The sequence below is a fragment of the Castor canadensis genome, chromosome 9 (genome assembly GCF_047511655.1).
Source record: "Castor canadensis chromosome 9, mCasCan1.hap1v2, whole genome shotgun sequence".
In the NCBI taxonomy this organism is placed as follows: Eukaryota; Metazoa; Chordata; class Mammalia; order Rodentia; family Castoridae; genus Castor; species Castor canadensis.
The window spans coordinates 42859585-43003763 of record NC_133394.1 but is presented as its reverse complement, the minus strand read 5'-3'; the positions used below and the strand labels follow the sequence as shown (position 1 = coordinate 43003763).

At 39.0% G+C, this 144179-nt stretch overlaps 1 protein-coding gene and 1 non-coding gene across 6 annotated transcripts; one reads left to right on the top strand and one right to left on the bottom strand.

Annotated features, from left to right (window-relative positions):
• Positions 1-30612: 30612 nt before the first annotated feature.
• Positions 30613-122547, bottom strand: Egf (epidermal growth factor). 5 transcript variants are annotated; one of them, XM_074041531.1, is made up of 23 exons: positions 121962-122547; positions 97559-97758; positions 95307-95488; positions 94725-94952; positions 93855-94057; positions 78869-78994; positions 77465-77587; positions 73711-73833; positions 72749-72874; positions 71567-71703; positions 68640-68788; positions 64308-64412; positions 62440-62663; positions 58762-58929; positions 57893-58042; positions 54539-54658; positions 49613-49732; positions 48806-48931; positions 45522-45644; positions 43632-43776; positions 39088-39255; positions 36642-36759; positions 30613-33743 (listed from the first exon to the last, which is right to left on the bottom strand). In XM_074041531.1, exons 1-23 carry the CDS (start codon positions 122086-122088, stop codon positions 33612-33614), a joined length of 3423 nt encoding a protein of 1140 aa, XP_073897632.1. In that variant the 5' UTR covers positions 122089-122547; the 3' UTR covers positions 30613-33611. The 5 variants fall into 5 exon arrangements, with proteins under 5 accessions (XP_073897632.1, XP_073897635.1, XP_073897633.1 ...); XM_074041534.1 differs by having other exon boundaries at positions 122492-122542; XM_074041532.1 differs by lacking the exon at positions 45522-45644.
• Positions 122548-128919: 6372 nt separating this feature from the next.
• LOC141411078 (U2 spliceosomal RNA) lies at positions 128920-129110 on the top strand. The gene has a single exon (XR_012435934.1). It is a non-coding gene; the product is annotated as a U2 spliceosomal RNA (small nuclear RNA).
• Positions 129111-144179: the final 15069 nt, after the last annotated feature.

Sequence of the window (144179 nt, the reverse complement as noted above, 5' to 3'; positions counted from 1 at the left end):
ATGAGCGGTTTGTCTGATATCTATCCTCAATAGATTACAAGCTCTGCAGGGCATGAATCAAATGTGCCTGTTCTCCCACAGGGCCTTGTAGAGGGTTTAACAATTGTGGAGAGTGAATAAATGTTGACATGTGGTTATGGGTAGTATAATCTGTACCATCATAGATAGGCCTCCACCTTCTCCTCCATGTCTCTGTATTGTGTGTGTGTGTGTGTGTGTGTGTGTGTGTGTGTGTGTGTGTTTGCAGGGAATTGTGCTTTTTCACTATATACTTTTAAACAGGCAGAACTGTGTTTCAAGCCATTGGATTCTGAATATTTCTAATTCCACTGGAAATTTCACCATTTCCTGCAGTCTAGTGGCTGTGATTATCAAACATTATTTCAGATTTCAGAACATAAGCTCTGGAGCTTGGCTTGGGGTAGATATTTGATCACCCTATGCCTCAGTTTCTTCATCTGCCCAAAGGGGAGACTAATGGTACCTGCTACATAATCAGGAGGATTAACTTAGGTAGTTTAGATAAACTTGTAAAAGAGGCCACAAATAGCCAAGGCAATACTCAGTCAAAAGAACAATGCTGGAGGTATCACAATACCTGACTTCAAACTATATTACAAAGCAATAACAATAAAAACAATATGGAACTGGCACAAAAACAGACATGAAGACCAGTAGAACAGAATAGAGGACCCAGAGATAAATCCACACAACTATAACCAACTTATCTTTGACAAAGGCACTAACAATACATGATGAAGAAAAGACAGCCTCTTCAACAAAAACTGCTGGGAAAACTGGTTAGCAGTCTGCAAAAAACTGAAACTAGATCCATGTATATCACCCTATACCAATATTAACTCAAAATGGATCAAGGATCTTAATATCAGACCACAAACTCTAAAGTTCGTACAGGAAAGAGTAGGAAATACTTTGGAACTAATAGGTATAGACAAGAACTTTCTCAATGGAACCCCAACAGCTCAGCAACTAAGAGATAGCATAGATAAATGGGACTTCATAAAACTAAAAAGCTTCTACTCAACAAAAGAAGTGGTCTCTAAACTGAAAAGACCACCCACAGAGTGAGAGAAAATATTTGCCAGCTACACATCAAAGGACTGATAACCAGAATATATAGGGAACTTAAAAATCTAAATTCTCCCAAAATTAATGAGCCAATAAAAAAAAGGGCAAGTGAACTAAACAGAACTTTCTCAAAAGAAGAAATTCAAATGGCCAAAAAAACACATGAAAAAATGCTCACCATCTCTAGCAATAAAGGAAATGCAAATTAAAACCACACTAAGATTCCACCTCACCCCTGTTAGAATAGCCATCATTAGCAACACCACTAATAACAGGTGTTGGCGAGGATGTGGGGAAAAAGGAACCCTCTTACACTGTTGGTGGGAATGTAAACTAGTACAACCACTCTGGAAAAAAATTTGGAGGCTTCTTAAAAATCTGAACATAGATCTACCGTATGATCCAGCAATACCACTCTTGGGGATATACCCAAAAGAATGTGACTCAGGTTACTCCAGAGGCACTTGCACACATGTTTATTGCAGCACTATTCACAATAGCCAAGTTATGGAAACAGCCAAAAGGCCCCATTACTGACAAATGGATTAAGAAAATGTGGTATTTATACACAATGGAATTTTATGCAGCCATGAAGAAGAATGAAATGTTATCATTCGCAAGTAAATGGATGGAACTAGAGAACATCACTCTGAGTGAGGTTAGCCTGGCCTAAAAGACCAAAAATCGTATGTTCTTCCTCATATGCGGACATTAAAACATTAGATCAAGGGCAAACACAACAAGGGGATTGGACTTTGATCACATGATAAAGCAAGAGCACACTTGGGAGGTGTGAGGATAGGTAAGTCACCTAAAAAAACTGGATAGCATTTGTGGCCCTCAACACAGAGAAACTAAAGCAGATACCTTAAAGCAACTGAGGCCAATAGGAGAAGGGGACCAGGAACTAGAGAAAAGGTTAGATCAAAAAGAATTAACCTAGAAGGTAACACATATGCACAGGAAATTAATGTGAGTCAACTCCCTGTATAGCTATCCTTATCTCAACTAGCAAAAATCCCTGGTCTTCCTATTACTGCTTATACACTCTCTTCAACAAAATTAGGGATAAGGGCAGAATAGTTTCTGCCTGGTAGCGAGGGGGTGGGGGGGAGAGGAAGCCCTTAGCATAGGGCTATTGGATACCTAGTAATTGTTCAGTAAACATTAGCTAATCACTGCTGCCACAATTATTACTGTTGCTGCTGTTCTTTCATTCACTTTTCCAGATGTTCTATGTATGTGCTGCTCTTGGGCACCAGCAGCTCATGCCTATAATCCTAGCTATCTGGGAGGCTTGAAACTGGGAAGATCATGTTTCAAGGTAAGCCCTGGCAAATAGTTTACAAGACCCCCATCTCAACCAGTAGATGGGCACAGTGGTGCACATCTGTCATCCGAAGCTATGTGACAGGCTAAGGTTGGGAAGATCATGGGTCCACATCGACTTGAGCAAAGTTTGTGAGACCCCATCTCAATGAAAAATAGCTGGGCACAATGGTGTGTACCTGTCATCCCAGCAACAGCAGGAAGCATAAAATAGGAAGATCGTGGTCCAGGCCAGCCTCGGCAGAAAGCAAGACCCCATCTCCAAAAAGGACTGGAGGCATGGCTCAAGTGGTAGAGCACCTGCCTAGCAAGCCCAAAGCCCTGAATTCAAACCCCAGTACCACCAAAATAAATAATAATAATCAACAAATAACACTGCTATTTCAGCTGGGTCAGTTCAATGGTGGATTTGACATTCTTGTAGTTTGTTTTGGTTTGCTGTTAATTCACTTACAATGGATTAACCAAAACCTTTGGGAGGAAGAAGAAATAGTTTCCCTGAATGTCCACTACCTAGGCTTAGATATTATTCTAATCTGGCCTAAGAGATCATTTTTTACCTCAGGCCCACTTCTCACATGGATATTGTGGGGGAAGAAAAAGAATTCTTAAGGTAATGAGATAAATTTCTGCATCATATACTTAAACATCAGTGTTTCTATGGAGCAGTTTGCAATTTCCAGGGTCATTCATAAACATGAGCACCTGAATTTGTTTTTTTTTATGATTCTAATTTTATTTTTATTTTTTAAAAATATTTTTATTATATTATTGTTACACTCGTGGTACATGTGACATTTACGAAAGTGCTTACAGTATATCATAGGCAAAATCCCCCCTTCCGTCATTCTCCTTCATCTCTTCTCCCCTCTTCTTAGAACAGTTTCAACAGGTCGGTCACATTTTTCCATTTTCTACTACATTTGTCCTCCTACCCATTTCCTTATTTTTCTCCCCCTCCCACTGGTACCAACCCCCATACAGGACCTGTTTTACCTTCCTGTCCTGCATTTTTTGAAAAAAAGATATTTTTGTTTGTATAAGATAGCTATACAGGGAGTTTCATTGTGATATTTCCATGTATATACATATTATAACCCAAATTGGTTCATCCCGTCTATTTTACTCCTTTCTGCCTTAGTCCTCTTTTTTTGGTGATTTCAACAGGTTTAAAAATTCCATGTTCATTCTTATGTAGAGGGTATATCACCCATATTCACCATCTTTACTTCTTTCTTTTACCCCCACTCCCTGCACACACTGTTAGTGCCCTCCTCTTAGTGTGACTTATTTTTCATTCTTGTCTTTCATTGTCCAGGTGCTGTTCATTATTCAGTGGGATTTCTGCCTTAGTAGTGTACCTGTACATGAATTGTGCTTAAGTCAATATAATCTCCCTTCTCCTTCACTTCCTCACCCTTTCCCTTTTAGGTTGTTTAACAGTTTTCATTGCATCTTGCTCCTACACATGTATTTCAATATTACCCACTGTCTCTCTTTCCTTCATTTCTTCCTCCCTTGGTCTCCTCTACCAGCCCTACTTTTGAGTACATGTTCTGTATATATGTGTATGTATATATAATATTGCTTGTATTTGTATTGGGTCTATATTCCACATGTGAGAGAAAACATGCTGCTTTTGGACTTCTGAACCTGGCTAACTTCGCTTAAGATGATGTTCTCTAGTTCCATCTATTTACCTGCAAATGAAAAAATTTCATTCTTTGTGGCTGAGTAAAATTCAGTTGTATATAAATACATTTTCTAATCCATTCATCAGTAGTGGGGCATCTTGGCTGCTTCTATAGCTTGGCTATTGTGAACAGTGCTGCAATAAACATGGGTGTGCAAATGTTGAACATGTGAATTTAAATGGAATGCCCTTCCTGTTTCATGGTTTTCAGGAGCAAGACTGTCAAGAGCATGCATCTTACGATGAGGTTTTCTACTAAAACGGAACTTGACTCCAAGAACAGAGCCAACTCCCCAGAGATTATTGCATTCAAAGCACTGGAGCTCCCCTATAAAATTCTAAACTGACCAAATATGCATTTGCCATTCAAAAGCAGGGAATACATACGACTTGCTAGAAGCATCATCAAATGTAGACTATTCACTTATCTGCAAACTTGCAAGTAAGTTTTTCATTTAAAAATGGCTGTAAAGAGACCATGGGAAGAAAAGTGTATGAACTGTCCAGTGCTACACCTGGGCTGAGGAAGCACGGTGGCCTGTTTGTCCACTCGAGCTGGATTTGTTGTCTTTGGGGTTTTGAGGTTATGCATTTTGCTTTAAGCTTGGGAATTCTATAAACCTCTCTTCCCTTATGCATAACGCCACTAAAAAGGGCTCTCTCTCCCAGCTGAGGACTTGGAAGAAATTTATACTCTGCATTACGTTACAATTATGTTACCATGACTCTGTCTAAATTGCAATAGCACATAGCTCTCAAAAGTGCAGTTTTCCTCAGTGGATCGGACTTCATCCAGCTCTGAGGTTAGAATAAAGTTTAATATTCCCAACAAGCAGAATATGATGGTCTGCTTCCCTCTTCTCTTTTCTTTTATTACCTAGAGCTTGTTTATCAAGAAAAAAAGTAGCTCACATCCAAACACTATTTTAGTACTAACTGAAATGTCTCATATGTACATACATATGTGTATTTAAGAAAACAATCTGAAGTTTTTGCTATGTTTTCAAATGCTCCTAACAGTTTAACTCACAAGTAACTTTATTGTACCGGACCACTGTTTAAACTTTTTGTTATGAGAAGTTTAAAACATCGAAGTCATGACTATAGCGAGTCCCTGTATTTCTAGCACCTAGATTTAGCACTTATTAACATTTGGCTGTATTTGTTTTCAAGCAAACTTCAGGCATTATTGAAACTTCACTTTTAAATACTTCAAAAAGCCTTGTTAAAAAAAAAGACATTTTCAGGGCCAGCTGCAGTGACTCACACCTATAATCTCAACTACTAGGGAGATAGAGAGCAGAAGAATCACAGTTCTAGGACAACCCAGGCAAAAAGTTAATGGGACCACATCTCATCAAATAAGCACACATGGTAGAATACTTCTATAATCCCAGCTATGCTGGAGACATAGGTGGGAGGACCGTGGTCTGAGGCTGGACCAAGGCAAAAATACAAGACCCTATCTGAAAAGTAATAAAGCAAAAAAAGGGCTGGAGTGTGACTCAAGTGAAAGAGTACTTGCCTAGCAAGTGTGAGGTCGTGAGTTCAAATCCCATTGCCAGCAAAAAACCCCAAAAGACTTTTTCTTAAAGCCATGATATTTATATTAAGAAATCCACAATAATTTCTAGCATCTATATTCTATTCATTTTTTTGAAATTCCATGATTATCTCCAACACATCTTTTGACAGATCCTCCCCGTTTTGTTTTGTTTTTTCCATGCCAGGAGATTTACTAAAGAAACCAAATATGGACCCATGAGAGGTCCCACCTTCCAGATTTTTCTAACTGTTAGCATATGGCACCATTTAATTCTTCTCCCCCGGTATTGCCTGTAAATGAGAATTTAGATCCTAAAGCTTGATGCAATTCAGCATAGATTTCTATTCGGTGGTACTCTGGAATTCATGCTGCTTCTTTGGTGACACAGGATGTCTGGGTGCTTTACCCTGAGGGAGGCTGGGTGGCATTCAACCCACAACAGCTCCTGTGATAATGTTGACTTTTGTACCACAGGCAAGTACTCTGAAACCTTCCAAATATCCATTACCTACACACTTTTTTCCTAATCTCTTAGCATCTATTTTGATAATAGTTGCCTCAATTGTTGATTTCCTTAGAAGACAAAAGACAATTTTATCTGCCATTTCTTTCATGTGCGTTAACTAAACTATTTTTGCTTAAAAAAAGAATTCTTTATCAACAAAAGCAATCCAGGCATCCTGAAATATAATTTATGTAGGCAGGATAAGTAAATCCTTAGTTCTTTGCTTAAATAGCCAATGTTCAGCACATTAATTTGATGTCCCAATCACTACAATCATTTGTTACTAAAAGTAACAAATCGGTATTGAGAATCTGTCTTTTACTTGCTTTTTTGTTACCTTTATGAATTTTTCATATTCATATATTTTAGTCAATTCTCTTTCAGCTGTTCAGATTCCCCATCTCTGGATAGCGGGGCCCTTTGGCTTCTACATTATTTTGCACATCTTCAGTGGTCTCAAACAGCTTCTTTTTTCCCCACAAGAGGCTATCCCAGGGTTACCTGGGCTTTAACACCTGGCCCAGAATCAGCCATTTCTCTAAGGAGTCAGTTTCTTTTAGTGGGGGAAAAATGACCATCTATTTTTTTCCTACTCTAAAACACTTGCATTTCCACATCAATCTAAGTTTAACTATATTGTCAGGTTGAAAACCAATCTATTTCAAAGACTAAAATCCCATCTATGTGCTGCTCTCAAAAGACATTTCAATTAATCTAATCACCAGGCAGACACAGGAAGATCATCACAGAGCCTTGGGCATTTCCTCATGGTGCTACAATATTCCCATTAAGTGCCTACAAGAATTTGTCCCCCATGTGACAAGGCAAGCTGACTATAAGAGCAGAAATCTAATTATACAGAATATTAGACACTTGTAAACCTTAAGGTGCCCTTACTATTACACTATTCTCACTATTACAAAAGCTAGCCATGGCTTTAAAGAAATTGTTCAAGGTAGTCAACAAACTATTCTGCAAATGATAATGACAGTTATTTGATTATACTTCAGTTAAATAATTCAAAAGAAGTGCTTTGATCACTATTTGAAGATTTTATTCCACATAAAAATAGGTAAGGGTTGACCAAAATATATAACGTGGTATCGAGGCAAATATTCATTTACTTATACCGTCAATAAATATTCATGTGCCTAGAAATCTGAGGCACCCAGTATTTAGTTGTGATAGCTGTGAGATTCTAAATTAATTTCTAAAATAGGAAACTTCGAGAGGGAGGATGTAAATTGATCACAATTGAGCTATTTTTACACTGTCAAAGGTAGGATCATGATATATTCGAAAGACCTAAACATATGAACAAGTTTGATCCCCAGATCAAATCCCCTGAAATCTTGGAACTTTGAAATTGATAGCCCCTTGTTTTTCACTGTGGTTTGGGTTAACTTTGCAAGCTCTAAATCTGCATTATTCCCTTTTTGGTTGCCAGCTTGTCATTGTCACCTTCCCAGTCAGCCCCTACCACCTCATTCTCCAGCATATTTTGTGGCAGGGTGAACTTGAGCCACATGTGTTCTTCTCCAGAGGATTCTCTATGGCCAATGGGCCACAGAGACTTCCAGGAAAGACATTTTTCCATTTGATTTTGTTTCTTTGTCAGTAAACACCTTGTCATCAGAACTGTTACTTCTCAACATGATTTTTTGAGTGTCCTCCATGGCCCACTTCTTCAACTTATATGGCTCATTATGGAAGAGTTCTGTCTGACAGGCAAACACCCTGGACACTCTGTAAGCCCCTCTCTGAACCATTCTGTGTGCTTTAGCCCAAGTCTCCTGCCTTTAGTCTCAATTTCCTCAACTCCAGATGACCTCTGAGAGTCACAATGACCCCCACTTCTTTTTCCCAACTGAAGTTGCATATGTCTCACCAAAATCTGTCTACAAATCCACACTGGCAGAGAGGCATGCTCTGTCTACAAATCTGTCTACAAAATCTGTCTACAAATCCACACTGGCAGAGAGGCATGCTTGAGTCAGATTCAGGCAGCATCCTTCATTTGTAGCATCATACTTTGGTTTTTGTTCAGCTGGTTGGTGCTGACTCAAGTAAAATTAGGTGGAAAACTTACAAAAGCTGGGAGAAGAACCAATCATCGAGGATTCAGAAGATGCCACCACCACCTGCACTTTATCAGAGTAGATGGGCTGCAAAGCCAAATGGACAGAATTCTCCAGAAAATAATCCAATCAGAGTAACTTGTAGGTTTCTACAAGTTCTTTCTCTACCTTTCCATTATACCCTTGGAAACTGCGCAGCAAAATAGCTAAGAGCGTGTACTCAGTAGTCAAACTCTCAAGGTTTGAATCTTATTCTATCACTAACCAACTGTGTGACCATGGGCAAGTAACTAAACCTCTCTTTGCCTTAGTTTCTTTATCTGTCAAATGTGTCAAATGTGATGATAGGAGCACCTCACTCATAAATAAGTCAAATTCTCAGACAGTGTTTGGGACAGCCTTAGTTTTCAATGAATGTTACCTAGTAGGCATCATACCAAGTCACTATTCCAGACCAAAAAAAGAGAAAATTTGATTTCCTTCAACATATCACTGTCACCCTTCATCACCCACCTCCGGGAACTCAGGACACACTACATTTTTTACGACTCACGTAGCACCTGGAGGGACAGTTAAATCTCCAAGGCACTCTAAAAGAAACCATAATTTCCAAAGATTTCTCAGACACTTTCTTCAAGTTAATACATATCCAGTTGCAAATCAATCAAACCCATGCTAGGCCATTACTGTTCTCCTGAGAGCTGCTCAAATGTTCTGACTCCTGGCAAGATCTTGAAGCAATCCACCTCTTCTGCATTTTTCCCTGGAAGGTCATAACTACTGTGGTCTTAGAAATGTATGTGAATGCCAGAATGTGTAAGTCTTTTCCTTTGAATAAGAGACTTCAGCCCACTGCCCTTAGACCACAGACATCTATCTCTGTAGCTTTCACTTCCATATTCATAACTGATAGCTTGAACAAAGATCAAGTACTTCCTGTTGCCATGATTGCTGCAATAGTTATATTTTCATATGAAAAATTTATAAATGGGTTTTACTACATGCAAAATTTCCCCAAATTCCTTCACGTATGTTAAATGTGGGAGGAAGATTAGAGGTACTTTCAAAAAAAGTATTCCCTCTTTTTCTGCTGTGAACAAGAGAAGTCTGAAACTACAAAAATATTCCTGAGACTTATTTGCTTGTAAATTATAAATAGATTCACATTTATAGTTCAATAACTCAGTCTGGAAGTTTCCCAAAAGCTTTCAGAAAAATAATTCCTTAGGTGCTTACATGAAATGATCTAGGCAAAATGGATTTTTCTATACCATACATTAATTAATTCTGGTTTGTATATTGAACTATAACATATTTATGTGCATATATAATATATACTGTATCCTTCTCAGCTACTGTAAACAGACACAATGGATTAATTCATCAACTTGGAAACCCTTGTCTGGATTACAACTGACAAAAAAAGTCTTTCTTACCTTAGAAGCCAACAGACAGATGTTCTTGAGAGAGAAGGGTGTGTGTCTGTGTGTTAAAGGCCTTTTGAGGCTGAGAAAACTGTGCTACAAAAAACCTTTTCATTACCACTTATTTAATGAATTCACATGTATTTCCCTCCAAATTAACAGACTTTTCCACTTGGATACAGTTTTACATTAAGGAAAATATAACCTTTTCAGGAAGAAGAAAATTGCTTCAATTTCACAACCATCATTAAAAAGAAACTTCCTTCCATTGCAAAACTTCCAACTGATCTTCGATAATATTATCTGTCATGACAACAATAATGATGACTATTGTGAATGTTATCAGGGTCCCGCTATCTTTATACTTCTGTCCCCAACTGTTGTATGCATTGACTGACAACAACTCAGTGGATTTTTCTCTGTGGGTGAGGTGGGGTCAGGTCAGACAGTGCAGAGCACAAGGACTGACTGATGGATGTTATCATCAGAGAGAGGCTTCCTGACCTCATGTGGTACCTCATTCTATGGTGCAATTCCCACTCCAGATCTTCTACTAGGAGAAGCTAGTCTCTAGGGTAACCACACTCTTGTTTAGATTTTTCCCCTGCTTTACCCCTTCTCTGTCACCTCTCTTCTCCAGAGAGCTCTCAACTAGTAATAACTTGAACAAACAAACAAAAAACCCATGTCAGGCTTCCAGAAATGGAATGCCATCAAGATTCTTGGGAATTCTGAGATGGTAGGGCCTCAGGCTCTGGGAAGAAAGTCAAGGATGGGGCCCTCTGGTTGGGTCACTCACCTGCCAGTTGAAAGCAGGACCATATAGATGGTGAGAGAAGGAATGCTACCGGGGCCTGGTGTGCTGGCTTCTAAGGCTTTTTCCTGTAGAGAATGAGATGAGACAAATGTAGAAAGATATGTGTTAGTTGGTAAAATGCAACAGGTATTTAGAAGGAATGGGAGAATAGCAACTATATGGACTGGGGAATGGCAAGGAGTGACTGGCAGATCACCTAGTCAGCAATGTAAAGCAAAGAAGAAAACTTATTGCAGTTTTTACTGTAAACCTCATCTCCTGCAGATTAAAGGCTCAACTGTAAGAATGGCAGAACTGGAGAGAAGTCTGGTTTCCAATAAAGACCAATCTCCCAGGAAGGCCCAAACTGCCTTAGAAGGGAAGAAGTAAGACCTGAGGGTTGGGATGGGGGTATCTGGGGAGATACACTTGAAAATCTTGCCCTTCACAGATTCCCTTGAGCGCCCCTCATTGCTCTGCAGTGGAGCCATTCCCCACTGGTGGTGGAAAACAGATCCTTCTCTTTCCCTTCACACATATCCTTACTTGAAGAGGCCTCATCCCAGACAAGTGCCTCACGGGCAATACTTGCCCTTTTGATGAACCATCCCACACCCTTTCCTGCCCATCAGCCCCATAATCAGGGTTGAACCTTAGCACAACCCAACAGAAGAAATGTGGGGTATGCTAAGGAGGGAGGGCCTTCAGGACCCCAGGACCTGACTGTAACAGGTCTCCTGGAAGCACATCAGGAAACAGAGAAGTATCACAAAACCTGACTAACACTGCAGAAAGGGTTAGATCAGGATTTCCATTGCTATTTTCTCTTAAATTAGGGCATTTGCCATTTTATTCCTGGGGCTCCAGCCCGCACAGACAGCAGGATTTTTGAAATATATGCATGCATCCCTTTTAGTGTGAGTGCTTTCATGCAGACCCTGCCCCAATCTGATATATACAGTGGCTTTGTGAGTTCATATCATGACCCCCACTCATGAAGATATGTGCTGATTGTCCTGCCCCTTGCTCTGATCCGTCACTTTAAAATGTCCATTGTTGAAAACTATATTGCATTTTGAACACTCTGAAATGATTTCTTACCTTTCCGTCTCTTTTTAATATTTCCGCGCCTGTGCCCATGAATGGCTATTGATGGCTGTTTGTCTTTTGGTATGGAACTTCTATCTGTTTAACTTTAAGTAATCTCTATTTATGCATTCTTGCCTATCCACTAGTTCATCAGCTTGCCTTCCAAATCTTTTATATATTAGCTACTGTTTATGTGTGAATGTGGCTGTCATGTATTTGTCACATACATATTCATAAAATGGTATATATGACAATAAACATGGAACTTTTTTTGATCTGTTTTGATGGGAAGAGATCATTTTTATGTATTATTAATTAATTGATGATTGATTGACTATGTACTATTTTATTTGCCTGGCACTTTGTTTAAAGGCATTATTTCATAATCCTCATCATGACCCCATAAAGCAATTAATATTTTCTGCTTTGCAAGTAAAAGAAATGAGAGAGGTTAAACAACATATTCAATGTCACATATCTAATGATTGATAAAGCTGGAGTTGAACTTGATTGGTTTATCTACCATACTGTTTGAATGTTCCAGGCATGGCCTTGTAAATCCGTGCCTATTCTAGGTTAGACCCTTAAATTTCACACAGAGTCTTAAAAATGTAATAGAACTCAGAATGAAAACTACTTCACCAAACGGTTACACACTTTTCAATTGCTATTTCCCAAAATGTACAAATAGAAGGGGAGGGAAAATGCTTCTAAAATGATATGATGGAACAAAGAAATCCCCAACCCCTTTCATTAACTTCTCTGTCATTTTTGACCTAATTATTACTTTTTATTGTTGTTGTTTGAAATAGGGTCTTACTGTATATCCTAGGCTGGCTTTGAATCCACTAAATATCCCAATCAAGCCTTGAACTTTCAATCTTCCCTCGTCACCCTGCCTACTGCTGGGATGACAGGCATGCACCACTGTGATCGGCTTAATTGTTTAACTTTAAATCCCTCAGCATAACTTTTTTTTTCAGTGATTAAAACTACAAAAGAAAATAAAATGAATATCATGTATATCTAGCATTACATAAGTAGAACCATAGAAACCATAGAAAATGTAAAAATCCCCATCAAACCTGTCAGTGTTATGGGTCTGACAGGTTTTAGATAAAGTCCAGGACTGAGAGTCAGCCCTCCTAAAGGATAAGCTACCACTCCAGCTGCACTGCCTAATCCACCTTCCTGCATCCACTCCAGTGTTCTTTCAGTTCTTCCAAGGAGCTGTCTGCTCCCCATCTCAGGGCCTTAGCACTTTCTATGGCTTCCCTCCTCTTGATCTAAGTCCTCCTTCTTCTGTGCCTTCTGGAGTTGGCTTCAATGTCAGGTCTTCAGGGAAGTCTGTAAACAAGGTTAGATCCAACATCTCACATTGTAACTTGGCTCTGTAGTTATCATCACCAATGTTATTTAACTTTTGTCTCCCCAAACTAACTAAGCTCTGTGAGGACGACCACATATAATATCAGGCTTCATATTATCACTACAACAATAAACTCTCAATAATTTTAGAATGAATGCATGAGTTGAACATAAAATTTAATGACCAGGGCCAGATGTGTGGCTCAAATGCAAAACCCTGAATTCAAACGATAGTTACCATCAGAAAAAAGGTAATCAACTATGGGGCATGGTGGGCATGCCTACAATCCTAGCTACTCAGGAGGTGAGGGTAGAAGGATCATGGTCTGAGGCTAGCCTGGGCAAAAGCATGAGACCCTATTTGTAAAACAAAGCAAAGCAAAAAGGGCTGGGGGCGTGGCTCAAGTGGTAGAGAGGTTGCCTAGCAAGAAGGAAGAGGAGGAGGAGGAGGAAGAGAGGGAGGGAGGCAGGAAGGAAGAACAACTGAAGTGAAGAGAATAAAGAAAGAATAACTGGAGTGAAAAGAACAGACCATAGCCAGAGAACTTTTCCTAATCATCACAGGTTAGTTTTAGTGGCTTTTCCACATACATACACATCCCTACCCTCCCTCTCTTTACCAACCCCACTGAAGCTACTCATTCCTTCTCTCACTTTCCTAGTGGTTAGGGGTCCATGGCTTAGGCCGGGGTAAAGCTGGAATAATTGCTACCATGGGAGAACTAATGCTGGTTTCCCCCACACCCCAGCTACACATAAGCAGGCAGCTTTATCCCTCAGTCATTAACCCCTGTGTCACCTTCCACACACTCTCCATTCGTCATTCAATAACAGCACAATCCTTTGAATGCCAACTTACTCATTATCTGTAATTACTCTTTGAGGCACATGAGTTGTTAACAAGAATAGGTGCAATTATCCAGCTTTGCAACAGGAAGCCATATTTATTGATACTGTGATTAGGAAGTCACTAAACATAGATGTGGTAATCTTAGGCTTAGTTGCAGTGCAGCCACAAGATTGAAAGGCTCCTTTTCCAGATGGCCAATTGAAATCAGAAGATTACATCATGCTTATGTGAGTCCTAGTCCAGGAGTATCAAGTAGGATTATCATCAGAGGGCTTATCAAAGAGTGTGGAGACCTGGAGAGAGATGCTCTGGAAGTCTCGGTAGCAACAATTGAGAGAAGCAGACTAAAAGGGAAGAAAAACAATGCACAGATCTCCTCTCTCCCATCCTATGTACAGCACCATGGTATCATCTACCTGAAGCCCCAACCACTCTGTTCATCTTGCTCAGACCATGGGATGCAGATGACCCCCCAAAAGTTAATAAGCCTCTTCCTCGGTTCCCACAGCCATCCCCCCATTAAGCTGGTGGGTATCATTTCTCTCCAAACCTACCTTCTAATCTGTTGGGGTATTTCATAAACCTGGCTCTGCCAGTGTCTCTATGTAGTCAATACAAACAATTTACAGAAATTTCAGCACAGCAAGGTCCCTGGCCCTTACGAAAATATGCTCTGGATTATATTTTTAAAATGTACTCATTGGAATTCTCATTACAAATGCAGAAATTGACCTCAAACTGGCTCAGGCAAAAAAAAAAAAAAAAAAGTAACATATGAGTCCTGAGTCAGGATGGTCAGATCAATATAGCTAGAGCCAGTCAGCAAATGGTGTCAGTAGACCTCTCCTCTTCTCTCTCTCTCTCTCTCTCTCTCTCTCTCTATCTCTCTCTCAGATTCAGTCTCAAGCTGGCTCTCCCCAGAGAATGCAAATGGCTCCCAGTAGCAACATCATTGTGTCTTATCTGCTTAGCAATTCTAGCAGAAACAAAGGGAGTTACTTTATCCCCATAGCATCAGCAGAAACCCCAGGATTGACTATTATTCTGGCTGAGATCAAGGGTCCATCTCTGGACCGATCAGTGTGAATAGAAAGATGGGAAATGCTGACAGCCAGACTTAGATCACATAGCCAAGACAGAGGGTCAACCTCACACTGAGACTTGGGGAGGGCTGATACCCAAATGAAGAACACGTTGCTATACTGGAAGAGGGGGAAATGAATAGCAGTAAGATATGCCAATTCTATCTTTGTGCTTTTCTGCCTCATTCCTTGCATAAATAACATTTCTACTGATTGGTTTCCCTACAGTCAGAATAATAATGGCTCACCCTTTATGTGGTGATTACTGTGAGCTCTTCACATGTTTTTACTCATATGCTCCTCACAACCCTATGTAAAGTTGATACTGTAATTACCCACATTTTATAGATGAAGAAACTGATGCACAGAGAAGTAATTTGCCCAGGTTGCAGAGTTCTTAGGTGATAAAACCAAGTAGGCTGACTCCAGAATGGGAATACATTTGCACCTTTACAATACCATTTTCTTTTGTTTTGGTTTGATACAATCAGGCTGTTTGAAGCATGGTACAGGGTCTGAAAAGCAGGGGTGATGACTGAAATCTTTCTCTCCCCGGGCTTACCTCTGTTAAACACAATTTGTAGGAGGTCACTGATTAAGACTAGGTACCGTCATGGGACCCAACAGACTAAAACAACACAGAGTTTAATCACCTTGTCTGAGCTTCGGTAAATTTCAAGAGGCTGTGTGACCAGTGAAACTACAACCAGTTAAGCAATCCCTACTTCACTTCTGTTTTCTGTAAATGCTGTCAGCTCATGTTTTAGGTTGAGTTTATTCAGAATCAAGGCTGGTTCTGAGAGCTACCCAATTCACCAATCATTTTTTATTTTGTTTTGCCTTTTTATTTTTTTTTTTTTGGTGGTAGTAGGGTTTGAACTCAGGGCTTCTCACTTACTAGGCAGGCAGTCTACCACTCGAGCCACTCCTCCACTCCTTTTTTCTCTGGTTATTTTGGAGATAGAGTCTCATTTTATACCCAGGCCAGTCTGCACCATGATCTTCCTGTATTTGGCACTTTCCACTGTAGCTGGTGTGTACCACCATGTCCAGCTTTTTCTGTGGAGATAGGGTCACCTAAACTTTTTGCTTGGGTCGGTCTCAAACTGTGATTCTCAAGATCTCAACTTCCCAAGTAGTTTTGATTATAGGTGTGAGCCACTGGTGCCCAGCTTCCTTATTTTTTCTTAACTCAAATAAACTCTGCTTGATATTCTTGGTCTAATGAATTTTCCCTTTGAACACAGACTCCTAATTTCAGAGCTCAATGGTAAACTATAATTTTTGAAATATTTTCACATGTTGATTTTGTAAAACCTTGATTTTAAAAAGCTGTGGAAATGCAAACACTTTGAAAAAAATCACTTCTTCTATAAAAGCTTTCCTCAAACTTCACTGATTCACAGGCCACTTCCTCAAATTTTGCTATATCTATATACCAATGCACTTGTTATTTGCCTGACATTTTAGGTTCTTTGGTTGCCAATGTTGTAACAGTTGAACACAAGACCTCCAGCATGATAAGTACACACTCTGCCACTGACCTGCACCCCAGCCCGTGGTGTTTAAATTTAACTTTATCATAAATTGACTCAGATTTTACTTGGCCCTGCAATCACAAGCTTGATGTTCTATTGGCATTTTGCCTGATATTAAAAATAAAACACCTGGGAAATGCAAGCTAATCACAATGAAATAATGCTCACCTTGCTACAATGGGTAAAACTAAACACCAACTGCAGGACAACCAAACCCTCTTGTGCATTGTGGGTATATGTTCCTAAAATGATGCAGCCATTTCCAGAATAACTCAGTACGGTTCTCGTAAAATTTAAAAGTACACCTAGACTATTACCCTACAATTATAATCCCACCCAATGAATGAAAATATACTTAACCCAAAAGAATTGCCTAAGAATGTTCATAGCAACTTTATTCATCATAACTAAAAACTAAGAACAGACCAAAGAATGGATAAGCAAACTGATATATTCATATAATAGGATATTATCCAGCAATAAAAAGGAATGAATTGCTGGTGTGTAGAAAAATAGGGATGAAGAAAGAAATTAGACTGAGTGAAAGGAGGCCTTCATAAACGAGTGCATACCAGACAATTCCATTTACTCAAAGTTCTAGAATGGGCAAATTTACCTATGGTGGAAAACCTCAAAAGAGTGGTTAGGTGGAGTCAGGGATGAAAGAGAAAACAGAGAACTTTCTGGAGCCATGCTCTATATTTTGATAGGAGTCTGGGTTACTCAAGTGTTTACATCCATTTTGTCAAACTCAGTTGGTTTTACTTTAAAAGAAAAACTAAGTAAATATTGAACTCTCATTAATGATCTGCACACTGAAGCATTTTGGGGGAAATGTACTGTTGTCTACAACTTACCAAGAAATGCATTAAAAATAAGATGAATTGAAGGCTGGCTCAAGGGACCAATAGAAGGTTAGATATGTAATAAAGCAAGTATAATAAAATGCTAATGGTAGAATCTAGGTGACGTTGTGGGGGGGTTCACTGTAAAATTCTTTCCATTTGACTGCATTTTGAAATTTTTCATAATAAAATATTGAATAAAAAATAAACACCTATTAAAATAAGCTGATCATAGCCTGGTGTGGTGGTATGCGCCTGTAATCCAGCACATTGGAAGAGGAAGCAGGAAGATCTTCAGTTGGAGGCCAGCCTGGGTGACATAGTGAGACTCTGCCTCAAGCAAACAAAAATCTTTTCCCAGCCCCACAGTACACAAGCACAGTCTGCAAACAACTGCTTTAGCAGACCCTTGCTTTTCTAGCAAAAGCACATTGGCCCTGCTCTCTTTAAGCTTAACAAACTGAATGAAAAATTTATGGTTTCAGTTCAAATCCATCTCCTAGCTTTGCATGTCAAAAATTATACATTTCTTCCACTTTGCCTCAATCCCAAGCTTTCCTGAAACAAACAAACAAACAAACAAAAAAACCAAGTAACTAGACCTTGTAAGTGACCTCTATTCTTCAGGAAAGTTGTTCTTTAGAAAAAGTAGGGGTTTGGCTTCTGGAAGTCTTGGTCACTGCACAAATATGTCTCTGGTTTAAAGACATGTCAGAAAAAATAATCAAAGCTGTAAGTTTCCTATGTGCTGACACTTCAACCATTGCCTGAGATACTGCTGAAGTCCAGCAGGAAGGGGTCAGTTACAGTCATTGTGTATTTGAATCTAGTGACAACCCCAATCAATAGTGATTTGGACCAATATATTTTTCTGACAAATCAATAACTTTCATTCACAACATTTAACAATGGTCCTTAATGGGAACAAATTGAGAAATCAAAAAACATCAGACAAGTGATATAAAACAAATTAGAATAGAAGATTTGGAACACAGAATAAACAAAATGAAAACAACATTAGCAGTGGCAATTACTCTCTTAGCCAAGAAAACAAAATGCCATAAAGATAAATATTCAGCAATTTGGAAGACTTTGAATAGCTATTAACATAGATTAAATCTGTGGAAGAAAAGAAAAATGGTACTCGGACTTTCTGCTTGCTATGGTGTCCAAAGTTTCAGTGGCTATAAAATGAAGAAATCATTCTAATTAGGCAAATGTCATGACTGTTTTATTGGAACTCTAATTCAAATGCAAGCTTTCATTCTACAAACGATAGCATTAAAATTAATAAATTGCTGTTAGAAAAAAATCCCACAATGCAGTTTGTTTTCTATCTGGTAATATGCAAGCTAACAGAATAAGAAGTAGATCTTTGGGTGTTTTTTTCTTATAATATGTATATCATAGCAGTATTTATTAGCTACCTAGGTAGGATAGACTTTTAGACAGACTAGTGGTAACAAGTTTATTTGAAAAATACTTTAAACGACAGTGACATTTAAAATGACAGTGATAATCATTTCTTGCAAAAAGAAAGATTAAGATGAGAATGTCTAAGCCCTGATGGGATAGGCCAAACCCCTGTGACTATACCAAAGAAAGATAAATTACATATAGCTTATAAAAGAAGAAAAAGCACAAACGGCTTCCTGCCAAGAAAACCAGAATGAGGAAACTGTATTTGATCTTGATATCTACTATTTGGCAAAAATGGAAAATTCTTGTTGAGCAGTATGATAAATAAGCACACCGTGAGCACGGCATGGATCACGTACAGTGCATGGTACAGACGCTAACAGACTCACACAGGATACTTCCACATATTTTCCACAGCCTTTGAAAATTGATCTCTAAAGTGGTCCCATGTGTCCCCCTTGCCCAACGACTCTCTGAGAGTACTTTGATTTCCCTCGCAACAAGAATGAATCTATCCATTGTAGCTATGCCTCTTAATTGACAAAGTGAAGAGATGGAAAAGAAGCCAAACTTCTGATTAAATTAATGTGCCAAAACTCTGAATAATGGCAAAGTTCCTGCCAGCCCCAAATGGATCATATGATTTTTCTAGGAGTATAGCTTTTTTTTTTTTTTTTTGTTAAGTGTGTGCACAACAGTAACAACTTCAGCAATCCAGGTTGCAGTGAATTCCCATAGAATTTCCTCGTAAGCTCCCCAAACTAGAATCGCTTCTGTACCTTTTCCCAGTCACATGCCAGAGGACTTCCTCATTATCCTTTCTCTCTATCCCCATCATCTCCTCAGTACTCACTCCTTCAAGTACCTTCATCCTTAGAAACTACCTATTGCACCTGAGAGTGGAGAGCATCTTTCAGGGAGTGAAATTAAAATGCTGCCATGTCTCCTGGCGTGCTGAGTGTACTGAGGAAGTCAGCACTGCACTCCAAGTGTCTACGTGGAACAAGAGGATGTGCAGATTTTACTTCTGAACTTCTGCAATGTTTCCCAATAGACATCAGTCACACAATTTGGAAATCACACTCTCAGACCCCAGGAAGGGTCATACTGGCCCACCCAGAAAATCTATTGAAAAGGGACATTTGACCATTGTAATTGCATTTTTCACAGAAGTGAAAGCTGGTTTCACTGAGTTATAGGGCTTGGCACAATGATTAAAAATGCATTATAAAGTGTTCCTTTTAAGTTGAATAACTGACTAAGAGCAATCTTTCCCTTCTTCCAGTCACACTGAAATGACATAATAACAGAATCTAAAATATGAAACCTGTTTTATCTTCTCTTGCTCTCTCTCTCCCCGCCCCTCCTATCTGAGACAGACTCACTATGTAGCCCAGACTGGCCTCAAACGCAAAATCCTCCTGCCTCAGCCTCCCAAGTGCTGGGATTACAGCTGTGTACCACCATACCCAGATAAAAACCTATTTTGATAGGCTAATTCATTTTTGTTCTTCTCTTTTTTAGAATATTATAGTTTGACAGGCACAGTGTTCACACAAACATCAGAAGTAAGTTTGACTTCACAGTGTAAACAGGGCTTAATGGGAATCAGAATATGCTCGTTTTATTGGGGAATAACCGTGTTTCTCATCAGAAAAACAGCATAAATGCAAGATGTGCAAAATTTGGTTTAATGTGCCCCCTGATGTAGATATTTTAGTATTTTGAGCTCACTTAGTCTAACCACATCTCCTGAAATGGACAGTCATGCTGGCCATCACCTACATTGGTGAGCTGAGGATGCAGCAACTCAGCGGTAGTATGTTTGCCTACATTATATACATCTGTTCTCCTGCCAATAGCTAATTGGTAACTGACTGACCCAGGGTAAAAACTGCACCATTCCCAGGAACTTGAAATTGGGAAGCTAGGACTCCGGATCAGCTGCATCCTGATTCACTGACTGTTCACAGCGTGATGGATGGACCAGCAGTGCTCATGTCAGCTGGTAATTTGGTAACGATGCTGACTCTCCACGCTAGACCTACTAAACCACCATTTGGATCCCCCAGCACTTTTGTGAACATTAAGGTTTGAGCTAGATGATGGGGATGGGGCCATTTGAAATGACAGGTTGTATAGAATGCAGCATATGTTGTTTTCATGGCATGCTGTAGCAAAGGCAAGCTAACAGGCAAGGTTGTAAAATTCATGGGACGGTCACTTTCCCAAGAGAAGAGGGAGAGCAGAGAAAAGTAGAGACAAGAGGCCCTGGAGAGAACTGAGAGCTGACCCAGGGCCTTAGGCTCCTCCCATGTCCCTAGGGGTTTTCATGTCACATCTCAGATGCAGGCTCAGCAAGCTGTAACCACTTTTTAATAAACTTCCTAGGGGCAGCTGTAGCTCCAGTGGTCTTGGTGCTAATCTCAGATAATTTCTGTATGGACTTCCTATGTCATATACTTTCTATCAAAACTAACAAAATTTGGGAAATTTACTTGGTACTCCCAAGAGTTGGGATTCTTTTTTTTTTTTTTTCTGCACTGGAGTTTGAACTCAGAGCCTCACACTTGCTAGGCAAGCACCCTGCCGCTTGAGCCACTCTGCCACCTGCTCCCCAGCATTTGAACCACGTGTGGAATCTGTGCTCAACTGGGCATCTCAGTGTAGGAAGAGAGCTGCTATGCTAGAGCCAGGCCTCCAAAGAGGCCTACTGTTACAGTCTGACACTACAGCTGGAAGATCTGGAAGCACGGGCAACAGAAGCAGGAAGAGTTAACTTTCACAAGAGACGAATTTTGAGAGTCATGTCTGGAAATAAGGGGATGCTATTTTAAGTATTTGAAGATGGTCTCCTGGAAGTCAGAGGTAGCCCAGTGGGCAGCTGCAACAGCTGAGTGGAAAGAAGAATTTCCTTGCAATGACAATGGCACCACAGCTGTCTTTTGAAGTGTCAAGCTTCCAGGGTCTACATGGGTTAAGTCAGAAGCTGACGCCAAAGGCCTGTTTACAGATATGTGGGAGGGGACACTATGAGGCAGACTGAAGTGGCCTTTGGCACATGGCATATCTTAGTCTCCAGTTGCAGTGCTGAGATTATAAAGGCTCTCTGTCTTCTGATCAAGAGCAATCGCTGAAGACAGATTTCTCCATTTTGCCCTATTCCCTGAGAACTTTGCTGAGTTTTATCACAGTTTTTAAACAAAGAGATGGTAACAATTTTATGGGAATTAAAAGTCATTTGGAGCCCACCAGACAACTTGAAAGAAAGCTTATGATTTTGGGAATGGAAAAAAAAGAGAAAGCTAATTCTAAGAGTTCTAATATGGTAGAGAATTATTGTTTATTTTTTTGGTGGAACTGGTGTTTGCACTTACAAAGCAGGTGTTTTACCACTTAAACTAAACCTCCAATCCATTTTGCTCTGATTGTTTTGGAGATGGGGGGCGGTCACACAAACTATTTCCCCAGGCTGACCTTGAACTGCAATCCTCCTGATCTCAGCCTCACAACAAGCTAGGATTACAGGTATGAGCCACCAGCACCCTGCTATGGTAGAGGATTTCAACAAATTGTTAGAGGCGGAGATCTTTGAAGCCAGATTGTGTACGTGTCTACTTCCTACCTTTTGGGATCTCAGTTTCCTATTTTAATTCCTTATAAAGCTATTCCTATCCATCATCTCATGAACATAGGAAGTATAGGTGGTTTCATTGTAATTTCTAGCTCAGGACAAACATATGCATTGCTGTAGGAAACTGCTTAATAATTTAGCAAACATGGAATCGCTGCACAAGGATTTGAAAAGCAGCATTTAAAAGTGCAAGTTAAGGGAGACCCCAAACAATGGATTGGGGATTGTTGACAGCCCACTTAAATTAGTAGAAGAGAAGAAATACAGAAAATCAAAGCAAATCAAGGCACTGGAATTTGAATTCACCTTGTCATTGCTACTGTGGACATTATGTTTATCTTCCTCAACCAAATAACTTCTTATGACATTCCAGATGTCAATTTTTAATTTGTCAGTATTGTTTCTTGAGCTTTCCGCAGCCCTTCCTTTTTATCCCTCTGTTTGACAAGTGTTCCCCCTCAGGCTCTTCGAACCGTGGAGAAAATGCCCCACACAGAAGTGTGTTAATCCAGGATGCAGGTCCCGTGGTGTGCACAAACCCAGCCCTCTCGAATTTGAGGAATGTGAACAATTCTGCTTTGGAATCCGTGATTGCTCGTGGAATTCAAAGGCAATCTCTTTTTGTTCCTTTTGCTCTCCTTTCAAAATATAACATACAAAAGAGTAAAAATAAAAATATATATAGGAGCAGTCCACAGAGAAGAACTAATAATAAATACCCAAGTGCCACCACCAAGACTTAGACAGTCAGAAGCCCAAGGCACCATCACCGAAGGCTTCCTCTCCTAGGACCAAAGTTACCTACCCTTCAGAAACCGGTGACAATGTTCACTTACTTGCATTATAACTTTACTATTTAAGCCTGCAGCCATAAACAATATTGCTTTAAACTTTATCAAAATGAATTATTTGTTATGTAAAAGTTGTTTCTCTCCTGTTCTGATTAACCCAAAATAAACACTTTTCCTCAGATTAATCTGTTTTCATGTACAGAGCTAAAACTCTCTTATTTTAAACAGCTATGCAGTATTCTATAGTAAAACTGTAATTTTAAATTCATATAACTATTGATGACTATTTGTTTGATGTTCAGGTTTTTGCTATTATGAACTCTCTTGTTTAGAATTTTAGATTTACAGGTATAAGTGTTTCTCTAGGATATCTAACTCTGATTAGAATCGCTGAATTATGGAATCTGAGCTTGTTCAGGTGCACTGGGTAATCCACAGCATCTGAACCAATTAACACTCCCACCAGCAGTGTGTGAGAGCATGGGTAGTTTCATGTTTGCTGAAACTTGGATTTGCCCAACTTTACATTTTTGCCAATGACTGGCTGTGAAATGGCACCTCTGTGCAGTTTCATTTGGCTTTGTCCCGATTACCAGTGTGATTGGTCATCTTTTCACGTGGCATTTACCCTCCTGTTTTTGCCCATCTACCTATTGCTTTTTTGTTGACTGTAGGAAGTTCTTATCTGTTCTAGATTTGTATTCTCTATTGTCAGTTATATACACATACATACACATATATAGAGAAAATTTCAATTTATGAGTCTTCTATTTTTACTCTCTTAATGGTATATTTTAAATACAGAAATTCATAATTTTAATGATAACTTTATTGATATTTTCCTTTTCTGGGTCTTGATTAAGAAATCCTTTTGTCTTCACTTTTGAACAACATTTTTACTGAAAGTGGGATTCTAATTCTTTCACTATCTTAAGCATATTATTCTATTTTCTTCTGGTTTTCATGGTGAAAATCAGTCATCTGTCATGTTGTTTGTTCATTTGAAAATAATGTTTCTTATTTCTGACTGATTTAAATATTTTCTTTTCTTCCTTGTTTTTATGATTTTATTTGTATTTATTCTGTTTGGTTTTTTAGTATTTCTTAAATCTGGTTTGCTATTTTGTATTTGTAGAAGTTATAACATTTTCACAATCATCTCTTCAAATATTGCCTTTATGCCCACTCTCTCTCTCTCTTCTCCTTCAAGAACTGAAAATATGTTAAAAGTTTTTTTTGTGTCTTGTAGCATGCTCTTTTTGTATTTTTCTTTTCTTTATGCTTCAGAAAAGATGTTTATTATTGCTCTATTTTCTAGTTCAATAATTCTCTCCTGCTTCTTTCCGTCAGCTGTTAAACCTATTCACTAAGTTGTTAGTTTCAGATAATATATTTCCCAGTTTGTTTGTTTGTTTTCTTGTTTGTTTGAGACGGGGTCTCACTATGTAGCCCAGGCAGGCCTCAAGCATGAAATCTTCCTGCCTTAGACTCCCAAATACTGGGATTATAGGTATGTGCCACAACACCTAAGCAGTTTATTATTTAAAAAAAAAAAATTCAAATTCTTGCTGAAATTCTTTTCTCTTATGCTATATATTCTTCAATATATAAATCTAAGTTAATAAAAAAAAGCCCATGTCTAATAAATTCATAATTGGATCACCTGTAGGTTTGCTTCTTTGATCTTTTTTCCTTCTTCTTGTTGTTTAGCTAATTCTTTTATTCCCTGTCTTGTCTGATGATTTTTTGAATATAATGCCAGATGTTACATATAAAATTTTGAAGAAATGATCACAGATTATGAATGACATTATATTTCTTCTGCTCACTCTTGCTTGTAACAGAATTAAAGATGGGGTCAGATCACCTTGATCCTATTTTTTCCCAGTACTGGAGAGTGAACCCAAGGCCTTGCACTTACTCAACAAGTGTTCTACCACTCGAGCTACATTCCTAGCCCCCTAAATCTTATTTTGGAAAGAGCTAATTAGAATCCATGTCTGTTTGTGAGAACTGGGCTGTTTCTATTTAGCACATTTGTTAGGGTACAGCTTTTCAAATAGCTGATATCAAAGTTTGAGTTGATTATCAGGGCCACTCTGCTGCAGGTCCTAAATTCTGATTTTTGACTCCTAGCCCCATAAGACTGTCAAAAAGATATACTCAACTTCTCTGCTATGTTACTAAAATCCTCTGCACATCCATTCAGCCTTTGCTTACAACTTAGCAAATACTTAAAGAGGAAAAGTGACACTGACAGGTTAGCTTCTGCATTTCTCATTCTCAGATCTTAGCCTCTTGAATCCTCAATGCCTTAGTCACTATCTGATGTCTTCAAGTGGATTATTGTTTGTATTTTACCAGTTTTTATAATTGTTCTTAGCAGAAATGCTTTTGATTAAATTTAGAATTATATAGCTAGGCCTTTCCATGTTATTTTCAGAATCAGTTGACTAAATTTTATGAAAAAAGTGGTATTTTTTTATTAGGGTGTTATTGAATTTCTGTCTGGAGAGATTTAGCAACTCTATTTTTTATTATTAATTCTTCCTATCTACTAACATATTATATTATTAATTCTTCCTATCTACTAACATATCTTCTTTTAGGTCATAATTTATCTTTCCACTTTTAGTTTTCTCTGTAATGGGCTTGGATACCTGTTAAGACTTATTCATAATTATTTCATGTTTATGTTACCATTGTAATTGACATATTTTTGCTACATTTTCTAGTTATACTGAGATATATTGATTTTTCTGTTCTCACTTGTAATTTAACTGTAAATTATTTTGTATTTTCTATGGATAACCATATCATCTGAAAATTGAGTATTTCTTTATTTTATACATATATATGTATACACTGAAGATTTAATATACATATATTTAAAATTTAATATATATATATATTTACAATCTAATCTTACTGCTTTAGGATGTTACTTTACTATCAGAATATTATCTAAGATATCTAACACAATATTTGAGTAGAAGTGATCCTTTAGTTTTGATCTTAAGGAAAATGCTTTTAACATTTCAGTATTAGTATGATGTTTACTAGGACAGTAGGAAGGATGTTGGTACATTTCCTTCATTAAAAATTTTATTTTCTTTATGTCTTGTCATGAATAGTTGTCAATCTTTATTGAAAACATTTTCTGCCTCTATTAAAGTATGCCATCTATTCTTTTGCTTTATAATGTGCTAAATTAAACTTATTGGTTTGATATTCAACTTATCTTTCATTTATTATGTAATTTTAAAATGTAATGCTTAATTCATTTTGTTAATATTTTGTTTAGACCCTTTGCATCTATCATCAGAGCTGAGTTTGTCCTGTAATCTTCCTTTCTTATCTTATATTTGTCTTAGCTTATATTTTGTAGAAATAAGGGTTGCACCAACCCCATAAAATGAATAAGAATTGTTTAACTTTTTCTATTCTATGAAAGAATTTGTATAATATGAGAACTATGTCCACCTTGAATATCTGGTTGTATTTGTCTATTGCATTATCATTCGAGGAAGTAAATTACTGGGTAATATGTAATAGGTAATTTATTATGGAAATTAAATCTTAATTGTAAGAGGACCTATAAAGTAAGATCTAGAATGGGATTTGAGGGACAGAGTAGAGTCACTGATCAGGACTTAGGATTCAATGGGATACATGGAAAGTTAGAAGTGATAGGGTAAGTGTGAGGCCAGGCACTCCCCACCCGCTATGTGGAAGCACGAACTGCAGCACACAGGAAAGCTACCAAAGGCTGGTGTCTGGTGTTGGCCTGAGATCACTGGTGTGCATCAGGGTCAACAGTCAGGAAACACTGATAAACACCAAGGAAGGAACAGTGAAGACAATCTACAGCCTGGCAGCCATGGCTCCTGTGCCACCTCTAACCGTTATCAGCTAAAATCAAAACAACTCTGAGACATAGTTAGAGCTTTCCTACTTGACACAGTACAAAGCTACTGGTGTGAAAAGCCAGGTGTTTTCTTTGTTGCTAGCATATAGCCTCCAGCTACAGATACCCTGTCAAGTTCCTGACAGAAGAGTTCTCTGCTTCAGGCAAGCCTGGAGCTGAAGAGCTGGGAGATGCAGAGGAAGGCAAAACAAAATCTTGTCTGTCACAGCTACTTACAATGACTAGATAGTTTTCATTTCTTCCAGCCATTCTGTTGTTTGGTTTGGTGTTGTGAGGGGTGATGTGTGTATGTTTGTGTGGTTTTAAGGATTTATTATTTAATGTTATTATCATATCTCCAATGATCATACAATAATTATTTATTCATATGAAAAGAGCATTAGTTGAAAAGCAAAGCTAATAGGTAGAATTGAGACCATAAGAATTCAGATTACAGAGTTCTGAGCCTTCATGAAGTACTCTTTAGAAAAGGGGTACAATGCTCATTTCATATGTAGTAAGTGACATTTAGTTTAATAGAATTTCAACCAGGAATTGTATACAATGAGCCCATGTAAATCAAATATCTTAGATGAAATGCTTTTTTTTGTTACTATTTTATTATTCATATGTGCATACAAGGCTTGGGTCATTTCTCCCCCCTGCTCCCACCCCCTCCCTTACCACCCACTCCACCCCCTCCCTCTCCCCCCCACCCCCTCAATACCCAGCAGAAACTATTTTGCCCTTATTTCTAATTTTGTTGTAGAGAGAGTATAAGCCATAATAGGAAGGAACAAGGGTTTTTGCTGGTTGAGATAAGGATAGCTATACAGGGCATTGACTCACATTAATTTCCTGTGCGTGTGTGTTACCTTCTAGGTTAATTCTTTTTGATCTCACCTTTTCTCTAGTTCCGGGTCCCCTTTTCCTATTGGCCTCAGTTGCTTTTAAGGTATCTGCTTTAGTTTCTCTGCGTTAAGGGCAACAAATGCTAGCTAATTTTTTAAGTGTCTTAACTATCCTCACCCCTCCCTTGTGTGCTCTTGCTTTTATCATGTGCTCAAAGTCCAATCCCATTGTTGTGTTTGCCCTTGATCTAATGTCCACATATGAGGGAGAACATAGGATTTTTGGTCTTTTGGGCCAGGCTAACCTCACTCAGAATGATGTTCTCCAATTCCATCCATTTACCAGCGAATGATAACATTTCGTTCTTCTTCATGGCTGCATAAAATTCCATTGTGTATAGATACCACATTTTCTTAATCCATTCGTCAGTGCTGGGGCATCTTGGCTGTTTCCATAACTTGGCTATTGTGAATAGTGCCTCAATAAACATGGGTGTGCAGGTGCCTCTGGAGTAACAGTCTTTTGGGTATATCCCCAAGAGTGCTATTGCTGGATCAAATGGTAGATCAATGTCTAGCTTTTTAAGTAGCCTCCAAGTTTTTTTCCAGAGTGGTTGTACTAGTTTACATTCCCACCAACAGTGTAAAAGGGTTCCTTTTTCCCCACATCCTCGCCAACACCTGTTGTTGGTGGTGTTGCTGATGATGGCTATTCTAACAGGGTGGAATATTAGTGTGGTTTTAATTTGCATTTCCTTTATTGCTAGAGATGGTGAGCATTTTTTCATGTGTTTTTTTACCATTTGAATTTCTTCTATTGAGAAAGTTCTGTTTAGTTCACTTGCCCATTTCTTTATTGGTTCATTAGTTTTAGGAGAATTTAGTTTTTTAAGTTCCCTATATATTCTGGTTATCAGTCCTTTGTCTGATGTATAATTGGCAAATATTTTCTCCCACTCTGTGGGTGTTCTCTTCAGTTTAGAGACCATTTCTTTTGATGAACAGAAGCTTTTTAGTTTTATGAGGTCCCATTTATCTATGCTCTCTCTTAGTTGCTGTGCTGCTGGGGTTTCATTGAGAAAGTTCTTACCTATACCTACTAACTCCAGAGTATTTCCTACTCTTTCCTGTATCAACTTTAGAGTTTGGGAGTCTGATATTAAGATCCTTGATCCATTTTGAGTTAATATTGGTATAGGGTGATATACATGGATCTAGTTTCAATTTTTGCAGACTGCTAACCAGTTTTCCCAGCAGTTTTTGTTGAAGAGGCTGCTATTTCTCCATCGTATATTTTTAGAGCCTTTGTCAAAGACAAGTTGGTTATAGTTGTGTGGCTTCATATCTGGGTCCTCTATTCTGTTCCACTGGTCTTCATGTCTGTTTTTGTGCCAGTACCATGCTGTTTTTATTGTTATTGCTTTGTAATATAGTTTGAAGTCAGCTATTGTGATACCTCCTGCTTTATTCTTTTGACTGAGTGTTGCCTTGGCTATTCGTGGCCTCTTGTGTTTCCATATAAATTTCACAGTAGATTTTTCAATCGCTTTAGTGAATGTCATTGGAATTTTGATGGGAATTTCACTAAACATGTAGATTTCTTTTGGGAGTATCGACATTTTTACTATGTTGATTCTACCAATCCATGAGCATGGGAGATCTCTCCACTTTCTATAGTCTTCCTCAGTCTCTTTCTTCAGAAGTGTATAGTTTTCCTTGTAGAGGTCACTCACATCTTTTGTTAGGTTTACACTTAGGTATTTGATTTTTTTTGCGGCTATTGTAAATGGAATTGTTTTCATACATTCTTGATGAAATGCTTTTTTAAACTTGTATTTTTAAATAAAGGGAAAGATTTCTCATGGAGCTGAGAAGCTGAAAGGAAGAAGACATTTCTTTAGGGTGACTTCTTGACTAAAGAACACAAAGTATGTTTTTCCTTTGGTCTGACCAGGGAGCTGGGGGAGGGGGAGTGGCCAGACCATGTGCTTAAAATGGTGCCAATTTCTAAGGTATCAGAGTCATTAAAAGCTCAAAGGAAACAGGGATTTTTCTGGTTCAAAGATAGTGTTATGTTTTGGGTTCTCATGCTCTCACATCATTTCTTTAGTTATCATTGAAATTCTAAAAGAGGTGCTAATGTACAAAAATGTAATCCAATCCCTCAAGGCTTCAATAATGCTCATTTTTGGAGAAAGAAAAAATATTCAGACTCAAGGAAAGAAAAACATGAGGAAATTATGGCTATTATTTTTCTGAAGGAATTTCACTCACCACACATAAAAGATGGCACTTCTGATCCTCCAGGATATTAATTGTTAATTAAAGCAAAACCAAATTCACAAAAAGCTCAATTAGCTGGGAAAGGTGGCTGATGGAATAATTAATATGCACAAATGTCAAGTCATCCTCACTATCATGAAATCTTTACCAACATTTCTATGAAGCATCTATTTGAAAACACACACATGGATTCCTCTTTATTCTGATTTCTGGAATAACTAAAGTCCAAGGAGGAGAGATGAAAGATAAAGTCAAGCAAAGGACTGGTTAGGACACAATTTCAATAATCCAAAGTCCCAAACACCCAGTTACTTATCAGGCAGGTTGTATTGGCTACAGGGAAAATATTTAGTTATAATACCACATGAAATTTTATTTTATAAAATTAGTATTGCAGATTTCAAGTATTTTTTTAAAAAGAGTTACAATAGCAAGCTTAGCAAATCACTTTGATTTAACGCTAATTAACTAGTTGACAAAGTATACAATAAAATGTTGATGTCTTATGGTGATTTTATTTAAATAATTATAAGTTGATTGCTATCCATAATGAACATAAATCTGGAAACTTGCTTACAATCTCATATTTGAAAATAAGCAAAAATTCTGTGTGAACACATAAAGAGAACATTCACCATTTTCATTGGGAAAAGGTTTCCAAGAGAAAAAGAGCAATAATGACCGAGAAGCACTAAAGTCTTTGGGGAATGGTTTCAAAAATTAAGTATTTTCATACAAAGATTTCCAAATATAAAAATAAGTGTTCTAATTCTGAAGAGATCAGGTTCTAGGTTGCTAAATAAAAATTAATTTATTACAATCCATTATGCAAAATGACCAGCATGGACCATTCAAATGGTAAATTCAATGCATACAATGTATCTTAACAATAATTGTAATATTCCAACCATTTTGAGAAATTGAGCTAACATTTCCATCCAAATCAAAGAAGTTACTTTGCAACTGACCAAGCTAGTCTATCACCTGCTTTAACTTCAGATTTCCATGGAGGCTGCAAGGAAAACAAACCAAATATCTATTGAAGACAGCACAATTTACAAAGAAATTTTGGTCTCTAATGAATTACCTACTGATTCTCCTGATTTCTCTTATTTGAGAATCTTCTGTGTGTCTTCTTAAAGAAAGAAACAAAAGCACAGCTATGCATCTGTCTCCAGGACATGGACTGATTAGCCACAGAGATGAAGGGACCAAAATCTATAGTATTCTATTTTTTGAAAGGAAATATACTATCTATCCACATGGTTTGTTCTTGACCTTCCTTTTAATTCAAATTTTCACTAAGGTGGCTCCCTTAAGCATGGTAGGTCTGGGGCCCTTTGTTGCCATAATGGATTAGCTGACTGGAGAGAATGGGACTTCTAGACCCCCACAGCAAGGGCCATTCCCTGTAGGAGGGTAAATGAAAGCTTCTCTCCATTAATTGAGGACCAGATTCCTTATCATTGGATGATGGGATCCAGTAGCCTTGCTCTATGCTCAGGCCATCTATGTGGGGATCCTATCTCCACAAAGACAGTTGCACTGTCCCTATACAAAGAAGAAGAAAGAAAGGAGGGAGGAGAAAGGAGGAGAAGAAGGTGGCAGAGATAAGGAGGAAAAGAAATTTCATATTCACATCATTCATAATGTCCACCAAAAGAGACCCTTTAATAGTGACTGGAGAAGGAAATCCAAAGGAAATTAATTCTCAAACTATTCTGGACTCAATTTAAAAAAATTAAAATAGTCTTACTGGTTGAGATGATCCAAAGAATTATGCTACCTGATATCACACTAGCTTTCTCTGTACTTCCTATCTCCTCATCTGGGCCATAAGTGACTTGCGAACAAAGCTCAGGTTTTAAGCATACTGTATTCCTTTCTCCCAGCAGGTTCACTGCCCCAGCATTGGGCTCTTCACTTAACCTGTGCTAGCTGACATTGGGTATGGTCAATGAAAACGCTCTGTAGACTGCTACTACTGTGTTTTTCTGGGCTTTCCAGTGGCACAGAAGGGATTTACCCAGAATCAAAGTTGGTCTTTTTCTCCTTCCCTTCCTCTCAACCTCTATGGGTACTTTCACCCCAATCAGCTATGAGACAGCTGGACATGATGGGGATGTGATCACTCACATGGGAGACAGTTAGACAAGCAGCTCACAGAAAATGGGTCAAAACGTTTGCAGTAGAGTGCACAAAAAAGTAGACATTTTAATCTATCCCTGAGTGCCACCTAACCATAATGAGTCCTTAGTTCTCTATGTATAATCACATTTCTGTCAAATCCTGTCAGTTCTTGACTGACTTGCAAAATTATATGTACCTCTAAAGTAAATTACCTTTAATCTATTCTTTAACCTAAAGAATTATGTGCTTTTAACTGCTTAAGGAAAAGTAGTCTGGAACTACAAGACATCCTGGTACTCTCCAGTAATGCTATCAATAACAACAAAAACTCAAGCAACTACTGAAAATACTGAATATTTGAAGTATCCAAATACTTCAACAGTTATGGTATATAAAACTCTATTACCTGTAGTTTTCATATTCAATTCTTCAGTGTACCTTAATATCCAGGACTTGCTCAAATTAGGCAGTAAAGTTTTATTGAGTTCAGTATTTTGAGTTATATGACAACACATGTACAAGAGGGGAATTTAGAGTGAGTCTTCCAGAATGAGAAGCCTGTGTTCTCTCTATATAGAAATCTGAAGAGGAAGGTATACTGGAAAGTATGAAGGGAAACATCAGAAAATATAAGTGCAGTTGAGACTCACTGGCTCCTTTCATTAGTAGAGGAACTGTTTTTGTTGGCTCAAAGGTTCTCTAAGCCTTTCTAAAGGCTTATAACACAAAATTGTGTTCAACGATGACCTCTGGGTTTTGAAGAATGATGATATCTGTGACTCAAGGCCATGAGATTTATCATAATGCAACTCTTGGCAAAAGTATTATACAAAGATATTCGATTCCATTTCTACCTGAAGCAGATTGAGTTTCAGAATAGTTTGAGAATCTGGGTTGATTTTATGATCCTTCTGTGGCCTGGCTAGACTGCATAGCCAGCCAATGGTCCATCTGAGGTCTAGCCCCTGATAAGACTCGAATACTCTGAAATCCTCAGGATAATCCCCAGATCAACTTATATCCATGGAACCCTTCCCACTAGACATGAACACATTTACTTGTAACCATTTATAATTTCACAAGAACTCCACTTACAGCTACTAATATAGATCCTAAGAATGACTTCAAGCCCTACCTAATTCAAAGTAAGGAGACACTCACTGTGAACTTGCTCAGAGTGAACTAGCAGTCTGCTAGTGACTAGAGTTTCCAGTGAGCATGGTAACCTCATACAAGACAGAAATGCAGTCCAAATTTGTTTCTCTAAAATCCTATGGCATTTCAATACAGCCCATCTGCTCCCATACTTATACAATTTTAATCATTGTTTTTGGGGTTAGATGAGACTTTTCACTGGAGAACACTCAGGATCCAGGTAAAGATAACCATTCACCAGGCTCCAGAGAGGAAAAGTGGACATCTGCTTCCTGGCCATTCTTTGCAGCCATAGGCTGTCTCCCATTCCTGAGGTCTTGGTGTTCTTCTATGGCCACAAACTACAGAGAAGAAAAGGGAGACAGAGAATATTGTTAGAATTCACAAGCCATTTAAATACACATTAATTAAAGCCTATGGCTTTGTCACTTTCCTGTGGAAGGTGAAAGTTGGAAGAAAGGCCTTATCAATCTTACCTCTCTGGCTAATAAAAGATTCCATTATTAAGTAAACTGTGTTATTTTCTATTAAAGCAACTATGCACTACCAATATCTTTACTGAAAAATCTGTTCTAATTCTGGAATCCCAACTTTTGGATCATGAATTCCTGGGGGCCACTGTTTTATTGTAATACAAGAATCATTAAGTATTCTAAGCATTGCTCATTCCCAGACAAAATACACACTCGCAAAATTCATTTAAACATGCAACCAAGTTCTGAGTGATTTGAGCCACAAATAGGTACTAACAGCTAAAAGTACAACTACTATTTTGCAGGGATCCATTAAATGTTCCATCGTGGTTCAATAGCTTGGGAACCAGAATTCTAAAAGAGAGGCCCAGACAACAAACACATTTCCTCTATTTAACAAAGTGATTGTTTTTGTCATTATTTTGATTGTCCAAAACTGGGCACTCACAATGCAGGCTGAGCAGAGCAGAGTGCACTGACCTGCACTCAGTCTGTGTAGGTTGGATATTGAAATAGATCAGACATAAAGGGAAAGAAAAAGCTGGGCACCGGCAGTTCACACCTATAATCCTAGCTACTCAGGAGGCAGAGATAGGAGGATCATGGTTTGAAGCCAGCCTGGGTAAATAGTGTGAGAGACCCTATCTCGAAAAAACCCATCAGGAAACAGGGTTGGTGGAGTGGCTCAATGCGTAGGCCCCGAGTTCAAACCCTAGTACCACACACACACACAAAAAAAAAAAAAAAAAAAGGAAAGAAAAGAAGTAGCCCATGCTCTGGGATAAAGGATGCAGACTGGTGAAGTCCTTCCTTGTCAATCAGTAAACCAGGGTTATGCTCAGAAGTTCTGACTGGTCAGGCCTCATTGGTTTGGAAAGGGACTCTCCACAATAAGGAGCTCAGAACCTAAGGGAAAGGGAAGAGGGGGGAAATCTCAGTGTTTCTCACTGAGAAAATGTAGAAGGGATGATGAGTAGAGTAGAGATGGGAAGGAAACGCTGGTAATGAAAGGCGAATCATATGAACGTGCGTTTTGCATTTTCTTATTTTCTACTACACTATTCCCCCTTTGTCTCCTCCTTAATGATCTCTGTACAGCAGCACATTGCAAAATCAATTCGGGACCTGCTGGATAAGACACAGGCCCATGATTTCTGGCTCCAATCAAAATGAGCATTGCAAAATTTCCAATCCTGTGCCTCTCTGCCAGAAGCATACAGGCCCTGGAATCCTGGGTTGAGATGGGGAAAGCAGCTGATGGAACCATATTTGTTTCTGCTGTTCTCCTCCCAGTTTGGGTGCTAGCTCTCTCCTGTTCCCTCTGGTATTGCTGTAGCAGTTGGTGTGGATGACAGTTATGATGGCTGGGGAGGACAGAGCTCAACAGCCTGGGCTTCTTAACACAGCTCAGAGCCAACAAGCTGCTCCCCACAGCAGCAAACATTTTTGACCTGTTTTTTTTTCTTCTAAACACATACACAGATTGTATTTCTCCTTCTTTCCCATGATTTAAAGGTGATGAACTAAAACTACAATCAAAAATCTGAATGAAATACCACCATAATAGCTGCCAAACACAACCTGGGTAATTGAGGAGCCCATGATGTCATGAAGCCTCTAAGATAAGCACATTACACACTTATGGCATTTATAGAGATAGAAGAGACAGACAGAGCATCTACTCCAAGCTCCTAGGTGTACAGAAAAGGAAGCAGAGGTCCACAGGAGTTAAAGGGCTTACTAAAGACTTGTAAGATAGTAAGGCTGGGACTCATGTTTCTTATTTTATTTCTGTACTTAAGTTCAACCACAAAATAATGCCTATAACAGATAGAAACAGATGGCCACCTGTTAGAGCTCAGCCACAAGAAAGCTGTTCTCTGGGAACGCACAGTGAAGTGGAGGCTGGGGAGTGGGGGAGATGATGTGGAAAGGATACTAACACTGTCTTGCCCCTCCATAACCTTCTTTGACAGTTCTCTAAGGCTCCAGGTTTTCATTGTCCTGCTTCATATTCCAGCCTTTTCCACAGTGTGTACCACAAATAACACCAACAGCACACAGCTTAGCTCTGACAGATTTCCAGAAAGGGAAATTCCCTTTAGAGAGTCTTAGCCTATCCAGAGTGCACCTTCTAGTGGCCCAAGGTCAACTACTGAAGTGGGTAATGCACAGTCCCACTATGCAATTTGGAAAATACCTAGGGTTGACAGATAAAATACAGAACATCCAATTGGCAAACACAAATTTGATGTTGAGTTCAACTTGAACATTCGTTATAAATATCAGTTTAAGCATCCTGCATTTTTATTTGTTGAATCTGACAACTATTTTGCTACTGAAGTTTAGAGGCTTAAAAATGTGTATGAGAAAAGAAATGCCAAGAAATCTAGGGACATAATCTTATGTTTTAAACATATCCATCTGAAATTTGAAAAAACTTCTAGAGAAACTATATAAAAATTGAGGAAAAACTTCACATAACACATTAAAATCTAAGTTAAGGAAAAAGGTTTACGATAGCAAAAACTTCCCTGTGCTACTTATGTCATTAAGTTATGGTGCTATTTTAACTCATCTGATTCCTTTAATTTAAGGACTCCTCACTCTCCCAACCTTCCCAGCTGGTGTGGTGCTGGCTAATACTGACACAAGGTGGAAGCTATAACAGACTTCTGTTGCTCTGATCTCAGTGAACGATGAGAAAAAATGAACTGGGATTCATATCAAACCAATTCCTAGATTCATCTACTTTGATCACATTACCCAAGGTTGGGGACAAGAAGACATCCCAGCCTCACTGTTGGTAGGCCTTCTACTGCTCCCATTTTGGCTTGATTCTTCATACGGGTTCTTTGGGTTTTTCAATGACAGCTTGTGGGTCCTGAGATAAAACGAAAATTTGAGACAATCTCAAACGAAAACGAAAACAAAGCAATCAGCCCCCCTCAGTAATGGTCAGGAACAACTATCTTGTCAAATTAAATCTATCGATAGTACACATGTAGTCAAGCCCTGAAACTTTGCAGCTACACTGATCAATGCTGTGAAGAAAATAGTCATAGATTTGCTGGCAGTGAATTTTACAACTCTGGATCTATTTCAATGAAAAGAAACATAAAGGATTCTGATGAGATTTCTTTTTGAAGCAATAGTCCTTATCACTTTTGATTTCAGAAATATGGAAGTCAGAAGCTGTAGACATTCTGATTTTTATATAAAGACTCTAGTTATCTTTCAGCTGAGCTGGTCTTCAAATCCCAAGTCAATGAGCTTTGGGTACAGCTCAGCGATAGAAGGCTTGTCTTGCACATGCTATGTCCTGGGTTTCATCCCCAATCTGCTATCCAAGTCATAAAAGCCAGTAATGTGCCTATAGCTTTCAATCCAGTCTCTGAAAAACATCAATAGATTCCTTTTTTTCTATATTATTTGTCAAACATCTATCTTTCTTTTGGCATTCTGTCCAATGAGAAGAACTGTTGATTATTCAATATTCTTTCTACAAACATTCAAGCTCCTGATTAAACACCTTGCTAAAAAAGTTCACTCTTACTGATGGGCCACTAAATTAAAATTTCAAGTTTGTGTCTGAGAATTTTGCCTGTCTGGAAGTGATACAAAAGGTCTTAGAGTAAATGGCTCTTGTTGAGAAGACTGTCAGCCATAGAAAACTATAATAGCAATAACAGATAGCACTTATTAAATACAATATGCTAGCCTACACTAAAATCTTTACTTAGACTAATGTAATCTTACAGTAACCCTTGAAATAAGTACTATTTTTGTCCATATTTTATAGCAAAGGCAAGTAATGAATATAGATGTCAGAAAACATGTGTTGTTACTTAGGCACTACCTGGGATTTGAACATGTACAATCTGATTCCAGAGCCCAAGCTCTTCCCCTCTACACTAGGATATAGCATGATCTCAGGTGAGAGCATCTTTGCTGATTTTGCTGAATTTTCCAGAATATACGATAGTTGCCACTTAAGTAGTTGTGCAGTACCTGTAAATATGGTTAGATTTTATCTGCAGATGGCAGCACACAGTCTGCACATTCCCAGAGAATTGGGACTTGTGAGTTAAGTGGGTCTTAGGTTCTTAGCCATAAAATGGTACAATTGAACTAGATAATCCTATAAAGTCCCCTTCAGTCCAAGTTTTGTGACTTACTGATTTTATACAGCAAAAACCTTAACAGTACATGAAATCTTTTTCCAATATTGATGACCCTACTTTTCAAGGACATAGAAAATGAGCAGGTGTCCATACCTTCAGCCTAATGTAGTGTTATTATTTATTTTAGAAATTAAGTATATGTTATTGTTCCATAGTTTTTAACTTTAAATTATTGAAAACACAAAATCCAAAGACCAGAGACTTCCTTCCAAGTTAGGAAAGATAATGATTTTCCTTAACAAAAGGCAATATTTTACTCAGTGGAAGACAGCCACAAAAGACTTACAGCTACACTGGCTTTGTGGGTAGAGAAATGGGATGCTAGAAGGATAAAGTGAAATGAAAATAAAAGCATTATATTGAAAAACTACATATGAACTGAGGATGTAGCTTAGTGGTAGAGTGCTTGCCGAGTGTCTGCAAGGTCCTTGGTTAGATCCCTAGCACTGCAAAAATAAATACGTACATACATACATACATACATAACACTGTGTGTGGAATGGAACAAGGAAAAGTAAAAGTGATGTTTTAGGGTGGTGAAATCTTTGGCCTTAAAGAAAAACAATTGCTATTCTTTTAAATGTTTTCAGTGTATAGACAAAGTTCATCCCAAGGAGGCAGGTGTTCCCACTAGAAGGGACTTAGAAAGGCTTAAAGTAGGCCAGATGCTGGTGGCTCACACCTGTAATCCTATCTACTTGGGAGGCTGAGACCAGGAGGATCAAGGTTTGAGGCCAGCCTGGGCAAAAAAAAAAGTTTGCATGACCCCCATCTCAGTGGAAAAAAAAAAAAAAAGCTTAGCATAGTGGTGTACAACTCTCATTCTAGTGATGGTGTAAAACAAGAGAATCACCGTCCAGGACAGCTGAGCATAAAGTGAGACCTTAGCTCTAAAATTACCAGAGCAAAAAGGGCTGGAGATGTGGTTCAAGTGGTACAGTACTTGCCTAGCAATCACAAAGACCTGGGTTCAAACCCCAGTACCTCCAAAAAAAAGGCTTAAAGTACCAATGGAAAGAAAGGATTACCTGTAGTAGTGAGCCCCCCACACCCCTAGGAGAAGCAGCAGGACCAGTAGGACCACACAGACAGCCACCACGGTGATGTCCCGCTCCTGCCTGTGGCTGGCATGGCGTAGTTCCCACCATTTCAAGTCTCGGTGCTGACATCGCTCCCCAACGTAGCCAACAACACAGCTGTGACAACATACAAACAGATGTCATCAGAGGCCCTAGCCAAAAACACTTGGTATTTTTCAGACTCAATATCCAGCTGCCTCTCAATTTCTGCATTTCCAGACTCAGTTCGAAGTCTACAGAAAATCCATCAGAGGTCAGATGAAAGCACTGTGATTTGCACCTTAATGCAGCGTAGGCTTCCCTCTTCCCTCAGTTTGTCCTGGAATTGATGGGGGATTATTTGCATGCTGCCTCTATAAAGCATTACAGAACATTGATTAAAGATAAATTCCTCTTAAGCTTAAGTCCTAAGAAGCCACCTTTTAAAACCAACACAAAGCATTCTGCCCTATGATTCAAGGGAGTTTTGGAAATAAACGTTTGGCCGGAGTGCAGTGAGCACAGGTCAAAAGAAGGAAGACTCTGAAGGCAGAGTCCCTCACTGGAGACCAGGCTATAAAAGAAAAATGCAACCTGTACAAAAACCAACTCCAAATGAATCAAAGATCTGAATTGTAAGATCCAAAATTTTGAAACTACCATAGGGAAAACTCCAGAAGATACAGGCATAGGTAATTATTTTCTGAATAGGACACAAATTGCCCAGGAAATAGGAGCAAGAATTGACAGAAGGGACTGATGTGCAAAAAAAAAAAAAAAAAAAAAAAAAAAGTTTCTACACATCAAAAGAAACAGGAGAACTAAGAAACAACTCACAGAATGGGAGAAAATCTTCACCAGCTATTCAACAGATAAGGGATTAATATCCAGAATATATAAACAGCTCAAAAGACTAAACAGCAAAAGATTACAAGTAGTCCCTGGACAGGCAGCACAACCTAAATATTGTTGAAAGAATAGTTCTTCCTCTTCTTCTTTCTTTCTTTTTCTTTTTAATCACCACTGGCCTAACGGAAAAGGCCTCAATGGTAATGCACAAGCATTTGCCTGTTTTCTCCAAGGGGAAAAACTCTTTGGAGGGGGAAAAGGGACATTCATGTCCAAACACCCTACTGTCTAATGAATGAAATTATTACTAGGGACCCTTTAGATAAGTCAGTGAAACAATGCTGCCATCTACTGGGAATACTTTGTTTCCAGAAACTATCAGGATCTTGAGTAAACAATTGCATTCTAAGATTCTTTACAAGTGAAAAGCTTTAAAAACATACAATTGCCAATTCCTCTGTCTTGCCCCTGGATTTAGTATCAACCCACTTATGTTCCCACCTTATTCCAAAAGGACTGAGGGATGAGACACAGAACCAGCACCAGTTCCAGTGGTGAGAAGAGGCAGCATGGAACAAACACTGTAGAAAGCTCCAGAACACCTGGAGGTCTAGTCCTAGTTTTATCTTTAGCCTGCCATAGGAGACTGGAGAGTCACTTTTAGAGGACGAAGAAAGAGGAATAACCATTTATTAAGCACCTGTGTATCTGACATTATGCTAGGCACTGTTACTGATTTTATTTTTGATGGTATGCTCCCTTTTTTTTTTTTTTTTTTGATGGTGTTTGAGGAAACTAAGGCTCCAAGAGTTAAGTAATTTGTACAAGGTCACACAAGCTAGTGAATGACAAGTTTGATTCAAGTGATTTTCCAATGTCAAAGCCGCTCTTCTTTCTACTGTACTATACTGTTTTTGACAAGGGCTTTAAGCTCTATTCATTTGAGGAGTTCTGTTTTTCTAGACCTGACCATGCGGGCTGGCAGAATGGCTCAAGTGGTAGAACACCTGCTAGACCTGATCACACAAGAGATAGCAGGGTCTGAGGGAGGCATGTGAAGAATCCATGAAGGTTTTCCTGGGTACTGTCTTAATTCTAGCTCCCTTTGGTTATAGATAATTCATTATCAGTACCTAGCAACTACTTTTAAACTATTGGATGTTAATGGGCCACACCTCTGAGCCTCTCAGAGATTTGGGAGTCTTGAAGAATGTGTCACCTACATGGCTAAGCAGCCTCAAGAGCCAAGTCAAGCTGAGACAGCAGAACCTTACAACAGCCAAGACCGTGAGCAGGTTAAGGGACAGAGAAGACAAACCACTGTTTCTCTGGATTAAAAATTAGTTCTTCTAAAACAAACAAAAGATTCCCTAACCAAAGAAGTTTGAGTTTCCATGGTGAAACAATTTTATGACATGCTCGACTCACGACAGGTAAATAAGACTTTAGAGTGGGTGGTGGAAGCCATGGCTCAGCAATTGAAGGCTAGAGTCTGAAGCATTTTCCAAACTGATTTGTCTTCGAGAAATTTCACAGCCCGGAGTGGAGGATGTTGTCTGAGAAGACCCGACAGAGGGTGTTTGGCCAAAGCCAAAGCAGAATGACCAAGGACGTCTGAGCTCAAGAGGTTTGGAACTTCCTGAGACTCCAGGCCAGGAAAGTGCTGAGAAAAGCACTATCGCCATGGACACTTCAGGTCCCCAGGGCCTGTGTCACTGGACGGCCTGGGGTTGCACGTTTCTGCGGGAAGTGTCCACTCCCCCCAGCAAGGAAGGAAGAGCCAGCCTCTTACAAGCCCGCTCTGTGAAGAAAGACATCTTTGAAGTGTTTCTAATAAAGCTGGACTGACTGAGGTCTGTTATTATGGAATTAATAAAACATACGGTGAGTTTGGCAGGACAAAGAAGGAAAGGGCTTCATATTTGATTAAACTAACATTTTCATTAAATGTACAATTCAAAAACAAAGTTATGGTTCAGATTACTGTGAATGCTGGTGATATTTTAAATATTGCCTTTGATCAAAGGTCCTTAACTGTGAGTGCTATCTCCAGTTCAATTGTCATTTTGTAGCAATCTGGGTTTAAAACATCAGAGAAAAATGATATTTTCTTGGGTGTTTAATGACAGAAAGAAAAGCAGTGTGTTAAAGAGCTCATCAGTCATTTAATGAACCAACACTATCAGATTTAGATGAAAATACTGAACTAAATGCAGTCCATCGTAAACCCACAGTAACCTTTCTATTATGGCTTTTTATGACCTAAAGCTAAGTAGGATGGAAGAAAACAAGCCATGACCTAATAAACTAGACATTTGTTTTTCTAATTCCATTACTTTTTGGATAAGAAACAAGGAAATGGTAAAAAAATAATTTAATATCAAAGAGTATTAATTATAAGGAAAACTGCTGTAAATTATAGATGTATCTTGACTTAGAAAATTACCATATGCAAATATGAACATGAATACAGAATTCTATTAGAACTGAGACATTTTTACTGATATTCCTGAACACTTTTTCACAATTTTTGTCATGCTGACATGATTTTGTACTTCATCACAGAGTATAACTTCTTCCTCTAATAATTTAGACTTTCTGTTCATTATTATTAACAAAATCAGTAAAGTCATTAAGTGTCTATTTATGAGGACCAGAGTATTTTTATCTCCCCTTCTTCAGGCACAGAGAAAATTATCAATGAGGCAAGAACCATACCCTGAGAGAATTATTTATTTTTTGTATCAATCCATTCCCTCACATTGCTTTGAAGATATGAAGAAAATTAAAAGTAAAATTTGGTGTGGAATTAGATCTTGTGGGTTTGGGTTTTATTAAAGGCATTCCTTAGATTCTCAGGAAAGGTTTTCTGAGGGAGCCTCAAGGGAGTGCCTTATGGTTCTAGTCTTCCTCAAATTTCCCCTCTGAGTCAACACTTTGCCCACTGTGAAACCTGCTTGAGGGCAAAAAGGAGCAGAAACCAGCAGTTTCATCTCCCATAAAACTCTGCCAGCACCGGTGGCTCACATCTGTAATCCTAGCTACTTGGGAGGCTGATATCAGGAGGACTGTGATTTGAGGCCAGCTCGGGCAAACACTCATATAGAGATCCCATCTCCAAATTAACCAGAGCAAAAGGAACTGGAGTTGTGACTCAAGTGGTAGAGCATCCAAAGCCCTGAGTTCAAATCCCAATCTCACCAAAAAATTAAAAAATAAAAATCAACCAGTAAGAAATGAAGAAAAGCATTTCAACAGAGGCAAGAAGTCCAATGTGAATATGCACAACATCTTTGAAAATCTAGAAATATTGTCGATTTGGCAGAAAATAAATCAAGGTTCTAAGACATTCTCCACAAACCTGCATTTTTTAACCAGCAGGAAGAATTAAAATCCCCAGACTTTAGTAGCAATAACATGAAGTTACTTAAGTAAAAGAAAACAATCACCAATTCCTTAGATTTGTATTTCCCAGGGTGACTGGGAGTCAGTGGTGATATGTAGAGCGGGCGTGTTGAAATGCACTCACACAAACACAGTTTACACATACTTTCCGAAGAAAAAAATCTAATTACAGAAATATCTCCGTGTAAATTTTAGAGATGAGCTGAAAGTCATGGACTGAAATATCATCTCTGCACAGTCAGAAAGACAACTTGACTTACTTGCATGCATAGCTGTCTACGGCTTCAACATATATGCACACACCATCGTGGAGACAGTACCCATCATGTGACGGGGGACATCCAGGGTAACTATTTCTGACCAGAGGGCGGCCATCTTCCCCAGGTGGAGAGGGTGAAGTAGAGTCTGGAAGAATCAGACATTACTTTTATTTTCTGGAAGTGATTAGGCTTTTTTGGGTATCGATACCAGGACTGGTTTTGATCTGTGGTTATGGTGTTTTTTTAGTGACAGTAGAAACATCAGAACTAATGACAGTTTCACTTTCCAACTGGTCCTTCTTTCTTTAGGTTCAGATTAGCTGATAGGAAGCAAATTGGGGGCAAGTAATAGAATGGTCGATATTAAATTACCATATGAATTTGACCACTGATTTCATATAAAAGCAAATCTGTCATCCAGAAACATACACCAAACATGTGAAATGACTGCTGATTTTGAGAAGGTCTCATTGCACAACCACTGTTTTGTATAGATGAAAACTGCCCAACACACAGTCCATTACCCCCCAAACTCTGGAAGTCTCAAAAATTTCTCCCAAACAATGCTTTCTTCTAAACTTTGGGGGCCCTCAGACACAAGAGTGTAGCAACTTTGACAGGAGAAAATGTTGTGATAAAGTGGTAGAGTCGCATTTTATTGAATGGTTCACTATTCTTTAAAAGAAAAACATCAGGGTGTATATCCATTTTTCAATACCTTTAAGAAAATTATCTGAGAAAAATAAGGTGCTTTAAAAAAACCCAGAGTGGGGAGAGGGTAGGGGTCGGGGGCAAGGGGGAGAAAAGACCCAAACAATATATGCACATGTGAATAAGTGAATTAAAAAAAAACCCCAGAAACCAGGCAAAGTGCAAAACTTTCTGTCCTGTGGATATTTTCTGCTTGCAGTAAGAAGGAAGGAGCCTCCAGCCTGGTTTCCAGGGACTTGGTGAAACCTTCTGTCCTTCTGGGGTGCTGATGGTAAGAAGCTACTACTGTTATAAGGAGAAGGTTCCAGAAGCAAAAGGCCACCATTATGAATGTTTATAAAAGAAAGCAAAGATAGCAGGAGTGCTAACTTATATCAAGAAATGCTGCCTTTTTTTTGGGGGGGAGGGTCTTTCCTTTTTTGGTGCTGGAGATTGAACCCAGAGTCTCGCAAGAAATAATGACTTTGTTTTTTGGAAGTACTGAAGTTTCAACTCGGGATCTCACACTTGCTATGCAGGTGCTCTACCAATTTTTTTAATTCTTTAAAGTGATTCTTATTATTCACCCTTCACCACACCCCTTTACTGAAATACTGCTAGGGTTCTCTGTTGCCTATAGTTGTGCCATCCAACACGGCAGTCATTGATACATGGGAGTAATAAGCTCCTAAAATGTCTTTAGTCTTTCCTAAGCTGTGTAGTAAGTGTAAAATAAACACCAGATTTTGAAGACTTTGTGCCAAACTTTAAAAGAATGTAAAATATTTCAATTTTATACTGATTACATATTTAAATATTAATATTTGGATAGATGAGACTAAATAAAATATATTATTAAAGTCCACACATTCACATGACCTACCTGGCCCTGCAAAGCTTTTCCAGTAGCCCCCAAGTTCAGTCTTACCAATTGGAAGATTAGTCACATAGTTACAGAGAAACACCTCTGTGTGCACCTGTATTGAACTGTGCATAATAAAATAGGCTTTATTCTAGATCTATTAAACTAAGGAAGTCTGGGCTATTTCAAGTTCTTAAGCCCAGCATCAACCTGATGAAGGAAGTCAGCTCTCCAGCCTGATTGAACTGAGTGATTTCTGGAATCTCTAATGCAAATACCCTGACGTACACAATATTCTGAACCAAATCCTTTACCTCCATCTACATGCACCCACCTACCAGGGCAAGTCAGTCCAGGTGCAGACAGGTGACCGGCACATAGGCAGCTGTAGCCTCCCTCTGTATTTGTGCAGTTGGCATCCCCTCCACAGCTGTGCACCCCCAACTGGCACTCATCAATATCTACCAGAAAAGCAAGAGTAAGAAGAGAAAAGTAGAAAACCGAGAAGGAAGAGGGTTATGCTACCAGAAAATCCAACCGTCTAGAAGGTAGGCATCTTCACCTTCTGTCACACTGCGTGTTCTCAGGGCCCTATACATTTTCAGGGGTCCTATCATGAACATTGGCACTGAACTGTATCCTTGACCACACACCCATTCAGGTGTTCTAGGCTCCAGACAGAAGGCTGGAAAGATTTCCCCCCTGCTTGGAAGAAAAGGGGACTTCCCAAATTGGACACTGAAAAACTACCTCCAGGCAAACATTTAAAAGTGAAGATCCTGAAATGCATACTTTTGCAAACAGACCTCTTGCCACTGACATAAATATTATGCCAAATGAAATATTTTTGCTTTTTAAACACAAATATGAACTATATAAATAAGTCATCCTTTCCTTCCCAGCTACCCACCTTTTTCTTTCTCAACTACTAACCACCCTAACATTTTAGATCTTTCCTTCCTCTTAGTTTTACACTACTACAGGAACAGCCTCACTGCATTCTCACATCCATGTTTCCTCTACCCTACTCTTAAACACCATGTCAGATCCTTTCTCCCTAAATTACAATGATGTGAAGCCATCACCTCACCCCTTTACTGAAATGCTGCCAGGGCTCTCTGTTGCCTACAGCTGTGCCATCCAACATGGTAGCCCTTGCCTCATGGGAATACTGAGCTCCTGAAATGCCTCTCACCTGTATTGAGCTGTATAGAAAGTGTAAAATGCAGAACAGATTTTGAAAACTCAGTATAAAATTACAAATATAAAATATCCAATAATTTAATACTATTATATAATTAAAATCTTCATATTTTCGATATACAATAAATAAAATCTATTATTAAAATCAATTTCACCTACTTCTTTATTCATGTTGTAATATGGTTATTAGAAAATTTAGGACAGAGCAGATTCAGGGAAGGAAAACCCCAATGACTGAGCTTCATACTCTAGTCTTCCATAAAAGCTATCCATCGGATATATATAGGGACTGAACTGTCTTCCCACAAATTCATATGTTGAAGCCCTTGCTCCCAGCATCAGGACTATCTGGAGATACGGTCCATAAGGAGTTAGGTAAGGTCAAATGAGGGCAGAAGGGTGAGCCCCAAAAGAACAGGAAGAAGCACCAGAATCTCGTGGTGTGTGTGTGTGTGTGTGTGCGCGCCACAGAAGAAAGACTAAGTAAGGATACAGCAAGAAAGTAGCTGTCTGCATGCCAGAAAGAGATTCTTCAACAGAACCAAGGCAGTCAGCAAATTTATCTGAGTCTTCCAGCCTCCAGAACGCTGAAAAAATATATTTCTGTTGCTGAAGTCGCCCAGTCTATGGTACTTGGTTATGGCATACACTTCTCTACCCTACACACTGTGTCTCCTCATAATACTGTTACTCCTTATTCCCTAAAGAAGTCGTAGGTTTGTTCATTGCCTGAAATACTCTCACCTCTTCACATTTCCACCTAATTAATATCACTCATGCCCCTCCAAAATGACACTTTCTCTGTGAACTCTTACCCAATACCTTAGATATTTCTCCCAGTTCTAAGTCTCCATTGCAGTTTCACTCCTCTTATAATGTGCACCTTTCTTCACTACTTCTCACAGCTGTACTTTTTAAAATTACATTCTCCTTGAAAGCAAGGACTGACTTCCTTATCTTGGCATTCCTCACAGTTCCTAGTACTACCCCTTTGCACCTGACAGGGACCAATGACATTTATCACATTGATTCGCTATCCTGATTGATTCACTATTAATTTTTTTAAACTTTGGCTTTCTTTCTAATCTCAAGTTATAAGTCCTCTTTCACCCTGAGAGAGCTCTTCCAGAAGCAAAACAAAGATGTATTCTTGACTGAGAAACACAATTATTCTCAGCAATAAGAATAGTGACAACACTTTTATGTGCCAGGTATAGTTCAAGGCATCTGATCCACAGAAACACACTGGGAGAGAGGGAGACAAAGAGGAAGAGTGTAGGAACACACACCCATGGCTTCCATGGGCCCGAGGATCCATGAAAGAATCTGATGAGTTGAAATATCTGAGAAAGGATACCTTCTTTTTTCTTCAAAGGAAATGAAACGTGAAGTCTGTTAGGTCTAAATTATCTATGAGCCTGCTTAATTAGAGCAGTGACATTTTCCTGACAGACAGCCAAATATGTGCTTAAAAGAGTATTTTCAGATGTCTCTAAATGTCTCTGAGACTAATGTCTCAGAATTAATCTGATAAAGGTCTGGTTTAAGCCAACCAGATCAGAAAATGGAGCGCTGTGATTTTTCATTCATCTTGAACCTTAACTCGTGGGAGAACGCACCATCATTTGAGTTTCTTACCGGGGCATCTGCCCCTCACTGCAAAAACACTTTTATGTTTTCAGAAGAAGAAAAAGAAAACATTGGAAGAGGAATTGTGAAGGCATGTGAAACTACAGCACTGCTGCACTGGGTGCGGGTGGCTTCAGCAGGTCCCCACTTGTGCGGTGAGGCAGTGCTACTGACACCTGGGAAGGCGAAAGGCACCACAGAGTGAACTCCCAACCCACAGACCCCACCCAGACCTTGGCAGAGTCTGGTGGTTACGAAAGGGCTGTGATCACTCTGTACTTGTAAGCTAGATGTCAGAGGCTTGAATCTTCCATCTTTTGAACTTTCAAGAAACCCCATGAGCCCTGTCATGGAACCACATCTTTTCTTTATGCACACTCAGCGATTTCCAATAACCCACATCAGCTCTACAGATTTCCACATTCCAGTCACAAATTCAGTGACAAAGAAATGCTGTCCAATTCCCACCTGATAGTTCAAGGCATAGAGCCCTAATAAGACACTGGTGTCACTCATACCCCAAAGAAAGAGCTAGAAAGGCAGAGGGATAGGCAACCTCCCAAGAAGCTGGAAGTGACTAGTGGAGTCATGCATGACCAAGGGCACTAATGAGACTTTACCGAGAACTGAAATAAGTCCTTCTGAACTGGTCACACAACTCCTCTTTTGCTCTTGACTTGGGGGTCACCCCTATTATATGCTATCTTCTTTTGGCCCATTGCACTCACAACTTTTTATGATTCTCCAAGTCTTGTCCCCACCCTGTCCCAGGGCACCCAAGCTCTCTCACCAAGACAGTGAATCCCATCTCCTTGGTAGCCTTCTGAGCACTGGCAGACATAGCTGCCTTCAGTGTTGATGCACTTGGAGGAAGCAGGAGGGCAAACCGTGCTCCCCATCTCACACTCATCTATATCTGTGGGCAAAATTATGAACTAGTGAAATATTCAGGCACTCTTGCATAAATGGGAATCACAGTAAACATTAAGCACGATCTTTTGTTCAATCATTTAACTGTTAACAGGTACTGTTTGCAAATGTAACACAAATCCTGCTTCTTGGATATGAAGTTCACTTTTGAATTAATTTTTACAGAGTTCCACCTGTCTGAATAGCTAATGATTTGCAAATAAATCATTTTGTGCCATAGTTTCAGATTATGAGTGAAATTTTCCCAGAAATCACTAACTTATCATTTTAAGGCTGTCAATATAAAATAGAACTCTATCATAATGTGTTTATTTGACTAAAACTAAAGCTTATATATTAAGCTTCAGGGAAATGTTCTGTTTTCATTGGAACTAGTAAGTTCATAAATTTAACTTGAACTCAAATTCCTGCTTGTAAAACTAATGTCAGTTGCATTAATCGCATAATTTTAATATAAACTCAATATAATATGGGTTAATATTAGATTTAATATATTTATATGTCTCAAATTTTGTATGCATATCATCCTTTTTTAAGGTAACATCAAATAATTTATTTAATCCTGCTGATTACATACATCCTTCTGGAGATTTTGAGTCAGTAAGAACAAAAGGAATGTTTCTGGCTCACAATTTCTCAAATATGTGTATTTGTTCTCTGCTCTTACCAGAACACAGCTTTCCATCCCCTGCAAATCCGTTCAAACACTGACACGTAGCAGCCTCCTCTCCCTCAGAAACACACCGAGCGTGCCCACCACATCGCTCAGGGGCACAGTCATCCTGATCTGCAAACGGCAAGAACCCCCGGTGATTATTTCCAGACCTTTGAGAAGAAAATAGAATTTAATATTCCAGATTGCACAGACCATTCCAGTACTTCCTTCCTGAAGTTCTGCTAGCCTCCAAATAGAAACCCCTTGTTGACATATAAGCTGTAAGTATATTATAGGACCCAGAAGCCACATGTTTCTGTTTACATGCTAACAAACATCAGTCATTTTTTGATTTTTTGAGACAAGTTCTCTCTATGTAGCCCAGGCTGACCTCCAACTCAAGATCCTCCTGCCTTAGCCTCCAAGTGCTAGGCTCACAGGTGGTCACCACTAAGATCAGCTAAACTTCAGTATTAAAGAACTATCTCATATTTAAAGGGTCCTGTGTGGACTTGTTTATAATTTTTTAAAAAGTATTTGCAAGTTTGAACTATAACATTGCTAGGAATCAAGACTCAATTTTTAACAGGTTTATTACTTACTTAAAAATTCCCAACCACTATAACATATAAAAGGAATCAACCTATTCTTCTGCCCCAAAGACACACAGACTAGTATCTAAGCAAGCAGATATTATAGAGTTTAAATCACAGAAAGATTTATTATCAATTTGCTAATACCATATTTCATATATAATAGAATATGTATGTCACAACATGTGTTTATTATCAAGATTTATGCAGTGACTTGCAAACCTCCCAGCACTTTTGCAAAGTCTTGAACCATCCAAGTTAAATATTGTAAATGGATCATTTCATGCCATATTCCACTGAAACACAAGTGCCCTCAGGGACAGGGCTACATGTTCAGTCATAAACATGAGCAGGATTTTCTTTGTTTTTGTCTTTTTTGCTTTAATGACTTATGTATACAAACGTTCTCCGAATGCCACCCACCACCCCTTTTTTTGAGTTGGAGGATCTGACATACCACAGTAGGATATAAATAACGTCCAAGTCTTCACTGCTAAGTTTGTTCATCTGAACATAGACGCTCTCCAAACTTGTCCATAAATCAAAGAAGTTTAAATGATCTAAGCATGTGCTATGTGGTTATAGACACTAGGTAGTTATTTTTGATTAGCTTAGCTACTTGACAGGAAAGGTTTCTGTTGCAGGGACACATGCCTTTTGTGCTTGCTTGGTCAACTCCTGTCACGACTCAGGATGGGTAATTTCACAGTAAATGAATTAACTATTTCATTCAGCATTTATTTGGAAGACTAGCTCAGAGTGCAGGTAGATAGTATCCAAATTCCCAAGACATTTAAATCATTTACAGTATCATCCTAAATTAGAATATGGTTCAGCATTTGTTAACTTGCAAACCTAGTGTTAGCTTTTCATAGTGAAAAGCAGTAGATATGTAGTTCTGGGAAGGGTAGGCTAGAGCCAAAGCTCTCTCTGCCACAAACTAATTCTGGACTCAGTGTCTATGCTCACCTTCTAGAAATTTCTGCAACAGAATCCCTATGGTAATCCTCTTCTCTAAATTATGGATGGCAGTTTCTTCTAGGTTTACTTCCCATGATTGTTGTAAGGACAAGAAGAAAAAGGGACTTTTGAAAAAAAAGAAAACTCCTCTGAGAATTTAAAAATCCTGTACCTATTTAAATAAAGATGACAAAGAGTGGTACCTGATAATCTGAACAAGAATTAGCAAGAATTAGCCCCCTCGGGGCTGGGATTATAACTCAGTGGCAGAGCACTTACAGAGAATGTACAAGGCCCTAGGGTTTAGCCCCAACACTGGGAGAAAAGAAAAAAGAAAAAAAGAAATGCTCATCATGCTAGAACAGGCTCTGAGGCCTGTTGGTAAAAACAAAATTCATCCAGGCGAAAATTATAGTGATGAAAAATATAGACAAGGGCTCTGCTTTTTGCATTATTACTGTAGTAGTATAAGTGTAATAAGTATGAACAAAGAATTGTACAGGGTTCTAAGAGAGTCATTATAAGCAACCTCATGTGGTCAAGGACTTGCAAAAGATTTCTGGCCAAGAGCATATTAAACGGAGACTCTATGGCAGGATTTGGAAGAGTTAAAAAGAGCTCTTTGGGCTGAAAAAGCCACACTTGGATGTTGCAGACAAGGCCAATGTAACTGCAGTGTAACGAGGGAAGGCCAAGGCCAGAGGGCCAGGCACATTAAGACTTTTAGAATTTATTACAATTCCAATGTGAAAATTTTTCTTTCTTTCCCAATGTGAAATTTTCAAGCTTTTTTTTCTTTTTCTTTTTTTTTTTTTTGGTAACACTGGGGTTTGAACTCGGGGCTTCATGATTGCTGGGCAGGTGCTCTACCACTTGAGTCCCACCACCAGTCCTTTTTGCTTTGGTTACTTTTGAGATAGAGTCTTGCTTTATGTCTGGGATGGCGTGGATCAAGATACTCATATTTGTGCTTTCCTGACTAGCTGGGATGACAGGAGTGTGTCACCACACCCAGCCACTGGATGAAATTTGGTCTCACAAATTTTTGCCTGGGCTGGGTTTGAACTGCAGTCTTCCTGAGTAGCTAGGATTACAGGTACGATCTGGGTTTCGAACATTTTTGAATCATAGATATTTTGTTAACAAGAATTCTCACTCTGAAACATAAATAAGGCCCCTTAGCCTAGTCTAAATGGAACTCAAACTTCATAGGCTAGCTCAAAACAGAACAAGCAGGTATGGAAAGACAAGATTTTTTGTTGTTGTTGTTGCTGTTTTTAACCAAAAGTTGGTTCATCTATTCTGCTGTAGGCAGAGTATATTCTCTACACATGAAGTCAAACACAGACTACTGCAGACATATTCACAAATCTTTGGTCACATCATCACATCCCCACTCCACATGTTACTGTCTGTCATCTACCTTAGCCTTTAAGCACTTAGTGAAGAGGAAAGTTGCCTTGAAACAGGGCGTAATACATGGGAAGCTGCCAATTAAAAGCTATAAAAGAGGTTACCTCAAACAGGGCCGTAAGGCATGAGAAACTGCCAATTAAAGCTATACAAGAAAGTTCAGAGCAAGACAAAGATTATCACCCATTCCCGCCTTCCTTTGTCTCCACCTGTAAATAAGCTTTCCAAAGCAGTTCTCCCCTGCTGTTTTTAACTGAACAACCTTGGGTCTCTAACTCACTACTAGCCCCAATTAATCGGAGCACATTCCTGGTAACCAGATGCCCTGCACTGCCTTTTAAAAATCCTGTAAATCTTTTGGGGAGAGGTTTTTGGGGTTTTTTTTTGCCTTTTCTTTTTTGGTGCTGGGATTGATCCTGTAAATCTTTTGTTCAGTGCTCAGACACAGTATGTGAATCTGTCTGGGTCCACTGTCGTAAAATAAAATCTGAGTCCTCCACTTCTCCGAGTGTCGCTTGATTTCTCATCTGTCAATATTTCTGCAACACTAGAACTTTAGTGTTGCAGAGTATATTCTATCAACCACTAGGAATCCCTGATGACTTTGCAAAGGTTCTCTATCCTGCCAATATTGATTGATAGTGATTTAGTCTATCGGACCACTTGTCCCTACATAAGACTGTGACCTGTGGACTAAGATTATATTTAGCACACCTCAGTATCTCCAGTACCTAGTATAGTTAGTGTATTCTCAATAAATTGCTAAATGAGGAATTTTCCCGATGTGACCATTTTTTCTACTACTTCTTATTTTAAGCGTGAATCAATTATCATAACTGATAATTTTCAAAACCTTTAGTCAAATCACTAATTCATATACCTTAGTCTCAGTTTTTGCATCTGTAAAATGCAAAAGGATACAATAAGGATCAAAATAGAACTACACTTAGCCAGGCGCAGTGGTTCATGCTGTAATCCCACCTCTGCAGTAGGCGTAGGTAGGAGGATTGCTGCTCAAGACCAGTCCCAGGCAAAGAGTGAGTAAGCTAAGTCTAAAAGGGCTGCCTTGGCAAGCGTGAGGCCCTAAATACCACCAAAAAAAGAAAAGAGAGCATATTTAAAATACATGGTAAATGCTAAAACTCCGTACAAATGTTAGTTATTATTAATATGAAAACAGATATATATATTTAAATCTTATCAAAAATCATACTGATAAGGGTCAGGTATAAGGTCCCCAGAGCCCTATACAAGTCTGCAGATCACAGAACCCAGGAAAGCACTTCAATAAATGTCCTCATGTGGAGTTTTCAAACTTTTTTTTTAGCTACAGACATTCTGGTAAAATAAAATGTTACTTAGTAATACATACAAATGAAATGTTTCAAGGTCAAGGTAGGCTGCTTTGATAGAAGGGCAGTGACTTACAGGGAAAGAATAGTGGGGCTTTCAGAAGTTCTGGGGCTCAGTTTAAAATCTAATAGATATAGGTTCTACAATGTTATTACATATTCAGTAAATCACTTGGCATTTTGGTGATAAATGTGCAATATATAAGACAAGAGTTCTACCATTTTCTGTTCATGGACTTTCTGCAGCAGTTGAGGTAGCCAACCTATATTTGATGATCAATTGCTACCAACGCTCCATGCCAGATGAACCAACTACCAACAATAATAGGTAGAGATAGGCATGCCTTAAATCTCTTCTGTCTTAATTTTTACCTTCATTTCCAAGTTATCTTTCTTCAAAGAACATTCGTCTCAAAGACTCTCAATATGTACAGTTCATATTCAAACTAATGTGGCTCTGGACACACGATTCAGAAGAGAAGGACTTGAGTCCAAGATTTGGCTTCGTTAGCCTTGTATACATTTAGCCAATATTAAGCTAAAGTGATAATTCAGAATGAAAATTGGTAGAATGGAAATTATTGGAACCCAACCTATACTGGAGAACTCATTATTCGTACCTGACACCATGATTTCCACCATTAGCGTGTGCTGAGATTCTGTAATGTTATCTTCTGATGCTCTAATCTTAGATACGTTGTCCAATGGTGTTGTCTGGTTACTTAGGCCAGCTTCACCACCTGTCAAAGACCAACAGATACAATTCAATCAGTTTTTCTGTTTCAAGGAAAGTTTGATTGAATTTATATTCACAGCTGTTTGGTTATGAGTTCAGACTCATTCTTTCAGTAAAAGGATTTAATGGAACTGGCAGGGTTTGGTGACTTAGTAAATCTCATTTGCTATCCCACACTCTCCCAGTGTCCCACATTCAGTGCCCTTAGTGGAGACAATGGGGAAGAAAGACGGGACTCTTTTAGGTCTGGGCAAATCCAGAAAGAGTAAAACATCCAAACCCTTATGAACATAATTAGCTCAAAATCATAGAATGCCTTAACTAAGGACAAGTTAGTGAGATTATCTCCCCATCGTCCTCCAGTGCACTCCTTCTTCCTTTAGGCTGCTTTCATGTTTACTAATTTAGCCTGACAGGACTTCCCTAAATTGTTTTCTACAGACCCCTAGGTTCCACTGCAAAGTCCACAAGGTCAAAACTGTCTTCAGCAAAATAGTAAGCTGTTATTTGCCTCTTTTCACTGTGTTCATCTTCATATTGATATGGCAAAAGTAATGATGGTACAACTGTGGTACCATGGCATGAATCAAGGTGATCTCTCCACCCCCATGAGAAAGAAGCTCATGGTGAAGCTATGAGAATTACTAATTTTTAAAATTCTCAGCTATTAATAAAGGAAATGCAAATTAAAACCACACTAAGATTCCACCTCACCCCTGTTAGAATAGCCATCATCAGCAACACCACCAACAACAGGTGTTGGCGAGGATGCGGGGAAAAAGGAACCCTCTTACACTGTTGGTGGGAATGTAGACTAGTACAACCACTCTGGAAAAAAATTTGGAGGCTACTTAAAAAGCTAGACATCGATCTACCATTTGATCCAGCAATACCACTCTTGGGGATATACCCAAAAGACTGTGACACAGGTTACTCCAGAGGCACCTGTACACCCATGTTTATTGCGGCACTATTCACAATAGCCAAGTTATGGAAACAGCCAAGATGCCCCACCACTGATGAATGGATTAAGAAAATGTGGTATCTATACACAATGAAATTTTATGCAGCCATGAAGAAGAATGAAATGTTATCATTCGCTGGTAAATGGATGGAATTGGAGAACATCATTCTGAGTGAGGTTAGCCTGGCCCAAAAGACCAAAAATCATATGTTCTCCCTCATATGTGGACATTAGATCAAGGGCAAACACAACAATGGGATTGGACTTTGAGCACATGATAAAAGCGAGAGCACACAAGGGAGGGGTGAGGATAGGTAAGACACCTAAAAAACTAGCTAGCATTTGTTGCCCTTAATGCAGAGAAACTAAAGCAGATACCTTAAAAGCAACTGAGGCCAATAGGAAAAGGGGAACAGGTACTAGAGAAAAGGTTAGATCAAAAAGAATTAACCTAGAAGGTAACACCCATGCACAGGAAATCAATGTGAGTCAATGCCCTGTATAGCTGTCCTTATCTCGACCAGCAAAAACCCTTGTCCCTTCCTGTTATTGCTTATACTCTCTCTACAACAAAATTAGAAATAAGGGCAAAATAGTTTCTGCTGGGCATTGAGGCGGGGGGGAGGAGAGGGAGGGGACAGAGTGGGTGGTAAGGGAGGGGGTAGGGGCAGGGGGGAGAAATGAACCAAGCCTTGTATGCACATATGAATAATAAAAAAAAAATTCTCAGCTATTGAATACATGGTCTTTTACTACTCTGTGTAATAAAATGAGACATATAAGGGCTGGTGGAGTGACTCAAGTGGTAGAGCGCCTGCCTAGCAAGTGTAAAGTCCTGAGTTCAAGCCCCAGTATCACCAAATAAATAAATAAATAAAATGAGAAATATACATTAAAATGATTCCAGTGCTTACTGAAGTTATAACTGTTACCTACAGGAAAAGCAGTTGGGTGATATTTGAGTTGTGAGCTTAAGTAAAAACTTTCTTTCCCAACTCCATGCCTTTTAAGGACAGATTTTCTTCATAGACTTCAACTAAAAAAACACATAATAGATGTAATTTAGAAGTCTATATAAGAATCCAGCTGGCCTCTCTCTACTAAGCCAGACTTAAAGCTATAAACGTATAACGAGGCTATTCTTCTCACACTATATTGTTTGCTTTGGAAAATATACTTATTTATTTCTTGCAATAAAAATGTGTTATGCTCATATAGTAAATTTGTTATTATAGTTTTAACAAAGATTTTGGTTTCAATTTTTAATTTCTAAATACTAACAGATATTACCCACATAAACAAAAACTCTTTATATTTCCCAACAAATGTTTTTAAGAGTGTAAAAGGGTCCTGAGACTAAGAGGTATGCCACTATTGTCCTAAGTCAACCAATTCTGAAATCTAAAATACCCAACTCAGGTCCATGGATGGAACAATCTATAATCCATTCATTTGTTGTCATTCGTCACTGAACTTATATTTATACCATGACTACCAGATAAATAGGAATCTTTAAAGAAAGGTTTAATAAAATTTAAATTTTCTTTGGAATATTTTTGATACAAAGATATCAAAAGATGATACCAGTGACTCACACCTATAATCCTAGCTATTTTGGAGGCTGAGATCTGGTTTGAGGGCAGTCCAGGCAAATAATTTGCAAACTCTATCTCCAAAATAACCAGAGCAAAATGGACTGGAGTTGTGACACAAGGATAGAGTGCCTGCTTTGCAAGCATAAAGCCCTGAGTTCAAATCTCAGTCCTACCACAAAAAAAAAAAAAAACCCAGATGATTCCAATGCACCTAGACTGGGCACATACTGGAGGCAGGTGGGCCAGTGTTGAACACATCATGCTGGTTTACTCTCCTTCTTTCTCAAAGTCACATTTAGTTTATAAAGAAGTAGGCCACAAGCCCCCTCAGGTTGAATTTCCCATATTTGTTGCAACAGTTCTCTAAATATTTTTTGTGAGATGATAAAGATCTGGCATTTATTTCCAAGCCTGGGCCTACTCCCGTACAAATGGAGAAGCTATGGGGACTGGAGCTTAAGACTTTTACAACTAGAAGTCAATAAAACTTAACTTGTGGTAAAGAACCCAAAATTCATCACAGGGGGATAAAAACCCAAACACACTCTTAGCGTTCCTAAAAACACAGGAGCTTTTTAATAATACAAACTATTAAAAATCAGCAAAAGCAGAGAGATGATCCACCAGTATACCTCCAAGCCCAGGTAAGATAATTTAGCTGCATAATTTACAATATTACCAGCCAGTTTCCGTTGATCCTTCAGAGCAAGACACATTTTCCCATCTGGAGCTTTCCTAAAACCTTCACGACAGGAACAGTGAGCCATTCCAAACCTCCCTTGGCAAATATGTTCACAGCCTCCATTCTGATGTAGGCAGGGATCTACACCTAATGGAGAAAAGAAAAAAGAAGCAAATTCACATGTGGGTTTGAAGGTGTAATGGATGAGATTGATGTAGAGCACAATCAACAGCCTTGGGGAAAGAACTCAGGAGACCTAACTACACGGTCTGTTATGAGCTACTTCAGAAGAGCCCCCACCAGGAGCCTCTGAGATAACCTCAAAATGCTATTACCTTATGAGTATTTACTGAATAGAGCCAGTACTGTAGTTCTACAAGCTCTTTGGTAAGATGGGGTTCCTAGTTCCTCATTTTGTGTCTAGTCAAACTGGCAATTCAGAAAGAAGGGCTCTTGATTCCCTCTTCCGTATTTTTGCTCCTGGCTGGCACTCACTGGCTGGCATGGCAAGGAACTGAGAAAAGCCCAAGGGTAGGTAGAAGTTTCTATCACAAGAATCTCAATTGCCTGCCCTTAGTGTGTGTAACCCAAAGATCTTTGAAATGTAGCAAGTAAGTAAAAGCTCTTGGGGAGTGTAGGGGTAGATAAGGCTGTTGGTATAAAGTCCAAGTTTCCAAATTTACAAAGTTATTTACCAGACTCTCAGAGCATCTTAGTTCAAATGAAGTCCAAATCTTAGAAAATCTTAGCATCTACGCAGAGTGGTGAAGATTACAAAATCCCTTCCGCCCCCACTGCTTGCTATCATCATTTAACAGAGTCGCAGCTTCTGGCCAAGGAAGGCCTGAGGAACTTCTCCAGTGTACCTGGTTTTGCCAATGGGTGGACCACAACCAGTGACGAGGGCTTCAGCATGCTGCCTTGGAGACGTACCCTAGTTTTGCCAGTCCTCTTGTTCACCCTTATTACCGATGGCATAGCCCAATCCGAGAACCACACATGATCCTCAAACACAGCTACAGCAAATGGGTGACCTGTAAGTAATTTGAAGCCATTAAATACACCTTCATTGTCTTTGCAATGAATATTTACAAGAAGACAGGGTTTGAAACTTGCACGATTCCTACACTATATCAGGTCTGTACTATAGCTGCTCAGCCAGGTGTAGCTGCTGACTGACAACTGCATTAAGAGGACTTCACCCTTAGACTGAGAGCCTGGTGGAAGGAAGGCCTAGGAAAGCCCATTGTCACCCATTATCCCATACCCAGTGTGAGAATGTTGGCTGCCTATAACATGGAGAAGAAAGCCAAGGTGGGACCGTTCTATATTCAGTACATCTGCCACTGTTTATAGACTACACTCACGTATTTTCTTTGCTTCTCTTTGCTTTGGGTTCCTAGTCTTTTCAATGCTTGTCATAAGTAAGAGGCCAAACTCACAGCTGTTGTAAGAATTTTTAAACATCTGAGGTAACTAAATGTTCCTTCAGATTTCTGTTTTTACCAACATATTTCCCTGCGTTAACTTCTCCCCACCACCATCCCTCCACCACTACTTCCTTCCCTCTCTCTTCTCTCATCTAATATTAGTCTAGTTGCTGTGTCCCTGATGTCATCCTTCCTGCTTTATCTTGGGCCTTGTTTCATCAACAATTACCCATTTCCTATATATTCACTCTCTTCCCCCTGCTAGCTTCTTTCCCTAGTCTACTGATATCCTGCCTCTGGCCTTAATTTCCTCCTCCCCGTGACCTCTCTAGCTTCTCTTTCCTTCCCTTCTTAAAGGATTTTTCTTGCAAGAGTCATTTATTATCTGCTGCCTCCATTTTCATGGCTTCTGCTGACCCCCTGGTGGGCTACCTTCCAAGTCTTCCTCAACTAAAGCCACCTCTCTGGGCTACTACTGCTTTCACAAGGCATTCAAGTACTTAACAAGCTGGGAAGTGTACCACATACGTCACGCATGTGTACACTAAAGCTAGGAAGACCCAGAGCTGGAAGCTACACTCATGTCTACTCACATGCCCCAGGTGAGTAATTTTGCAAGTGAGTAATGGATTTGGTGGATTACAGTCAATGTCTCCCTCCTGTGGTGGAAAACTCTAATGATTTGTCCTAACGACAGCGAGTTTTCACCCATCGTTATTAACCAAGATCACTACATTCATTTCTCCAGTCTTCCGTACCAATTTAAAACCATACATAAAGCAAGGGAAGTTTTTACGTAACTACAGTTCTTTTTATTGTGGTTTTTAAAACCCTATAACACAAAATTTACCATCTTCACTTTTCAAAGTATATAGTTCGGTAGTGTTAAGTCATGCAACCCATCTCCAGAACTCTTTGTCTTGGAAAACTAAAACTCTATATTCATTAAACAACACCTCATTTCCCTCTCCCCCAGCCCTTGGAAAATGCCACCCTACTTTCTGTTCGCATGAATTTGACTACTTTAGATACATCAAACACGTGGAATTGGACAGTATTTATCTTCTTGTGACCAACTTATTTCACTTAGCATAATCTCCTCAAAATTTGTCCGTTTGAAGCATGTATTAGAATTAGATAATAAACATTATTATTAGAATACAATAAACATAATCTTCCTTGTTTTTTAAAATCAAAATCCACAACTAATCACATTTTTAAATTCAGAATGAATTTAATGTAATGAATTTAGTGTAAACTCAATGTTTACACTAAAAATTCTCAACAGGAAGCTGAGAAGTCAGCACATACATTGCAGTAGATGGCGCTGTAGTGATGGGAACGGTCGCTTAGACACCATGAAGTATTTGATCACGGTCTTCGATAGGGAGTTCCATTGGTCAGATAACAGTAACAGCTCAAACTATGACATACCTACTGTGCTTTTAGGTCTAGAATATGAGGTGTCTATATTCTGGTCAGGAGTTTCCAAATCCCTTTCTACCCTCTTACAACAAAACTATAATTTTACAGTTACTCGGGTTATGTTTTTTAAATAATGAAGCCTCCCTCCTAGAGTTCACGACAGAAGTCATATTCATTTCACTCACTGCTGTGTCTCTACTTCTTCCACTTCGTGACCTATTCAATAAATACCTGTTAAGTACCTGGGTGGACAAAGCCTATAATTGTATACAAGCTTATCATTGATTATGAAGTATATGCTTAAATTTTAAAGATCATAACAATTTTTGAGGATCATAAAAGATCATAAGATCTTTTCCCATGTCATATCTTGTCCCATGTCATATAGTAGTATCTAGAAACTCACTGCCTCTAAAACTAAAGGGAATTGGCAAAATGAATGTTTTACACAGACAGTTAGCTTGTTAGCTTCCTCCTAAATGGGAAGGACCATTCAGTTTCACCTTCCCAACCAGCTCTTAAATCTCCAAATCTCCGAAAGGCCTTCGACACCTATCCGACTCTCATCTTCTATGTCCAACCTTCATCAGACCTTCACAATGTTCTACCCACAATGATTATCACTACTCTTATCTGTCATCCCACTTTTAACTGACAATGTTCTAGCTAAGGCCTTCAAGAACAGTTGCCTGGACAACAGTTGCAGTCTCCTACCTGACTTCTTCTCTCTAAATTCCACTCCATCCCTATACTGTCATCTAAGTGGTTATCCTGAGATGCCAATCTTATTATACACATCTGCTTAGGAACATTCAATGGCTCCCTAGTAAATTCAGAGCTAAGTTCACCCACCATATCCCGGCAGTTCTAACATACAAAGTTCAATATTTGCCTTTTATCACCATCTATTTTCCATATGGTTCAGTTTTAAAACTGTCTTTGCAAATTCCCTGAGTCAAAATGAATCTCCCACTGCTTGGATAACCTCACAGCCATTTGTATTTTTATAAGCTACAATGTTTTAAAAATAATTATGAAAATACATGATCCTCCATGCAAACTATGAAAATACAGTAGGGGATAAAACTGCATTTATTAATCTTTGAATGTGTCATCAAATGTCATGTATTAATGCCTAAAAGTCACATTACCTCTACTGTGAATTGACATTTTCCCATTCATAAGAAATGATGACTGAACCAAGTTGTTGTTGTTGTTTGTGTCAGGTGCTGGCATTTGAACTCAGAGTCACACCTTGAGCCACTCCACCAGCCCTACTTTTGTGAAGAGTTTTTCAAGATAGAGTCTCACAAATTATTTCCCCGGGCTAGCTTCTAACCTTGATCCTCCTGTTCTCTGCTAAGAGAATAACTAAGATTACAGGCATGAGCCACCAGCGCTGAGCTGAACCAAGTTTTTAATTCCTAAATAAGGTCAGAAAAATTTAATGTTTTCACTCCAATTTTGGGAAATCTTGGAAAAGAGAAAAGGTTGTACAGCACTACTTTTTTTTTTAACCCCATCTTCTAACAGTAAAATAATTCTTGTAGCTCATGATTGCTGGAGGAGTCTGTATTCCTTTCTCATCACTTAGTTATGTGTATATGCATGTATAAACACAGTTTGTATTTAACAGTCATCAATCAACACTAGGTCAAGATGAAGAAATCAGCCACCCCAAAGCCTCACCTACATCATTCTGGGCAAGTCTTTGGCGATTGGATCCATCCAGATTGGCCATTTCAATCACAGACTGCTTGGCATCACACCAGTACAATGTGTCTGTTAGGTAGTCAATGGTGATTCCACTAGGCTCCAACAGATGGGAGCTGGCTATCACCAGCCGGCTGAAGCCTTGCAGGGAAGAGCTTTCAATTCGTGGATTAATCCCCGTATTAGTCCAGAATAATCTCCTGTATTCAAGAAAGCACACAACAACTCAAATCTGCATGAAAAACTCTTCCATTCTTCCATCTTTATAAACATCAGTATAAATGACTTTAGGATATACTAAAGTGGTAAACTAAAGAATACATGAGGAGGAAATGTAACACTGCATGTTGAAAATTTTTCAAAGGCAAAACAATTATCACTGTAAAGAGTCTTGGATAAGAAATGTTGAATTAAGGTTCAGATCATTAGATTAAAAAAGGAATTCTTTTTAAATTTTGGAGCATATTACTAATCAAAAGTGTGCTTGAATGAATGATCTTAAATTAGCTACAAAATGCCATGAATCTTGCTAGCCTATTCTTCTATTAAGCATATGTAAGGCTGCCACATAGAGGTAACGGCATGTTTTATTTGTTATCTAGTTTTATACATGCACTGTGTTTACTCAGCCAATTTCAAGTTCCAGAAACCACATGCCAGGCTAATTTTTGTGAAGTCAGTATGGCTCAACATCTATTATTGGCCTGTTTAGAGGAGGTTACATTTTTGCAATTTTAATAATTTGACCAGCACTGAATCAACTGTCAATTGTTACCAATATATTACCTTCCTTAGACCATTGTAATTTTCCATCTTAAGTAAAATAGGGTTATTTTTGTCTTTGCTTTTTAATAACTAGGAAGAAATCTTTTATTCTCTAACCCCCCAAACCACAATGTGATACAAACAAAATAGAATCTTTTAATCTTTCACAATTTACATTTCCTCTTGCCTACATCCAGGAATAACCTATCATTTGAAGTCATCTTTTGGTTTTTCTAAATAAAATTTATAAATCAAACAATCCAAATATCATTTTCTGCTCAATAAACAACAATGCAGATTTTTAAGGAAAGTACATATGGGCTTAAGTCTAATTAGTTAATTAATTACAGCCAACTTCTTTTCAAAAAAAAATTGAATTTGTCTAAAATAAAAGGGCATATTAACAATATTATTATACAAGAATAGAAAATCAGCAAGGCATGGTGCCATACTCCTGTAATACCAGCTACCAAGGAAGTAAAGGTAGGGGGATCACGAGTTTGAGGCCAGGTGGTCAATGTTAGCAAGACCTGTCTCAAAAACAAAATGTAGGCTGGGTCCACTTGCTCACATCTGCAATCCCAGCTATTCAGAAGGCAGAGATCAGGGGGTTATGGTTTGAGGCCAGCCCAGGCAAAAAGTTAGTGAGACCTTATCTGAACCAACAAGCAAAAAAAGCTTTGGAGTATGGCTGAAGTGGCAGAGCAAGTATGAGATCCTGAGTTCAAACCCAGTACTGCCAAAAAAAAAAAGGGGGGGGGTTGTGTAACTAAGGTGGTAGAATGTTTGTCTAGCAAGTATGAGGCCCTGCATTCATCACTAGTACCACCAACAAAAAAAAGGGAAGATGGGAGAGAGGAAGAGAGGGAGGGAGAAAAGAAGGAAAGAAAGAACAAAAATCAAAAGACATGAAAAAGATGAGGAATGCATTAGTCACATCATTTCTACAGATGTGCAAAAATCGTTGCTGGCTTCTGATTCCACTGACCACCTGAGACCTTAAGACAGATTTTCAGATAGCAAACATGAACTGCTACCTTACCTCTGCAGAAAAGTACCTTCTTTCCACAAATGCCTACCTGGCTGTTGGGTGAACAGCAATTCCTCGAGGCTGAGAGATGTTCTCCTGAATGATTACTTGACGATGATTTCCATTCAAATCGCTCCCTTCAATGACAGATTTCCTAAAATGTGTGTGATACAAGGAGGTTGTTATATCTACTTTACTTTTCAAACAAAAATATTCCTTTTTTCTGTTCCTGATAGCAAATAGGCATTCTAAACCACCCTCCCTCTCTCAAACACACACACACACACACACACACACACCCCTACACACGCGTACACACAAACAAAATTAGCACCAGCAAGTGCATACATAAAAAGAAAACATTTAAAACAAGTCTTTTAATTAGCATCCTAATAACTTATCCCAGCCCAAGAGTAAGTAAAGGGGGGGTCTGTGTCAGTGGCTGACCATTCTCTTTTGTTTCACAACCTCCAGTCTCCTGCTGAAACCAATGAAAGCCAGAAGCAAGGATCGTGAAGAGGAGGGGCAGACCAGCTTAAGAGGAAGAAGAGTTAGATTGGCTTCAATTTTCTCCATCTGACTTTTTTTTTTTTTTTGGTGATATTAGGGATTGAACTCAGGAACTTGTGCTTGCTCAGCAAGTGCTCCACCACTTGAGACAAGCTTCCAGCCCTTTTGCTTTACTTATTTTTCAGATATGGTCTCATGCTTTTTACCCAGAGCTGACCTCAAACCATACTTCTCCTACCTATGTCCCCTGCATAGCTCGGATTACAGGCGTGCTTCTTGTTGTGATACTAAGGGGTAAAATTCAGGACTTCATGCTTGCTAGGCAGTGGCTCTACAACTTGAGCCACATGTCCAGCCCTTTTTTCTTTGGTTATTTTTGTGATAGAGTCTCCCTTTATACCTGGCTGGTCTGGACCACAACTAGGCTGGAGCTTTCCTACATGCTTCGCTGTGTAGCTGGAATGACAGATGTGTGCCAACTCACCCAGTCATTGGTTGAGATATAGCCTTTTGAACTTTTTGCCTGGGCTGGCCTTGAACCTTGATCTTTCCAATCTCTGCCTCCCAAGTAGCTAGGATTATAGACTTGAGCCACTGTGCCCAGACCCAGTTTGTTTTTTGACATAGGGTCTCACTAACTTTTTTTACGTGGGCTGGTCTCCAACCATGACTCTCCTCTCTTTGCCTCCCAATAGCTGGGATTACAGGTATGAGCCACTACTTCTGGCTTCTTTCATTTGATTCTAAGACAGCTGGGGACACGGTAGCCCCAACCCCCTTTCACTTTCTGCAGTTTCAGTTACACTTGCATCCCTGTTCCATCTTTCCTGGTGGGAGGGAAGAGACCACTGCTTATCACAGGGACAACAAAACCATCAGTTAGGATCTCAGTATTACATCATTTACATTATCCATAAATTCTGTTTAGAGAAGGAGTTAGATAAGAATTACACTCCCAAGGCGTTCATCTAATGAAGGTGTTCACTTCTATTTGGTTCAGCAAGAAAACAAACCTCGGACACTAATATAGGTAATGAGAAAGCAAAGACCAGTCAACAGGGACAACTGGTTTACCTCAGCTCAAGTGCGTCTCTTAATCTAATGGAGCACCCTCTTTTTATATTCACTAGGATCTCCAACGGGAAAACCACTCTGCATCCCAGGTAAGAATTGTCCATCAAGAGCCCCCAAAGAGTGATTTTTATCTTATGGTAATTTTTGTTACTCCCAAAGAATGAATAAACATATATTTTTTACTCTCTTAATTCAACTGACTTTAGGAATCAGGATTCCTTAATACTAAATACTAGCATTGCAAGAGGAATGGTGGATTAGCTTTCTGCCTAGACCTTAGATGTTTGTTGGAATCTGTCTTCTCCTAGGCCCAATACAACCATCCCTCTCTGGCTCTTCATTGGCTCAGAGCTACCATGGAATCTAATACCACCGGATTGGAATCTCAGTTATTTAATTCCAATTTCTAGCTAATATCAAGGTTTTCAAACGAAATACCTCTCATTTCCAGGCAAATTAAAGGTTTTCACTTAGCAGCTGTCTTTAGAGGAGGGAGGACTTAAGAAGGGCTTGTTATTACAGAAGTCAATGAACAAGGGAATCTGACATCTAATTCTGAGGGATACAGCTGTGCCTGGCCGTGTCCTGAAGGCATTGCCTCATGGTAGCTACCACAGTGCTATTAATCAAACACTTAAAATTACAGGGGCTTTGTGAATGTGAGGAAATATGGAAAGACCCATCACCCTTCCTTAGAAGGCCTAAGAGCAGTTGACATCTGTTGTTCAGATAAATGTTTACTCTTCTGAAAACAGCAATGTACAAACTCTGTTATTATGCAAGTTGACGTTGAAAATAACCTTTTAAGTAGGTTCAACATGAAGGAAGCCATTATTATGATTTTATAATTATTACAACTGCATCTGGTTTAATTTGTTCCACATTTCTCTGGACCTGGAACCTTTTAAATCAACCCTGGAGGAGACAGTACTTGTCTATGATTGTTCAGTGTGCTGGGTTAGAGCACGTGCTCTAACCTGAACAACACACCCAGCACATCTCCAGGATTATTTAGCGCATTGGCTATGGAAATGGCCATCACTGAGTTCCCACTCCAGATCCATTACTTGTTGACTGCTTGGCCCTGGGAAAGTTATTTTCTCTCTTTGATTATCAATTTTCTTAATCTTTAAATTGGAGACCAAACATACCTCTTTGGGATTCAGTGGGTATAAAGATCTTCTTGCAGTATCTGGTACATTGCAGTTATTCAATAAATAAATGCCCAAATAGTAAAAGAATGAAGGTATGATTAAATAAATGAATGAATAACTGAGAGAAAAATTATGTTTGCCTTGGATATAGAAGGGTCATTTTGTTGATAATGGCACACCACATATATAGCTAGCTTATTTTTATTTTTATTTACTTTTGGCAGTTTAAGCTTCCCATTGTCACTGAGATGATAAGTGCACACCATCACACCCAGCTATCAGATGAGATGGGGCTTCATGAACTTTTTGTCCAGGCTGGTCTGGAAGCACAATCCTCCCAATCTCAGCCTCCCAAGTAGCTAGGATTACAGCACATGAGGCACTTGGCTGTCCAACTCATTTTTAAGAAACTGTTTATTTCCCTTCAGTTATCCAAAAGAGATTTTTCTGGGACTGGGAAAGCCTACACTCGAGCATCTGAATCCATTCTCTGGGACTTTTCTCTCCAGGTCAGACTGTAGTTTTTGTAATTAATTTACTCTTCATTTACTTTAACATAGATGCCTAGATTCCATATGTTCAGGGTGGCTACTATTTCACTTCATGGTTCTCAATTCCTCTGAGAAAATATCCTAGAGCACACAGCATCTCTCCTACTGCTGCTTTACAGCTTCTCTCACAGAAGCAAGGAAGTGGGCTCCCTTTAGCATCCTAGGGAGGCAGCTACTTCCTGCACTGACTCTCCTCCTGCTCCACCCTGTTCCATTTACAGGATGACACAGGCCACACAGACACCAAGAACAGCAGCTCTTCCTCCAGTCCTAAGACTAAGGTGCCCAGAGGAGAGAAATACCCCAACTCTAGTTCTTCTGTTTCCACCCAAAAGGGGAAGGAGACCACCACGCTGATCTCATGACCTGTCTTCCCAACTCCAGTGAAGTTTCCATTCTCAACTTCACACTTGCTCAACAGGAACCAGTATATGGACTCAAGTTCAAAACTTGTCCCTTGCATGTAACCTGGAACAACTCAGCGTCTCTGAGTCCTATATTCTTCCCATAAAATGAAGGAGTTGGGCAGGCTGATCCCTGAAACCCCTTCCAGGGAGCCCTTTAGGAGGGTACACCCTTCACTTAGCAAATATTTATGCATGGTTTTATGACATTTCTTATACCTGCATTTAGACAAAGGATTTGTGTTAATTTTTTTCCAGGGGAAATACTGCTTATCGCCCCAACTAAACCAAGATATGACTGCAAAGATGGAGCCCATGTCATGCTCCATTGTGTCTCCCAGGAGAAACTTAGGAGAGAGCCTTACCCATAGCAGATCCTCAAAGAATGCTTACTGCTTTGTGTTCGGAGAGGTTTCAGGTTTCTCTGATAACAACAGCCTGAACTGTAAAAGTGCAGGCTACTTGCTTGGTCCTTGAATTCTGCCATAGCATATTTTATCATCCAGTCTTGATGAAAGGGGTGTCTTGCTCAGTGCAGGGAGTGTGGACAGCAATGTAGCCTCGTTTCTCCAATCCCAGCAAATCCCTCACAATATTTTTTGTGTCCCAAATGGAGGATTAAACCAGTGGTATTGCCCATTTCCTCACTTTTATCCCTGGTAGCTTAAAACTGAAGCAGGAAACATACCCTCTGTCGGTCCAATAGAATCTACGGTTAATCCAGTCCACAGCAAGACCTTCTGGTGTGTCTACTCTTTCCTCAATAAGCCTTTCTCGTTGTGAACCATCCATATTCGCTCTCTCTATCCATTTCAGGGCTGTATGGGCAAAATATAGCTGCAAAAGAGAACACGGGGCATTTCTGATTTGTTTTTTTAAAACAAATGTTGAATACACACAAAGAGGGTAAGTCATCACATAATCCAGTGTAACCGTTAAGAGCTTGGTTTTGGAATTACGTGCATATTCAATAAACCCCAACTATGCTGCTTCCAGATGTGTACAATCATGAGCAAGTTGCTCAATGTCTCAGAATCTTAGCTTCCTCCTTGGTAAAATGGGGATAATAAAATGGTTCATTAGGTCTCTTGATTTTATATATGTATGTGTGCGTATACAAATCCTAGTGCCTGCATATATTTCTACCGATAATTTATTAATCTTTGATCACTGGTCCATGTTACAGCCTTTGTATGCAAACCCTTGTGGTTTCTTCAACCACAATATGATGAGAATGTTCACGAAATGGTAACTCAATAAATACAGTGGTAAGCCATTCTTCCTTCTAGATGAAATGGGAAAGGTTGTGTTTTATAAATACAAATATGAGTCCCTCTCATGAAAATTGCTTCACTAGGGATCTGCTTCTTAACTCTAATGTGCATATGCATCATCAAAGAGTCTTGTTAAAATGCAGATTCTGATTCAGTGGCCAGGATGGAGCCTGGGAATCTGTGGCTCTAACAAGCTCCAGGTGATGTCAATGTTACTAGGCCAAAGACCACAGTTTGGTCACAAGAAAATGAGAACATTAATCAGAGAAATGAAAAACCACGACTCAAAGTTCATTTTAGATCTACTTATTCACCTACTTGTAAAAATATTTACTGTGCAGGAAAAAACTAATTTGGTAAAACATCTTGAATTGATTTTTTTCTCTTAATTATTTTTTTCTGTTAATATAAGTGCTCTATGGCACCGTATAGATTCAGTTCAGGGAAAAGAAAGAAAAATTGCTTGCTAGTGTTTAATTACAAAATTTTTATTGCAAAAATAGTTATATTTGGCCATCAATTTATACCTATTAAGCATAGAATAAATTAGCTTTGCTCATAAAGGAAATGCAAATTAAAACCACACTAAGATTCCACCTCACCCCTGTTAGAATAGCCATCATTAGCAACACCATGAACAACAGGTGTTGGTGAGGATGTGGGGAAAAAGGAACCCTTTTACACTGTTGGTGGGAATGTAGACTAGTACAACCACTCTGGAAAAAAATTTGGAGGCTACTTAAAAAGCTAGACATCGATCTACCATTTGATCCAGCAATACCACTCTTGGGGATATACCCAAAAGACTGTTACTCCAGAAGCACCTGCACATCCATGTTTATTGCGGCACTATTCACAATAGCCAAGTTATGGAAACAGCCAAGATGCCCCACCACTGACGAATGGATTAAGAAAATGTGGTATCTATACACAATGGAATTTTATGCAGCCATGAAGAAGAACGAAATGTTATCATTCGCTGGTAAATGGATGGAATTGGAGAACATCATTCTGAGTGAGGTTAGCCTGGCCCAAAAGACCAAAAATCCTATGTTCTCCCTCATATGTGGACATTAGATCAAGGGCAAACACAACAAGGGGATTGGACTTTGAGCACATGATAAAAGTGAGAGCACACAAGGGAGGTGTGAGGATAGGTAAGACACCTAAAAAATTAGCTAGCATTTGTTGCCCTCAATGCAGAGAAACTAAAGCAGATACCTTAAAAGCAACTGAGGCCAATAGGAGAAGGGGACCAAGAACTAGAGAAAAGGTTAGATCAAGAAGAATTAACCTAGAAGGTAACACACATGTACAGGAAATTAATGTGAGTCAACTCCCTGTATAGCTATCCTTATCTCAACTTGCAAAAACCCTTGTTCCTTCCTATTATTGCTTATACTCTCTCTACAACAAAATTAGCAATAAGGGCAAAATAGTTCCTGCCGGGTATCGAGGGGGTGGGGGGGGAGAGGGAGGGGACGGAGTGGGTGGTAAGGGAGGGGGTGGGGGCAGGGGGGAGAAATGACCCAAGCATTGTATGCACATATGAATAATAAAACAATAAAAATTATAAATAAATAAATAAATAAAATTAGCTTTGCTCTGTCTTTCTTGACTACTTACCAGACTGCTTCAAATCACTAAGAAACAAAAGTACAAGGTTTAAGATTCTAGAAATACTAAATAATTGTAGCGGGTAGATAATAACTATGTACCTTTATCATTAGGGGTGATTAATTTCCAAAAGACACTATAACGTCATTTCTAGCACCTTTATCTAGAACAAATACCACTAAGAAATGAAAGACCAAGTAGTCAGCTAATTAGGTTGATAATTTAGAAATTCTAAGTTATAGTAAAGAGATTTTATGTAAAATTGATTATTATGTAAATAAAGTTATGAGTAAAACTGCGATTCCCACATGAGCCATTCAACTTATGTCCTGATTTTCATGATTAGGATATTTAATTCTAATTCTAACCTTTACTTTGTATGCCCAAGACTCAACCTCCCGCTCCTACTACTAGCAAATCATCAAAAACCTACTTGTGGAGTTCTTTCTGTGGGCACAGTACTGTGCTAGTTTCTTTTTCTCATCTCCAAGGAAGAAACTGAACTGAAACTGGCCTGCATAGCCATTCTCAACAAGATGACTGAATCAAGCAAAGACCAGCCTAGGGTTACCTAGCAAAACAAACCCTTAAATTTTCCCCAACAGTGCTCCAGTGTCTATATTTAACTCGTTCAGGGTTTTCCAAATAGCCTAGTCAATTTGTTAAGATAAATCCTCTGTTCTTTCCTTATACATCCACATTTGTTCAGGCAACAAAAGCATACCTTGTTTTCCACAGGGTCATGGTCTAGGGCAAAAACCATTCCCACCTGCTGGTTGAGCAGGGATTCATAATCAGTTCCATCAAAGTGCATGTGTCGAATATCTTTAGAATTGGCAAACAGCAAAACTGGCTGTGGTCCTGTTAACCAAATTTCAAATATGGCTGTGTTTAAAAAATGCTTTAGAACTCAAGAGGCACTTTTGACTCTTCCCTTTCACTGCACCTTCTTCTTTAATTTCTGTACTGGTTTGCTTAATTTCCCACCAGTGTAAGTGAAGTCAGGCAAGAAGACTTTCTTTTCCATGAGGCTAACACATTGCCAGAAATTCACCACTGGATCCTTCTGTCTCTAGGTGTCTGCTTTTAAAATGCAAGTTACTTGTAGAAAAGGGTCACACTAAACATCCAAACTCACAGCCAAATGACCAAGTCTTAGGTTTGTAAACTCCTCTATTCACATATATTGAATTCTGAATAAATAACCTTCTCCTGATCTGGGCTCTTCTGAAAGGGAAGATGACTTTTGAGTTTATAATAAGGCCTCTAACCATTCAGGACTCAGATTATGTTATATTAACTAAGGTCTTGCAAATTTAAAAGCGTTGGCATCTCAGGCAAGCTATACAGCATCATTAGTGAGCTACCCCAGATTATAAGCATAATAAACCTTCAGGAGAGACAAAAATCAATTTGGCATAAACCTAAAATTTGAAAGTTGTTGAAAGGCTCAGAGATAGATAGATGAACATCAGAAGAAAAACAGATAAAGCATTCCACTTCATATTAAATTTTGACATGAAAAGAATTTGTCAAAGTATTATGATTATTACATTCACTGGAGAGATCAAAATGAAATCAATCCACAAATATTTATTAAACATTTCTTAATTATCAAGTGTTTTAAGACAATTCTGGTCTTGACTTTCTCATCTACTGATGAGATAGCCTTATGGCAAATCTTTCCTGGATACCAGTTAACTCAGAAATACCCTTTAAAAGCATGATTATCATTCATGTTGTATTACTTACAATATTCATATGCCCAGATTTGTTTTCCATTTCCAAAATTTAAAAATCAGACTTTCTACCAAGAAAGCAACTCAACTTGGCATCTTGTAAATAAAATGTTAAATGCATGTAATCTTTTTATGGGGACACAACTCCACAAAACCATAGCACTAACCTGAAGCTGTGCAGCGTTTTTGGTCCAGTTGTAAGTCATACCCAGGAAAGCAACCACATTCCCAGGATACTGGGCTGAGAGGAATGCAGAGCTGGCTACATCCACCGTTATCAGGGGAGGAACAGCCTACAAGAAACAGCTGCTTGACGATGATGTTGGGTCACTCAAAATAAGATAGCGTTTCATCACAGCACCAGGATGGGCAACTATAGGCTGACTTTTAAAACCATGTCCACAATCTTTCACACTGCTGGTATCAAGTTTATTTTTCAGAAACTAGAGCAAAATGTCACCCACTTCCCTAGAACCTAACATCTTAGATGTTAATCTTTTACATTCCAGTGGCCCTTGTCCTGGTGTTCTACCGTGGAGTTCAAGAACAAGTGCACTGGCAGCTGTTTGGAGAAAGAAGTACATTTTGATGTGTTTGGCAGCTGTTCTAACTCTTCCTTTCTCTCTCACATTTTTAACCTCTGGATTTATTTTGCCTTTTTAGTTTGTTTATTTTTTAAAGATCTTAATTAACTTTCTTTTTCCATTCTAGATTCAGGCAACACTTCATTTTATGAAATAAAACAAGCATTCTCCTCTTTTGCACTTTTTATTAAAAAAATCAAAAAGCAATAAAAAATTCTTCTGCTAATTTTGAGTTACATCCAGACTCTACATGCTTAAGTCTCTATGAAGACAAAAGCAGAGAGTTATTTACTAGGTACAAGTGACAGGCTAAGCACTCTTTATCTACCATTTTACTCAATCCAGGAAGCAAGTCCAGTACCTTTACCAATGAGGAAAGAAAGACTAAGAGAGGTCAAGTAACTAGTTCAAATCACACTGCTAGTAATTGCATAAATGTCTTTCACTGTGTAATATTGGAAAATCTACTCTCCTTTGGCATTGAGATCAATTTTAAGCATCCCTTAGAAAATGTATACTTTCAAATAAAAGGCAAGTAGACTCACCACTGCATGTTTTTCCATCTTTCTCAAGCACTGATCCTTCAGGACAGAAGCACTGGGGACCATCCGCTGTCAGAACACAGCCATGGCTGCATTCAGATGCATTGTTTGGACAGGAAACCAATTCTAATTAATGAAGAACAAAGTCGAGATGAGTGTAAAAACAGGTTTGTGGAAATTCATTATAATCAGTTGCTAATGAAAAGTATTATGCTACTGGGGGGAAGGGCTGCACATCTATAATCCTAGTACTCAAGAGGCTGAGGCAGGAGGGTCCTGAGTTCAAAGCCAGCCTGGGCTACATAGTGAAAACTCATCTCAAAAAAAAAGTTCTATCCTACAAAGAGGAAGATAGATAAAGGTCAAACATTTATGATATGCAGTGGTAACAGAGATTTAAAAATTAAAGTAAAAAAATCAAATCTAAAAAAATTAAAAGAGCTCTGATTTTGGAAAATGTCTCTACTTTCCTCTGAGTTTCTTTTATCTCAAATAAGATTTTTAAAGTTAATAATCAAAATTAGCCATCAAAATTCCAAAATATTTTAAATGCAACTTGGCCAAATGATTCTCAATTTCCTCTAGAAAAGAAATTACTTGTGTAGGAAAAATTAAGGATTTTGTGTGTGTACGGTTAGGTATACAAAGAGAAATGAGAGGCTCTTAACAAATATTAAACTGTTTGATTAGTTATCATACACATATGATACTATGCAATCATTAAAACAGTGGGAAATGGGTGCAGCAAAAGATAGAGGATAACAGAACAGGAAAGAAAGTTCAGAGTAGAAAAGACTCAAGGACGAATAAGAACATACTGCGTAGGGTGTTATCTTAAATCGATGAACATGTGAAAGGTCATCGTATAATGGTACAGAAATAATAAATAATTTGGGGGAAAGTTAAATCTCTACCCTATACCATGCACCAGAATTAATTCCAAGTAAATCAAAGTTGCAAGCATATTTATTTATGCACCATAAAAGTCCTGGAAGTTCTGAAAATCCAAAGAGATCCTATGTGTCATCCTTGGCACATAGTGGTCCCTATAACACATTTACATCCTGCTCTTTAGTATATTTACCAATGGGAAAACCAAATGGTATTAAGAGATGGCAAGTTTCATAGATGGCACAAAGATGGTGGGTAATTTCCAAGAAATTCACTATTGTCTGCCTATTTCAATATGAGAAAACTAGACTGAGCTATTCTCCATCATCTTTGAAGCAGATAATAGACATGATTTTAAATATCCATTTGTATTTAGCCATGCCTGTAAGACTAAATAAGAAATCTATCAGACAGTATCTGAACAAATAATCCTATATTTGCTCTGGGAATATCCATATAAACTCATAATGCATTTTTCTCTTTTTAGTAAGTATATTCCTAGTGTTGATGCCCTAAGGCCTAGAAACAATGACTAACTCAGTAGCAGACTATGTCAAGTCCTCATGAAAAGGAAGCAATGCTCCTAGAGCAGTCACTGATTCCAGGTCAGGAATATGAAATGTACATGATGACATGCAAAATATGTCCTACCAGGTGACAAGGAAAGTGTAAAGACTACGTGTGTCAGGAAACCATTTAAAAGGGAAAGAGAAGACAATTTGCTTATCAGTAGCAATAACAACTGCAGTGAGTTGGAACACATAACAATGTTTAAAATCTATGCATTCATAATAATACTTAATAAAAATGTATGATAAAATAAAAATATTTAACAATAAAAGTACTTAATATTAAACACCTTTAGAAGGTATCTAGGAAATAACTCTCTAAATATAAATGACGAAAAAAATTCATCATTTATCTTGTATCTTAGGTAAACAAATAGTTAATGAGAAAAGCTCTCTTTATAAAAGCATTCCAATTACTAATTAAAAAGAAATAATAGGACCAGAATATTATCATTTGAAATGCAATGAAATAATGGATCTAGGAAGTGACTGTTGAAAGACTATTGGGGAAATTTATAAAAGATGAATGAACACACTGTCAAATCTTATCATGATGAAAAAACAAATATTATGTATCTCTTGATGGATATGCAGACCCATCTATGAAGAATTATTGCTACAAAATGATTAAGCCTATATATATAAAACTACAGGTTTGCAGAAAAAAATGGCGACATTACAGAGGTGTCATTTGTAAAATCCAGAAAGTGAGAAAGTGTAGGGAAAAAACAGTTAATTTAACAAATATTTACAAGGGGAAGAAAAGAGGAGAGCGAATCTACAGAATAAGAGACACATGTATCAATTAGAGCTTATTTAAATACTTATTCAAACAAATCAAGTATTTTAAAAAAAACTTTTTTTGTGGAGGGGCAGGCTATGGTGGCTCATGCCTGTAATCCCAGCCACTCTGGAGGAGATTGGGAGGATCACAGTTGGAAGCCAGCCTAGGGGAAGAGGTTCTCAAAACCCCACCTCAACCAATGCCAAACCTCAGTGGTGGCACATCTGTCATCCCAGTTATGTTGGAAGAAAAAATAGGAGGACCGTGGTCCAGGCTACTTGGCAAAAATGTGAGACTCTATCCCAAAATAACTAAAGCAAAAAAGGCTGGTTCCCTTGCTAAAGTGCAAGTGTGAGGCCAAGTTCAACCTCCAGTACCTCCAAAAAAAATTAAAAACCCACCACTTTTCCGTTTTTCATGGTACTGGGGTTTGAACTCAGGGCTTTACATTTGCTAAGCAGGCGATCTACCATTTGAGCCACTCTGCCAGCCCAACCTACAACCTTTTAAGGGACCAGGAGAAATGTGGAAGTTGACTAGATATTTGATGTTATTAAATGTATGGAATTATTATTACTATTAGGGTCTGAGATTGGTTTTTTGGTTATGCCTAAAAACTGATTATATCTTAAATGCTGGTAGGTAATTATAGCTAATTTTTCAGGTATAAAAATGTGACTTTTTTAAAAACATGACTTTTTTTTTTAAACATGCTTATTGTTATAGTTTAAATATGAAGTGTCTCCCACAGGCTTGTTGTATTGAACACTTGGTTCCCAGTTGGTGGTGCTATTTTGGGAAGTTATGGAAACTTTAGGAGGCAGAACCTAACTGTAGGAAGTAGGTCACTGAAGAGAGCCTTTAAGATGATAACACACATGCACAGGAAAGCAATGTGAGTCAACTCCCTGTATAGCTATCCTTATCTCAACTAGCAAAAACCCTTGGTCCTTCCTATTATTGCTTATACTCTCTCTTCAACAAAATTAGAAATAAGGGCAAAATAGTTTCTGCCTGGTAGCGAGGGGTAAGGTGGGGTAAGGGAGGGGGCAGGAGGAAGAGGGGAGAAAAGACCCAAACATTGTTTGCACATATAAATAAAAAAAAAAAAGGTTACACCTGGCCCCCAGGCCCCTCTTTGCTCTTGGCTTCCTGTCTACCATGAAGTGAAGAAGCTCCTCCTCCTCACTGGCCAAGTGCGTGGGAACAGAAGCCATGAGCCCAGATAAATTCTTCCTCCCCTAAGTTATTTATGTCAGAAATTTGATCCCAGCAATGATAAAACTAACAAACTTACTATATATAGTTTTGTTTCCCTAATCTTCAAAGTTCTTATTTACCAGGTCTGTAGTAGAATTCAATTATATGTGTTTTAAAAAAACAAAAGAAAACTCCAGGGTAATTCTGATGCATACTTCTAACTGAAGACCACCAACCCAGATCACAGCCACCTTAGAAATATTACTGAAAATAAAGAAAAACGGTGCAATAAATACTTGTTGCTCTGACTTACGATGACATCGTTTCCCATCAGGAAGCAGGACAAATCCTGCGGGGCATGTGCAATAATAGGATCCAGGAGTGTTTTCACACCCAAGAGTGCAGCCATGATCCCACAAGGCACATTCGTTGACATCTGTACAATGAGTGCAGCAAAGCAGGGTCAGATGGTCATTTTCAAACACAAATTGTGATATCACTAACTCACACAAAGTAAGGTATCTCACACTTTTATATGCTGTACCTGACCATGGGAAAGCTGTTTTGCCATTTCTCAAAAAGGGACAAAGCAGTTCAATGACCATAAGAGCCAGTTCTGTTCTGTCACAGTTTAATAAGTATATTCACAGATTTTCATACTAGAATAACCCTCTGTGAATAGTAGTACTATATCCCTTGAAAAGACACAGATGTAATTTAAGTCAGGAACTGTTGGAAGTTCTTAACCAGTTTAGGACATTTCCTGCTCTGCACCTGGCCTTCCTCAGCCCCTCCCCATCTGTGGGCACATCCCCTGCAGACTTGCTATGGTGGAAGTACACCTTCCAGCTCACTGATTCTACAGGCACAACATTTACCCACTGGTCCCATGTAAGCAGCACACTGTAACTAACAGGCAGATGCCAGATCTACCGGAACCTCCCTCAACTAATCTCACAGTGGGTGCTGCAGCCCGATTCTTTCCATCACGGAATCACTGCCCCCTCCCGGAGGTCAGATGCAGTATTCCTCCTGGGTTCATTGGATGGGGTCTGGAATCTCCAAGCAGGGGGAGCCCCAGTTAACCAGCCTGATTCATGGCTTCCCAGGGTTCCTACTAGCTCTTTATGGATGAGATGTGAGAGTCATATACTCTGAGAACCTGATGGTAGCTACAGAATCATTCTCCTAAAAAAATTTGCCAATCCTGAAATTTTGCACAAGGTAAAATGCAGAAAGACACATAGAGTGCTCTCAGAGAATCCAGGCCTCATAGCAATACCTGAGCAGCTTCTCAGTGTTTGATCTAAGAACACAGGATATAAAAAAGACCTGAAAGCATTACAGAGTTATTTTGTTTGTTTGCTTGTTTTCTCAGCTCTGGGGTTTGAACTTGCTAGGCAGGCGCTCTACCACTTGAGTCCCTTTTTGCTTTAGTTATTTTTCAGATCAGGTCTCACAATTTTGCCTGGGGTCAACTTAGGACTCTGGTCTTTCTACCTCAGTCTACTTCATAGCAGAGACTATGGGAGTGCACCAGCAAGTTTGGCACAATAGAGATTTTTAAAACAGAAGGAAAAAAGTGCTCTTTTGTGGAAAAAAAAAAAAGAAAGAAAGAAAGGTGGGCTTGAAATTGGTTCCTCTCCAAGGCCTTGGATGGCCTCCCGAAGACCAGCCCCTGGCCCAGGTGGCTTTCCTACAGTGCCCCAGACATTACCTGCACAGAACTTTCCGTCTGGGCTTAAAGAGTAGCCCTGCGCACACACGCACAAGTGGGACGTGGGTTCTTGCCCACAGGCCAGACTGCTGCAGTTTCCTTTCCTCAGTGTGCAAAGCTCCCGTTCTGAAACAGAAGAGATGTATTGGGAGTGGGCAGAGAAGTGTGTTAACAGAGGACAATGTCTGATCTCCTCACAGTTCTTAAACCTAATCTCCCAGCAGAGGTGTCCTCTTGTGTGCACACATTGGCCAGAAGTCCCAGAGGGTGGAAGGAAGCCTGACATTTCTCTGAGTGTGTTGTTCCTGAAGTCATTCTCGGGATTGAGTCCTGAGTAGCCAGGGATGTCATTCCTGAGCTTGCAAACCTTAAGCAGGCTGTCAGCTGTTGCATTATGGCTTACTTTTGTTTATTAAAAAAAGTACATAAAGTTTCTGAAAATGAAACACCTGTTTAAAAAATAAAAAAGCTTCAAGGCCTGGCCCCAGTGGCTCACTTCTTTAATCTTAGCTATTCCAGGAGACAGAGATCAGAAGAATCTCAGTTCGAAGCCAGTCCCAGGCAAATAGTTCTGAGACACCCTATCCCAAAAATATCCAAAGCAAAACAGGGCTGGTGGTGTGGCTCAAGTGGTAGAGCACCGGCCTAGCAAGCGTGAGGCCCTGAGCTCACATCCCAGTACTGCCAAAAAAAAAGTGAAAGAAAGGAAAGGAAAAAAAAAACCCTTCAAATTTAAGAACATTTCTTTTTTTTTCCTATAGTATTTATAGTTAGATTATCTAATTCTTAGCTATTTTTATAATCGTTAAAGAACAACATCTTTTAAATGTAATTTATACCATGTATTATGAACTATCCTAGGGTAAACAGTAAAATTTGCTCAGCAAAATGGTGCTTGGGTTGAATTAACTACAGTTGGGTTGAGTTATGTATAATTGGGTGCTCGGGTTATAGCGAAGTTTATTAAACATAATTGGATGGGTGGGTTAAATAACATATTGAACAGTAAATGGCCAACTTGCCATCTTTGTTTTTCAGAGCCAAAGTCAAGGGCTTCGCCAAAGACATACGATAGAGAAAAGATAGCCTCTTCAACAAATGTTGCTGGGAAAAGTGGTTACCTATATGCAAGAAACTGAAACTAGATCCATGTTTATCACCCTGTACTAGTATCAACTCAAAATGGATCAAGGACCTTAATATCAGACCCAAAACTCTGAAGTTAGTACAGGAAAGAGCAGGGAATACTCTGGAAGCAATAAGTATAGGCAAGGACTTTCTCAGAACCCCAGTAGCTCAGCAACTAAGAGAAAGGATGGACAAATGGGACTACATGAAATTAAAAAGCTTCTGCACAACAAAAGAAATGGTCTCTAAACTGAAGAGAACACCCACAGAGTGGAAGAAAATATTTGCCAGCTATACATCAGACAAAGGACTGATAATCAGAATATACAGGGAATACATAAAAAACTAAACTCTCCCAAAATCAATGAACCAATAAAGAAATGGGCAACTGAACTAAACAGAACTTTCTCAAAAGAAGAAATTCAAATGGCCAAAAAACACATAAAAAAATGCTCACCGTCTCTAGCCATAAAGGAAATGCAAATCAAAACCACACTAAGATTCCACCTCACCCCTGTTAGAATAGCTATCATCAAAAACACCATCAACAGCAGGTGTTGGTGAGGATATGGGGAAAAAGGTACCCTCATGCACTGCTGGTAGGAATGCAAGCTAGTGCAACTACTCTGGAAAACAAAATGGAGGCTTCTTAAAACTGTAAACATAGACCTGCCATATGATCCAGCAATCCCCTTCTGGGGATTTACCCAAAGGAATGCAACACAAGTTACTCCAGAGGCACCTGCACACCCATGTTTATTACAGCACTATTCACAATATTTATGGAAACAACCAAGATGCCCCACTACTGACGAATGGATTAAGAAAAATGTGGTACTTGTACACAGTGGAATTTTACTCAGCCATGAAGAAGAATGAAATCTTATCATTTGCAGGTAAATGGATGGAACTGGAGAACATCATTCTGAGTGAGGTTAGCCAGGCTCAGAAGACCAAAAATTGTATGTTCTCCCTCATATGTGGACTTTAGATCTAGGGCAAATACAGCAAAATTGTTGGACTTGGGTCACATGATAAGGGGAGAGCACATACGGGAGGAATGGGGATAGGTAGGAAACCCAAAACTTGAAAGTATTTGATGTCCCCACTGCAGAGGAACTAATAGAGTAACCTTAAAACGACAGAGGTCAATATGGGAAGGTGTCCGGGAAATAGTGAAGAGGTCAGGTAGAGATGAATCAATTCAGGTTGTAATACACTTGTGCGTAGAAGCAACGCTAGGAATCTCTCTACATAGCTGTCCTTATCTCAACTAGCAGAAATGCTGTGTCTTTCTTATTATTGCTTATGTCTTCTCTTCAACAAAATTAGAGAAAAGGGTAGAACAGGTTCTGCCTGGAAATGAGGGGGGTGGGGGAAGAAGGTAGGGGCAGGTGGGGAGAAATGACCCAAACAATGTATGTACATATGAATAAAGAGAAAAAAAAAACAAAGTCAAGGGCCAAACTAGTAAAACATACCCCTTTTTAAAATGATGACAAGGAACTGGGAATGTGGCTCAAGTATTGAGTTCCTGACTAGCAAGCACAAGCCCTGGAGTTCAAATCCCAGTACTGCCAAAATAAAAATAAAATGTTAGCAAATCAAAGCATTTAGGGGGTGTGGCCCAAGTGGTAGAGTGCCTGTTCCACCCTGAATTCAAACCCCAGTCTTACTAAAAAAAAAAAAAAAAAAAAGGCAAATTAAAAAACCCCAAAAACATTAACAAGATTCTTGTCTTGTTCACTCCTTCTGCCAAATTTGCCAGCAGAGGCTTTGTAAAATGCTATGGGAAACACAGGGCTAAGCTTATGTGTGAGATCTGGGAAGAGGTGGAGGCCAAGGAAGATTTGGTCTTGAATCCTGGAGTCTGACTGGCTTGGATAAACTAGACTGGAGCCCAGGGCCTCCAGCACTATTGGGAAAAACTTGGGAAACAACCAGTAAGCAGGTCGCAGAGAACTCTGATAGCCTGAGAATTCTCCACGCTTTGTTTCTCTGATCTCTGTCTTACAGAGAGGGCTCCTCCATCTGACTTTACCTAGTTCCTACTATTTCAAGTCACCATCAAAAGATAAAATTTCAACAAATTTAAAGGTCCTCATTGGCTTTTAGATGCAATTCCTAAATCAAGCAGCATTTTATATAAATACAGAGGGTGCTATATGCATGACAGAACAGTCAGTTATTATTACAGCTCAAACAGGCAGCTTTGAGCAGGAACAAGGACACAGCACGATACAAAAAGCAGATTTGGTAACATGAGGTTACTTCAGTTACTTTCTGTGTAAATATTAAACAAGAGCGGACTTCCTTATCATGGAGGAGGGGTGGCCATAGGACTGGCCTGTGTGGGGATTTGGCTGTTATCTCTCCTGATTTCTCAGAAGGTTAGATTAACAGCTTAGTTTTGGCTTTGGGATGTGGAAATTTAGCGTGAATGACTCCATTATGGTTTGGTCTGTTGGGGCCGAGTGCATATCAGTGGCATCCCATGAATTTTATTTATTTAACATCTCTAAGGTCTTTCTTGGCTAATAACCTCAGGAGTCTGCAGTACACCTTTGGTGTACATCATCACCTGGAGACGGTGTTTTCCTCCAGAGATCCTGATTTGCTAAACCAAGGGAAAGACTTAGGAATCTGCCTTTACACAAAATCTGGGGTAAGTCTAGAGCTAGAGCCTTCAAACCACACTTTGAGAAACACTGGCTTACTAGACTAGTGAGACATTCTACCTTCATCTTACTTACAGATAACCAACTACCATTAGCTACTCTGTATGCATAGTTAAATTGTTTTTCATGTTTCTACACGGTTCACTTAAGCTATAAAAATGTTTAATTAGGCAAAATTAAAATGGATCAAATTTTAAAAGTGAATGACTAAAGTTTAGAAACTTGTAAATGTAGACAAAAGGAACCCATTTCAAATTTCTTTTTTGTTTTGTTTTGTTTTACCTTTGCAAGTGAACAGCCACAACAAAAATCCAGAAAGGAAGATCTATAATGGCCTTTTAATAGCATCAAAACACCATACCACTATCTTAAAGTCACAAAAAATGAGATCATCTTCCTATAAATATTCCTTATAAAAATGTTTCCAAACTCAACATGATAGATGATTACAGGATTGTGAATCAGGAAAACCAAGTTCTTTTACTGAGTTTTACAGCAAATTGCTTTACTTCTTTGACCTTAGCTTCCCAATCGGTGAAATTAAAGTGTTGAAGTAGATATTCTTTGATATCGCTCCTTCTTTATTTTATTTATTTATTCTTGTAGTGCTGGGGATTGCACCCAGGGCCTTGTGCATGCTAGGCCAGTCCTACCACTGAACCACATCCCCAGTCCTTAGTGCCTGCCCCTTTGCCCCATGCAGATAGGGTTTACTATGTAGCCCACACTGGCCTAGAACTCACAATCCTTTGTTCCAGTCTCCCAAGTGCTGGAATTACAGATATGCTTCACCATACCTGGCTCTTGTTCTTTTTTTTTTTTTTAAAGTTATATGGTAGCAGTGTGGCTAAAGAGGTAGAATGCCTGCTTTGCAAGTGCAAAGCCCTGAGTTCAAACCCCAGTCCCACCAGAACAATAAAAAAGTTGCATAGTTCTAAACAGAATTAAATATCTATGGTAAACTCCTCTAAATTTATACTTCTAAATATTCTCAAACCTTAATTACTTTTATAACATGGTAACAAAGAATCCGAAGAAAACTGTTCTGTCTATGATATAGGAAACACCCTGGATCTTACTCTAGATCCAGTATTATTTAACCTTGCTCTGTTTCCATCCCTTTCTACTACCTCTCACCTGGGCTAATGTGTGTTCTGCACATCATCATTGTTATCACCATCAAGGTTATGTATTATTATTATTTGTCCATATATTTCATTGATAAGCTTCTGGGGATAAGCCCATGTGCTCTCTCATGTTTATAGTTTCAATAGCACCAAGCATATGTGGTAAGAACACAGCAAAGATCTGAAATACAGATACTACCTGTGACCAGGCCACCAGCCCCCTAACCATCTTGTTTGGTCTCCCTTGAATTTCCAGTCAATCTCAGAGATAGAACTCAAATAGATTGTCAGACTATGCTAGCCTACAACTCTCCCATGCTGCTGGTAGTTTTAATGTTTCTTATTCATAATAAAAAATGCTAAAAAAGGCAGAAAGCAATCTCTTTTTTTTCCTCAGCGTGGCCGTGCTGATGGTGTGATCTGAATTCAAACACTAAACACTTTGAAAGGTCATTTTAGGAAGTGACCAAACACAGAGGATTGAGGGTTATATTTTTGTTTAATCTTCTTAATCCTCTGCTTCTTTAGCTTCAAAATAGGCTGAAGCTAGCCCTAGATGCATGCTGACCTCAGATCACACCCCTTCTCAGAGCCCCAGCAGGGGGGTTTAATTACCTTTGAGATCATTAAGGTACCTGATCGTGGAGTTCATGTTTACTGGCCAGCTGTGCCTTCAGTCGCTGCCTGACGCACACATAGGCATCATGAGCTTTTCTCAGCCCGATAAGTCTGTGGACTTTACTCCAGCCTGGTTTTGAAATGGTGCATGTGGAATTTCCTAGCCTGCTTTCTCTCCTCAACTCTTCTTCTTCTACCTCAAATTCTATGTAAGACTCACCTGGTTGGCCAAGCCTTTCCAGTCTCTTTCAAGCCCATTCTCTTTAATCATCCTTACAACTAAATATTTGGCTTCTTTCACATTGAGCACGTCAATAAAAATTAGAATGACGCTTTATGAAATATTTACATTATCACTTTTAATTTTCACAGCAATCACTTGACTATGCAGAGCAAATATTATTCTCCATTTTACAGATTAGGAAACAGAGCTTAGTCAAAGACTAAGCTACTTACATAGGTAATAAGGAGTAGAATTGGGGCTCAACCCCAGGCCTTCTGAATGCAGGCTCCTTCTCTTCACTGTGCATATGTGTATGTGTGGAAGTCCATGTGTGTATGTATGCGTGTGTGTATACTTATGTGTAGGTTGTGTCTGTGTGTATATATATATATATATATATATATATATGTGTGTGTGTGTGTGTGTGTGTGTGTGCCTATATATATATACATACATGAAATATTACTGTGGGTTTTCTGGAATTTCTACAAAAAAAATCCCAGTTATATTTTGGTATCATGTGTCTTACTGTCTTTCTCATTAATGAGTTCTCAATAAATAAATGACAACTTAACCTTTCTCAAAAAGCTTCCCTAAGTATCCAGTGTAGAAGTTTATTCTTCTCTGCTAATAGATATGCCAGAAAGGAAATACAAGAATAGCCATTCTGTACTACTGGAATTAGTAAGTATAGCTTTTTTAGGTTTTTTGCAGTAGTGGGGTTTGAACTCAGGGCTTCATGCTTGGTAGGCAGGTGTTTTACCGCTTGAGCCACGCCCCCAGCCATTTTTCCTCCGGTTATTTGGGAGATAGTGTCTTGCTATTTGCTCAGGCTGACCTGGACTACAATCCTTCTATTTTAGGCTTTACCCATTGAGATGAGGTATCACAAACTTTTGGGGGCTGGCCTGAAATCCCCATTCTTCTGATCTCAGCCTCCCAAGTAGCTTAGGATGACAGGGTGAACCACTGAGCACAGCTATTGGTTGAGATGAGGTTTCATAAACCCCTACCCCAGCTTGCCTTGAACTCTGATCCTCCCCAACTCAGCAGCCCAAGTATCTAGGATTACAGGCGTGAGCCACTGGTGCCCAGCAGCTACTTGGTATTCTTATTTACTTCCCATATAAGAATCAAAAAACAAACAAACCTACTTGGGAGGATCACTTGCAGTTAGAGGCTAACCCAGGCAAATAGTTGGCCAGATCTCACCTCCAAAATAACCAGAGCAAAATGGACTGGAGGTGTGGCTCAAGCACTAGAACCCCAGTCACCACACTAAAAAGAAAAAAATCCAGCTAATAAATGCAAAAGCAATGGTAACACTAAAAACCATTAACTGAGAAACTTTTCAGCTGAGGAACCAGGCTGGCAACCTCTGCACTGCTGATTAACCTTGAGCATTACAAAAAGAATGAGAACACCTCCTAAGGTAGTACAAAGGGAAGCATTCAGTACCACCTGCAGTTGGTCCCATAAAACATTCTTGCAAAAATTCGGATTCTCCGCAGGCCTCTAGGACTAAAGTACAAGTCTCTGGGAAATACAGAAGGTAGAGCACATGTTAAATGATACCATGCAGATAAAAGCTGGAAAATTCAGTAAATTGAAAATTCTACAGGACAATCTGATTTCTTGAACAAATAAATGGCAAGAAAAAGTGTCAGATTAGAAAGTAAACCAGGGCCCTACAGACAGGCCTGTGGCTCCAGCAAGATGTGAGAACTCATAGCAAGAAGGCAGAAAGACAACAAAGAGCAAATCCAAGTCCTTAAAAGCCATCACAAGTGGCAGCCATTTGGTGTCAGGGCAAACCCAGATTATAAATCCAGCTTTGCCAAAACCAGTGCCCCAGGCAAGGGCATGGGCCCTTGTAAATTTGACTCCAGTTACTAAGAAGATGCCACTGACTATGAGTGAGGTCAGGAGAATGTAGCAATCCATATCTCACTAAGATTTCTGTGAAAAATAGCAGATATGTGTGTTTAAATGAATAGTTTTAGATTATGTGAAAAAAAAATCATCTTTCTAGGATGAATCTTTTCCACGGGTTTCTGAATAACCAGTGTCTTACAGTAGACTCTCCAAGAATGAGGCAATCACAGCAAATCAGATGTTCCCCCTCACCCCTGGGGGTGTTGAGGGGCATGCTCCTCATGTCCAGAGGCAGGTACACTTCCAGGTGGAGTCAATTCTCCCTCATTAACTCAAATTATTAAAGAAATTCAATAATATTTTTGTGCATGAAATGAATATAAAGTCTTTCACACTGTGTTGATAATAGATGCCTTTTATTGCCAACAAATATGCTTTTGAAACTATTTTAAGCTTAAAACTGGGATCTACATTTAAAGAACACATAAAAAAAAAAGAAACCTTTACAAAATAATATCTGTAAACAGTAAATGAAATGTAAAATCTCCAGAAGTTGAGCTTGAAATTTTGTCATTCTTCTTATACAAAGAAGTTCCCATACTGGCTAGAGATTCAGGTAATTTTACAGGGAGTCAAGATAGCAAGGAGAGCTAGCCAAGAAGTTGGACCATGCCTAAAAAAGTGATTCATGGCAACAAATGTATGAGATCAATTCTGTGTTTTCAGACACCCAACAGAAGAAGTGAGAGGAGAAAGAGAGAGAGAAGCCAGAGGAGAGAGGGAGAGGAGGAGGAAGAGAAGGGGGCAGGAGAGGGAAGGGAGAAAAGAAAGAGACAGACAATTAGACTGATTTTCAGAGTTTGTAAAATTGATAGAAGAGAGAGAGAAATAAAGTTTTGACCTCATGGTCTGTGCAAACTGAAGTATTTAACCACCAAGAGGCTATGGATAGACAATGACATGGAAAATTACAGGTTTTCCCCCCAAAAAATAAAGATAACCTAAGCTATGAAATTTATGATATAGTAAGAGTCCAGTTGGGGAGGTGGCACAGTATCCATCTACCTGAGATCAAATCCCAGTTCTACCACAGCATAACCTTGTAAAATCTATCGTGACATCTCTGAACCTCAGATTTTTAATCGATAAAATGGTACAAATAATTGCATCTAATTCATAAGGCTGTTATGAAGCTTAGATGAAATAATGAAATTCTGCTCAAGCTTAATAATTATGGCTATTTCTATTAGTCAGGAAGGCAATGTTTTTGGATATTACATATCTTTAAAATTGATGCCTTTTGATGATATCATTGAGGGAAGAGAGTGCTAAAGGATGTTTTTCTCATTCACTTTTTCAACCCATACTTTTTATTTTTTGCAGTTCTGAGGCTTGAACTCAGGGCCTATACCTGGAGCCACTCTACCAGCCCTTTTTTAGTGATTTTTTTGAGATAGGATCTCAAGAACTATTTGTGTGGGCTGTCTTTGAACCATGATCCTCCTGATCTCTGATCTCTGCCTCCTGAGTTGCTAGAATTACAGGCGTGAGCCACCAGCACCCAGCTAGGCTCATGCTTTTTAAAGTTCTGGAGGCAAGTTATGGAAACAGCCAAGATGCCCCACCACTGACGAATGGATTAAGAAAATGTGGTATCTATACACAATGGAATTTTATGCAGCCATGAAGAAGAACAAAATGTTATCATTCACTGGTAAATGGATGGAATTGGAGAACATCATTCTGAGTGAGGTTAGCCTGGCCCAAAAGACCAAAAATCATATGTTCTCCCTCATATGTGGACATTAGATCAAGGGCAAACACAACAATGGGATTGGACTTTGAGCACATGATAAAAGTGAGAGCACACAAGGGAGGGGTGAGGATAGATAAGACACCTAAAAAACTAGCTAGCATTTGTTGCCCTTAATGCAGAGAAACTAAAGCAGATACCTTAAAAGCAACTGAGGCCAATAGGAGAAGGGGACCAGGAACTAGAGAAAAGGTTAGATCAAAAAGAATTAACCTAGAAGGTAACACCCACGCACAGGAAATCAATGTGAGTCAATGCCCTGTATAGCTATCCTTATCTCAACCAGCAAAAACCCTTGTTCCTTCCTATTATTGCTTCTACTCTCTCTACAACAAAATTAGAAATAAGGGCAAAATAGTTTCTGTCGGGTATCGAGGGGGTGGGGGGGAAAGGGAGGGAGCAGGAGGGTAAGGGGGGGGTGCGGGAAGGGGGGAGAAATGACCCAAACATTGTATGCACATATGAATAAAAAACAATTTAAAAATTAAAAAATAAAGTTCTGGAGGCCCTGGGACTACAGTGAGTAGCTGGATACCCTCTCCTTGTAGGACTAAGGAAGTTAGAGAGACATTGATGGCAAAGCATGCTGGTTCCACGTGTTGAGGAAAGTCTCCTAGAAGACAATCTCCAAGAATACATTCTCTGAGAACTCAGCTAACTTGGTCAGGGGAAGTATTCCTGCAGGAAGTAAGGGAGGAAGTGGTTCTCAAAAGATGAGAAGACAGCCAGTGAAGAGAAGGAAGAAAGTCCCCCAGCAAGCTGACAGGCCTTGGGGGGTGGAGAGGAAGCACGCCTTTCCCTATAGCTTTCCTCTGGGGGAGGAAATCCAGTCTTTGAGAATGGCTGTGGCAGAGGATGTAATACAGTGGTGGGACTGGAGCTGAGGCATGAGCAGGGGACTTTGTGAACTAGCTGAAGAGACTGCACTCTGGTTTCGGCAATTGGGAGTTGTCATGGGTTTAAGCCAAGGCAGGGCACGCTTGCGTTCTCAGTTTGGAAGGCTTATGCTCCCTGCAGCCTGGGAAATGGAGGCAGAGACCCACTCGGGAGGAAGAGCTGCAGGGAGAGGCACATGTGGTTACACTGTTAGGAGCTGGAGATTGGTTTCCTGGGGTAAGGGTGAGAAAGAGGGAGGATCAGGAAAGTCTTGGATTTCTGCTGTGGGAGATGGGGGGGTCTAGTAACACTGCACACTGAGCAAGGGAGATTGGAAGGGTAGGACTAGGGATTGAGGGATGAAAGCTGGAAGATCTGTTATTTCCTTTGAGTCTAAAACACTTGCAAGAAACCCGAGAAGAAACGCCCAGAAGGCAGATAAATATGCAGGCCTCAACAAAGATGATTTTGCCAAGCCTCCACGCACACGCATTTGATGCTCTCACTGCAGGACCCTGAGCTTGGAGGGTGCAGACAGCAAGCAAGTGTGGCCCAGAGGAGGGACCAGAGCAATTCTTCAGGAGCCTGTCAGATCCTCAGCAAAACAGCCTGTGGCTCTCCCTACTTCCACTTGGGGCTCAGCAATTGGCACGAAACTCCTCTACAATCAGCCAATTGGAATCCACAATCAGGACTTGTGCAAACCAACAAACCTAGAAAAGCTTTGTGACTTTGCTTTTGCAAGCCATAGAGCCTGAGGAGGAACATTGAAGGCAAACTAACAAACAGGAAGAAGAGTTGTTTAGAAAAAATAATTGATAGGGATTTTGTGCCATACTTTACCATCGAGAACAATAACACATCAGAGAGTACATCATGGGTAAGATGATCACTGGGACTGGCTTATCCCAGGAAACCAACTTCTGATTCTCTAAGCATCTTTAGAAACTTGAAGAAACAGGTTTTGGAAAAATTACACAAAGCAAAGGTGTCTCCTGTATGGATCAGCCTATGGTGTTTGATTAATAGCCAATATTACTGAAAACTCACTATGTCTATCAGGCAAGATTCTAAGCATTTGACATGACTTATTCATAACAATGCTAAGAGGAAGGTACTAGCAGCTCATGTAAGCTACATAACTGGACCTTATTGATTTCAAAGCTGACGCCTAACATGACATGCTAAACATAACATATCACCTCAGGGTGATGTAATGTAAGGCCACAAGAAGGTGTGTCACTACAATCACCAAACCAAAACCGCTCCATTTTTCTTGGGCAACATCAATCCACTTTTGCAATGCACCAACCACAATTCACTCTCCTTAAGATGTAGCCTGTATTTCAAAATTGCATTTGAGGGTAACAGCCACACTGAGAATAAGATGAAAATTATATACCATCTCTCTAGGGAGAACAATTGTGGCTTTTCATCTCACACAAAAAATCAAGAAACTCATGCACCCTAACTCCCAGGTGAAAAATATCTACTCTCTAAGGCATTAACACAACTTAAACCTAACTAATGATGACCAAAGTTAACAACGCTCTTGAAATCAAAAGGGCTTAGAACTTGAAGTACATGTAAAGCTTATCTGTTGGTCAGTAATCAGAGCTGCTATCAGTGTCAGCTGAGTTCTAGATTGCAGGTTTCTCTAGCTCTGCACCGTCAAGGTCCATTATTTGCCATATGGTTCGAGGCTACTCTTTAGTGAATTATTATAGGGTTTCTTCTGAAATTCATGCTTTTAATGACCCTATTTGATCTTCTCTTTCAAAGGAGCTGAAAAATAAAAGGACTCTGAAGAGAGAATGTGTTTACAACAGGAGGAACATAAACTGAACACACCTATATCCCAGCATTCAGGAGGCTGAGGAAAGATGATTGCAAGTTTGAGGCCAGCTTGAGCTACATCTTGAATTAGTGAGACCTTGTCACAAAAAGAAAAAAAGCAAAATGAATGAGAGAGGGAGAAAGAGAGAGAGAGAAGGAAGGGAGGACATAAACTGAGAGACTAATAATCAGGATTTTTTCTCCCAAATCCATACCTAACTGTCAGGGCTGAGAAAAAACTGAAAAGTCACTCCATTTCTTCAGTTTCTCAACCCTGAAATGAGTACAATTATTCCTACTCTTCCTGTGTCACAATGTTGCTTGATGAACCAATAAGATAAAGCCCATGGAAACTCTGAGTCTGCATGTAAATGCAGGAGAAGGCATGATGACGGACAGTGATGACAAAGGAGACTGTGAGTACTTCTTCAAAGCATTGTTGTTACAGTTTCACCGTGTGTCCTCAGCACTCACACAGTTGTATCTGAAGGTAGCTTGAGTCAGACTTCCGGTCGGAGGTAGCTGGCCACCTATTGGATTCACTGTCTTTACATCTAGACTATGTTCACCTTCTGTTTTATAGATTGCTGCAATTTAATGTGGTGTTACAACCCACAGTTACACTGTTGCCACAACTCATGCTTTGTAAATTCAAATAAATCAACTTTTGAAAATAACTCTGAATAAATGCTTCACCTTATTCTTTATAGTTTCTCATCACTTGCATTGAAAGCATAGTCCTTAATGAAGTTAAATGATAGCTTCTAGCTAGTTTCTAAAAGAAACCGAATAAAAAGATGATCACTATTATTTACTTGTCTGAGGATATAAGAAATAGTAAGGTCAATTCTCCCTTGACCTCAGACTTCCTTCCACTCCTTTTCAGTCTCCCCAACTCTCTTCAGGAGCCATGTCCAGGGAGGGTATGAACACACATACATACTGAGTATGGACGGGACCTACAGCACCTTACATTACTGTCACCAACTCTAATGGCCTCCACCAGGAAGGACACAAGGGAAAAAACAATTCCCTTTCATCACTCTCATCACTCTTTCTGCACCTCAAAGGGCTATTTGAGAATAAAGTTAAATATATTTTAAAATCCTTTTCAGCCAGTAAAAAACAAATTTTTTTGCAATCCTGGATTTTCAACACATTGAGCCACTCCACCAGCACTTTCTGTGATGGGTTTTTTTCAAGGTAGTGTCTCAAGAACTGTTTGCCTAGGGTTGGTTTCAAATTTCGATCCTCCTGACCTTCAGCCTCCTGAGTAGCTAGAATTTTTTTTGTGGTACTGGGGTTTGAACTCAGGGCCTTGCTAGACAAGAAATCACCCACTTGAGCCACACCCCCAGCTAGAAATCTTTTTGCAATAAAACATTTACATAAAGGTGAACTATTATGGTAACATCATTTGCGTGACATATAAACCACATTGAACAGCTTAACAATTATTAAAAAAACTTACAACAAAACTTTTAAAGTCTAACATTTTTTTTAGAACCAAGAAATCAGATACTAAAGAGTTCAAACAGAGAAGACCGTATTTGGAAGTAGAAATTTGGGAGCATGACTAGATTTAGTCAATCATTCATTCACTTAGTTAACATTTGTTAGTTAAAATTTATTTTTTTATGAATAACCACTGTACATGTGGCACTTATAACCAAGTGGGAAAGTCAAAAAGAAAGCAAATTAATACATAAAAACACCTGATGATGAGAGGAAAACAAGAGGTAAAGGGGCTGCATCAGAGAAGGTCTATGGGAAGACATGACACATGACACTCAGGCTCAGAACTGAAGAGAAGCAAGGCACACAGAGTGACTGCAAAAGCATAAAGACATGAGGAAGCGTGGCACATCTGAGGACCTGTAGGAAGGAAGAGTTGCCATAAAGCCTGAGGAGGAAGAGAGTACTATTAGAACAGGTTGGTTAAATATTGTCAGGCCTGATACAATGGTGAGTTTTCAATTTAAATGCAAAGAAAGTCTTTGAAAGATTCTATGAAAACTATTTATCATTTATAAGCAAGAGGGAAAACCAGAATGATAATTTGAGTGGTCACTAGAGTGGGCCAGGCAGGAAAGACTTGTTGTTTGAATGATAGTGGTGGCAGTAGAAGAGAGAAGTTGAGGTTTGAGATGTACTTAGGAGGTAGAATGGAAATAATTTGTTGGCAGATTGGAAATTGGGGGTGAGGCAAGGAAACCAAGGGGAAAAACCAAGGAGACAAGAATGTGCAATCCTAAAATAAGGAGGTGATGAAGCAATCACAGAAGCAAGAAAGTTCTCTGCTCTCCCTTTATTTGACTAAAGCAGAGAAAGACTCACAAAGACAAAGGAGAACCCACAGCCCTTTTCTACCAGGCAGAGCAAAGCCACTCTACCTGCACTTCACCTGGAGATGGTACCAGAGGAATGTACCTTAAGCTCTACGAACTGGCCTTTATCTGTCATTTATTATCCTTCCACAAAATGCCCACCAGTAGAAACTGACAGTATTTTTTGTCTTGGCTCTAAAAATTACTTGTCTTTGTTGAAGATGCTATGAAATCTAGAACTCAAAGCCACCTCTTTGAGAATTGTTCATTCCCTAGATGTCTTCCTTAGGTATAACTTCATATTCATTTTAATAAATGCTTATTTGTTTTTCTCTTGTTAAGCTGTCTTTTGTTGTAGGAGTATGTTTTAACTAAGAACTTATGAGGACTGAATAAAAATTATTTTTCTCTCTCTACAACCCCTAAATATCTGGCTTGAGCAAGTAGATGGGTAGTGACTATGTGCAAGGTATAAAAAGACTCACCAGAGTCCCGAGCATCCTCCTCTACTTTGGGCTGTACAAGTGGATGCACTACTCGAAGTTCATGCGGTGCTACAGAGGATGAGTTGAGGTTAATTCTAACCATAGCCTTCCCGGTATATTTGTTGCCTATCCAGATTGCCTTCTTTTTCAAAGTTGAATAGAAGATATGGTCACCAAAAAGGGACATTGCAAGCAAACTGTGCCTAAAAACAATAAAAAAAAAAAAATGAAGAATGGCAGAACATTTGCTCCTTGGATTATCATGCTTTCATTCCATCTCCCTTTGTGTTAGAATTTTTATCACCTACCATTTGATTATTTCTCTTTTAGGTTGAAAAGAATATTGAATTTAAATTTTGTTTCTGTCATTATAATTCTGAAATAGTAGGATATAATTTCTAGCTTCAGATTATCAAGGAGAAAAAATAGGAACAGGATACCAGTGAATTTCTGGTTTTGTTAGTTTCACACTTGGCTGATTTCTGCTGCTTTCACAAGCTGGTAACACAGCAAGTCACATGAAAGATGCTTCACAAAATATACCACAAGTAATTCCAAAAAGAATAACAAAAACCAACATATAAGAACTTACTATATGGCAAATGCTCTATTTTTATTTGCATGTATTTACTTAAGCTTTATAATAATACCAAGAAACACACATTATTCCCACATTAAAGAAAGCCAAACATAAGAAAAGTTTTATAACCGAACCAAAATCACCATCTAATAATTTGGTAAATTTATTTTGGACCGAAAAAATCTATGTGCTCAACTACTCATACCCATTTAGTTGACAAAAGTCAAATTAATTTATCACACAAAGTTCTAATGACAATTGTTTTATTTTATACCACAAGCAAAACCTACTGTGTTTGATGTTTGATGACATGGACAGAGCCTCCATCATAATCACAGGACCAAATATGACAATTGCTTCCTTCCCTATTCTCCTGAACCCAAAAGAGCCGTTTATCAGGCACATCGAGTGACATAGCTGTTATTTTCTCTGGCGTCTCTAACAGAGTCTTCACCTCAATGCCACTGAGGTCTGCTCTGTGAAGGCTGCCGGCCACCTCTGAAGACCAAAATATAAACCTGAGGGCAAACAAATCACATAGACTCATCATTGAATGGATGTCACTGAATGTCACACTCAGTGTTTCACCAGTCCTTGGTTCCTGCACAGAGCCACCTTGACTATTTGGAATGAGAATTCAATTCAACATTTAAGTCTTGCTTGTTATGGAAATCTCATGAGATTTCAAGTTAGAATGAGAATTGTGCTTCAATAGCAGAAAATCTTGGTAGGTAGTGTTTGAAAATGGTGTTGGTGGACTGTACAAAGAGGGCAGTGGTCACAAGGAATCCTTAGACTTTAAGGTGTCATTACTCCAGGAATCTTCATTAGATTTGAAATGTATGTCAATGTCTGAAAATGTCAGATTTTACCTTTTTACTGGATCAACTGCTATCTTTGCAGGATATTTTAAGGTGCTTAAAAGAACATGGGAATGATTTCCGTTCATATCTGTTACTGTAATGATTCCTTCCCGTTGATTTGACCAAATAATTTCTTCATTTATCCAATTTATTGCCATTCCAGAAACATTTTTTTCTATTTTGCATACTCTCTGTAAGATCAAATTTCAAAACTATTATTCACATTTCCCAAGTCACAGCAAAATTGTTTTCTCTCTATGTATAAAAAGTCTGTTCTTTTAAGTACTTGTTATTTGTATGCATCCTCCAAGTTATCTGAATAAGGAACAGTAACAGATAAGGTGCCTTTGTTTTGATGCAGCAATCATACCCATCCCCCATGTGAATATCTCTACATATACTATATATGTCAGACCTTTGGAGCTGAAAATAACCCTGTACACTACTGAAATTAGGCAATCAGCCCTAATGTAACAATATTTTCAACTATAGTAATGGTGGGATTTTGGCAGGGAGGGGCAGTACTGGGGATTGAATTCAGGGCCTTCAAGCACTCTACCCTTGAGCCATACCTCCAGTTCGTAACAGTGGGACTTTGATGCTCAAACCCAGTTTATTCAATTCCATTTGTTAATGGAATTCCCTAAATCCTCACATGAGCCTAATTCCAATCTTTGCCAAACTCCAGCATGATACCCTTGAGCATAAAGCTTTAAAGAGGAAGAATTTCTTCTATTTTTATCTGTCTCCTTCCTTCCTATGGATCTCAGGGCTTTCACACCATGACCAGATAGGCAGGGATTCTGTTTATATGCCTTAGGCTGTTCCCAGTCCTCCATGATAGAAATAACCATCTCCATTTCTCCATTTCCTGATTTCATTCCTAAACAATCAACCAGTCCCCTTGGGACAAGGTGGACGGAAGACCTGATTTGTACCGCTGCAGATTCCCAAGGTGTAATATCCCCACCATTACAGAGTTCCAGCTCCCCATGTAACTTCACTTAACTTGGATTTGGAGAGCTAGCTCAGTCTCAAGCTTGTGCTACTCAACATCTCAAAGCAATCCAGCCAATGCATTTGAGCAACTGCTGATATGTTAGCTCTCCCAGACAAACTGTTCGTATTTTAAGAGTTGTCCTTTGTACACAATGTTTTGACCCAAAGGAGGGAATATAATGGTGGGACTTTAGGTATCAGGACAATCTGTTCCTAATAACTTGACATAACTTCACAACTGTTTCCATTTTTTCTTGTTCTGTGGTACAGGAAGCCTCAGATTCTTAGACTCAGGATTCTGAAACTATTCTACCAGATGGCTGGAGAATACTGAGTAGCTATACTTGTTAAAAGTGAGATTAGCACGTATTAGTGATGTGATAAAACAGATTAGCACCTAATTGAAGCTTTTAGGAATAATTGGAGGAAGAAAGGTTTAAAAACACAATGAACACTTTGTGTTGCGAATAAATGCTTAAGGTTTTGCTAATCACCTGCTCTCTGTAATCCATCTCCAAAGTAGTGAAAGAACATTCCTCCTGGGACTCATTTAAGGGTTCTACCAGTTTAAAAGAAAGATTAAGGACCTTTTGTATGTACTTGAAGTACAATACTTTATATCTGTCCTCTGCTTCATTTTTTTTCAGAGTGCAAACACCTTAAGATTAAAAGGTGTTTAATTATGTCACATAATTTTTTCTTCCAAAATGTCACATAATTTTCCCCCAAATGACAGAGATTATGTACAGATGCAACAGGATTTCTTAATCTCAGCACTGTTGGCATTTTGGGCTGGATAGTTCTTTATTATAGGGCCTGTCCTGCGTATTGTAGGGGGTACAGGAGCAGCCTTGGACTCTACCCAGAGATGCCAGAAAGACCTCTCTCCTATCTCACCTAGTTGTGACAAACAAAAGTGTTCCCAGACATTGTCAAATATCCTCTAAGAGCACAATTGCCCCTCAACTGAGAACCACTGGGGTAGAAAATCATGGAAATAATCTGTTTTAATCATAATGAACTTAAATATTTTCAAAATTACATTCATGTCCTCACATTCTCCTTTTGGGGACTTCTTGAATATCAATTTGTGAGATTATTCAATCATGTAGTATGACCAACACAGGTTAAATACCCACATTTGACAGATGCACATTTGATCCATAATGTATTTTCATTTAGCTATACATTGAGAATTCAATCTATCATATCTGTCAGCCTGAACATAGATGCCTCAAATACCATGGGTAATGATAACTTACCTCTTGACTTGACCCATTCAGAAAAACTCTTTGCAAATGTTGCCTTTCTAAGTCTACCCAATAGATTCTTTCCTCCATGTAATGAAAATCCATGATCACATAGCTGCCAGCATTCACCACTAACTGTTCATGATTCGTTCCTTCTGGGTCAATCCTGAAGATACTGTTTCCATGGAAGAAAATTAAGAAGGGCACAGAACCTGAGTGGGAAGAAAGAAGCCAAACACCATTTTCAATATTTTGTCTTGTCTAAGCAAAAGGCATCCTTATTACAACCAACACCAACACAAGTAGAATTAATACCTAATTATTGATTTTCTATTTTAAATAAATAAAAACTATTGCATAGGGAATATAGAGTTCCTATAAAACTTAAAATTTAAACTGATTATAAGAAATGGGAGCTGGGCACCTGTGGCTTACGCCTGTAATCCTAGCTACTCAGGAGGCAGAGATCAGGAGGATCGTGTTTTGAAGCCCACCTGAGCAAACAGTTGCAAGAACCTATCTCATACAAACTCTTCACAATAAAAAGGGCTGGTGGAGTGGCTCAAGGCTTAAGCCCTGAGTTCAAACCCCAGTCTGCAAAAAAAAAGAAAGAAAGAAAAAGAAATGAGGATTATAAACTACTCATAGAGAGACTTTTTAACTCTGATCTGTTGACATTCTATATGAATGTCAACTTTAATCATGTAAGTTAGAAATAAAATTGCAGATACGTTATTATTTTGGAAATTAACCCCTCTTTCCTCTAACCTTACTTATAACTACAGCTATCAGGTTCATGACATAGAAGATGGTGAAAACTAGAGGGAGATCTTAATGGAAGCAGGAAAAAATTGAATGCTGGGAAAAAAGTGGAATAATGGAGAAAAGTGGAAGGTTGTTCTCCAAAAGTTTGGAAGCATTTCAATGTGGTTGGCTTTACCACACAATATACAGGATGCCCAGCCAAATTCAGATTGCTTGTACAGGTTCAGCATGTCCTATCCAAAAATCTGAAATCCAAAATGCTCCAAAATCTGAAACTTTTAGTGCCAACGTAATGTCACTGGTGGGAAATTCTATAGTAGATCCCGTGTGATACGACAGGTCACAGTGAGAACACGGGTACACTAAAAATATTGTATAAAACCACCTCCTGGCTATATAAAAAAGGCATATATGAAACCTAAAATAATTTTGTATTTAGACTTGGATCTGATCCCTAAGATTCTTCATTATGTATAGCAAATATTACAAATCTGAAAGAATTCAAAGTTGGAAACATTTCTCATCCCAAGAATTTCAGAAAAAGGATAATTAACTTCTATGTTGGTCACACTAAAAACTTATTCTCCATTTACCTGAAGTTCACATCTAATTAGGCACCTCAGATTTTTATTTGCTAAATCTGGGTAGTAGATCTCCCTAGAATCCTGGGTTCTGGCGGGGTATTGCCTCTTTACCCTAACCCTATACCTGGGGTCCTATCCTATTCTAGGTCATGGCCACCTGCCCACTCTGACTCCCCAATTCTCAGCTGCATGGGAACTTGACACCTTCTTCAGAAACCCCAGTACTAATAACTGGCTGACTCCAAATAGAGCTTGCCTTCAATGCTCCCAGGGAACATTAAAGGATGGTTTTGTCCTCCACAGCCAGACTGGTTTTCTGGTTTCTCCTGACCAAAAGGGAGGAGGCTCCTGCTACCCTGCCTTTAGAAAATGATGAACCACATGGGGTGATTGGGGGATTGGAGGAGAATTCCAAGCATATACTTGCTTCCCTGCTGGCCTTACTCCATTCTGTTTGAACTCTAAATGTTAATACCTTAATGGGAGATAGTAAATGCATTTATTGTCCTAAAGATTAGCCAAAATGATGGATTAACATGCTCTTACTCAGAGATCATGTTCTAAAGTCAGAAAACATTAACTGCACTTCAGAGAATACACCAGAATAGAGATAAGAGAGGCAGAGAGATCTGTACAGCCGTGAAAGTTTGGAATCGGTGCCCCTACAAATGACTAAAAGAATGATGAGCTCAAAGTCACTTTCCCATGTCTTTGTGTCAACACCAGCCCCTGCACAGCTGGGGTGGGGCCCATGCTTCTTTGCCACTGCAGCTGTAGCAGCCCAGAGGCATCCTAGAGGAGATGGAAAAGCCACCAGTCAGAGGGCCAGGAATCCTGGCTCCCAGTCCTGGTGGGCAAGCTTCTCTGTACAGCTCACAAGCTTTTCCCTGCCTGTATCATGGGATTATTGAGAAGGAAAATGAACTTCTACATGTGAAAGTATTTTATTAAGTGTGGAGGCCTACATATGTATAATTTACCACTGCTTGTTCCCCAACCAGATTTCACTACATAAATTTGTGCCACTGCTTTGATGTGAACCCAGAGAATGGAACAGTGGCATAATTTGTTCCTAACACAGCTATGAATCATAGAGAAGAATAAGACACTAGGAAGAAGGAGCCTAAATGCATATCTACCAATCTGTGGGCTGAAAGACTATTGCAGGCCTATACATTTATTTTGCCAGGAGTTCTTGGCTATGGGAAGCATAATAAATGTATCCAACACGCTATTGCCTTTCAAATGTATTGATACATTGGTGAGATCACAGCATTTTATTCCTTTAAACTATTACCACTCATGCCTATAATCCAAGTTGCTCTAGAGATGAAGATAGGAAGATCACGGTTCAAGACCAGTCCAGGCAAAAAAGCTAGTGAGACCTTATCTCAAAGAACAATCAGGAATAGTGGCACACACTTGAAATCCAGCTACACAGGAGGCATAAATAGTTGGATCTCAGTCCAAAGTCAACTCAGGCAAAAGTGAGAGACCTTATCTGAAAAACAAACTAAAAGCAGAAAGGGCTGGGGGGGGCGGGGTGCAGCTCAAGTGGCAGAGCACCTGAGTTCAAACCCCAGTAACACTAACACCCCCCAAAAGTATTAGTGCTGGTGTAGTTTCCATATAAAAAAAGGGAAAAGGTGCTCTATTCATTTTAATATTCCTCACCCCAGAACATAGTACATCCTTTGTAAAGAGTAGATACTCAAAATCTTTGAATAAATCAATAAATAAATATGAAATAATTGTGTTTTGTTTTTCTGAGCTTTTACAAATAGGAACAAAGCCAAAGAGAATAACAGATCTATCAAATTGATAAAAGCAGAGTCTGTCTTGTGGCAGTTATTTCACTAATGGCAATAACAATAACAACACCAAAAAAGTTTTACACTCCGATCTTACTTATCCTCAACACAACACCACGATCTAGACAGGGTAGATATTAAAATCAAGAAATCAAAAAGAAAAGGAGAAATGTGAAGAATACATAGATCCATAAAACACATATCATAGCATTAATATCTATAACTTTTCAAAGCACAAATACAGACTAATTACAGGAAAACTAAATCTAAGTAGGAATCATTAATATATTTTACCCTCAGATTTTGCCCAGCCAAGGATGAATCAACATCCAGGACTTATACAATTTTAGAACTGGGAGACTCTAGATATTATCTTTCCAGCCTTTCCCAAAATATAGTTCTAAAAGAATGATGCACGGCTCTGTGTGTGTGTGTGTGTGTGTGTGTGTGTGTGTGTGTGTGTTTTGCAGAAAACTTCCAATTCATTCAGCGGGGCTGGGGACTGTTGCATCTCGGTGAATTTGGAAAACATGAATTTAGTTAGGAAGAGGAAATGTAATAATATGTCCGAAAGCCAGAACACTCAGTGGTACAGTTGGAGTCAGAATCCAGGTACCGCCCTCCCACCACATAATAAGCTCCAGCTCTTCCTTGCCTGGGCCTGGGTCGCCAGGTGTCAAGACAACTCTATCTTCAGTACTTTTGTAACTGACTCTAATTCTACTTCCCTCAAAACATGGTTCATTTCCTCTTACCGTCAGCATCATTTTATGTAAACCAGATCCCAGGCTGAGTACTTGTAGGCATGAAATACAACATGAAACCCTTTGAAAATTAGGGTGGACAAAATTGTCATCTGTACTAAACTGGAAATGCTAAATAAGCTAGTGGTTTTCCAGGCTGTCAAGGCCTCTATACACAGCAGCATGTGGTACAGTGTGGGGATTTGAACGTCAGCAGAGTGCGTGTGTTTGAACAGCCAATCGGGTGTTTATTTTGGGTGCAGTTCAGTAAGAGGGAAGTGCGTAGAAAATCAAACACCATTTTGTATGGAACACAAACCAAAGACAGCAGACAGGTCACAGCAAATCAATTGGAACCTTTGACTTCTCAACTTTGGGGTTAGTAGAGCATCTTCACAAATCAGAGGGGTGTCTAGAAGGTTCGCAGCATCTTGAAGCCTTTCATTAGTGACTGACTACAAAGAACAGAGGCCTCCATGGCACAGGAGATGGGCAATAACATACAGGGTTTGACTGAAGTAAACAGCAGAAGTGGAATATTTCACAATAGGCAACTTTTGCTCCTCTGTGACTCTGTGGGACTGGCCCTCGCAGGTGAGTGAGAAGAACCTTTCTGCCAACCTGCTGGGACCAAGGTTCATGGGAACTAATTGCCACATAAATGATACAACCAGTTAAACAAGAAGGCCGGTCCATACTGTCACCTCCCCTCACCACCACAGGTTTCTTGCCCCAAATCTGGGAACAGATGATAAAGGTGAAAAGAGAAGTTACGGGTTTCAACACTCAATGACACCATGAGAAAAGAATGTAGCTCCAAACTGCCAAAGTGGCTGTAAGAAAGTCTGCCTCCTCACACTGCTCCACCTCCCAGAGTGAGCCCTGCAGAGAGCAGCCATTCATCTCCATTCCCCAGGGGAGTGACTGACTATACCTTAGGTTTTATGAAGTGCAGAAAGCTTTATGTCATGCTGAAAAACCATCTCATCTCCTTTTCCAATTATGGTGTTAAAGGAACCCAAATTTACTTTTTGGACAATCACAGCTTTCTTCTCAACTTACTCATTAATAACAAAATTCGAGGCAGGTAAGAGCGAAATAATATATCCAGGTGACTCAAAAATAGTACACCTGGAAAGAGATGCCAGGAAATTTGAATTTAAGTCTTCACCTACAGGGTGAACATTCTGGGACTTGATTTTGCTTCCTGAAAAATGGGAATGGAGATTGCTACCCAAGCCCCTGCATCATGGTGGTAATGTGGCCTCCAGAGCAAAAAACAGACCCTGCTGTCTCTCCCCACCTTCCAGCCATGTCCACATTGGTTACAGAGGCTCCCTCCCAGCTCCTCAGGATAGTAATGGAACCTGGAAGGTTCTGCAAAATTTATCTTGGTTCTTTTCCAGTAGGACTTCTCTGAGTGTTTAATATGCTGTTACACATTTTAATGATCCAAGAAGATGGATGATGAATAGAATCACAATAGTAATAGCCAAAACGATGTGTGTTAGTGCAGTTACTAGTAGTAGTAGTTACTCCTCTAGAGTAGCACACCGAACATGTTATTTCATCTAATTGAATAACACTAGAAAGTAAGTGCTCTCACCACCGCCATTTTGTAGAAGGAAAAAACTTTTAGAGTTAATTTCCTGCAAGTCACATGACCAATACATAACCCAGAAGGGTTATTAAGCTATGTTCTTCTCATCATAGATCCTAACTTCTAAGCACCAAGCTGTAGTGCTGGTCTTGGAACCAATGCACCAGGAACTCAGAAATATTTAGCTTGTTGTAGCTCAGTTGTGCCAAGGAAGATACTCCACGAAAAGCTGTTCCACACACATTCCCCATAAGACTGGATCCTCTACCTCCATTTTGCAGGACTAATTATAAAGTATGATCTTTAAATAGATTCCTGGGATGACACCACTTGGCTTACTTCCTATCTAATTCCATAATATACTACAGTTGGTATATAGGCATGCTTTGCATTCTTTGGCTGCTGGTTCCTGTCTCTAACTTCAAAGCTACCAGTGTAGCATCTTCAAATCTTTCTCTGCTTCCATTGCCTGATTTCTTCATTTGTCATTCTTGCCTTCCTCTTCTAAGGACCCAGGATTATCACCTCACCTCAGGATTGCATCTGAAAAGTCCCTTTTGGCCATAAAAGATAACATTCACAGATTCCAGGAATTAAGACATAGATGCGGTTGGGAAAGTAACTTGGTAGTACAGTGCTTGCCTAGTATATGTGAGGCTATGGTTTGAAATTCAGCCACTCTCCCATTCAAGAAAGAAAAGCACAGACATTTTGGAGGCCATATTCAGTCTCCTATAATTAATGATTACTAAGCAAAAATTATGGGAGGCCAGTGTTTTGGACTGAGTTCCTGCAGTTTAAAACAATGGCCACTAGTGGGGTCCACTAGACCCCAACAGATCAAACCAGAACAACATGGAGTCAAGTATGCTAAGTGTCTTGTAATCTAACTGAAGCTTTAAAGAAGCAAACAGACCAGTTGTTCCTGAAACAGGAAATGACAGTCTACCCAAGTAAGCAATAAAGAATCGCCTCTGCTTGACCTTTCCAAGTAAGTGATTGGAAGTAACCCGATGTTCACCAGTTTGCCCCAACTCATAAATCACAATTAAAAGCCAATTCTAACCATTAAATTTGTTGTAATTTTGTCTTTTGTTATACTGTTAAAGATCTTTTTCATGTACTTATTTATTACACTTAGATCTTTTTTGGTTAAGTGTCTGGCCGTGCATTTTCTAGGCAGGTACTCCACCACTTGAGCCACACCTCAAGCCTTTTTTGCTTTAGTTATTTTTCAGATAGGGTCTCACACTTTTTGCCTGGGGCCAGCCTCAAACCACAACCCTCCCAATCTCTGCCTTCCAAGTAGCTGGGATTGCAGATATACACCACTCTGCCCAGCCTTTGTTTCCTTATTGTTGTATTTGAAAGCTTTTAAAAAATATTTGGATGGGGTTCTGGAAGCATGTCTCAAGTGGTAGAGTGTCTACCTAGCAAGCGTGAAACCCCAGTACTATCCTCACGAAAAGTAAAACTATTTTTTTGGATCTACATCTTTGTCAGATATATGATTGCAAATAATTTCTTCCAACATGAACTTGTTTTTTCATCTTCTTGGCCTTTGGTAGAGCAATTTTTAAATTTTAATTGCAATTTCTCAATTTTTCTCTTATAGATTCAGCTTTTGGTGTCATTTCTTCAGACTCTTAACTCCAGGGCACAAGGATTTCTCCTGTTTTTAAAAAAATTTTTACATCTTAAGTTTAGGCCTATGCTACCTTTGAGTCAATTTTTGTGTAAGTTGTACAGTTCATGCCCAGGTTTCTTATTTTCTTTATAGATATCTAAGCATGTAGACACTTAGATGTCTAACTGGTCCAGTATCATTTGGTGAAAAGACTGTCCTTTTCCCCCTCAAATTGCTTTGGCACAGTTGCCAAAGATCAAAGGACAATGTAGCTCGGTGGTAGAGTGCATGTCTAGCACGTTCAGTGCTCTGGGTTGCATCCCTGGCACTGAAAAACAAAGCAAAGGAAGGAAGGAAGGAAGGAAGGGTGGAAGAGAAAAAGATCAAGTAGGCCAGGTACCAGTGACTCATGCCTGTAATTTTAGCTACTCAGGAATATGAGATTGGGATGTTCAAAGCCAGTCTGGGAAAAAGTTAGCAAGACCCCATCTCAACCAATAGCTGGGTACAATGGCAGTGCACCTGTCACCCCAAGCTACTTGGAAAGATGAGATTGGGAGGATTGAAGTTCCAGGTCAGCACAGGCAAAAGAGTTTGCAAGACCCTACCTCAACAGAAAAAAGCTGGAGGTGGTGGCATGTGTTTGTCATCCCAAAGATGGCAGAAAGCTAAAATGAGAGGATCATGGTCCAGGCCAGCCTGGACAAAAGTGAGATCTCCATCTCCAAAAAGGGTTGGAGGTGTGGCTCACCTCAGGTGGAGTCCCTGCCTGGCAAGTACAAAGCCCAGAGTTCAAATCCTTGCACTGGCACTCCCCCCAAAAAAACGAAGGTCATATTTTCATGAGTTCATTTCTGGACTTTCTATCTGGTTCCATTAATCCATGTGTCTGTCTCTTGGCCAACACCACCTTCAGTGGAACTTTAAAAACACTTAAAATAATGCAATTTTGCAGAATCACAAAGCCTGTTAGAATGCTGCTATGCTATAGGGAATCCTTCATCTTAAGTAAACATCCTTTGCTTTTCAACGTAAATTATGCTCAATTTTACTTAAAGACTACCACTCCCAGGCTAAAATGGATGCACCAAAACGAAGCATTTCAAAAGTTTTCCCACATGTTACGCACATACCAACTCACAACGAGACTCAGAAGCCACTGTCCTGACCCGTCACTGAGTTTTCAACTCTGTGGTGTACATCTCCGGTTGAGGGTGACCCTCCACCCCCAAACTCCCTCTACATATAAAAAATTGAGATTATGCAAAACCTTCTGATTAATCTGCATCGAGCTTGTATTTGATAAAGCAATTCGAAAGTCTGGTTTAAAGGTCAAAGTTTTGGTTTGGTTTGGTTTGGTTTTGAGACAGGGTCTTATTATGTAACCCAAACCGGCCTCGTGTCAATTCTCTCGCCTAAACCTTCCACGTGCTGGGATTATAGGCATGCACCACTGCCCCCAGCTCAGTATGTTTTGATTTTTTGTTTTTAACAGCTGTGATAGGCCAAAAACTCACAATTATATCTATGTCAAATTAAAGTATAACTTCATCGGCTGTATTTATACTGTCACAAAATTGACTTTTTAATTACACATGTCAATTAGTCGTAAATTTTGTTGAATTATGTCAGCAAATTGCTTGCTCTCTTCTCAGGTTGCAGTTACTAAGTGCAAATCTCATAGAAGATGCTTTATTTTGATTTTTAACAGTTGAACTAAAAAAGACAGATGGTTCTTTATGTGGAAAAATTTTTAAAATAGTTTCTAAAACTTCACTAGAGTTCTAAGTGCAAACATGAGAAATTTTAATAGGACTCAACAATAAAATCACATAGCAATGAGAACATTTATAATATCTGTTTCAAACTATTGTCTTCATGTGCAAATTTCTTACAATTAGTAGTCACTTTCTCAGTGATAAAATGTCACTTTCAACTCTGAGGGATAAAATTTTGCTATTTTGGATGTTTTTCAAGTAGCATACTTTTGTCATCTATTTGTAATCACAGAAAAAGTAGAAAAGAACCACTTGTCCTTTTTAAAAAATAATAATAATATGAAACATTTTATTGTTCTCCCGAGGGCTTTGCTTTAAGATACAATATGGAAAGAGAGTTGGGCAATACTTTCATGGTTACTCAACACATAACGGGAAGAATTAGGAGGAATCTGGTTGGTCCTGTATTTGAATGTGACCACATCAAGAAATTCCCCAGGCCTCAAGAGCTTTCCTATGACCTCCTGTTCTACCAACCTAGCTGGGGGCGACTGGAGATGCAGAAAGGACAAACGATAGATGACATGCAGAAAGTTGGGGCCAAGTGTGCTGGGCACTCAGATGGAGACGCACATCAGCTTCATTGCTTCTTTTCTTCTCTATTCTTTAAGGCCTTACTCCTTTACAATTCTTTAAAACCTTGCTTCTTTTCTATTCTTTCCTTAGAGTCTCACTGTCCCATGTTCCCTGTAATCTCTCTTAGAGTCTTTGCCCTCAGACTTGCACTGTCTCATGTTCCCTTTAAAGTCTCGGTGCTCCCAAACCACAGGATAAGAAAAAGCAAGACAGTAGAGAGTAACATTAAGTTAGGTACACACAATCAAACCTTCAAACAACTAAGATAACTAAATGGCAGGAATCACCACATACCTATCAGTACTAACACTTAATGTTAATGGACTTAATTCACCCATCAAAAGACACCGTTTGACAAAATGGATTAAAAAAGAAGATCCAACAATTTGTTGTTTACAGGAGACTCATCTCACCGACAGAAATAAGCATATGCTTAGGATGAAAGGCTGGAAGAAGATTTACCAAGCCAATGGCCCCCGAAAACAAGCAGGAGTAGCAATACTTATCTCTGACAAAGTAGACTTCAAACCTACATTGATCACACGAGATAAAGAAGGACATTCCATACTAATAAAAGGGGAAATAGACCAGAAGGAAATAATAATCATCAATCTGTACGCACCCAATGTCAATGCACCCAATTTCATCAAACATACCCTGAAAGACCTAAAAGCATATATAAACGCCAACACAGTGGTTGTGGGAGACTTTAACACTCCATTATCATCAATAGATAGGTCATCCAAACAAAAACTCAATAAAGAAATCCAAGATCTAAAATATGCAATAGATCAAGTGGACCTAGTAGGTGTCTACAGAACATTTCATCCAACCTCTACACAATATACATTCTTCTCAGCAGCCCATGGAACCTTCTCCAAAATAGATCATATCCTAGGGCACAAAGCAAGCCTCAGCAAATATAAGAAAATAGAAATAATACCATGCATACTATCTGACCACAATGCAGTAAAAGTAGAACTCAACAACAAAAGACAAAAAACATGCAAACAGCTGGAAACTAAATAACTCATTACTTAATGAAGAATGGATCATCGATGAAATAAAAGAGGAAATTAAAAAGTTCCTAGAAGTCAATGAAAATGAAAACACAACCTACCAGAACCTATGGGACACAGCTAAGGCAGTCTTGAGAGGAAAGTTTATAGCCATGAGTGCATATATTAAAAAGACTGAAAGATCCCAAATCAATGACCTAATATACATCTCAAACTCCTAGAAAAACAAGAACAAGCAAATCCCAAAACAAATAGAAAGAGAGAAATAATAAAAATAAGAGCTGAAATCAACGAAATAGAAACCAAACAAACCATACAAAGAATTAATGAAACAAAAAGTTGGTTCTTTGAAAAAATAAACAAGATCGATAGACCTCTGGCAAACCTGACTAAAATGAGGAGAGAAAAAAAATAAATTAGTAGAATTAGGAATGCAAAAGGGGAGATAACAACAAACACCATGGAAGTCCAGGAAATCATCAGAGACTACTTTGAGAACCTATATTCAAATAAATTTGAAAATCTAAAAGAAATGGACAGATTTCTAGATACATATGATCATCCAAAACTGAACCAAGAGGAAATTAATCACCTGAATAGACCTATAACACAAAATGAAATTGAAGCAGCAATCAAGAGTCTCCCCAAAAAGAAAAGTCCAGGACCTGATGGATTCTCTGCTGAATTCTATCAGACCTTTAAAGAAGAACTGATACCAACCCTCCTTAAACTGTTCCATGAAATAGAAAGGGAAGGAAAACTGCCAAACACATTTTATGAAGCCAGTATTACACTTATCCCCAAACCAGGCAAAGATACCTCCAAAAAGGAGAACTATAGGCCAATCTCCTTAATGAACATTGATGCAAAAATCCTCAACAAAATAATGGCAAATTGAATTCAGCAACACATCAAAAAGATTATTCACCACGACCAGGTAGGCTTCATCCCAGGGATGCAGGGGTGGTTCAACATATGAAAATCAATAAACGTAATAAACCACATTAACAGAAGCAAAGACAAAAACTACTTGATCATCTCAATAGATGCAGAAAAAGCCTTTGATAAGATCCAACATCATTTCATGATAAAAGCTCTAAGAAAACTAGGAATAGAAGGAAAGTTCCTCAACATTATAAAAGCTATATATGACAAACCTACAGCCAGCATTATACTTAACGGAGAAAAATTAAAACCATTCCCTCTAAAATCAGGAACCAGACAAGGATGCCCACTATCTCCACTCCTAGTCAACATAGTACTGGAATTCCTAGCCAGAGCAATTAGGCAAGAAGAAGGAATAAAAGGAATACAAATAGGTAAAGAAACTGTCAAAATATCCCTATTTGCAGATGACATGATCCTATACCTTAAAGACACAAAAAACTCGACTCAGAAGCTTCTAGACATTATCAATAGCTATAACAAGGTAGCAGGATATAAAATCAACATAGAAAAATCATTAGCATTTCTATACACTAACAATGAGCAAACGGAAAAAGAATGTATGAAAACAATTCCATTTACAATAGCCTCAAACAAAATCAAATACCTAGGTGTAAACCTAACAAAAGATGTGAAAGACCTCTACAAGGAAAACTATACACTTCTGAAGAAAGAGATTGAGGAAGACTATAGAAAGTGGAGAGATCTCCCATGCTCATGGATTGGTAGAATCAACATAGTAAAAATGTGGATACTCCCAAAAGTAATCTACATGTTTAATGCAATTCCCATCAAAATTCCAATGACATTCATTAAAGAGATTGAAAAATCTACTGTTAAATTTATATGGAAACACAAGAGGCCACGAATAGCCAAGGCAATACTCAGTCAAAAGAACAATGCTGGAGGTATCACAATACCTGACTTCAAACTATATTACAAAGCAATAACAATAAAAACAGCATGGTACTGGCACAAAAACAGACATGAAGACCAGTGGAACAGAACAGAGGACCCAGATATGAAGCCACACAACTATAACCAACTTGTCTTTGACAAAGGAGCTAAAAATATACGATGGAGAAATAGCAGCCTCTTCAACAAAAACTGCTGGGAAAACTGGTTAGCAGTCTGCAAAAAACTGAAACTAGATCCATGTATATCACCCTATACCAAGATTAACTCAAAATGGATCAAGGATCTTAATATCAGACCACAAACTCTAAAGTTGATACAAGAAAGAGTAGGAAATACTCTGGAGTTAGTAGGTATAGGCAAGAACTTTCTCAATGGAACCCCAGCAGCACAGCAACTAAGAGATAGCATAGATAAATGGGACCTCATAAAACTAAAAATCTTCTGTTCATCAAAAGAAATGGTCTCTAAACTGAAGAGAACACCCACAGAGTGGGAGAAAATATTTGCCAATTATACATCAGACAAAGGACTGATAACCAGAATATACAGGGAACTTAAAAAACTAAATTCTCCCAAAACTAATGAACCAATAAAGAAATGGGCATGTGTACTAAACAGAACTTTCTCAAAAGAAGAAATTCAAATGGCCAGAAAACACATGAAAAAATGCTCACCACCTCTAGCAATAAAGGAAATGCAAATTAAAACCACACTAAGATTCCACCTTACCCCTGTTAGAATAGCCATCATCAGCAACACACCACTAACAGGTGTTGGCGAGGATGCGGGGAAAAAGGAACCCTCTTACACTGTTGGTGGGAATGTAGACTAGTACAACCACTCTGGAAAAAAATTTGGAGGCTACTTAAAAAGTTGGACATCGATCTACCATTTGATCCAGCAATACCACTCTTGGGGATATACCCAAAAGACTGTTACTCCAGAGGCACCTGCACACCCATGTTTATTGCGGCACTATTCACAATAGCCAAGTTATGGAAACAGCCAAGATGCCCCACCACTGACGAATGGATTAAGAAAATGTGGTATCTATACACAATGGAATTTTATGCAGCCATGAAGAAGAACGAAATGTTATCATTCACTGGTAAATGGATGGAATTGGAGAACATCATTCTGAGTGAGGTTAGCCTGGCCCAAAAGACCAAAAATCGTATGTTCTCCCTCATATGTGGACATTAGATCAAGGGCAAACACAACAAGGGGATTGGACTATGAGCACATGATAAAAGCAAGAGCACACAAGGGAGGGGTGAGGATAGGTAAGACACCTAAAAAACTAGCTAGCATTTGTTGCCCTTAACGCAGAGAAACTAAAGCAGATACCTTAAAGCAACTGAGGCCAATAGGAAAAGGGGAACAGGTACTAGAGAAAAGGTTAGATCAAAAAGAATTAACCTAGAAGGTAACACCCACGCACAGGAAATCAATGTGAGTCAATGCCCTGTATAGCTATCCTTATCTCAACCAGCAAAACCCCTTGTTCCTTCCTATTATTGCTTATTCTCTCTACAACAAAATTAGAGATAAGGGCAAAATAGTTTCTGCTGGGTATTGAGGGGGGGAGCAGGAGGGGGTGGAGTGGGTGATAAGGGAGGGGGTGGGGGCAGGGGGGAGAAATGAACCAAGCCTTGTATGCACATATGAATAATAAAAGAAAAATGAAAAAACAAAAAAAAACAAAAAAAAAACAAATTTAAACTAAAAAAAAAAAAAATAAAGTCTCGGTGCTCAGACTTGCAGACAAACAACAGCAGCAGTGTCTAAAAACTGCGTTAGCATAACTCTTAAAGTCTCAGTCCTTAGACTTGCACTGTCCCATGTTCTCTTCAGCTTTCTTTAGCTCAGCTTTTCTAAAGCCTGTGTATAAACTTCTCACACAGAAAGCTGCTCTGCTGGAGACAGAAACATCACTGGAAGCAGCAGCCAATCAAAAATCCCCATCAAAAAACCTTTTAGTCCTCCTTCAGTGAGTCTTTTACATACAGTGGTAAACAAGGAGGTGGAGCAACAGATCTTGGGGAGGGGTGTGACACCGTAATAGAAGAAACCTGCGCTCCTACTTCTATGAACATAAACAACTTAAGAAAAGTAGCTGTGCTGCATTTTGCCTTCTCCTCTCTTCTGTGGCTGGGGCCATGCCAAACTCAGCCTGTAGATCATTGAGCACAGCTGTGCTTATGTCACGTTCTCATTGGCTTCTCATAATCCACTCCCCATAGCCAAGACTTCATGCAACTCCACTTTCAACATCTTTGCTTCACAGCCATCCTGTGAAGCTACAATGAGCTGAACCTCAGCCCTGAACAATCTCCGAGGACATTTTTTCTTGATGTTCTCACAAACGCAGTGGGTCCACTGCCACTGGCTACACTTATGCTACATTTTCCTCATAAAACACATTTTAACATGTAAAGAAGTCATTTCTGACTTCTGAGAATTTTTGCTGAGAACATCTCTTCTCTGATGCATTTATTCTTCAACTGACTCATGAAAAAGAACAATAGTTCTCTGTGCACATCCTCATTGAAACCGTGGTATATACAAAGTGTGGCTGAGATTACCGGCCTTGGAGACAGAAAACTAATGGCATCCCTACTGGTTCCCATATTGTCAACTGTGTGACCTTCATCTCCTTATTTCATTTCTCTGTGCCTTCGTTTCTTCATGTCCAAAAATAAGATGGAGTTGTTATGAAGAATGAACAAATTAATTAACATAAAATGCTTAGAATCTTCCCTGATGCATAGCGAGTTCTCCATAAATGTTGCCTGTTAGTTTCTAGAAGATTTGATAAGCTGAGGTAATTAGAAACACCCTTACTTTCCCTCCACTATATAATTTTTCTAGTACTTAGTAAAATCTTCAGTGACATTTCTGTGCAGTTTCTAGCCTTCTCTGAGGACAAAGGGACACATCATTAAGTGTTGTCATGTGGTTTTGGTGATATTTTATCACTGCAGGAAGCAGGAGGAACAAATGCTTCACCCAGAACACGAGGCTATTATCTTTTGCTGTGATGTAGGAAACTTCAAAGGAGCCTCTGACTTCTTATCAGCAACTTAGTATATGTGGTCTTAAACAGCAGAACTTTGAACACAGTGGTAAAAATTATAAAGAGTATCTCTTGATTCTGGATAAACATTTTTAAATTTCTTCTTCGTCCTAAGGCTACCGAATACCATTAATTGTTTCAAGGCATATTTTACACTTTTTATGAGGTTCATCACTAAAAATAGCAAGGGTAAGCCCATTTTTCAGGCTGTCTTCTTATCAATTTCTCTTCTTTCACCTTATTATTTGGCCAAAGCTAAAGAGAGTTCCCTTGCTTTGACACAACATGAAAGAGTTCATTCTAGGTCTGAGAAAAGTGAGAAGGCTGCCCTTCCCTGGTTATTTTCTTGGGTTTGCAATACGAGTATTGTCTACAATCTTTAGTTTCTTTGTTGAATTTTGTAAGAGTTAAATTTAAGAAAAGCAAATAATAAGTTGGACATCATAGTATACTCTGTAGTTTCAGCTACTCAAGAGGCTGAAGTGGGAGAACAACTTGAGCCATGAGTTCATGACCGGCCTGGGCAACATAGCATGACTCTGCTTCAAAAACTCAATAAACAAATAAAAATAAAGCCAGCCATTCTAGTACATGCCAGAAATCCTAGCACTCTGGAAGCTGAGACAGGAGGATCCTGAGTTCAAAGCCAGGCTGAACTACATAGCAAAACCCTGTCTCAAAAACAAAATAAACAACAAAAAAAGAATGAAAAGAAAGGGAGGGAAAGGGGAGGGGAGCGAAGGGGAGAGGAGGAAGAGGGAGGGAGGGATGGACAGAGGGAAGAAGGAAGGAAGGAAGGAAGGAAGGAAACCAAATAATATCACCAGTTAACAGGTGAACTACCTCTCTGGCCCCTTGCACAGTGGAGTCCACCATTTCCTCAGGACCCCCTGTGAATGGGTCAGTGATGTCACCATCCTCAACCCAAGCAAGAGTTAATGTTGAATAAATCCTTTCTGACTTAATTTGAATTAATCTGCTGGTGTAATCTACACAAAAGGAAATGTCAGTCCCATGTTCAAAATGCTTTTTTCAAAGTGCTTTCAACTCAAGAGAACTAGATATATTAAGAAATTTTCCTTAAGCCAACTTAGAATTATGACTACTTTTTGGTAGGAAGAACCAGTGAAATCATTATACTGTAGACTTTCAACAACCCATCTCAGACGGTGTCACGTACATAGTAATTTTGTAGACTAAGAGACCAGGGTGTCCCGAGTCATGGGACCCTGATGGTTATTTCTCTGTCCAGATCTCAGCCTCTCCTCTCTAGCAGGAGGTAGTGGGCTGGAATATCTTAAAGGGCCTTTCTAATTTCACATTCATCAACTCAGTTTCTACCCTGCCTGCATCATGGAATTCAGTAGTTGGAATGTTTGTGGCACTTTATAATGAGGCTATAGCTTGCAGTAAATTCCTAGATAAATGTTCTTAACCTCTACTGCCTGTGACATGTTTCCTTTTCTCTGCTTCTGTAAACTTCAAATATCAAATCAATATTGTGCCACTAGCAGCTTTACTAAGGGAAATAAAAAAATAACCTAAAACAAACAACTTCTCCCAAGTGACATTAAACATTAAATATTCTGAAAGAAGTCTTAGAAATTAGTCAGATTAAATCTGTAAAATACTTATTGGGGGTAAAAAATTGGATATTGGTCCTACTTGAAATGAGCACAATTACTTTCTCTTTTTACTTCCTTTAAATAATGTTCCTCAAATTGCATGTATTTGCCTATAGATATGTACTACATGCTGAAAGTTCCCAGATGAAAAACAAAAACAAAAGAAAATTTAAGAAGGAAATTAAGAAAGTGAATTATGGTTGATGAACTTTCTGTATAATGACTATAGAATTTTTAAACCTATTGAAGTCACTATAACAAAGGGAATAAGGTAGAAAGGGGAAAATTGGGGGAGATGAACCAATTCAGAAACAATACATATATACTTGGAAATATCACAATGAAACTCTTTGTAGAGGTCTCTTGAACAAACAAAATGTCTTTTTTTTCCCCAAGAACAGGGAGGACAGGAAGGTAAAACAGGGCCTGTCTGGGGTTGGTACCAGTTGGAGGGGGGAGGATATAAAGAAAGGGTGTGGGAAGATGAATGTGATGGCCATATTATGTTCTCATGTATGAAAATGGAAAAATGAGACCTGTTGAAACTATTCCAAGAATGAGGGAGGGGAATAAAGGAGAATGATGGAGGGGGTGATTCACTATGATATATCATAAGCACTTTTGTAAATGTCACAATGTACCTCCGGTACAACAATAATATGATAATAAAAAAGAAAAGTTAAAAATATTAAAGTCTATGTTTCCTGACTCTAATGCTAAGTTCTGGCCCCTAGTTGTATATACAACTGTTAACTGACAGACAGGAAGAAGAGTTGTTTAGAAAAAATAATTCATAGGGATTTTGGCCATACTTTGCCATCGAGGACAATAACACATCAGAGAGTACATCATGGGTAAGATGATCACTAGGTCTGGCTCATCCCAGGAAACCAACTTCTGATTCTCTAAGCATCTTTAAAAACTTCAAGAAACAGGTTTTAGAAAAATTACACAAAGCAAAGGTGCTTCTTATATGGATCAGCCTGGCATTTGATTAATAGCCAATATTACTGGGGACTCACTACGTATCAGGCAAGCTTCTAAGCATTTGACATCATTTATTTAGTCTTCATAACAATCCTATGAGGTAGGTACTAGATCTTACTAATTTCAAAGCTGACACCTAACATGACATGCTAGACAAGAGTGATGTAATGTAAGGCCACGAGAAGGTGTGACACTACAACCACTTAACCAAAACTGCTCCATTTTTCTTGGGCAACACCAATCCACTTCTGCAATGCACCAACCACAATTCATTCTCCTTTTTTTTTTTTTTATTATTCATATGTGCATACAAGGCTTGGGTCATTTCTCCCCCCTGCCCCTACCCCCTCCCTTACCACCCACTCCACCCCCTCCCTCTCCCCCCCACCTCCCTCAATACCCAGCAGAAACTATTTTGCCCTTATTTCTAATTTTGTTGTAGAGGGAGTCTAAGCCATAATAGGAAGGAACAAGGGTTTTTGCTGGTTGAGATAAGGATAGCTATACAGGGCATTGACTCACATTAATTTCCTGTGCGTGTGTGTTACCTTCTAGGTTAATTCTTTTGATCTCACCTTTTCTCTAGTTCCTGGTCCCCTTTTCCTATTGGTCTCAGTTGCTTTTAAGGTATCTGCTTTAGTTTCTCTGCATTAAGGGCAACAAATGCTAACTAATTTTTTCACTCTCCTTAAGATGTAGCTTGTGTTTCAAAATGGCATTTCTGTCAGATACCGGTGGCTCATACCTGTAATCCTAACTACTCAGGAGGCAGAGATCAGGAGGATCACAGCTTGATGCCAGCCTGGATAAATAGTTCGCAATTCTCTATCTTGAAAATACCCAACACAAAAAAGGCCTGGTGGAGTGGCTCAAGTGGTAGAGGGCCTGCCTAGTAAGCATGAGGCCCTGAGTTCAAACCTCAGTACTGCCAAAAAAAAAAAGCATTTCATTCTGTCTCTTGAAAATAATAAAACCTGGCAACTTCATGTGTCAACATAGCATATGTTAAAGTGGATACCCATGCATGGAGTCACTTAGCATCCTGCTGGCATGGAGATTCTAGATGGCAATTTTTTCACATACCCTATTTTTAACTCTTACCTGAAATCTTTACCACGGTTCATTAGGATAATAAAGTGATATAAATGTTACAGGAGGTTCTTCAAATTTGTTTTCCAAAATATAATAAAGCTTTTGATCCACTTAGAATACTTAAAATTCTAAACAATATTGTTTGACTCTAAAAGATACACATTTCCAATCCTTGGTAAATTAACATTAATGGACAGTACACTTTGCAATTTCCCTGCACATCAAAGAGAGGCTAATTGCTTCTATTTGGTAATCTTATAGTAAATAATAATGTGTGCTTCAGAAGGAAGGAAAAATACTAGGAGGTCTTGGTATATTATTAGTTCTCATAAGGGAAGGGGCTTACATAAACAGGATTGGGGTCAGCAGGCATAGATTTATAACAATAGTGAGTTTAATTGATCTTTCATCTTTGTCCTGTTTTTATAAGGATGGAGTCTATGGAAGAAGAAAGAACTATCTTTAAGGTTCTAAATTTTTAACCGGCAAAGTACTGAAATGAACGAGATAAAACACTATTCCTCAACTGACACATCCCATGCTGAAATTCAAGGGAACTGCCATGATGCTTTCTGACTCTGTATTCTAGCAGCCATATACTCCCAGGAAGAACCAGCTCATTGTCTACCGACAACACACAGGCTGTGCAAGCACTCAGACAGGCTGCTCTGAAAAGGGGGAAAGAGATGGGTGCTTTTCTATGAAAAGTCCTTTCTAGCCTATCCCTGGGAAGGGACCCTGCAAAGAAATCAGGGGATACCTCGAATCATGGTCACAGTAACTGACTGTATCTCAAATGCCTTCCCGTGCACACAAATTCCAACTGCTAAGAATCCTATGAAATGTTTGGAAAACCCAGTCATTGAGAGACAGGCGCACACATGGCCAGCTTAAGAGGATCAGAAAATTAAGGTTAGACATGGAAGCAGGCAAATGTACCAATTCAAACTCCAAGCTTAGAAAGAAGGTCAAGAAGTGATGAGAGTAGAAGGTCTTGTCCTGTGTTTGGCTAAGGTAACTGAGGTTCCCACATACTTGCTAATTCTCAGAATTGAGAAGAAAGCTCTAAAAGACAATGTTCAGGAATAGAAAAACTCCTAGAGAAAGACATGTTTGCATACATCATTCCACAATTGCCCTTGGTAATGACAGGGACCATAGAAAACAAACGAGACGCATTTCGATTACAGCTAGAACCTTCAGAAAATGAAAGATCCTTCTGATTCAGTTTTTCTTCTTCTACACCTGGTAAAAATGTTATTCATCCTTCCAGGCCTGGCTCTCAGTCACCCTTTTGTTGTGGGCCTCAGCAAATAGAACAGCCCCAGCTGTTCTGAGACTGCAGTAGTGATGTAGAAAACCACCTCAGTTCTGAGCAAGACTCTCTGTGACTGCCATGGTGGTGCACACCTGTAATCCCACACTTAAGAGGCAGAGGCAGAAAGATCCATGTGAGTGTGAGGTCAGCCTGGGTTAAACAGCAGGACCCTGTTTCAAAAAACAGAACAACAGCAAATGCCTACAAAATGTACCTGCATTCTTAGTTCATCCACTAATACTTTCTTTATGGTGAGTAGTATTAGCATTCTGGTAACAGTATGGACATTTTCTTTTTCTTTTTCTTTTTTTTTTGAGATGAGATCTTACTACATAAGATCAGCCTCCCAAGTTCTGGGATGACAGGTTTGTACCACCACAACCAACCTTAATTCTTTCTTAAAGTTAATTATAATTATAGCATTAAAAACTGTAACTTATGCTGGAGGTATGGCTCAAGGGTAGAACACCTGCCTCGCAAGCAAGTGTGAGGCCCTGAATTCAAAGCCACAGCCCCAAAATAAAAAGCTATAACATAAAACTAACATGTTCTTTAGCTCCAGGTCTACTCAAATTAGGTGTAAAAACTAACACTAAACTGTTTCATGGAATATGAAACTTCTTCGAGAAAGCTTTAGGAATTCCTTGAAAGAAAATACATTCCTCTGGGAAAAATATTGAGGAATGAAGAGGATGGAAGTAGGCTACATTTATACACATGAAGACAGCATAATGACACTCACCAAACACTGCTTTAAAAAAGGAGGAAGAAGGGGAATGTGGAGATACCACAGAGAGGGTGAACTTATTCAAAGTATGCTATACACATGTATGAAATTATTATAATAAAATCCACCTTAATTATTCATGTATTCTAATTCAAAAGTGGAAATAAAATTTAAAATACATTCTTTCCTTCAATGACTCCAGTAAGCAGTCACATTGACAATGGACGCATTGATACAATACTGACAATAATCCCAGGAGGAAGGTGTAATTAGCTTTATTTGACAGTAGGGAAAGTGAGATACACCATTCACAAACAGTGAGGCTGTGATTTGGACCAGGTAGGTAGTGTGTCTCCAAAATTTATCCTCTTTTCCACTAACCCTCTCAAAGACTAAAAATCACTAGAGATTCGGGGGATAGTTTCAGTCACATGGTGTGCAAAAAAGATCATTCTGCAATTTCTCTTCAGTTAGATTTTTTAAAAACTTTTATATAACTTTAGCTGAAAACAACAAGATTCAGATCTAGGAATTACTCTGCTGTGCACTTGACTGGGAAACTGACCAAGTTTAAGCTGGTGCCAAAGTCAGCAATTCACTGCTTACTGATAGAACCGATGTCTTCTGTTGGCTAACTTTGTGCTACACAGGGTCCTTTCCACAGCCAGCTCTAGGAGCCTGTGTTCTTCTCAGCTTCATTTACCAAGAACATTTATGTAAATAATACAGGTAAGGATGCCAGACAGGAACACTTCCCTTTTCCACTGACATTTGTTCTCCAAGGCAAATAGGCTAGAAAGTTCAGAAGCCACAGCCACTTGCTGTCTTCATCTACCTTAGCTTAAATAAAAGCCAAGAGAATGCTTGCTTTAAATCCAGGTGGATGGGGAACTGAAAGGAAGTCCAATTCCATGTTGCTATCACTTGGTGTATCTGGTCAACAGTCATGTGAACAGGGGCCATCATGTTACCTAGGTCTTGTTAGACGTCAAAGCATAATTCTTATTCAGTTAAGTTGGCCAAAAGGTGGTCTGTCTCAATGCCAGGGGCAAGAAATTGGGCAGGTAGAGTTTAAATGAGGGGAAAAATAAATGATACCGCCGTATCTATTTAGAGAGAAGAAAGAAATACTATTCTCTGAAATGCAGGGGTAACAGGGTGTGACCTAGGCAGTTATCAACTAACATAAGATACAGGGTGTAAAGCAGGGAGTTTAAAAGAGTGACTTGCAAAGAGGCAGAGTCACAAAGTGACATCCAGACATTCCACACTCTGTGGAGTGGATGCCCTGTGACTTCACTGTTCAAAATAAGGTACCTCGTGGTATGACTTGATCAAAGAAACTTAGCCAAGACACAGAGTCCAAGAGGACATGCTAGTTTCACATTATCTCATGCCAGCCCCACAATTATCCTGACAGACATCACTGGTATCATTTTCCAGTGATATTCTAAGGCATCTCAACTCTTAAGAAGGTAACATGCATTTGAAATGAGGTTTTTTGCTTCTGAAACCTGTGGGTCTTCCCCTCTATAACACCGTCTCCCTAATTGTCAGCTCTGCTCTGAGCTTTATGTTGTGCTGGTGCAACCTCCCACAGCAAAGGCACCTCTGGGCCTACAACAGATGAGGAATGCCAGACCTACACCTGAGTTAATCATGCTATTCCCTGAGACCCTAGAGCTGGGTAGAAACATTTACTTCTGCAATTTCTTCCCTTTCTTGGGTTCTGCTTCAGCAGTCTGGGTTCTTTCCTAGTCACTGGTCATCCGACTGGCTCCCACCATGATCCCTTACATCCCACATGGATGGCAATGCTTGTCTCTGCTCATTTGCCATCCTCTCCAGGGAAACTTCTCCCATCCCAGAGATGATCTAGTCTACTTGAGATTATTATGTCCACAAGCTTTTACTTCTACCTCAACAGCTAAGAGGTCTATAGGGTCATTTTTGTCTTTGCTGCCCCCTTTCTGATATTATTCTCGGGGACTGTGATTAGCTGATCAGCAAGAATTTACAGAGTATACACTCTGGAAGTAGAGATATTGTAGGTGCTGGGGACAGAGAGATAATTAGTGCTTACCCCTTCCCCCAAGTGTCCCAGGGTCCTGCTCACCTGCCTGGTGACAGTTCCTGGGACTCTTAGCAACACCATTTTATTTCCTCCTGTGTAACTTCCCCAATGAACAAGCCAAGAAAGCAGTCAACCTCTGGCAGTTTGGCCCAGTTCTGTTTTTCTTACTCCCACTTTTCTGTGCTGTCTTCTTGAAGTTTCTTTTCTAGAAACTTTACTGTGTTTTCCTTGATCTACCTCTTTTTGGAAGCCAGACCCTATCTCAACAGGGCAAGATGAAAAGAAAGGAAGGCCAGGCAATGTGTACCTTGAATAGATAGAAGTGGCTGCCTTGCCTGATCAGCAGGTTGGAGACCTGCCCATGGAGTAAAGGAGCAGGTCAACAGTGAGAGGAAGAATGTTTTTCAGGTAAGAGTCTTAGGCAGAACTGTCTCTTGAGTTTAGTGAGTCTTAGGCAGAACTGTCTCCTCATTAAAAATCCATTTAATGTGAAAGAAGCTGTGGGTTATTTACTCATTGCCATTTCTCAGCAGTTCTCAAAGTTACAATGCACCTGTTCCTAAGAACACTTGGAGCTATGTGTTCACAGCAGTGACAGCAGGGAGCAATGGGAGGAAGCTGAACTTCAGAAGCAGCGACAGCAGGGAGCTACAGGAGGAGGCTGAACTTGACCTTCTGGTTAATTTTCACAATGTTAGAATCACCTTTGCTCACAGTTCCCATCCCATTTTTTACTGATTTATAGAAACTTCTCAATTCTTACACAAAGTTGTGCAAAGGAAGGCCTTCTTTTCTTATAGTTTAAATAGAGACAGTTTCAAAAGCAACAACCACCACCATATGTTTCCCCCAGCTTCCAACATAAAGACTGATGTTTGCATGAAAAGAAATGGTCAACTAGTTTAAAAAGGGCCTATTCACTCACACCCTAAAGAATAGTTTAGAACCATGAAATTTTATAGTCAGTAACAGATTAGCTCTAGTAACCAGTAAGGAAATAAAGAAAAATTAAGCAAATATACACACCCAAAGACAAACCAGAAGAGAAAAAAAAGAAACCCCAAACCCAGCCAAGTAAACAAATGGAAATGAACAGGTACCTTTGGGCAGTGCCCCAAGCCAGTGAATTCCTCTTAATGGGATTACTTACCCACACAAGTGAAAGTCTCCTCTCTCCCAAGAGGACCTTCAGGACAGTTCCGGTGCTGCTGTGCTAAGACACTAACAAAACTAAATTTAACAACTACTGGCAACAGAAGGATGAGTGAGAGACGCATAATCTTGATGGCCTAAGCCTTCAATAGAAAGTAACTTGATTTTGCTCAAGTGGCGCCCAGGCAAAGTGAGTCTGTCTGAGCCCCAACAGGTCCACTCTGGTCAGCCTTTGGCCCTGGGGCATCTTTTATTTTGCTGTTTTGTTGCTATCCTCCAGCTCCTTCTTCACCTCCAGAGAGAGTCTCCAAATGCAGCCTGAAAATCCTCCAGGAATGATTTCTTAGTATCTAAGTTGTTTTTGGAAGCCAGTTAGAAATACCTGACACCCTTATGACAAATTTCACAGACTTCGGAAACCTAAGGCTGACTGACTTGGCTGTGACAGGCACAGCCAGGCAAAGGCTTAGAGAGGAAAAAAAAAAAAGAAAGAAAGGAAAGATTTGAGGGAAAGTTCTACCCACGAACCTAGGATGAAGCTGAAGAAGGATGCAGATATGATTCCTCCGCAAACACAGTTTCTCGTTTTTGAAAAATAGAACGACTCCCCTTTCCTTTTTAAAGCTCTTTTGGCTCCACCTCCTCTGCTTTAGTGACACTTGAGTGAGCCTCTGTTTGCAAATGTGAATGTGGGCAATTCTACTGGACAGGAAGGCAGGGCCAGCTGCCAGAGAAGAGATAACTGCGACTCACCATAAATATTCCATGCAGACCAGAGAAAGAGCAATTAGAGGGCTGTGGACGAGCTAATGGTGTCTTGGACGTACCTGCTGAATTTTGGCTGTTTTAATATCTTGAAGGATGGAGACACAATTAAACCATATAAATCAATGCTGAACCACACCGTTGATAACTCAGATCTGTAATAATTGATCATTCCCGTGAACAACACCGAAGATAATTCACTTTCAGCTCATTATTTGAATGAAATGTCAACACCAGCACACATTCCTGGAGCTTCATCTTTTTTCTTCCTCCTGTATATTTTATAGCGGAATTTGAAAGATTATTCTTTCCAAAGCAAAGGGAAATCCCTGAAGCCAAATGAAGAGATACTGTATGCACAGATACTTTTTCTTTCAGCATGTGCATGATAAAACATCGTGAGGGGGCAGGAGTGCAGGGAAAGGAGTGGACTGTTATTATAGAGTCATGTTGGAAAAAATAAGTTAAGAGTGCAAAAGCCAGCAAGCGTTGGAAACCCAGCACTGCTGAGCGCAATTCCTCCTCAGATAAATCACGCCATCTTTTCATATCTCAGTGACAGAAAATCAAGCTTTGACTGTCCAATGGCTGTCTCCTTTACCATTCACTTAGAGCAGCCTCAGGACTTAAGACTATCCAGCTCAGGCAATGCGTTTATACCACATTTGATAAACAATGGCATTTTCTGCTGGTTTACTCCATCTTAGAAAACAGACTGCCTCAAGATAGTGGTCCAAGTGCTAGTCAAAATGTAGATAAAGCAATAATTATAAAAGTAACAGCCAACTAGTAGATACCCACTGTAAAAGAGAACAGAACCACTCTAGGCCCTGTGCTTGGATTTAATTGTGTCCTAATTATTTCTCAAAGACAAACAGTTAAGTCATGATTTCTCCAGTGTCATTCAACCTCAGCCAAGCAGCTCTGACCCTGTGTAAGGAGAAACAGACCCAACAAGTCATGTGGATGGATATACGGAATATTCCATTGCAGTATGGACTCAAGCAGACTCAAGACTCAGAATGAGTGTCCTACAAATAACCTTCACTGACTATTCAAGTTACTAACCTTATTAATAAGCTTCCCCTTCAACAAAATACACTGCCAATGTCACAGATGACAGCAATCGAAGGGGTTTGGAACACAGTCCAGTGTATCAACAGAGAGGAATGGAGAGAGTGATAGGAACACAAATATGAAATAATCCACAAGTATATTCTATTTGGATGTGGAAGCTGTCATGTTATTTTTGGTCATAGAAAAGTTTACTTTCCCAATTACACATCACCTATTGCCATTAATGTTGAGCAGAATGACATTTCCGTAGGAGTTGATAGGGATATAGTAGGTAATGTCATAGATAAGTCCAGCTAATTCACAGGTCATCTATAGTTGCCCAAGTAGTAAAGTCATAGAACTTAGTTGCCCAACTACAAAAGATTTCCAAGATATTTATTAAGTCCATATTACTACTTCTAGATAAAATTGAATCTTCCCTGGGCAAAGAAACACCTTCCTTATCAAGTTGACAAAAAGATCATCATAAATTTATGGGTTTAGGATGCCAAATATATTTTAGTTTTTAGAATTGAGTCAAAAGAAACTGCTTAATCCATCAATTAAGCAGCTACATGTTAGCGGGAACTGTATGAGGTACAAGAAACAGAAGTCAAACTAGGAGTGATGGCCCACGCTGTTAGTCCCAGCACTTGGGAGGCTGAAGCAGGAAGATCATGAGTTCCAGGCCAATCTAAGCTACACAGTGAGTCTCTTTCTCAACTCATCCGCCACAAAACACACACACACACACACACACACACACACACACACAAAAGTAATAGTCCTAACTTCAAGAACTTGTTGAAGTTGGTTGTTAATAGATGACTGTGAGCTAGTACATGGCGAGTCACCAAGTATTCTGGGGGTGTTGAGAAAGAAAGGGACTGCACTGAACTCTGTGGGCTGAGACATGCAGTGAAATAATTGAGTAATATTCACTTGTGTTTCATGCAATAATTAGGAAGCCTTGATGGGCCTGGAGAAGGAGGAAGTCCATGGCGACAACAGTTGAGGAACAGGACAAAGAATATAATTGCTTAGGGATTAGATTCTTAGATGCTGAGGAGACACCGTTGGATGGGTCTCCAACTGTGTAAGAGAGTTAAACATAAATGGCAAAGATACAGTTCTGAATGCTTTTCATTGTGAGAGGCAACAACAGCCAGGAGAAGGGAAGCTACTGGGAGCTATAATTGTGTGTGCCCAAATGCGAAGCACTTCATTCTCCCAGGTGCTGGAGAATGAGCAGCTCTGATTGACCACAGCTACCATGACTCCATCAGCAGATTGCCTCCTATGTGCCAGGCATATGGGAAGCAGGTGTTTGGTTCACATCACCTGTAATCTTCAACTCCACCTTGCCAGGAGAATAAATATCCTATCCCTGTTTCACCCACAAGAACACTGAAAATCAGAAAGGCTGAGGGATTTTCCCAAGTTTACACACACTTGTGAAGGACAGGAGCTCTGAAGTCGTGACTCTCTCCTTCTTAACCAGTGTCACAGATTCGAATGAACAGGCTGTGATAGCACACCCACAACATTGCAGATGTGGTTATGATGGCAGGAACCAGAAATGACAAGGCAGCCTGTTTTGGAAAAAAATGGCTTTTAGCGCTTACCATGAACAGCTTAGATCTGGGCCACTCTGACTATGAATATCAGTGTACCAGGGAAGCGCCTGCAAACGAGCTGAAAGCATTGTTTTTTAGAAAGAAAATAGCTTGTGTCTGAAATTCTATGTGACTCATTTGTGGCAGAATTTAAAGCAGTAATAAACGGAAAGAAAATTGGGAGAAGCACAGGCATAGGAGTTAGCTATGTGGAGAAAATTTAAATTTATTAAATTTAATAACCAGATGTAAAAGTCCTATTGAAAAAAAGGGCAAATATGCTTCTTGGTATTTACCAAGAGTTGAAAAGTTAGGAAGGAAGGAAGGAAGGAAAGAAGGAAGGAAAGGAAGGGAATCAATTCATGAAAAGATTTTGAGGAACCACAAATGTATATTGCTTAGTAAAAGATGTCTGCTTGAAAAGCTACATAGTATATGAATCCAACTATAACACACTCTGAAAACAGCAAAATGATGGAGTCTAAAAAGGTCAGTGGTTACTAGAGTTTCAGGTGGGGAGGCAGGGATGAATAGGTAAAGCACAGGAACCTTTAAGGAAATGAAATTTCTGTGTGTGGTGCTGCAGCGGTGGATACATGTCATTATGCATTTATCAACCCATAGAACATACAATGATAAGAACAAACCCTAAAGTAAACTGTGAACTTCAGTTAATAGTGGTTTATCAATATTGGCTTATCAATGATAACAGTACTATAAGATGATAATAAGGAAAACAGGTGGGGTAGTTGATGATGTATATGGAAATTATCTATATTTCCTGCTCACTTTTTCTGTAAACTTAAAACTGCTCTTAAAAAATACTGTTTGAAAAAAAAAGAGAGAGGTTGCTATCTTATTACAGTTTCATAAATTAAATGTCATGTTCTGCCTGATGACATCAGATTTTTAAAGCATCTGGTAACAAGAAGAATCCTGTTCATGGTCCACTTTTCAACTAAGTCTATCCCTAATCATGTAGAAAATTTCCTCAGACAAAGAGTCAAAAACAAGCCTCCAGAAATATATACATAAAAAGAAAAGGCATAACAACCCATAGTCTATAATCTATAATTCTATGAAGGAGCAATAAAACTTAAACATAAAAAATTAAACCATTCATTTCATATGGTCTACTTTTCAACTAAGTCAGTCCCTAAACACATAGAAAATTTCCTCAGAATAAGAGTTTAGAACAATCCTCCAGAAACAGATGCATAAAAGGGAAAGGCTCAACAACCCATAACCTATAGTCTGTAATTCTATGAAGGAGCGATAAAATTTAAATATAAAAAATTAGACCACTCATTTCTTATTGCACTTATGAGCACAAATTCAGCCTGCCTCTTTTTTCATTCTCCCAGGTACTTTAACTTCTAAAAATGTCAATGTTTGGCAAGAGAATGGTGGCTTTTCTAACATTCACAATACAATCCCATAATCTTCAATTCTGATGAATTTGTAGGAAGCACAAAACATTAAGAATATAAGATTTCTGAGATGCTATGAACACTATTTGCTGGAAACTAATGAAAATGCAAGCCATTGCTTGAAGCTCTCTATTTGGTCTTATTTTAAAAACTGAATCAGTGTCTTTTTCCCATCTTCTACCTCCAATGACAGAAATTATATGAGTGAGAATAATCATGGTTTGCCAGTCGACTGAAAAGACATAAAATAAATAGTGGGGTGAAAATATTAGAATAAGTGATATGTTTTTAAATTTTCAAAAACCATAGCAACAAAATTAGTTAATTTGCTTTTATTTGGTTTCTCTAGCCTGACTTCCAACTGAGATGCACTTGTTTTGAATTTTTTATTAAAGTAGAATTTACATAAAGTGAATACATCGTAAGAATGCAATCTATCCAGGTTCTGGGGGCTCACACCTATAATCCTAGCTACTCAAGAGGCAGAGATCAGGAGGATCACAGTTTAAAGCCATCCCGGGCAAATAGTTCACAAGAACTTATCTCGAAAAAACTCATCACAAAAATTGGCTGGGATTGGCTCAAGGTGAAGGCCCTGAGTTCAAATCCTAGTACTGCAAGAAAAAAAACCAAAATCAATCTGATGAGTTTTAATAAATATAGGTCCATAGCTAATAAGCAACATGTCAACCAAATTATGGTACATTTCTCTTATCATCCAAATTTCCCCTGTACTTCTTCCACTGAATTCCTCCCATCAGCAACTATTGTTCTTGTTTTTCTCAACATAGATTGGATTCATCTGTTTTTAATCTTCATAAAATGCAATCATACAGTGTGTTCAATTTTGTGTGTCCCTTCTTTGGTTTAGCACAATGCTTTTGAAATTCATCTTTGTTGTATTTATCAGTGCTTTTCTCTTCATGCTTCTAGGAAGTGTTCTTCTATATGAATATAACACAAATTGTTTATCCATTTTCTTATTGATGGACCTTTGGATTGTTTCCAGGTTTGGCTCAATGAATGTTTTCATTTCTGTTCAGTTACTATCTAATTGGTGGTTCATAGGTTAGGTATATGTTTAACTTCATAAGAAGCTGCCAAACATTTTTCCAAAGTGGCTGCTCCATTTTGTTTTCTCTCCACCAATGGATGTAAGTTCCAATTGTTCCATCTTTCCACCCACTTTTTATCTTAAACCCTATGTGTGTGACCAGCATAATATCACACTGATGTTTTAATGTGCTTTTCTCTGATGACTGTGGTGCTGACCATTTTCTCACATGTTAATTTATTACTCTTGTATCCTTTTTGTGACATCTATTCAAATCTTTTCTCCTTTTTATGAAAATTTTACATGTTTGACTTTTGTTATATTATCTATAGAAGCTCTTTCTGTATATTCTGGATTCAAATCCTTTGTTGGATCAATGCATTGTGAACATTTTCTCCCAGTTTGTGGCTTGTCTGTTCATTTTCTTAATAGTGTCATTTGACAAGGGGAAGATTTTTATTTTGTTGAATTCATTTTTTTTCCTTAGTGGTTAGCATTTTTTGTATGTGTTCTCTCTAATAAATCATTGCCTATTCTTATTTTCCCCCACAGATATTTTTAGAGTTTTAGTGTTTATGTTTGGGTTTGTGAATCTTAATTAATATTTACATATTATATAAAGTGGGAATTATTTATTTGCCTTCACATTGGTATCACATCGTTCCAGTGTCACTTAGGAAGAGTTTTCTTTCCTCTTGAATTTTGTTCTTGCTCTCACTGAAATATTATCTGACCATCTTTCTGTGGGTCTTTATCTAGGTTTATTATTTACTATTAAGACTTATTATTTATTATTTCTGGACTTGTTGTTTGGTTGGTTCATTTGCCCTTATGTCAATACTGCATTGTCTTGATTATTGCTTTTTTGTAAGAATTCTTAAATTTTGCTAGGGTAATGCATCTAAGTTCATTTTTTTGGCAATTATTGGGATTTTATTTCCATAGCAATTTCTACCAAAAAATTCTTTTAGGGTTTTGATTGGGATGTCATAGAATAGGTCAAAAGGGAAGAACTGACATCTTAACAATATTGGGATCACTTCTCAGCCTTTTGGCTAAAATCAAGTGTAGTATCTGTTCTTACCGGTTTAATATCTGATATGTCCTCTATATGAGGACAATATAGTAAATGGATTTTTGGAACAGGGAGATGGAATAGGCACTTGCTCCGTCCACTTCACACATCGACCTGGTATTGCAGTACCTTCAGGAACGGTGCACAAAATAGATAGATAGATATAAATAGATAGATAGAGAGATAGATAGATAGATATAGAGAGAGAGAGATAGATAGATAGATATAGATAGATAGATAGATAGATAGATAGATATAGATAGATAGAGAGATAGATAGATAGAGAGATAGATAGATAGATATAGATAGATAGATAGATAGATATAGATAGAGAGATAGATAGAGAGATAGATATAGATAGAGAATAGATAGATATAGATAGATAGAGAGATAGATAGATAGATATAGATAGATAGAGAGATAGATAGATATAGATAGAGAGATAGATATAAATATAGATAGATAGATAGATATAAATAGATAGATAGAGAGATAGAGAGATAGATAGATAGATATAAATAGATAGATAGATATAGATAGATAGATAGATAGATAGAGAGATATAGATAGGTTTTTCATTTCTCCCATCAATGTTTTTGACCATTAAGTGTAGAACCTTACATATCTTCTGTTAAGTTTATCTTATTTTATGTTGAAATACTCTTATAAATGTAATACTTCTATTTATTTTCTAATTTTCTATTGGTTCTTTATAGAAATAAAATTGAACTTTGTACATGGACTTTCTGTTTTTCCACCTTGCTAAATTCTTCATGATGTCTAGAGTTTGGTGAGTTCAAGACCTAATATTTCTCCCTCAATAAGAGAGGCAAAATCAAAATTAATAGGATGAAAGACCTATCTATCAAGTTTCTTTCAAACATCAGCCACTTTTGTTTACCAATTCATAACCCAGCATCAGGAAGACTAAGGAAGGAAAGCTTCTATCTACCCTCTATGAACATTTTATGGAAGGTAAATTTGAAGTTAGAGAAGTTAAACATCTTGCCCCAAAGCCTCACAGTTATTAAATGATGAAGTGATTTTGAAAAGCCCAAGTCTACCTGTCTCTGAAGCTTGTGTTTAAACCACACTCAGTAGGTCCTCTTATTTCACCAGTAGTGCTAGGATAAGCACACACTCGCCATGTCCGTGCCTAAGACCAAGACACCAGCAGGAAAATATGGCTCTTCCCATCCATTCTTCTGGTTTTTGCCAACTTCTTTGGTGTCTTCCCTACATTTAACATTCCACCCCTCTGGTCTCTAGGGCTATTGGTGAACACCATAATTTGCTTTGTTTGAGAAATCAAGTAGTCTTGTTCAGTGATCTATAATGATGTACAATAGATAACAATAAGAATAGGCAGCCGTTAAATTAAATAAATAGATGTCCTGGTCTTCAGGAAGTATAAGTCAATATTCAAGACAGGGAAATTAAATATGAATATAAGAAAACAACTCTAAGAATGAATGCAGTTGACTGTCTTGTTTGTGGAATAGCCAACAAATGGTGCTATTCCAACTTCCATACAAAGACTCCAAATATATTGGAAAAGGAAGGGAGGAAGAGATTTAGCCACTTTATCTGAGCCTAAAAGACTTGATTTAAGTCTATGTCATTGAACGAGGCAGTTCCCTCTTAGGTCAGCTAAGGCTCCCCATGTACATTCATGTATTCATCTGAGCCTTTTCATGAAATGTGCCACAGTCACACTAAACCAAGAATAACGAAATAATGCAACTCTTCCATTGTGCAGATGTGGCACATACTGTGTACGGTATTTTTTAAAACTATGTATTATCTCTGATAGCTTTAAGAGGAAATTTCCATTTTTTTCAGGGAGTTAGAACTAGCTGTAACCTTCATTTTAGTCCCCTCAAGTACAGGACATTATGAAATAAAATAAAATCCAACAGGTGAATATGCAAGTAAAATTATAGCCTGACCCCCACCATGTATGATATGTTGTAAAGAAACATGAAACTGATCATACCTGAGGCTTGGGCCTTAGTTTATCTAAAATGCACCACTGAGAATAGAGGATCTTTGTATAATATAACCAGTCACAACTGTGACAAACTTTGGCACAATTCCTATATTACATTCTTGTTATTTATGTTAAGGAACGATACATTTTACTTTTTACCAGCTGATAAGTGGTTAGTTTAATATAACACATACGTTAATCTTGTATCAAAATAAGTCTGACCTTTAAAAGCCAACTTGCATTTCATATAACCCTTTTAGCAAGCAATGTGGCAACACATTTCAGAGCCATAAATATATTTATGGGCGTTGACCATTTAATCTCACTCTTGGCAATTTCTCCCTAAAGGAATAACGTCTCCACTAAAAAAAAAACAAAACCAAGTTATAATAATACAAATATGTACTGTAATGATAGTTACAGTGGCAAAAAATAGATGCAGTTTCCATTTCCAGTTACAGAAATTATTAAGAAATTATAAGAACATGATAAAGCCATTAAAAGTAAAACGCTTGCCATGATATTAATATAAAAATACAAAGTCTTATCCATAATATGACTATAGCATTTAGTTTTTTTCATAATGTACAAGAAACACAGAAGAATGGAAACAGTTTATTTGAGGAGGTAGTCAAATTATGAATTTTTCTTTTTTAAGTGTTTTCTTGCTTAAAGTTGTACTTTTCAACGACACTGCCTTCAGGAGAAGAGCACTATGCTCAGTTCTTTGTAAACTCAATGACTTGTCCACATTTTTGCTGTCCACAGCTGTGCTTTCCTTCCCTCCGTTATCTGAGTCATCCCCCCACTGATATCATTAGATGACACTGGTGATAACATTCTTCCTACTCACAGGTTTTTTTTAAATCAACATAATTATTAATTGTATTAGAAGCAAAAAATAAAAACAAATCAAATATGTATATCAGTATATAAATATTTGGGCAGGATTGAGACCTACTGAAGGTATCAAAACTCTATCCACTTAGGTGAACCAATGTGAATTTAAAAGCAGCTAAGAATAGTTCTAAACAAATCAAAGAGAGTCTGTCTTCAATTTACATGGCACTTCTTAAAAGATTCTTTGTACACAGTACTATGTAAAGATACTTTGTATTTTTATGTAAAAAGGAGTTAGCCTCTAGGCTAGTGGTAGTCAACCATGACTGCGTATCACCCAGGGAAGCTTTTAAAGCTCCAATGTCCCCGCCTTACTTGAGTTAGTGACATTCCAGCCTCTGGAGTGGGACCCAGGCACCTGGGTCTTTGCACCACCAGGCACATGTTAGAAATACAGACCCCCAGGCCACACTCAAGACCTACTTTAGTAGAATCAGCATAACATAAAGACTGCCAAGGGTTCATGTGCCATTAAAGTTTGAGGAGCCCCTGGTGTATAGGTCAGATAACTACAAAAACAAGTGCTCCATCAGCCTAAATGGCCAGCAGAACATCCCACAGTGCTCTGAGATTTGGAAAATTCTTTACAATTTAAGACTTTCTCATACTTTAAAACAGCATTCCCATCTCCCTCCAAAAAAAATGTCAATGCCTTCTTCTGTTCCTATAACTGAATACCACAGCCTGGATAATTTGTAAAGAAAAGAAATTTATTTCTTACACTTCTGGAGGCTGGGAAGCCCCAGAGCATGGGTATCTGGTGTGAAGGCCTTACTGCTGTATTATAACATGGCTGGGCAGAGCAAACCTGCCAGCTCAGGTTCTCTCCTCTCCTTACAGGGGTACTAATGCCATATGGGGGTCATCCTCAGGACCTCTAATCCTAATTATCCCCAAAGGCCTCACTCCACATATTGCTAACATAGCAATTTAGGAATTAGATTTCCAACATGAAATCTGGGAGCACACACTCAAACCATCGCAGCCAGTTATGCCCTCCCCAAATATTTTGATCACTGAAATTACCCCAAACCTTCTAAGATACCGCCTAGGGGTTAGAAGTAATAACCTAAGAAGAATTAACCTGATGTTTTGGTAAGTGAAGTTCATTCTCATTGTCTGCCCTCCCAAACTGCCTACTCCTTTCTCAACAGTAAAACTATCACCTTAGTAATCCCCGATTGCAACCTGTGACCATTTCACAGTCTCTTTAAAAGTCACAGAATTTCTAAAAACAAGGAATTCTCATTAATCCATCCTTTATTCACTCAACAAATACATATTGAAAGAACTCAACAAATGCTTGTTATTATTGAGTTAATGTTACCCACTCAACAAATATTAATTTGTGCAAGGCACACTTATAGATTTAAAAATAAAACCCAGTTCATTAATGGCTTATCCTGGAAAGAAAAAATATACACTAGTTTCTATGATACAATGAGATAAGAGTCATAATGAAAATGTATTTTCAAAAGGTATTTTCTATGGAAGAGGAAGAAAGAAAGGTAAAAGTAGTTATAATTAACAATACCTAGTAGTACAGAATTTAAGTGATCAAAAATTTGAGCGCTCCCCTTTCTCAAAAAGAAAGAAAAAGATTTTAATTAGATAAACTACTACAAACTTTTTTATAATAATTTGCTCAGGAAAACTGTTCTTTATTTTAAAAAAAACCATTCTAGTCAAATAAAGAGTTTTATGATTTTAAGTAATGGGTTCCTGATTAATAAAACTTGCTTTATTTTGTACATTTATATTTAGTATGTACAAAACAGCTCTCATAGATAATTCCTCTTCAAATATCAAGAATTTGATCAAATTAGTAGAAAAACACTTAAAAAGAAGACGTTCTAGAACTTTTCTCCCTACCTCCAGCAAAGTCACACCTAAACTAGCAAAAATTCTACCTGGAATTTACAACTTCCCATGTAAGCATTCTAAAACCTAGACCCAATAGTTCACATCAAGAACTGATGAGTCAAAACATACAGTTTTCAAAGACTGAGATATCAATTACAATAAAATGATTCCCTGAAGGACACATGACTTAAAATTTCAAATCTCTAATTTGCCCATTGTTGCAAGTTAATTTTTTTATCCTACATACCACAGATTTCCAGCATAGGAAGAGAAACATGAAGCTTCAACAGATGGTTTTTCTCAAACATTTTTTTCCTCTTTTTTTTTTTTTTGTTGGCAGCACTGGGGTTTGAACTCAGGTCGAATGCTTGGTAGGCAGGCACTCTACCACTTAAGCCACTCTGTTAACCCTTTTTCTGTTGGGTATTTTTGAGATAGGGTCTCACTTCATGCCAGTGTTGTTCTGGACCCCAGTCTTCCTATTTGCTCTTCCCGTGTACCGGGGATGACAGCCATGCCACCGCACTCAATCATTGGTCAAGATGGGCCTTGTGTACTTTTTGCTCAGGCTGGCCTCAAACTATAACCCTCCCAATCTTTGCCTTCCAAGTAGCTAGGATTACAGGCTTGAGCCACTGTACCAACCTCAGACAATTATTAAAGAAAGTAAATTTTTTCTTATTATAATGACTAAAACTAAGCATGTGTTAGTGGATATCTGTGCTTAATCTGTGCTGCTTTATATGATAATCTTATATTTCTATCTTACTTGGCATTATATATAATATGTACATATTATATAATATATAATTATTGTATAAAATATACATATATTATATAATCCATCTTCCATCTGTTATATATACATATATATGTATATTCTATTATATATACATATATACATGTGTGTGTGTGTGTGTGTGTATGCGCAATTATTGAGACATTTCATTCAGAAGTCCTCTTGAGAACATTTGGAGTTTGCCCATCAATAGAACTCTTTCAATAGCACTTTTTATTTTGTTTTTGGCAGTGCTGGGGCTTGAACTCATGGCCTCATGTTTGCTAGGCAGGTGCTCTACCACTTGAGTCACTCTGACAGCCTACTGTGTCTCTTCAAAATAAGACTTTCCATCATTACCTGTCAAGTTGGTTTGTTTGATAGTATTAAATCTTTTTCTTTTCTTCTAATAAATATTAAAGTAATATTATACTGTGATTATGAATTTTCAAAACCAGATTCTGTATGGAATGTTTCATGTGTAGCAAGCTTGACATTGACAATAATTTTATCCACACTGTGACTCTGAGTCAATTCTCTGAGGGAAACATAAATGCCCCAAATCCTAACAGCAGTAGAAAACATGGCCCCCTGAAGGTTTATATATGAGCTATGTTGACATAGGGGTTAAAAGACAAAGGCAGGACTTTGAAGATTTTGGCATTTATGGAGACACATATTAATTGTTCTTGTTAATGGGTTTCTGTGTGATATTTCAATCCATGCATGATTGAATCCAGCCTCCCCTTATCCAACGCCTTCCTAACTTTTAGTAATCACGTTTTTATATTCAGGTCAATTTTTTACTTTAACTTTTTTTGGCAGTACTGGGGTTTGAACTCAGGACTTGATGCTTGCTAGGCAGACACTCTACTGCTTGAGCCAGCCCTAACTTTTTAACGTTTTTTAGCATCCACATATGAAAGATAACAGGTAGTGTTTGTGTTTCTGTGTCTGAGTTATTTTACTTAACATAATTTCTTCCAATTTCACACATTTTTCTGCAAATAACAGGATTTCATTCTTCATAGCTAAATCATATTCCATTTAGTGTATATGAGAAAAATATTTTTGATTGCTCACATTTAATGAGAGGATTACCAAAAGCATAGAATTTAATTAAGGGTTAGAGATAAATTTTCATTTTATCACTCATAATTCACATAAGAAAATTATAGGACCTCTGGACTAGAGAAACACTTAAAACAATCATGGTATCTACCTGAAAGGACTGGTGTAGCTGGAGTTGTTCTTGCATCACTCAGGAATCAGGTTTTAATTTCTGAGCCAGAGAATTCCTTCACACCGAGGGAAACAGCAGCTACGTTCATTAACTCATGATCACATAACCAAGAAACCTATGCTAGAAATAGATCATGGGTATTATAAATTTCCCCTTTCCTTTCTTGGGTCCTTAAAATATCTTTCTGCTTGATGACTGGCTTACTTTTATTAAAGTTAACTATCTCAGAGGAAGTGCTTCTAAAATTCTCCAACCAGTTCCTAAACCACATGACCAACCATACATCTTATCAATACAGGGACGGTACCCAGAAAACAGTAGGCCCTCAGTATATTTTTGTCAAGTGGATAAATCAATGACTATTGGTTAAAGTAAAAAGAATTTGAGAAAAGCATCTTCCTCTGTGTGTGTGTGTGTGTGTGTGTGTGTGTGTGTGTAAAACCTCAAAAAAAGAAAAAAGAAAAAAAGTGACCATCAGCAAATAACTTCCAAAATTCCATAATAACAGAATTCTCCATGAAACTAAAGGTAATACAGTGTCTTTCACTCATGGAAGTCATCCCCAAAATAGGGCATCTATCCAAGGTAAAATGCTACTGATTACTTGGAAACTTCTGAGAAATCCCCATAGAGAATAGCAACATATCACTTCTACCCTAGAAGGCAATGAGGCCACTTGGAAAAGGAAGCGAGAAGCCCTGTGACCCCACACAACCTCCCAGCTGCCTGGGAAGCATCGCCCATGTGTGGCTCTCAACCCCAAATGCCATGATGAGAGAGAGATTCTTGTGTGGCATTTGAGTCCCGCAGCCAGAGACACGCCCTGGGTTTTGATCACAGCGGTCCATGCTGTTCTTGGATGGGAGGGACAAAGAGGAGGCCAGCTGAGTACGAAGTCAGAGGACTTCAGCTAAGGTCAGAGAAGTAAATTTGGTGTCTGGACTCTCATTATCTGAAAAAAATTGATCTTTGCTAGAATTAATCCATTTTAAATTGGAACTTCATTTGATGGTTCCCTGTTCCTAATTTTTCCAGCATATCACACAGTTTAGGGCAATTCACACTTACTGACCTTGTACTTAACATTCATCTGGAAATTACTGATTATAAAGTAATCAAATCAAGAGTTCACTAACACCAAGCTCACCAAAACCCAGGAATAGTCCTTTTACTTAGTTGGCTATAAACATGCTATGTTTTCTGAAATGAATAGAGGGTAATTTTTAGCAGCTTGTAATCTATTTCCAATGCTTTTTTTTTATGTTCCCAAACACTCATTTAATCACATTCCTGAGAATGGTGACTTTTCTAGGGCACAGAAGGAATGGTGTTTACAACTATTTCCCTAATCACATTTACTACCTGGTGCCAAAAATGTCTACTTGATGCTCAAGGGAATGGGTCTCACCTGAGGTTCTTTTGGTGGCATGAATTTATTTTATGCTCATTATGTTGAGTGAAATTCTATAGGACATTTAGACTGGCAAAACTTAAGCAAATTCTGTTGTCCTGGCTACCTTGTCTCCAAGTAATTCACCCACATGAAACAAGAGACACCGTGTTCACAATCACATAGATTGTGTTGTTCCACAAAAAGGAAAAATGACCACATCTGTGCCAAAAGTTTGTCTTTCAAGGCTCTTACAACAGTGCTCCATTTTGAATTTGCAAAGAAGTAGTAGGAAGTGAGACTTCTAAGGCAAATAATAAATTCACTCTCATATCCCTATGAATATAAAAAACTTTTTGAAAACTCTTCTGACACATTGGTTCTCAATTCTTTGAAGTCTTTTGTGTAGATTCAAATACACCCAGAAGGATGTATGGATTTTTTTGATATTGATCTTATCAATATCAAGGTCCCAATGGCTTCCATTGAACTGAGATGGCCTAGGAATGGGAGAACTTTAGGACTGAAATTTAAAGAAACATTACTTGAATAGGTATCAAGTCTTCCATGGTGAAACTCATGCTGGACAATGCCCCATAACCCCTACCTCCAGGCCAATACCCATGGACTGAGCCCCTGGAGCTATGTTGGGTCAGGTGACTGACTGCACTCACAACCCCTCCTCCAATCTTGGCTGGCAGAGCAGGAACAGTACTCCATCAGCTGGAAAGTAGGGCACAAGGATTTTTCACAGAGCCCAGTGCCAGGCCTGCTGTGGTGAGACTCAGCACCCAATAGAAGCCAAAGACCTGGTATGCAGTTCAGAGTACATAAACAGAGCCTGTAGACCAGCCCTGACATCCAACAGAGACCTGTGCATGGCAAGTCAAACTTAAGTTTGCACCTGCACTGCTTCAGCACTGGAGCAGGCTCTGAACATACCTGTCATTCTCCTGAGGCAGTGCAGGCCCCTGGGGCTATGAGACCCAGGTGCTACCCAATTTAGTACCAGCCTTGGTAGCCAAGAGACTGTCTCCACCACCATCCTCCAAACCTTGGGCAGCACAACTATCACCAGGCCCATGCACACAGAAAGAGCCTCTAGAAGTGCTCAGGCATCAGGCAGAGACCTTACATCCAGTGGACATAGTCATATTTACCCTGCATCAATACCACTTGTGGCATGGGCCTCAGTATACCCAGCTTCAAAACCCAGATGCAGCTCAGCTTAACATTACCTAAGGATGTCTTCATCAACACTGCCCCAACCTTGGGTAGCACAGTATGATACAAGACCCTATCTGCTAAGGATAGAACTGGGTAGTAAGCACAAGACTTTGCCCTGGTACTTAGTCCTGGGCTTGTGAAATCTGACACTGGGAAGATCCTAATGGCACCCATCCATCACCAGGCCTGCCTGTAGATAGGGCCTCTGCAACAGCTCTGGTGCCATGGAAAGACACACAGTCTCTGTCTAACAGATGTCCATCCAGACCTCATCTCCTGTGACTGAAAGTCTTGGGTGACAAGTGTACCTCAACAATAAGCAGCCCATACCAGTGTGGAACCTGGTCTTACCCCATTGTTGTCCTAGTCTTGATGGGCTGTGGCTTAGGGTATGACACAGCTTGGTAGCAGTGGTGACTGCAAGTATGATATAGAAGCCTGGAATTGGCCCACCTATGATGACATTGCCCAGTAAAAGGCAGAATCCCACAGTGCCTGACCACAAGTTGATAACTAGGCATCTGGGCCTATCCCAAAACAGAGAGAGACTGGTGAGGACAAATTACTTTTTCTAGAGAACCTCTTGGTTCTTTCTGAACAATACATCAATAATATATTTGGGCTAAATTTGGCCTTGGGTTGCCCTTTCATACTGAAATAGTGACAACACACCAACAGCAGACTCCTGGCAAATCTAGACCTGTGCACCAGTGGAAGCGACTACAGCTCAGAACAAACAAGCAGCCTGCTTAGAATTTATAGGCAGACACAAACAAAGCCAGAGAAGGAAGACCGAAGAAATACCAGTCTTCAACACTCAGATGACATTGTACACCAAGAAGAGTGGAGACCTCTCAGGAAATCATCACCTCACCTGACACTCAAATAAAATGCTAGAAACTAATGGGGAGTAATCAGTATAGGAGAACTCCCAAAGAATTTAACACAGCCTCAAGTTCAGTGATCTGGAAGAAAACAGATATGTTTCAATTCTCTAGCAGAAACACTTAACAAGAAGCAATTTTTGAAACTCAAACAGAAATTCTTTTTGACAGCAATAGAATTTGAACCTGGGCCTCATACTTGCTAGGCAGGCACTCTCCCACTTGACCTACACCTCCAGCTCTCCTCCCTTTTTTTGCTTTTAGGTTGCTTTTTGTTTGTTTGTTTGTTTGTTTTTTGATAGAGTCTCGTGCTTTTTGCTCAGGCTTCACACTGTGATCCTCCTATATACATTTCTCACATAGCTGATATGACAGGTATGGGCTTCCACACCCAGCTCCTTTGTTGAGATATAGGGGTGGGGGAGTCTCACTAACATTTTGCCTGGGCTAGTTTTGAACTGTGATCCTCCCAATCTCTACTTCCCAAATAGCTGGGATTACAGGTGTGTGATACTATCAGCTCTGAAGCAGACATTCTTGAGGTCAAAAAATATGCTCAGCAAAATTTAAAGTGTTGTATAGAAAGCATCAGTAGCATGACAGATCAAACAGAGGAAAAAACTAATGATCTCAAAGACGAGCTCTTTGCAAATACAGAGTTGGAAGAAGAAGAATGAAGAGGAAAGCAGAAAGCTTACAAGAGATTTGGGATGATATTAAAAGAGAAAATATTTGGGTTACAGAGGTGAGAGATAAAGAGCAGACTCTTAGACTCAGTGAGAGAAGAAAAACAACATACAGGAGACCCACTTGCCTGACAGCAGACTCTCAGTAAACCTTAAAAGACAGGAGAGAGGAGCTTGAGAATTTTATAGTACTGAAGGGAAAAAAGCTGTCAAGTGAAGATGCTGTGCCCAGTACACCTGTTCTTTAAAAATGAAAGAGGATTACAGACATTCCCAAACAAAAGCTGAGGGAATGTATCTCCACCAGACCTGTTCTACAAGAAATGCCAAAGGAATCTCTTCAAACTGCAAGAAGGAAATGTCAGTGAATGAAAAGAAAACACCAGAAGGTATAAAATTCACTGGCAAGACTAATTACACAAGTTCAGAGTGCTCTAATAGTGTAAGGTTAACCAAATATATTTTTAGCATGAAGGAGAAACAACAACAAATAAGCCTAGCACCAGTGGTTCATGCCTATAATCATAGCTAGTCAAGAGGCAGAAATCAGGAATATCGCAGTTCATGAAACTGTCTCAAAAATACCCAACACAAGGGGTAGAGCACCTACCTAGCAAGCATGAGGCCCTGAGTTCAAACCAGAACTAACAAACAAAGCAATTAAAAATAATAACTAATTTTGCCAGGTCCTTGTGGCTTACTCCTATAATCCTAGCTACTCAGGAGGCAGAGATCAGGAGAATTGCAGTTTGAAACCACCCTGAGCAAATAGTTTGCAAGACCCTCTCTCAAAAATGCTCAACACAAAACAGGGCTGGCAGAGTGGCTCATGTAGTAGAGTGTAAGCAAGTGTGAGACTCTGAATTCAAACCCCAGTACCACCAAAACAATAAAAAAGAATGAGTTTAATATGTTGAGATAGGCAATATAAAAATTTAAACTCAAGGGAGGAATGAAGTACAAATGTAGCATTTCCACATTAATGTATTTTCTCTTGTTCTTTTGTTTATTTCTGTTCTTATCTTCATGGTCATGTTAAGTTGCTATAATTTCAAAATGGCTTATTATAATCAAAAGATTTTTTTAAGCCTCCTGGTAACCACAAAGCAGAAGTGTATAAGAGAGAGAATATAAAAAAAGAAAATTAAAAAAAGAAAGGAATGAAAACACACCACTTGAGTAATTCACATAGCCACAAAGGAAGACTATAAGAGAGGGAAAAGAGAGAGTTCCAACAAAACTAGAAAACAAGTTAGATAATGGCTGTAGTAAGGCTTGACTTATCAATAATTACCTTGAATGTGCACATGGAACATTCTTCAGGACAGATCATATGCTAGGTCCAAGACAAGTCTCAAGAAATTTTAAGGAGGGGATTCCAAGATGGCGGCTAGAGGGAGGAAGCAGAAAGTGAGCCTCCTATAGTGAAATCTTGGAGAGATGCTGGAGACACACTTTGCAGGCATAATCACTGAGAAGAGGCATAACTTTGACCCCTCCACACCTCCAGCCGGCACAGAGAATCTCCATTTCACATTAAATGGAGAAACCAGGAGGGCCGCCGGGCCACTAGTCGCTGGCACCCAGATGACTTGGGAAGACGTGGACCAAGTGAGCTTCGCAGTACCGCGGCACTCCCACAGACAAGCCTGGGCCAGAGCAGCATAGCCCCTTGGACAGAATGACCTCCACCCAGGGAAAAAAGAGAAACTGAGTAATAAGCAATAAGAGCAATAAAGACACGTGGGAAAGAGGGTGGGGTGCACTGAGCACCGAAGATTGGGGGAAGGGAATCCTTCCTGGGACTGTAAATAAACAAGTCGGTCTGGCCGGAGAGGCTCTGGCGGGACATGGTGACATGGTTCACTTTGGGCTGGTGGCTGCCTCAGGTGGTAGAGCACCTGCCTAGCAAGCATGAGGTCCTGAGTTCAAACTCCAGGATCCGCAAAGAGACAGTTCACTTGGCTACATAAATGCTCAGTTTCTTTTTTTTTTTTTAATATAATCATCCATATTTTATTATAATCATGATTTTTTTTATTGTTTTATTATTCATATGTGCATACAAGGCTTGGGTCATTTCTCCCCCCTGCCCCCACCCCCTCCCTTACCACCCAAATGCTCAGTTTCTAGATAGATATCTGTAGATAAATAATAAGTCTTGAGAGTATGCTCATTTTCCTGCCAGTCTAGAAGAAGACATGGCCTTCAAGGCTCTATCCTTTCAACCCTGCATTATTTGGAGGGTCACCTAATAACTTTTCCTTACCTGTAAAATGGAAATTCCAAAACTTAACTTGCCTACCTCCTGTGGGCATTGGGGGGAATCGGAAGTAAAATTAAACAGGTGAAGTTATTTTGTGAATCCTACCGCTCAAGACACAGGCAATTCATTCTCATTCCTAATTGTTGTAACGAGGACTGGCATTCCACGTGCAAGTCATAGCTCTAAAGAGCCATTATGATTAATTTGGTTACGATGTCATGGCCAGGCCACTGCTGTGAAACAAGAAATGTCTCTCAGATGACTGAAAACAACCACGAGGAATCCACAATGTTTTTATACTTACCGTTTTGTTATCTTCAAAGGTCCCTTTTCTGTCTTTCCAAGGCATCCTCCTGTATCAGTCAAAGGAATGAGGCTTTCTTTGTCACACATAAATATTGTAACTTGGCAATGGCAACGTTAGTTCCAGCATAACTGCTCCGAGTGTTGTTTTAGCTGTGATGCTAAATGGGGCTCTAGCTCTTTAGCCAACATGTTAGGTTTCAGGGAATAGAGCTCTCTCTCTCTCTCTCTCTCTCTCTCTCTCTCTCTCCTGTCTCTCTCTCTGTACTGGGATTTGAACTCAGGGCCTCACACTTGCTAGGCAGGCACTGTACCACTTGAGCCACTCCACCAGCCCTTTTTTGTGATTTTTTTTTTCAGAAAAATAGGGTCTTGAGAGCTATTTGCCAGAGCTGGCTTCTAACCTCAGTATACAACAACTCTTCAGGCATAAGGACACTCTAAAATTGCAAAGTATCCTTTGAAGTACATTCACGGAAAAGTAACCTTGTCTTTCCGTAGACCTGTGAAGACTCTGAGTGCCAGGGCTGAATTTCCTGAGCTGTGCTGGGCTCCATGTGGAGGGGAAGAAACCTGAGCTATCAGACAGAAAACTGACCCTGGAGGATGAGGAGTTTGGGCTTAAAGGCAGACATGAAGGAAAGGCATGAGAAGCTCAAATGTTACTTTCATTTATTTATTTGGTGGCACTGGAATTTGAACTCAGGGCCTCACACCTGCCAGGCAGATGCTGTACCACCTGAGCCCTCCTGCAGCCCAGTAGCTCACATTGTAAAGCATAGTTGTGGACTACATAGTAATGTTCCTATCAAACACGACTTGCATAGATGACCACCATTGTATAAGGACTAGAAGAATTCCTACTGCCGAGAGTATCAGTCAGCTTTCTGTCGTGGTGACAAAATACCTGACATAACCAACTTAAAAGGACAGAGGATTTATTTGGGGTCATGGTTTCAGTCCCTGGTAATGGCCCCATCACCATGGACATGAGGCCCTGAGGTGAGGTTGAACATCAGGGTGGAGAGCATGAGGTGAAGCAAAGCTGCTCAAAGGGTGGGGGGAGAGAGAGAGAGAGAGAGAGAAAGAGAGAGAGAGAGAGGAAGGAAGGGAGTGAGGGAAGAAGAAACTGGAGGGAGGGAGGGAGAAGAGGAGGGAAGGATGGAGAGGAGGAGGGAGGGAGAGAGAGAAGGGTCTAAGGACCAATATACCCTTCAAAGGCACTGGTCCCTCAGTCCTCTTCCACCTAGGCCCTACCTCCTAAAGTTTCTGCCACCTCCCATAGCGCCACCAGCTGGGGTCTAAGCCTTCAACAAGCCTTCAACAAGCCTTGGAGAGACACTCCAGATCCAAACTATACCACCTAGTGACATTGTAGCTATGTCATAGTACAACTTATCATTCATGTTTGTGCAGACAGTGTTGTGAACAGCCCACTGCATAGAACTGTGCACAGTACATAATCCTCAGGTTTTTGTTTGCTTTTGGTGGTACTGGGGTTTGAACTCGGGACCTCATGCTTGCTAGGCAGGCGCTTTACCACTTGAGCCACACCTTGGGCCCTTTTTGCTTTAGCTGTTTTTCACATAGGGCCTCACATTTATGCCCTGGCCATCATGGACAGAGCTACTCCTACCTATGTTTCCCATGAAGCAGGAATGACAGGTGCACAGCACTGCACCTAGCTTTT

Coding starts and splice junctions, on each gene's coding strand:
- Egf (XM_074041531.1), bottom strand. CDS start 122,088: ATGCGTCTCTCACTCATCCTTCTGTTGCCAGTAGTTGTTAAATTTAGT. Junction 72,875..73,710: donor AGATGGAAAAACATGCAGTG/GTGAGTCTACTT, acceptor TGTTTCTTGTAG/GCTGTTCCTCCCCTGATAAC. Junction 68,789..71,566: donor ATGACCCTGTGGAAAACAAG/GTATGCTTTTGT, acceptor TCTCTTTTGCAG/CTATATTTTGCCCATACAGC.